The 144179-nt window shown below is 41.1% G+C and overlaps 4 protein-coding genes and 1 non-coding gene across 22 annotated transcripts in view; 3 read left to right on the forward strand and 2 right to left on the reverse strand.

The window, feature by feature from the left end:
• Positions 1-19222: 19222 nt before the first annotated feature.
• Positions 19223-53793, forward strand: ACSM3 (acyl-CoA synthetase medium chain family member 3). Of its 4 annotated transcripts, XR_009214149.1 has the most exons (15): positions 19239-19325; positions 24864-25133; positions 30733-30943; positions 33908-34115; positions 37239-37382; positions 37499-37655; positions 38233-38312; positions 41550-41673; positions 42647-42727; positions 47119-47220; positions 48538-48665; positions 48772-48871; positions 52521-52655; positions 52900-53019; positions 53416-53438. XR_009214149.1 is itself a non-coding variant. In XM_032157073.2 (14 exons), the coding sequence occupies exons 2-14, from the start codon at positions 24915-24917 to the stop codon at positions 53500-53502; spliced, it is 1761 nt and encodes a 586-aa protein (XP_032012964.1). In that variant the 5' UTR covers positions 19223-19325; positions 24864-24914; the 3' UTR covers positions 53503-53793. The 4 variants fall into 4 exon arrangements, 2 of the variants coding, with proteins under 2 accessions (XP_032012964.1, XP_058296777.1); XM_032157073.2 differs by lacking the exon at positions 52521-52655 and having other exon boundaries at positions 19223-19325; positions 53416-53793; XM_058440794.1 differs by lacking the exons at positions 19239-19325; positions 52521-52655 and adding an exon at positions 23763-23850 and having other exon boundaries at positions 53416-53793.
• LOC116472004 (U6 spliceosomal RNA) lies at positions 41086-41192 on the forward strand. Its single transcript, XR_004248929.1, has one exon. It is a non-coding gene; the product is annotated as a U6 spliceosomal RNA (small nuclear RNA).
• A 685-nt stretch (positions 53794-54478) lies between the features above and the next one.
• Positions 54479-63444, reverse strand: ERI2 (ERI1 exoribonuclease family member 2). 11 transcript variants are annotated; one of them, XM_058440790.1, is made up of 10 exons: positions 63285-63444; positions 62597-62827; positions 60496-60563; positions 60326-60409; positions 59626-59753; positions 58023-58179; positions 57119-57219; positions 56775-56856; positions 56082-56170; positions 54479-55887 (listed from the first exon to the last, which is right to left on the reverse strand). In XM_058440790.1, the coding sequence occupies exons 5-10, from the start codon at positions 59647-59649 to the stop codon at positions 54547-54549; spliced, it is 1794 nt and encodes a 597-aa protein (XP_058296773.1). In that variant the 5' UTR covers positions 59650-59753; positions 60326-60409; positions 60496-60563; positions 62597-62827; positions 63285-63444; the 3' UTR covers positions 54479-54546. The 11 variants fall into 11 exon arrangements, with proteins under 11 accessions (XP_058296773.1, XP_032012940.1, XP_058296772.1 ...); XM_032157049.2 differs by lacking the exon at positions 62597-62827; XM_058440789.1 differs by having other exon boundaries at positions 60326-60404; positions 62597-63444.
• On the forward strand, positions 63380-106808 carry REXO5 (RNA exonuclease 5). The gene is made up of 20 exons (XM_032157071.2): positions 63380-63598; positions 63845-63984; positions 70085-70197; positions 71824-71950; positions 73017-73113; positions 78651-78791; positions 81313-81401; positions 82708-82823; positions 83934-84072; positions 84229-84323; positions 85308-85410; positions 88958-89061; positions 89799-89919; positions 96565-96669; positions 97146-97283; positions 100737-100829; positions 101431-101647; positions 101856-102043; positions 103025-103143; positions 106541-106808. Exons 2-20 carry the CDS (start codon positions 63847-63849, stop codon positions 106620-106622), a joined length of 2325 nt encoding a protein of 774 aa, XP_032012962.1. The 5' UTR covers positions 63380-63598; positions 63845-63846; the 3' UTR covers positions 106623-106808.
• Positions 106809-116780: 9972 nt separating this feature from the next.
• DCUN1D3 (defective in cullin neddylation 1 domain containing 3) overlaps positions 116781-144179 on the reverse strand; it is a 41859-nt gene continuing 14460 nt past the window's right edge. For all 5 annotated transcript variants that reach the window (XM_058440796.1, XM_058440798.1, XM_032157059.2 and 2 more), the window contains 2 exons: positions 119011-119546; positions 116781-117503 (listed from right to left, as the gene is read on the reverse strand). In XM_058440796.1, the coding sequence (XP_058296779.1) occupies positions 117020-117503; positions 119011-119441 (915 nt within the window). In that variant the 5' untranslated portion in view covers positions 119442-119546 and the 3' untranslated portion in view covers positions 116781-117019. The remainder of the gene's footprint in view (positions 117504-119010; positions 119547-144179) is intronic.

Consider the following 144179-nt stretch of genomic DNA (forward strand, 5'->3'; position numbering starts at 1 on the left):
GGCCTCTGAATATAAGGATCCTGAGTCTACTACTTAAAGTGACAGTCACCTAGTAAAGTCCATTAAGCAAAAAATTCTGATCAGACTTAAGCCTCTGAGCTTTAGATTTGTTTATTTCTGCAGCCTAGCCTAGCACACCTTGACTAATACACTGGGAATCCAGAGTTTGTTCAGAGTGTCTTCACTATTCTTGTTACAACTTTATTGTCCATAGAGATTATAAACACTGTGCTTCAGACAAATTAAGAGAGCAAGAGGCCTCATAATGTAGTAGAGAGAATATGAGTTTTGGAGTCAGGTTTTTTGTTTTTTTTTTTTTTGAAACGGAGTCTTACTCTGTTGCCCAGGCTGGAGTGCAGTGGTGCAATCTTGGCTCACTGCAACCTCTGCCTCGCAGGTTCAAGCAATTGTCCTACATTAGCCACCCAAGTAGCTGGGATTACAGGCTCACACCACCATGCCTGGCTAATTTTTATATTTTTAGAATCAGGGTTTCACTATGGTGGCCAGGCTGGTCTCAAAATCCGTCTGCCTCAGTCTCCCAAAGTGCTGGGATTACAGATGTGAGCCACTGTGCCCAGTTGGTGTCAGATTTTGGTAGAAAGCCTGGATCTGTTATTTTCTTGGTAGAATCAGTGGAAAATCCTGAACCAGTGGCCAGCCTTCTGTATTTCTGCTAGAACACCATTAAAAACCTCTTCCCCCTTCCTTACAAAATGTATATGAAACAGAATTCAAGGTCTTCTATCTGTATGTAACTTACAAAATAGTTGACAGTTCTATAAAGCTTTGTCCTTTTTCCTGTTTCTTGTTTCCCTGTAGAACTATTTATAAAAATGTTTTTCTTTTTAAGGGATTTTTTTATTGTTGTTTAAAGTATTTGAAAAAAAAATTCATAACTTCAAGCTATTTTACATTTAAGAAAACATGTAGTCAAACTTGGCTGATGAGAGATAGAAACCCAGGAGAAATTGGGAAAATATTCCAGGTGCCTTTTTTCCCCATTTTGACTGAATTATGCCAATTCTATAGAACACTGCTCATCATCCTCCTGCCAAGTGATAGTAGAGCTCAGTGGGGCTCCGAGAAGCCCTGCCATTCTTCCTCTGCTTAGCTGTACCAGAGCTGGTCTACATGGGAGCCAGGGTCTCTTGGGAAGAACAGGAATGGAAAGATGGGGTTTCATTATACATCAGTTATGTCACCTTGGCTTCTCCATTCTTCTTCCCTTGGGGGTTTTATGAGAAGGCAAAAATCACATTTAAGGGATATATTGACATGTTCATTGTCAAAATCTTTGCTCCAGCCAAACTGATTCTAGGTATAGTTAAACAACTTGGCATTAAAACAAAAGGACATTAACCTTCTGTCAGAGTCACTTTCAAGCTGTGACTTATTTCAAGGTTGTTTGCTCTCTACTAGACTTTGTTTCCTCACATTAAAAAAATGGATATATAGTACTACTTAGCTTACAGAGCTGCTATGAGAAATAAATGATATGAGCTATCTAAAACACTTGGCATACAGAAAACATTCAAAAAGTGAGGCTGAGGCAGGAGAATGGTGTGAATCCGGGAGGCAGAGCTTGCAGTTAGCCAAGACTGCACCACTGCACTCCAGCCTGGGCGACAGAGCGAGACTCCGTCTCACAAAAAAAAAAAAAAAAAAAAAGTGGTCATTCTCTTCTACTCAGCCGGGCATGGTAGCTCACTCCTGTAATCTCAGCATTTTGGGAGGCCAAGGCCAGAGGATCACTTGAGCCCAGGGTTTCAAGACCAACCTGGGCAACATAGTGAGACTCTGTCTCTCAAAAAAAAAATTTCACTTCTGCTCCGTATAAGGAATTGTCCCAACCCTAGATGCTGTTCCTTGCCATTGTTTTTCTTGTGGTTGTCTCATGATAAAAGAAAACAGTTGATGGAAAATGATATGTTAGAAGACTCTCTCAAAAGCCTGGTCTTGGCTGGGAACTACATTTATTTATTAGAGTTTTTCTTAAGACAGTTGAATATAAGAATTATTCCAATAACTTATGTCGGAATCCTTCTTAGATAAAGCCTCAGTGGCACTAGGTTACTCTCTAGGATTAAAACTGGGTAGGGGTCGAGGGAGATTAGATTTCAGTTGAGTGCTAGAGAAGAAAACCTGATCTATTTCCAGAGAAAATGGAGATCCCTATGAAATAACAGATATAGATAACATTTATCAATAGCTGCATTAGGTGAAAAGCTGCTGGAAACATAATGAATGGATCAGGTGATGCCTTAACATCACAAAAGGAGAGCCAACACAACATGATTCTCCAGATGTGATGCAATAGAATTCTGCAAAGATATTTATGCAATCTTTTTGCTATAAATGGATCTATCCTCTAGATTTAACTATTAGTTTATAGAAACTACATGGGACAGAAAAATATGTTAAACTCAACCACATTGAATTAGCAAAATCAACACTGAATTTGGGAAACTTTAGAGGACAATGCCCTATGTTCTACAATGAATTACAAAGAAAAAGAAGAGAGAGATAGAATTATAGATTAAAAACTTAAGATATATATCAATAAAATGCAATGTGTTGCCCTTGTTTGGACACTGAGTTGAAAAAAAAAAAAAAACAAGTGTAAAACAAAATTGAATCTGGAAAAGGCTGGCTGGGTGGGGTGGCTCATACCTGTAATCCCAGCACTTTGAGAGCCAAGGCGAGCAGATCACTTGAGGTCAGGAGTTTGAGACCAGCCCGGCCAACGTGGTAAAACCCCATCTCTACTAAAAATACAAAAATTAGCCGGGCATGGTGGCACATGCCTGTAATCCCAGCTACTTGGGAGGCTAAGGCACAGAAATTGGTTGAACCTGGGAGGCAGAGGTTGCAGTGAGCTGAGATTGCACCACTGCACTCCAGCCTGGGTGACAGAACGAGACTGTCTCAAAAAAAAAAAAAGAAAGAAAGAAAGAAAGAAGAGTGAATCTGGAAACGTGAAATTTAAAAAATTATATTAATAGAGGATTATTATGGCTTTTTCAGGTATTAAATGGTATTGTGATTAGGTTTTAAAACAGTCCTTATCTTTTAGAGATACATAAGGATTTTGCACAATAAGGAAGAAAAAGAGAGACCGAGAGAAGAGGTACAGATATACAGAGAATAAAGAAGTAAAAGCTGCAGATACAGACAACTATTTTTGAGAAATTTTGCTGTAAAAAGGAGACAAGGAATGAAGAGGTGGAGGGAGACAAATGGCCCAAGAAATTTTATTTTCACATGGGAAATATTACCATGTATTTGTGGCTGACTTTGTTTCCCTATTACAACTCTTACTCAAGAAAGAAATGAAAAGAGAAGAAAGAAAAAGAAAGAAAGAAAGAAAAGAAAGAAAGAAAGAGAAAAGGAGAGAAAGAAAGAAAGAGAAAGAAAGAAAGAAAAAGAAAGAGAGACAGGGAAAAAAAAGAAATTGATGACGCAAGAGAGAGGAAGAATAACTGAGGGAGTAATATCCTGGAGTAAGGGAGAGGGAATGGTGTCAAGCCCACAGTGGAAAGGGTGACCCACGCTAGGACCTTGGACAATTTTTCCATGGTCATTGGAAGGAATGCAGAAAGTACGGGCAGAGTTATAGGAGTACTGGTTGGTTAACTGGTTAGAGGGAATAAGGACATTCTCTTCTGGCTTTTCTCATTTATAAATCTCAGTGAAATAAGAGGGGAGAAGGAGAGGTACTAGTTTAAAGAAACGGGAAGGAGTGAAACAGTTATCTCCAACTGTAGAAATGTAGTGGGGTTTTCAGAGAGTGAGAAGGGCCCACATGAATATTTTGCAGTCAGGAAGTTAAAGGGTGCTAACATAATTAAATAGGAGGCCATTAGATTGAGGTGGCTCTAACACTCAGGGTTCCCACATAAACAAACTGAAGCCTAACTCAGAATTTAAAATAAAATGAAATATAAGCTCAGCCAGTCACAGGCAGCCAACTGGGCTTTAGTATATTGTCTTGAACTTCCCACCAGAACAGTCCAAATAAGGCAATTGTTCAAACTTTTATCATTCAAGTAATTTCTTTGCTCAGCTTCCACATTCACCCTATAAACACCCTCCCTTTGTGCCCTGCAATACAGCCCTGAATTACTTCCCATTTGGAGCTGCCTGATCCATGGATCAGTTTGCTCACATGTATGCTTTAAAATTTTAATGTGCCTTAGTCTATCTTATAACAAGTGTAACCATTGAGTTTAGGACCACCAACAAATACCATGTGCAATTCTCCAGAGCCATATTAAGCTTCTCAAGTGTCACAAATAAGTAGAGTTATCTGGAGTTTTGCATAGAGCTGGGTTTTCCCACATGAGTATGGTGGAGGGAGAGCAGTACAAAGGATCTGAATGGCACAGAGAATCCAAGCTGGGCAGAAGATAAGTGAAGGCATGAAGGAGGTGTGCTTAAGTCAATGGACTTAAGATTTTAGAGGGGCAGAGGAATTACTGTGATGAAGGTCCTAAGAGGCTGGGGATGGTGTGAGAGAAGGCCAATCAGGGAACAGGCCAGTGTCCATAGAGACCATGTGGGGAGTTGGAACTCTAGTCCCCACCCAACAACAAGAAGAAGCTCCTTGCAACTCAGGTGTCATCCAAAGCTGGGTAAAGAACCTAGATGTCTATATTCACCTGGCAATAATGAGGTGGTGCCCCTTTCCTCTCCCCTACCGGGGCAGTGTCAAAGCCAGCTAAAAAATAAGGTTTAAATAAGGTGCAGAGTCTTATTACAAGAATGTCCGTGTTTGAACTGAAAATCACTCCTCATACCAGAACCAGGAAGAGTTAAATGAATGAAAAAAGATGATGGATAGATGCTAACACTGAGATGACAGAAGTGTTAGAATTATCTGACAAAGATTTTAAAGTAGCCTTGATAAAAAGCCTTCAGTGAACAATTAGGTATGCTTGAAATAAATGAAAAAAATATATATCAGCAAAAAATAGAAGATATAAAGAACAACCAAATGAGAATAAGTATTAGAACTAAAAAATTCAATGAGAAATCAAAAGCTTAGTGGATGGTCTGATACTATAAAATATGTATTTCATCTTCATTCCAGTTTCCGGGTACATAGCTGCTAAAACCCTTGGAATTTCTGAAGTGGTAAGTGTTTTTTTGTATGCTAGTGAGATGACTAGGGGTTAGGGGTTCAGGATGGGGGCTGGTTGCCAGGAGAACCAACCTTGTGATTAGAGGGTTAGAACTTTCTCTCCCACTCCACCACCATGCCACTTCCCATCCCCCTACCTCACGGAAGGAAAGAGGGGCTGAAGGTTGAGTTAATTACCAATGACCAGTGATTTAATCAATCATGCCTGTGTGATGAAGCCTCTAAGAAACCCAAAAGGGGCTGGGTGTGGTGGCTCACGCCTGTAATCCCAGCACTTTGGGAGGCTGAGGTGGGCAGATCACGAGGTCAGGAGATCGAGACCATCTTGGCTAACACATGGTGAAACCCCATCTCTACTAAAAATACAAAAAAATTAGCCAGGTGTGGTGGTGGGCACCTGTAGTCCCAGCTACTCAGGAGGCTGAGGCAGGAGAATGGTGTAAACCTGGGAGGTGGAGCTTGCAGTGAGCCGAGATCACGCCACTGCACTCCAGCCTGGGTGACACAGCAAGACTCCATCTCAAAAAAAAAAAAAAAAAAAAAAAGGGCTGGGTTCAGGGAGCTTCTGGGTAGATGAGCATGAGGAAGTTCTAGGAGGGTAGAACATCTGGCGAGGACATGGAAGCTCTGTGCCCCTTCTCCCACACCTCACCCTATGCATCTGTTTAATCTGGCTGTTCATCTGTATCCTTTGTAATATCCTTTATAATAAATGAGTTGATGTAAGTGTTGCCGTTTGTTCTATGAGTAGTTCTAGCAAATTAACTGAACTCAAGGAGAGGGGTTAGAAGTACAGATTACAACCTCAAATCTTATGGCACTTGAAGTGGGGGGCAGTCTTGTGGGACTTGTAAATCAAAAATAAAATTCTAAGCCCCCAAACTGACTGAATTGACCCTCCTTTTGACCAAGAGGACCCAAGGAAATCTGAAAAATTAGTCAGGCCATGATGGAAAGCCAGCAGGGGCAGCTACAGGGGGTGGAGGGGACAGACATGCCTCATTATACTCTTCCCTTTTGGAGTTTAAGCACAACTGACCAACATTAACATTGAAACAGTGATCTTAAAACTGACAAAACTGTAGCAATAAGATCCAAATTCTAAAATGACTCTAGTACAGCATCACATAACAGATAGCAGACCCTGAAGAAAATCAAAGTCTTTTACCCCAAAATATATTTCTTTGACACATTTTGAAATGGCCCTGCAAAGCTGTCTTTTATGGGGAAAAGCTGCATTCTGTAGGAAAATCTCTTTCCTTTGTTGCGGGACAATCAAAGACTGGAGAGACTGAAAAAGGTTCAGGAGAGTTTATTAAGGTGATCACCGGCTCAGCCAGACATACGTCCAGAAAGTCTGAGCCCCAAACTAAAGGCTTTCCCTACTTTTAAACATCTTAAGGCAGGAACTATGTGAGGCAGGAAGTAAGTTACAGAAGAGAGAAACAAAGGCAGTTAATCAAGCATTACAACATTTCTTACATCTTGAGAAAAACATGTCTTGCAACCTAAACTTATCGGTCTTGTGACCCTGCAGCCATGCTAGGGAGGTAAGCAGGAACTCGCTGGGCCTGTAGTAAACTTTGACGAATGTGGAGTTAGGGAGTATAGATAAGGTCCACTGACCACAGAGAGAAGACAGGCTGTTAATATTCTCTTTTAACTTGAGTGTAACTCAAGTTAAAGTTGCAGCAACTTTAAGAGGATTTAAAAATTTCTATTACCACTACTATTAGGTTATAGTTGATTTCATTAATTCCTTCTTCATTTCCCCCTTTTGGTGCTCAACACAAATGTAGATTAGTAAAGAGCATCACAGTTAGCTATTTCTTGAGTGGGTACATACTCATCTTGGAATACCAGTTGGTACTTTTGCAGAGCCATTATTCAGGTGGTGGTATGTCTGTCTACTATTGCTTCTATGGTGGATTGGATGCTTCTGATGAGAAGTGGCAGGAGACATGGAAGCAGTAGGCATCCACCTATTATGGCCACGAAGCCTATTATTAAAGTTTTAAAGTCTCCAAACCATGAAAACCATCCTCCAAAGAGTGAACTCGGGTTCCAACCAGACCATGTATGGACTGGAACATGAGCTAACTTCTGCATCCTGGAAGTGATTTCCATGATACTTTTCCATTGTCATCAATTCGTAAGCAGCAATTTGTTAAATTAAGTTTTCTACAAGCTCCTCCTTCTGAAGCTAAAAGATAATCCAGTGCTAACCTGTTCTGATAAATGGCATCTCTCATCTGGGTCACCTATATGGCTAGCAAGTCTAAGGCTTGGACTATTTTACTGACTATAATTTCCAGAACTGCTTGCAACCTTATGATGCAGTTTAACATATAAATAGGAGTACTGTATCCCCATGACCCATCTTGTGCCTAGGTGGCCAGCCCATAGTATTTGATAATTCTTTCAGGGGGCCGTTCATTATCTTTCCAGCTCCCTATTTCAATGTCCTTTTTAAGGTTAGTATTTATTTTTTCCACAGTACTTATTTTTGTAAACACATTTCTTCTGACTCTTTTTCTGCCTTCATCATACTGAATGGCTTATATCTTCCCCTTGCTGCAGTGGGAGTGGGAAAAAGGATGGCCTTATTGTTCCTAATACACATACCCCTGTCCATTTATCAAGTAGTAATTGATAAGCCTTTGTTCCACAGATCCAATATAACTCTGCAGGTGCTCTCCAAACAGTTGGAGCATCTAATTGGTACCATGATTTAGTGTTGGGAACTGCAAAGAAGGGATTAAAGTCTGACACAGAGGAATTGTCTATAAAGCTTCTCCATTGTGTTCTGTCCTCAGATTCTTCAAAATGTTTTTGACCCAGGCAAGTTGTTTCCCCTACCTGGTTCTGAAAGGCCTTGCCCCAATGGGCGATACGGTATTTTCTGTTGATGGGATTCCTTATTAGCCAAACGCTTGGATTTCGATTGAATTTTGTAACAAATTCAGGCAAGGTAAAATTGTGGGATCAATTCTCTGGCTTCCCAGGGCCACTGATCTCCCATATTAGTACCTCCACATACATAACATGAAGTAACTCCTAAATTGTTAGCAATACTTTTGGCTAGCTGGGCAAACAGATTTTCAGCTGATGTAGGAGGAATTTGAATTGTTGACACTTCAGGATTAAAGTGTTCATTGAAAGATTTATAAAACCTAAACTGTTGCATCGGGCTAACTTGAACTTGGGTCCTTTGGGTTTTCTTGATGATGACCAGAGGAATTCCAAGTCCCAGGAGAGCTCCTGCCTGATCAAAGGTTAGTAGCCCTTTATGCCTGTTAGTCCACAAAGCATATTTGGCTTTAGTATTGTCAGATTGAGTGGGTTGCACATTCCAGTTGTGCACCCTATCTTCGCCTCTTGGCTGGCAAACAGAGCAAACTTTCCTGTGTATAGGTGGTGATTAAATTAATATGTGGTCCACTGATTATCATAATCAGGGCTGTCCTTTTTGGACTCTCCTATTATGGCCTTGGCAGCTTTGCTGCTGACTCTTTCTTGTCCTAGATTTTTACAGGTGGTCCCAATATTATTTAGTTTACTGAGACATGCAGCTTGGCAGCCATCAAAATATATGGAGACAGGCCCTTTATGGAAGTAAGGGAATACTTCTGTTTTGTTTACAAGTTTACCGACCCCGGTTTCTGTGGGGTTTGTATATGATGGCATTAGGGGTTTGCCAGTTTGGACTTCAAACTAGAAGTCATAGGGCAAGAACTCTGGGTCATAACATACTTGGGGCTGCCCGTTTCCAGGATCACAGACTGAATAACTAGTCTGGTTATAGACACAAGTTCCCGTATGAGTCCCTGTACACTTATAGTAGGTCAGGTATAACAGTTTTAGTCACATCTTTTCCAGACCAGGCTTCTATCGTACAGTGATGACAGTCATCCTGGTCCCCATTTATAACTATAGGTGAAAGTGTCAGTGGCTTCAGTATTACTAATATGATTAAACTTGTACTATGCATGAGCACCCTTCTGGGCAACAAGCTTGGCAGCATTTGCAAAGATAACATGACAGTAAAATAATCAGTACAAGTAAGAGTATAACTGTGCTTGTAAATTCAATCCACATTTACTTATCTATTGTTGACTTCCTCAGGCTTCAGCCGTGTGTAGACTAGTCAGCTTCCCATTGTGTGACTAGAACAGGACTTGATGTTTCCTTAAGCTTCAGCCATCGGTGGACCGACCAGCCTCTGGTGTGGTCAGAGCAGGGAAGTTGTTCTTCTCAGCAGTGGCTTGATTTTGCCACAGGATCAGCTGTGTCGAGTGGTCTAGGTTTTGTTGACTGGTCCACTGGTCCTGAGTTGCGGTCGCTGCTGGTTTCAGCCAGCTATGATGAACCCAAGGTGTGATACCTGCAACTTTAACAGCAGTGGGGATAGACAAGATCACAATATAGGGACCATCCTATAAAGGCCCTAAGGTGGTTGGATTCCATCGTTTGACCCAGACAGAGTCTCCAGGTTGGAAGGGATGTACTGCATCTGTGAGGCTAACAGGTATTCTTTCTCTTACCCACCCTTGTATTTCCTGCATGGCCTCATCTAAGGCTTGCATTTGCCTTCTTAAGGTTAATTCCCCAATTTCTTTTAAATCCCCTTTTATCTGAGTTAAGATTGGGGGTGGTCAGCTGAACACTAGCTCATACTGTTAATTTAGTAGGGGTTCACCTGACTCGGAGAAGGACCATGGGCAGCACCTGATCCCACCTTAGATGAATTTCTTGGCAAAACTTCTTTAACAGCTGTTTGAGTGTCTGGTTCATTCTTTCAACTTTTCCAGAACTCTGTGGGCAATAAGCTATATGCAGTTTCCATTTGATTTTTAACATCTGTGTTAGCTGTTGTACTATCTCTGCCACAAATGCTAGGCCATGGTCTTAACCTAAAGTTAGAGGCAGTCCAAATCTAGGAATAATGTCCTTTGGTAAGATCCTGGTTGCTTTCTGAGCTTTCTCTGTCCTGGTGGGAAATGCCTTGACCCACTCTGAGAAAGTACAGACAAACACTAGCATGCACTGGTAGCCTCCGGCTCGAAGCAGCTCAGTACAGTCCACAAGCAGGTTTTCACAGGGTGTAGTTCCAGTTTCTTGAACTCCTGGAGGCCGTGTTGGCCCCTGACATGAATTGTTTTGGGCACAAGTTAAATATTGCTCACAAATAGCTTGATTGATGGCAGTTAGATGTGGCACATATAAATGCCATCCTACAAGAGTCTCTAATGCAGTTTTTCCCATATGTGTTCCTTGATGAAACTGCTTTATGAACTGGGGGGGCTATTGATTCTGGGATGGTGAGCCTCCCATCTGAGAACTTCCACCAACCTCCTTTCTGGTAACTTCCACTCTCCTGCTTAAACCAAGCCTTTTCATTAGAGGAGAAGTTAGGGGGTTCTGTAAGGGAAAGCTCCAGTAAGGGCATGGTAAGTGTTTCCTCTTCCTTCTTAGTTACCTCTGTCATTGCAGCTCTTTTGGCTTCTCTGTCCACCTTTCTATTTCCTCTAGCCTTGTCACCTCCTCCTGTTTGATGCCCTTTGCAATGGATGACTGCTACTTCTTTTGGAGCCCATATGGCTTCTAAGAGCTGCTCTATTTCCTTTTTATTTTTGATTCCTTTCCTTCAGTAGTTAATAATCCTCTTTCCTTATATGTGGCTCCATGGGCATGCAAAGTGGCAAAAACATACCTTGAGTCAGTATAGATGTTTAATGACTTTCCTTTGGCCAAGAGCAACACTCTAGTGAGAGCTATTAGCTTAGCTCTTTGGGCTGAAGTTCCGACTGGCAGAGGGCAGGCTTCGGCTACTGAATTCAGTGTTACCACTGCATATCCAGCCCATCTGACACCTTCAGATATGAAGCAGCTTCCATCAGTAAAGTATTCAACATCTGGGTTTTTTAAGGGCTGGTTCTTTAAGTCTTTTCGGCTTGAGAAAACCTCACCCACTGTTTCAACACAACACTGATACCCTGGGCCACACAACGGGGGCTTTCCATGCTCCGCCCACTCTATTGGCAGCAGTGTGGCTGAATTCAGAGTATTCACAGTCTCCAAAGTTATGTGGTTCTTGATACCTTAACATCCTAGGGTTAGAAAGCCAGTGATGCCCCCTCTACTCCATCAGAGTGACGACCATGTGGGGCACCCAAATTATCAACCTTTGTCCAAATGTGAGCTTGTTAGCATTTTCCACTAACAGGGCAGTGGCTATCGGTGCCTTGAAACAGGGTGGCCATCTCAGAGTCACCAAGTCTAGTCACTTGGACAAATATGCCACAGGCTGATACCATGACCCTAGGGTTTGTACCAAGACTCCTGTAGCTCTTCCTTTTCTTTCATGGACATACAGGTAAAAAGGCTTTGTCATGTCTGGCAGTCCTAATGCCAGGGCCTGGATCAAAGCCTTCTTGATTTCTTTGAAGGCCATGTCCTGCTCTTTTCCCCACAGGAGGAGTTCTTTTTCCTCCCCTTTGGTAGCCTTATACAATTGTTTTGCCAAGAGTGAGTAATTTGCAATCCAAATGCGACAGAAACCAGTGGCCCCTAAAAACTCCTGCACTTGTTGTCTAGTGTCAGGTTGAGGAATGCCACACACAGTCTCTTTTTGCTCACATGCAAGCTCATGCTGCCCTTGAGAGATGTTAAAGCCAAGACACCTTGCTCTTTGGCCACAGATTTGTGCCTTTTCCTTAGACACCTTAACACCAGCCTCCCACAGAACATGAAGGAGGCTTTCTGTGCCTTGAAAGCACTCTTCTTTTGTGGGTATAGCCAACAATAAATCATCTATATATTGCAACAGGACACAGCGGTCACTTGTTGGTATGAAAGCCTTCAGGTCTGAGGCTAGTGCTTTCTCGAAAATGGTTGGGGAGTTTTTAAATCCTTGAAGGAGTATGGTCCAAGTATACTGTGATGAGCCCCACTCAAAGGCAAAGATGCCCTGGCTTTCAGGAGCTAGTCAGACGCAGAAGAATGCATCCTTTATATCTTAAGCACATAAACCGAGCAGCATCAGCAGGAATTCACCCAAGCATTGTATATGGGTTGGGCACAATGGCATATAATATAGCTGCAACCTTATTTACGGCCTGCAAATCCTGTACTGGCCAGTAACCGCCAGAGGGCTTTAATACCAGTAGCAATGGAGTGTTCCAAGAAGAGGTACATGTTTCTATTATCCCAAATTTAAAGAGCCGGTCTATATGCTTTGTAATCCCATGGGTTGCTTCTCCTGGGATGGGATATTGATGGATTCTCACTGGGTAAGTGTCCCACCGCAGTTCCACCACTACGGGTGCCTGATTCATGGCTAGCCCCAGGGGATTGTCTTCCGCCCAGACCCCTGGCAGCTTGAAAAATAATTCTTTATACATTGCCTCATTTTCCCACTGGCAAAATGCATCTTTACAAATTTTGCATCTCTCATAGAGTCTCCATTCCTCTGTTGTTGGGACAGTAAGGGTCATTATCATGGCTTTTCTTTGACCTAGGTTTAGAGTCATGTCCCCTTCTGGTGTAAAGATTTGTGCTTGCAATTTCTGGAGCAAGTCTCTTCCTAACAAGGGCACCAGACAATTTGGCAAATATAAAAATTCATGTTGGACTTCCTGTCCTCCAATCACACATCTTTTAGGTTTGAAGTAAGGCCTCTTTTTTGTTACTCTTGTAGCTCAAATTATATTGACATAATTTTTAGACAGTGGCCCAATTGCTTGAGTTCCTACCGAGTGCTCCACACCAGTATTGACCATAAAGTCCATTTTCTGGCCCCCTATATCCATTGAGACCATAGGCTCCTTGGGGCCTAATGAAATGGAGCCCAGTCTGTCTCAGTCCTCATAAAAATAATCTATTCCTGCCAGTCCAATTAAATCCATGTCTGACTTCTGAACCCCCTGACCGGTGACAAGGGGTTCTGGCCAGCCTTTTTGTACCTGATTGTTGCCTTTATCCTTTTCTCTTTCTGGGCATTCATTCTTCCAGCGTCCCATCTGCTTGCATCTCGCACATTGATCTCTCTCAAGCCTAGGTCGGCCCTCTTGTCCTGGCTTAGCTTCCCAGTTTGTCTAGCTTGTCCTGTACCATGACTGCGATCACGACCACGTCCTCTCACAAAACCAGTTTCTCTTCCAACTAAGGCCACGATCAGCAAGTTTGCCTTTTCCTTAGCTCTGCGTTTAGCTTCTCTCTTGGCCTTCTCATCCCAACTTACAAACACCTTAGTAGCCACCTGGATAAGCTGGGTAATATTCATGCCTTCAAAACCTTCTAACTTCTGAAGCTTTTACTTTATGTCTCTTTGTGCCTGGCTTACAAATGCCGCATTAACCATACACTGACTACCCGCAGCCTCTAGGTCAAATGGCGTGTAAAGCTGGTAAGCCTCACAGAGCCTCTCATAAAATTCACTGGGACTTTCATCTGGCTTCTGGCAGACCTCTGAGACCTTTCCAATATTGGTGGCCTTTTTCCCTTCAGCCGTTATTCCATTTAGGAGTGCCTCTCGATACCGCTGCAAACTTTGTAGCCCTTGAGCCTGGTTAGGGTCCCAGCCTGGGTCAGCCTCTATTGGGAGTGCTTGTTGTGCATTCTGCCTGATATCTCCTGTGCCTGCAGATGCATTGTTCTCCAGCCACTGGAGAGTGGCTTGTATAACTCTATGGTGCTCTTCCATATTAAATAATGACAGAAGAAGTTTTTTGCAATCAGCCCAGGTAGGATTATGAGCTAGGAAAAAATACTGCATTCGATCTGTAAGAGCCTGAGGCTTCTCTATATAGGAGGGAGTATGTTGTTTCCAATTTAAGAGATCAGTAGTAGAGAAGGGCTGATAAATGAAGAGCCATCCTCCCTCTTGGACTTCATTCTGTGCATTTAAATAAATTTGTCCCCTTGTTTCTCAGAGGGGCATCTGCATTGCTCGGGCATGGCCTGACCTAAGGGGGCCAACCTCATCCCCCTGGAGTTCCTCCCTTGGCTTTTCAGGCAAGGGCTCTGGCTCCTCTCTGCATGGTGTTGCCTGAGGGGTGCTTTCTTCTGAGTCTGAGCCTCCGGAGGCAGCCGGGGCAGCCTCCTGTCTAAGCCTTGCTAGGGATGGATAAATTGGTGCATAGTGGGGTGGACTTTCTAACTCTTCAGGTGTGGTCTGTAGGACAGGTATTTTTCTGCTTTTCTTGTGACTCCTTTTCTTTTTCTGATGCCTTGCAGTCTTTTTCTATGGTTCCGGGTTTTGTCTGGGCCATTAGAGTCTTAAAATAGGTCTCAAAGCAGGCCTGCAGCCACTTAGGGTGGGTTTGAATTACCCTTAGCCAGGAGTTGATATACGGAAACTGATCTGGGTGCCCAAGCTGTTCTCCCAACCCCGGTGACTACCCAGAACACTCAGCCAATTATTTCCCTGTCTATTGTCCCTTCAGCTGGCCACCCTACATTAAAACATGGACAGTCTATCTCACAAAGGCTTCTCAGTTTCTGTGGAGTTAGCTTAACCCCATAATCACCATTAAAACCTTTTTTAAAGTTTCTCAGCATGCACTCCAGTGGAGTAGGCTTTGACGTTTTCCCCCCCATTTCTTCCCTCACGGCATGCTTTCACTCTCACTTTCATTCTTGGATCCATCAGATCAGGTCCTATTATGGGAGGTTCAGACACTGCTTAGCCAGGAGCATGCCTTAATTCCTGTCACAGCTAGCCGCAGCTGTAAAGCTGGTCCCATGGGCTGTATGCAGTGTCCTAGGTCTGGTTTTTCCCACACTCGCCTCGGAGCACACAGTCCACACTAAGAGATCTATGCCTCCCCATGTCACGCCCCACGTTGGTCTCTTCTGAGACCATCTCTTTCACACACTTTCACACACCTCCCCTGTCCCCAAAACGGTTTTCCTTTCTGACTGACTCGCAAGCCCCACCCACGTCTGGTGTCAGTTAGGGCACGAGTTTTGTCCAAGTCAATGGGCCTCTCCCAGTGTTCCCAACCCCTTTGGGTCAGACTAGTTGTCATGCCCTGGGAGGTGATCAGGCTCCCCTTCCGTCCTTATGGGACGGGTCTTGCCTTAGAGCTCAAACCTTACCAGAGTTCAGATGTTTGTGCGCTGCTCCCGTGACTGTCCTGCAACCCTTTCTACTGGTTCCATTTGCGCTGTCGGGGGAAGGCTCCAGAACACGGGGAGGGCTGGGCTGTTCTCCTTCTGGGGTGAAACTCTCCCAGTGGTGCCAAGGACCCCAGGTCTCCTGTGTCCCGGGGCTCCAGCCCACAGGCAAAGGAGACAGAAAATCTGCTGTCTCCAATCCCAGACGAGGCCCCCAGAAATGTTATGGGACAATCAAAGACTGGAGAGACCGAAAAAGGTTCAGCAGAGTTTATTAAGGTGATCACTGGCTCAGCCAGACATATGTCCAGAAAGTCTGAGCCCCGAACAAAAGGCTTTCCCTACTTTTAAACATCTTAAGGCGGGAACTACATGAGGTGGGAAGCAAGTTACAGAAGTGAGAAACAAAGGCAGTTAATCAAGCATTACGACATTTCTTACATCTTGAGAAAAACATGTCTTACAACTTAAAGTTACTGGTCCTGTGACCCTGCAGCCATGCTAGGGAGGTAAGCAGGAACTCACTGGGCCTGTAATAAATTTTGAGGAATGGGGATTATAGATAAGGTCCACTGACCACAGAGAGAAGACAGGCTGTTAATATTCTCTTTTAACTTGAGTGTAACTCAAGTTAAAGTTGCAGCAACTTTAAGAGGATTTAAAAATTTCTATTACTACTACTATTAGGTTATAGTTGATTTCATTAATTCCTTCTTCATCTTTACTATGTATTTCCAGAGAGCGTGATACCTTTTAAGGTCTAATAAGAGACATTCACAAGTGTTCTCTTTGAGGCCTGCTACCTGGAGGCTTAATCTACTTGAAAAGAACCTTGGCTTCTGCAACCCCCCACCCTTTACCTTAACTCAAGCTGATTTCAACTCTTCAGTCAGAGTTTAGCCCTTTCAACCAATTGCCAATTAGGAGATCTTTAAATCCACCTATTACCTGAAAGCCCAGCCCCTTCCTCCTTTGAGATGTCCCAACTTTCCAGGCTGAACCAATGTATACACATTTTTTTTTTTTTTTGAGACGGAGTCTCACTCTGTCGCCCAGGCTGGAGTGCCCAGGCTGGAGTGCCCAGGCTGGAGTGCAGTGGCATGATCTGAGCTCACTGCAACCTCCACCTCCCAGGTTTGAGCAATTTTTCTGCCTCAGCCTCCTCAGCATGTATTGATTTATGTCTTTGCCTATAATTTCTTTGTCCCTAAAATGTATCAAATCAAACTGTAACCCAATCACCTTGGGCACATCTTCTCAGCACCTTCTAAAGCTGTGTCATGGGTCATGATCCTTAACCATGGCAAAATAAACCTCTAAATTAATTGAGACCTGTCTCAGATACTTTTTAGTTTACAGATTGAGACCTTAACCTGTAGGATCTGACACTATTTCCAGGTAGACAGTGTTGAACTGAAGTAGGACATGACACCCAAGCTGGTGTCCACTGGAGAATTTCTTGGTATAGTGAAAACCCCCCACACATCTAGTGTCAGAAATGTTATTGTTAGAGTAGGTAGTCAGGCAGATATGGGCAAGGCAGGAAAGGCAGGAATGTCAGGCGACAATCAGGTGATGGTCAGGCAGTTACTAAACTGTCACTCTAAAATAATTGGTTGCAGTAGGTGCCAGGGAAAAGCAGTCTCCTAAGAGATAGAAAACACGTAAAGCTGGTGATCAGCAGCTTTCCAGTAAGATCTCAGGAGCTGGGCAAGTGTGCTCAAGCATGCATACTAAGAGGCAAAATGGCAGATTTTAACTGGTATACAACCTTCCTCTAGGAACACTTGACTGGTAAGGGAAAAACGCCTCAAATGAGAATGTGCACAACTTCAGTAAAGACATTGCACATGCAGCCCCTCCCAAGTGCTTACAGGCCACTGCACATGCAGACAGCCCACACCAAGGAAAAAAATCAAAGGAGATACAAAACCTTGGAAGCATGCCAATGTATAAAACCCGAAGTCAAAAGTCAAACAGGGCACCTGGATCTCTCAAGTTGCCTGCTTGCCCCTCTTCCTTTGGTTCCTGCTCTAAAACTTTCTAATAAACTCTCACTCCTGCTCAAAAACTTGCCTCAGTCTCTCACTCTGCCTTATGCCTCTTGGATGAATTCTTTCCTTTGAAGAGGCAAGAATCAAGTTACTGTAGATCCATATGGATTCACCACTGCTAACATTATGTTGAATGGTATGTGAAAGTAGAAAAAAAAAAACACTGTTTTTTCCCTATCTCTAATAATGAGCTTAACATCAGAATAGAAATAATAGAAGAAAAAAAATCAAAGAACTGGAAGCCAGAATTTACTCAACCTGAACAACAGAAAGAAACTAGAATGGGAAAAAAAGAAAAAAAAGAACAGAGCCTCAGGGACCTGTGGAACTATCATAAAAGATCTAACATGGGGGCTAAAAATTTACTCCAAGAAATAATAGCTGAAACGTTCTCAAATTTGTCAAGAGACATAACTATAGAATTCAGCAATACAGAAAAAGAAATATACACCAGGACCAAGCGAGGTTTATTCCAGGGAGGCAAGGCTGGTTCAATATTAGAAGACCAGTGTAATCTATCTTATTAACAGGCTAAAGAAGAAAAACAACACATGCTTATACTAACTGATGCAGAAAAAACACTTGCCAAAATTCAACACTTATTCATGATAAAAACACTCAGAAAAAAATAGAAATAGAGGAGAATTTCCTCAACTTGATAAAGGGCATCTACACAAAACCTATAGCTAATATTGTACCTAACCATGAAAGACTGAATGTTTTCCCTCTAAGATCAAAAGCAAGGCAAGGATGTCTGCTCTCGTCACTCTTATTCAATGTAGAGCTAGACATTCTAGCCTGTGCAATAAGGCAAGAAAAGGAAATAAAAAGCACATAGATCTAAAAGAAAGAAGTAAAATCTGTTTACTTATTTACAGGTAATGTGATTACACAGAAAATACCAAGGAATCAACAACAAAAGACTCCTAGAACTCAAAAGTGACCAACAAATTCCTCTTCAAGTAAATTTAAGTTGGGTCTCTCACGTGTAATTGAAAGAGTCCTTTATTTATTCACATATCCATCAACTATGTACTGAATGCCTAAAATTTGCCAGTAGCTATTCCAGGCAATAGATACACCATCAAACAAAAAGAGTTCTTACCTTCAAGGGTGATAGTAAGAGATGTAAAAAGTTAAAAAAGGTAAAAGAGAAAAAATGAAGAGTTCTACTTTAGAAAATGAGGTAAGGGAAGAGTTATTTAATAGGACACCTCATAAAATGAGGAATTTGGCCAGGGGGATATCTGAGGAAAGAGTTCCAGTCAGTGGGAACTGTGAATTCAGAAAGCCTGAGGCTGAAACAGGCAAGTGTGTTTGAGAAAAAGCAAAGAGGCTGGTGGCTGTGCAGAGTGAGGCAGAGGAAGGAGAATGGGCTGTGGATCAGAGGACGCTGTGCCAGATCATACAACTCCTTGCAGTTCATGTAAGACTCGGATTTTACCTGGAGTGGAAAGAGAAGCACTGAAAGATTTGAGCAGGGGAGTAACCTGATAGCGTTTATGTTTAGTCCTGCCACTTCGACAGATAAACGCACCAATGGGCTTGATGAGATTTAGGCCAACCCATAACCGCCCCTCAACTTCTTTCCTTTCAATTTCAAAACTCCTCTATGGCTTCCTCCATCTGTTCTTCCTTCTGAGAAGTGCTCTCTCTTCCCCTTTACAGAACTAACCACTTTGGCAACTCCTTGGACACTTTCCTTCTTGTGAATAATTTGCTTTCTCAGCCCCTCAAAACCTTGCTGTGTCTGTAAATCATTAACTGTAAGAGGAACCGCTGGGAGTCCTGTAACCTTTAGCCCAGAGCTTGGCTCCTCCTCCAGAATGTCTCCACCAATCAAGGAAAGTGCTTTGGGCCAGTCTTGCTCCTCCGGATTGTCAGACTGCTCCTCCCTCTTCTTTAGACTGCCGCGAGGAAAAAGCAGATGTGAGAACTCAAGGTTCAGGGCTGCTCTTCTAAGAAACAAGTCTGCCATAATCTCCAGCTGTGTTGGAATCTGTTAACTAGTGAGTACCTCATCTCCTCTCCTGTGTAAGATTTCCTGAACTGGCACATCTGTTTTTTGAGCAAAGATAACAAACAGATGAACGAAACCAACAATCAAAAATGCTGTCATTAAAGTCTTAGGCAGCCAAAATTTCTCTCAGGATTTCTCAGTTGTGTGATACTATCTGTTAAGTGATGAGGAGTATGCACACACAAAAGGCTATAAATGTAGCAGCTGAGTTTTCATGTTGAGCCTTTTGGTGCGCTTTGATTTTTTGAAAAACTATGTACATGTATTAAGTTGATAATTTTTTAAAAATTTTAATTGAACCAGATGCGGTGGCTCAAGCCTGTAATCCCAGCACTTTAGGAGGCTATGGTGGGCAGATGCAGATCACTTGAGGCCAGGAGTTCGAGACCAGCTTGGCCAACATGGTGAAACCCTATCTCTACTGAAAATAAAAAATTAGTCAGGTGTGGTGGCAGGTGCCTGTAACCCCAGCTACTTGGGAGCCTGAGGCAGTAGGGTCACTTGAACCTGGGAGGTGGAGGTTGCAGTAAACTGAGATTGCATCACTGCACTCCAGCCTGGGCGACAGAGCGAGACTCCATCTCAAAAAAAAAGACCAGGTAGTGGCTGAGATTTTCATTGTACTGTCTGCTTAGCTCCCCACCTTGACATTCCCCAGATGGGAATCCATCTTCTGCATCATCCAGAAAGTATGTAAATTACTTCCAGGAAACTTTGGGAAACACAGATGCAAACCTAAGGACAGCCAGTTTTCTCTTTTAGGTGGTCAAGGGCAGCTGCAAAAGTTCTGTATAGGAGGGGTTTCAGGCTGGGTCCAGTTGGGGTTGGAGAGAACAGCAGTGGCTTTACCTTGCGTTGAGGCTGTATATGTTAAACTACTGTTATTACTTGGATACTTAGAGGGAGGGATGTTTATGGAGCTATGGGGAGGCTAAAGCCCCCTTTGGCTGTAGAGACAAAGAGCTTGCATTTCAGATGAGACCTTAAATACTTTCAGAAGCCCATCTGACCAGGGGTGGTACTGTCTTTCTTAGAAGAGTTTTCCTTACCAATGTTTCTGTGGCTCAGTATAAAAATCTGGAGTCACCCTGGGAAAGTTATCTCAGCAATTTTGCCTACAAATAATTTTATAAACCTTGGAAATAGAAGTTGTAAAATGCTAAGATCAATGAAAAGGCAGGAAAAGAACTTTGCTGAGGAGAAGGCAATCAAAGGTTTTGATGAAGAGGATGTTGATATTTGCTTTTTGGTAGAACAGAATGGTTAGGTTCATTTTAAGCTCCAAATGACTGATCAATTTTCTTTTCAACATACGTTTGAAGGATTCTGAATGTGGTGTAGAGTATTGTATGAGAGCTAGGGAACAAATCATACTAAACTCTGATTCTATTCAGAATCAGCAAGCTAAGTATGATATATTTATCCCCAATCATATTGATATTTACATAATTACTTAATGTCTTTCTTAGTAGTCTATAAGCTTCATGGGAGCAAGACCAGCTGTGTCTTGTTCACAGCTATATTTTCAGCATTTAGTACAGGTCTGGCATATAGCAAGTATTCAATAAATATACGGATAATGAATAAATGTATTGTCCAATTTAAATATGTGTGTCTGTTTGTGTATACTTCCTTGTCTGTAAAATGAAAATACTAATAAATAACTGCAAAGTGCTTAACAGTACAACCACTTGCCAGATCTCAGCAAAAATGTAACGTACCTAGAGAGACCTCCTAAAAGGTCCCTTTTCTCCCATTACTCTCTTTGTTTTCTTGTGTAACATCACATTTATTTATTCCCTTGTTTACTATATGTGTCTTTCCATGAGAGCAGGGAGGACCTTGTCTCTTGCATTCCCTCCTGTATCCTCTATGTCTGAAATAGTTCATGGCAAGTGATTAATAATTGTTGAATAAATAAAAGAATCATGCCAACTACCAAGAATGAAGCTCAAGACCTTAAGGTATTTGTCCAAATTCCTGCCTCTTATTTAACAGAATCAGAAATTTTTTCTAATACTTCGCAACCACTTAAAAATACTATTCATTTTTACATCCAAGTAATGAAAGAATCAGGACATTCCTTTTGGAAGACATAGTTTCAACATTTTATCTAAATTGCAAAATTATACAAAAACTCAAGTAATCATTGATAGCGGACCGGTTTAAGAAATGACAGTGCAGTTCTCCACTAGAATGGCATGCAACTGTTAAAAGAAAAAAACCAGAACAGGGCTGAGTGCGGTGGCTCCCACCTGTAATCCTAGTGCTTTGGGAGGCCGTGTGCGTGTTTGTGTATATTTCCTTGTTTGTAAAATGGAAATAATAATAAATAACTGCAAAGTGCTTAGCACAGGAGGATTGCTTGAGGTCAGGAGTTTGAGACCAGCCCGGGCAACATAGCGAGACCCCATCTCTAAAAAATTTTTTAAAACACTTAGCTGGGTGTGGTGGCACGCACCTGTAATTCCAGGTACTCTGGAGCCTGAGGCAGGAGGATTGCTTCATCCCAGAAGCTCAAGCTGCAGTGAGGGGTGGTCGTGCCACTACACTCCAGTCTGGGTGACAGAGTGAGATCCTGTCTTTAGGGGGGGGAAAAGAAGGAAAGAATAAATAAATAAATACTTCATTTTTAAAAAATAGAATGAAGATCTCTGTGCACTGGTATGGAAAGCCCTTAAACGGTACATTGTTAAAAATGTTTTTAGTGGGCAGATTATTGTGTATTCTGGGCTACCTGTTGTGTAAAATTGGTGGAGAAATAAGAATCTATACCCATAATTTGCTTGAAATCACATAAAGAAACCCCGAAAAGATAAGTAGAAATAATAATAGTGGTTTCCTAGGAGTGAGAGCAAAGTGGGCAGCTTTGAGACTAGAGGTGGGAGGCAGATATTTTTTTTTCCCTGTGTACCTTTTACAGTTTTTTTTGAGCCATTTGAAGATATTATGCGGAAAAAAAAATTAAAAACAGAGAGAGACAAGTAGTGTTGATTACTTAACTTCTTTCAGTTGAAGGAAACCTGATGCTAATTCTGTTAAGAGGAGAGCAGCCAAAAGCATAGGCTGTGACTTGCCAGCAAAAAACAGGGACCGGTAGTTCCCTCTGTACCCAATCCCCAATGCCAAAGAGAATGACATTGTTGGACTTAAGGTCTTAACCTGCAGGGCAACTGGGATTCAGAGTGATTTTAGTCCTGTTCTTAAGAGCAGCCTTTTCTCCTAAAGCCTGCCAAGAAATTTTTGTTAATTCTTCCTAGGAACATAACAGACAAGGCCGCTGCTCTGGTAGAACTTACATGACAGTGCAAAGATCAGCAAACTGCAGCCCATGGGTCAAATCCAGCCCTATCTGTGTTTGTGTATAGCCTTTGAACTAAGAATGGTTTTTAAATTTTTTAATGGTTGAAAAATAACTAAAAGAGGAACACTAATTCATGACACATGAAAATTAAATGAAGTTCTGGTGTCAGTATCCATAAATAAGGTTTTATTAGAACACAGCCATGCCAAAATTTATTTATGTATTGTCAATGGCTGCTCTCTCAATGGCAGAGTTAAATACCTGCAGCAGAGACCATATGGCCCACAAAGCCTCAAATATTTAGTGTCTGGCCCTTCACAGAAAAAGTTTGCTGACCCCTATTCTAGTAGAGAGTAATATGCTTGGCACCATGATAAGCATTTCGCATACAGTATCCCATTTAGTCTTCAGGACAAATCTCTGATGGAGGTTCCATTAGTTGCTCCATTGGTAAAATGTGAAACTGAGGTTCAGAGTGATTAATAATTCAAATAAGGTCATGCAGTTCATAAGTGGCAAAACTGGGAGATCATATCACATGACTATATGACTCAGTAGCCAGTGTATTTAACCATCATGCCATAGACCAGTGCTTTTCACACTTGAATGTACATACCAGTCACCTGGGACCTTGTTAAAATGTCAACATCTACCAATTCAGTAGATCTAGAGTGGGGCCTGAGAATGTGCATTTCTAGCAAGCTTCTAGGTGATAATGATGATGATGCTGGTTCACAAATCACAGCCTCTAAATCAGTGATTCTCAACCATGGCTGCTGCACATTAAAATCTGAGGACATTTTTAAAAATATAAATGGGCCCAGAGCCCCCTCTGAAATATTCTGATTTAATTGATCCAAGACCTAGGCATCAGAGTTTTTTTTTTTTTAATGCTTTCTTGGTGATTCAAATGTACAGCTGGACTGTGAACCACTGCTCTATTGAAATCCTGTCGAATGATATTAAAAACATTCAATCCAAAGACCAGAGTTCTAGTTCTAACTCTGGTATGAGAGAATGAAGCAGGCTGTTTCCCCTCTCTGGGTCTCCAATTTTCTTTGCAGGTGAAAAAGGGAAAAGCTGAAACCAGATGGTGTCAGAGTGCTCAAGATCACTGACTTGTCAGGTCTTCACACAAATAAATGGGAAGGACAGAAGTACCCAGGTTTCCTGATGCATTGGTTATATCAACATGATGCCCAAACACCAGGTCTGTTTAGGGTAAAACTGCAATAACTGTAGATGTCAGCTAAACTGTCCATTTAGCTGACATCTGCAATTATGTATTGTTTTGACAATGTGTCAGTACAGAAATGCTTCCACATAGCCAGACTGCCTTACATGGCACACAGCTAGAATTGTAGTTAGAATGATGGTTTAATGATTATGAGAGTAATATATATTGCGTTGTAGGAAATTTGGAAAATTACAGGAAGTATAATGAGGAGAACCTCAAACACTCATAATCCCTAGAACCGTATTTTTAACAACCTCAACCAAGTAAATGACATTGTGATCAAATGATTTCCCACAGAAGCAGGCGATGGCCCAGATGGGCCTCCCCCACAAAAGTCCTAAATGTTAAAGCCCCATAATTACATCTCTAGCAAATGCAGCTACAAGCCTGGACTTCAAAGTAGCATGGGCCCCTATTGAGAGCATGGGAACTGCAGCCTATCAACTAGACAGTTTATAAACTGTGACAGTGCTTTCATGTCTAATTGTTATTGGGCTACTCTCGATTTCTTCATCTACAGATTATCCACTGTGAAAAATGCTCCTTAACATTTCTGCCCTACTTTGAAATCTGCAGATGAAAGATATTAGACAAGAAGGCTTAGCCCTTTGCTTTCAGTGAGATTAAGTGGGTGACCCAGATCTTTACTTCTTTAGAAATGCATATGGGCGTCAATAGTGCACAGTATTCTGGAGAATGGGCTAGGACCTGATAGTTCTGGGTTCAAATCCAGCCAATGCCTCTTACTAGTCATTTTCTCAATCTGTAAACAGAGATGATAATAGTACCCACTTCACAGGGTTTCTCTGAGGATTTAATAAGAAAGTGTATATAAAACACTGAACATAGTGTTTGGAACACAGAGTGTATGCAGAAAATGGTACTATCATGATGATTATCAATAATAATAACAAAACTTAGCCACTTTGGGGTATGGCTACCTTCAGGACAGAAACAAATATATGTCCTTTTTGCTTGTCTTTTAGATGAACTGGTCTCTGTGCAAATCCTGAGTGCTAAAGCTTCCAACAAGACTGATGCTAGCTCATGTCACCATGAAGATGCTACATCATGCCAAATGTTTTCAGCACCTAGCAATTTTTGGTTCTGTGAGGGCATTGCATAAAGATAATAGAACAGCAACCCCTCAGAATTTCTCCAACTATGAATCCGTGACACAGGACTTCAAACTGGGGATTCCAGAGTATTTCAACTTTGCTAAAGATGTCCTGGACCAATGGACTGATAAGGAAAAGGTATGGGGGGAGGGCCAGTCAGACCACAATTTCTCAACTGGGAGTGATTTTACCCCTAGGTAACATCTCTAATGTCTAGAAATATTTTTGTTGCTGTGATAGAGGCAGAGGCAGTTGCTACTAGCATCTAACAGGTAAAAGCCAGGGATTCTGCTAAATATCCCATAATGCACAGGGCAGCCTCCAGAACAAAGAATTATTTGACCCGAAATGTCAATAGTTCCATGGTTAGTTGAGAGACCCTGGATTACATAAATGTAGAATTCTAGGTTGACTTAAAAAAAAAAAAAAAAGGAGAAGAGTGAAAAGTAATTCCAAGAGTCAGAAATGGTAGAAAAGGAGGCACAGATAAATCTTTGGGGAAAATATAAAGGATGCAAGAATTCTCACTTATTGGAAAGAAAAATGATCAGGCTAAATGGGAAATGATTTGGGACAAAAGAAATGACATGGCTTCCAACGTCTAGAAATAAGGACCCCAAAGTTATTATTTTTCCTGTTATTTTTAGTTATGTAGTAACTATACGTAGTTATGGGGTACAGAGATATTTTTTGATACATGTATAAAATGTGTAGTGATCAAATGAGGGTAATTAGGCTACCCATCATCTCAAACATGCATCATTTCTTTGTGCTGGGAGCATTCAAAATCCTCTCTCCTAGCTTTTTGAACATACACAATAAATTATTCTTAACTGTTTTCACTCTACAGTGCTATAGAACACTAGAACTTATTCCTCCCATCTAGCTATAATTTTGCATCCATTAACCAACCTCTTTCTATCCTCCTCTCCCCGCTACCCTTCCTAGCCTCTAATAGCCACAATTCCACTCTCTACTTCTATGAGCTCTTTTCAGGCTGGAGTGTGGTGGTGTGATCTCAGCCCACTGCAACCTCCGCCTCATGAGTTCAAGCAATTCTCGTGCCTCAGCCACCCAAGTAGCCGGGACTACAGGCACCTGCCACCATGCCAGCTAATTTTTGTATTTTTAGTAGAGACAGGGTTTTGCCATGTTGGCCAGGCTGACCTTGAACTCCTGGTCTCAAGTGATCCGCCCAACTTGGCCTCCCAAAGCACTGGGATTACAGGCGTGAGCCATCCACCACGCCAGGCCGAGCTCCTTTTTTTTTTTTTTTTTTGGGAGACAGGGTCTTACTCTGTTGCCCAGGCCGAAGTTCAGTGAAGCTCATTTTTTTAAGCTCCCACATATGAGTAAGAACATGTGGCATTTATCTGTCCGTGTCTGACTTATTTCACTTAACATAATTAATGTCCTCCAAGTTCATACATGTTGCCACAAATAACAGAATTTCATTCTTTTTTATGGCTGAATAGTATTGCACTGTGTATATATACCACATTTTCTTTATCCATTCATCTCTTGATAGACATTTAGGTTGATTCCATATCTTGGCTATTATGTACAGTGCTGCAATAAACATGGCAGTGCAGATATCTCTTCGATAGACTGATTTCCTTTCCTTTGAAAAAATACCCAGTGGTGAGATTGCTAAATCATATGGTAGTTTTATTTTTAGTTTTTTGAGAGGCCCTTATATTGTTTTCTGCAATGGCTGTACTAATTTATATTCTCACCAATAGTGTTTCAGAGTTCCCTTTTCTCCACATCCTCTCAAGCATTTGTTATCTTGTCTTTTTGATAATAGCCATTCTAACTGGGGTAAGATCATATCTCATCATGGTTTTGATTTGAATTATCCTGATGATTAATGATGTTGAGCATTTTTTCATATACTTGCTGCCAATTAGTATGTCTTTTGAGAAATGTTTATTCAGATTCTACGTCCATTTTTTAATTGAATTATTTGTTTGTTTGTTTTGTTTTGTTTTGTTTTGCTGTTGGGTTATTTGCATTTCCTGTATATTCTGGATATTAATTTCTTGTCAGGTGAATAGTTCACAAATATTTTCTCCCATTCTACATCTTGTCTCTTCTTGATTGCTTCCTTTACTGTCCAGAAGCTTTTTAGCTTTGTATAGTCCCATTTGTCTGTTTTTGGTTTTGTTGCCTGTGTTTTCATATCCTTATCCCTAAAATATTTGCCTAGGGGAGTCTCAGAGCCTACTCTGGCTCAGGGTCTGCTCGATTTTATTAAATTTATTATGAAATTTAAAAAATTTTAAAAATTAAAATTAAAATAAAAATAAAACATTTGCCTCGATCAATGACTTGAAGCATTTACGCTATGTTTTCTTCAGTTGCTTTATAGTTTTGAGTCTTACATTTAAGTCTATAGTCCAGTTCGAGTTGATTTTTGTATATGGTGAGAGAGAGGGCTCTAGTCTTAGTCTACCGCATATGATTACCACTTTTCCTCGGACCATGTACTGAAGAGGATATCCTTTCCTCAGTGTATGTTCTTGGCACCTTTGTTGAAAATCTATTGAATGTAAATGTGTGGGTTTATTTCTGGGTTCTCTATTCTGTTTCATTGGTCTGTGCATCTGTTTTTATGCCAGTACCATGCTGTTTTGGTTACTATAGCTCTGTAGTATGATTTGAAGTTAGGAAGTGTGGTGTCTCTACTAAAAATACAAAAATTAGCCGGGCATGGTGGTGCATGCCTGTAATCCCAGCTACTAGGGAGGCTAAGGGAGGAGAATCACTTTAACCTGGGAAGCGGAGGTTGCAGTGACCTGAGATCACACCATTGCACTCCAGCCTAGGCAACAAGAGTGAGACTCCCTCTCAAAAAAAAAAAAAAAAAAAAAAAAAGATTTAGTGTTAGTTCTTATGGTAGAATTCAGCAGTAAAGCCATCCAATTCTGTTTTTTTTTTAAATTACTGATTCAATCTCATTACATATTATTGGTCTATTCAGGTTTTCTATCTTGGTAGGTTATGTGTGTCCAGGAATTTATCCATTTCCTCTACATTTTTCAATTTGTTGGCATATAGTTGTTCACAATAGTCTTTAATGATCTTTTGTATTTCTGTGGTACAGTTGTAATGTCTCCTTTTTCATTTCTGATTTTATTTATTTGGGTCTTCTCTTTTTTTCTTAATCTAGCTACAGATTTGTCTATTTTGTTTTTCTTCAAAAAATTTTGTTTTGTTGATCTTTTATAATTTTGCCTCAATTTCATTTATTTCTGCTCTGATCTTTATTATTTCTTTCTTTCTACTAATTTTGGATTTAGTTTGTTCTTGCTTTTCTGGTTCCTTGAGGTGCATTCTTAGATTGTTTATTTGAAATCTTTCTGCTTGTTTGATATAGGTGTTTATGGCTATAAACTTCCCTTCTTAACACTGTGTTTGCTTTATTTCATTGATTTTTATATATTATGTTTCCATTTTCATTATTTTCAAGAAATTTTTTGCTTTCCTTCTCAACTTCATCATTGACTCACTGGTCATTCAGGAGCATGTTGTTTAATTTCCATGTATTTGTACACTTTTCCAAAGTTCCTCTTGTTACTGATTTCTAGTTTTATTCCATTGTGGTCTAAGAACATATTGGTATGATTTCAATTTTTAAGAATTCGTTGAAATTTGTTTTGTGCCCTAACATATGGTCTATTCTGGAGAATGTGCCATGTGCTGATGAGAAGAAGAATGTGTATTCTGTAGCTGTTGGATAAAATGTTGTGTAAATATCTCCTAGGTCCATTTGGTCCAAAGTGCAGTATAAATCCAATGTTTCTTTGTTAATTTTCTGTCTAGATGATCTGTCTAATGCTGAGGGTAGAGTGTTAAAGTCCCGAACATTGTTGTATTGGAGTCTATCTGTTTACATCTAATGATATTTGCTTTATATATCTGGATGCACTGATGTTGGGTGCGTATATATTTACAATTGTTATATCCTCTTGCTGAATTGATCTATTTATCATTATATAATGACCTTCTTTGCCTCTTTTTATGTTTTCTGACTTAAAGTCTATTTCATGTGATATAAGCGTAGCTATTCCTGCACACTTTTGGTATCTATTTGTTTGAAATATTATTTTCCATCTCTTCATTTTCTATGTGTATCTTTTTTTTTTTTTTTTTTTTTGAGACAGATTCTCACTCTGTCGCCAGGCTGGAGTACAGTGGCACGATCTCAGCTCACTGCAACCTCCGCCTCCCGGGTTCAAGCGATTCTCCTGCCTCAGCTTCCCAAGTAGCTGGGACTACAGGTGCACACCATCATGCCCAGCTAATTTTTGTATTTTTAGTAGAGACGGGGTTTCACCATGTTGGCCAGGATGGTCTCGATTTCTTGACTTCGTGATCCACCCGCCTCGGCCTCCCAAAGTGCTGAGATTACAGGCATGAGCCACTGCCCCTGGCCCTATCTATGTGTATCTTTACAGGTAAAGTGAGTTTCTTGTAGGCAGCCTATAGTTGGGTCTTGTTTTTTATCCATTCAGTCAGTCCATACAGTCCATATCTTTTAACTGGGGAATTTAAACTGTTTACATTCAAGATTGTTATTGATAGGTGTTATTTTGTTCATCATGAGGGTGCCAGCAGTGGCTGCAGCAGGTCCCAGGCAGGCTGATCCTCAGGCTCCCAGGAAGTGTGCATGGGCACTGGCAGTAGCAGTGGCAAGCCTAAGTGAGTCAGACCTCAGGTCCTTTGGCAGTGCACATGGGTACCTGTAGTAGTGGTGGCCTGAGTGGGCCAGTCCTTGGGTCCGCAGATGGCAATGCAGGCACAAAGCGGCTCTGCCACTAGAGGGGGCAAGATCATGTTCATGGCAGCAGGCTCAGGAAGGCAGCTCTCAGGCTGTGGGGAGTGTGCTTTAGTGCCGTATGTCCTGGGGCAGCCTCCCTGATGTGCTGGATTGCCTGTTCCCTGGGGTGTAGAGTGCTGTGTATAGGCTCGGGTGCCAGTGGCCTGGCTCTATCACTGGATCCACCTGGTGTTGGAATGCTGCAGCCCTCTACAGGAACATGTGGGGATGTCAGCAAGGCCCCAGGGATGTGGAGATGCAGGGACAATTGGCCCCAGGGCAAGATGTAGTATGGTAGTAGCTCTGTTCCTAAAATGATGCCATGCTGTAGCAGCTCGGGTCCTGGGGTTTGTTGCAGGGGGACCTAGTATGAACTTCCTCTCTGGAACAATATTATACTGTACTAGTATACTATACTATACAGCATTTACTAGGCTCAGGGCGTGTGAGGGCTGAGGGGCTCTCCTGTAGGTGGGATTTCAGGCATCTGTGATGGGAACGTGGACTGCTGAGGATCTTCCACTTACATTTTCCTCAAAATAGGGAGTCCCTCTGGGCTCTGTGCTGATCTTGGCCAGCTGCTGTTCTTCCCTTACTATGCTTTCATCTCTAGTTTTCAGGTCTCAGAGAGTTTTGTCACTTCCTTGCTAAATTCCAGTGTTCTCCCTTTGACACTCTATTTGTCATGTGGTTATCTGCTCCCTGTCTTGGTACTTCTGGTAGGAGGCGAGTACTGGGCATCTCTAGTCATCCATCTTGATGATGTCTCCCCCAGAGTTATTTCCAAATTCTCCTTCCATGTTCTAACTAATGACTTGTGAACTTTCTTCAGCTAATCTATTCCATTGAGTCAGTTGGCCCAGAATTTAGCTGTATAACAACCTTTAAATCAATGACTGGTTTGTCTTTCCTCAGGCTGGAAAGAAACCTTCAAATCCAGCCTTTTGGTGGATCAACAGAAATGGAGAAGAGGTGCAGTGGAGTTTTGAGGAACTGGGATCTCTGTCCAGAAAATTTGCCAATATACTTTCAGAAGCCTGTTCCCTACAAAGAGGAGATCGGGTAATTCTGATTCTGCCCAGGGTCCCAGAGTGGTGGCTTGCAAATGTGGCCTGTCTGCGAACAGGTTAGTAATGTTTGCTTTCTGATCATATTTATTACTAAGCTGGATGGGGGATTTTCCAGAACACCTAAGTAATCATGATACATTTATTTTGGTGTGGGCTTATTGTCAAAGAGTGCCTTTAAATTATATAAAAGTTAGGCTGTGGTAGGCTAATTCCTTATCCCTAGGTAGAACATCTTTAAAAGATAACCTTAGAGTTATAGCCTCACAAAAATTGTTGTGTTGCCCTGATTAGAAAGAAAAGATATTCTAAAGAACCTGTGTTCTGGTCCTGGTTGTTGATTTCTTGAAGAACCCTGATGGAGAGGCCTGGTCCTTCCCAAAGGGAAATGATGAGCCAGTGTCAAGAGTCCAGGAATGGCTGGCTGGCTTGCTTGCTTCCTTCCTTCCTTCCTTCCTTCCTTCCTTCCTTCCTTCCTTCCTTCCTTCCTTCCTTCCTTCCTTCCTTCCTTCCTTCCTTCCTTCCTTCCTTCATTCATTCCTTCATTCCTTCCTTCCGTGGCTCAGGCTTCAGTAAACTCGGCTCGCTGCAGACTCCCTGTGTCTGGCTCCCGTGATTCTCCTGCCCTGGCCGGCGGGCTGCCTGGGATTGCCACCGCGTGCCACCACCCCTCCCTGGTTTTTCTCCTTTGGCTGGAGGCGCGGTTTCGCCATGTCGGCCAGGCTGGTCTCCAGCTCCTGACCTCCAGTGCTCTGCCCACCTCGGCCTCCCGAGGTGCTGGGACTGCAGACGGAGGCTCGCTCATTCGGTGCTCGGTGTTGCCCGGGCTGGAGTGTGGTGGCGTGGTCTTGGCTCGCTGCAGCCTCCGCCTCCCAGCTGCCTGCCTTGGCCTCCCAGGGTGCTGGGATTGCAGCCTCTGCCCGGCCGCCGCCCCGTCTGGGAGGTGGGGAGCGTCTCTGCCTGGCCGCCCATCGTCTGGGTTATGAGGGGCTCCTCTGCCCGGCCGCCCATCGTCTGGGATGTGAGGAGCGACCCTGCCCGGCCTCCCCGTCTGGGAAGTGAGGAGCCCCTCTGCGCAGCCGCCCCATCTGGGAAGTGAGGAGCGCCTCTGCCCGGCCGCCCCTTTTGGGATGTGAGGAGCGCCTCTGCCCGGCCGCCCCGTCTGGGAAGTGAGGAGCGCCTCTGCCCGGTCGCCCCGTCTGGGAAGTGAGGAGCGCCTCTGCCCGGCCGCCCCGTCTGGGAGGTGGGGAGCGCCTCTGCGCGGCCGCCCCGTCTGGGATGTGAGGAGCGCCTCTGCCCGGCCGCCCCATCCGGGAAGTGAGGAGCACCTCTGCCCGGCCACCCATCGTCTGGGATGTGAGGAGCGCCTCTGCCCAGCTGCCCTGTCCAGGAAGTGAGGAGCCCCTCTGCCCGGCCGCCACCCTGTCTAGGAATTGAGGAGCGTCTCTGCCCGGCCGCCCCGTCTGGGAACTGAGGAGCACCTCTGCCTGGCCGCCCCGTCTGGGATGTGGAGAGTGCCTCTGCCCGGCCGCCCCGTCTGGGAGGTCTACCACAGAGGCCAGAAGCAATGTGGGGGCTGGATGTGGTGGCTCACGCCTGTAGTCCCAGTACTCTGGGAGGCTGAGGCGGGTTGATCACTTGAGGCTAGGAGCTCGAGACCAGCCTGGCCAATGTGGCGAAACATATGAAAAATACAACTGTCAAACCAACCAACGAACCAAGCGACAACAAAACAGGCCTACCCTGGAGTCATACTCTAATTTTTTCTATTTTCCTCCCTTTCTGATCCTTTATCCCACTTTCTTTTTCTTCCTCTTCCTTCTCCTTCTTCTTTGTCAAATAGAGGATTGAGTTATTATCATTGATCCATACAAAGTCCCTCTCTCATTTATTTTCTTTAATTCCCACCCCCCATTTCTATTCCCCGTCTTCCGATGTGCAACCTTCCTAATATGTTTGATATGCATCTTTTTGTTCATATGTACTTTTAGAAAATGTTTATTGTTTTGTGTGCAAAAAATAAAATAAAATTTATTTAAAAAAAAAAAAAGAGTCCAGGAATGGCAGACATGTGTTCTGCAATCTTCTTGCCTACTGTGTCACCTGGGAAGAGTAAAACCTATTGTGAAGTGAATGCTTTCCATCCCTCTCTTAAGGGTCTGGGACTTAAGGGTGGTGGGGCCCAGGAGGAAGATCTATATATTTTTGAGAGTCCATTTATCCTTTGAGAAAATAATACCCAAAGCTTACTGAGCACTGTTCTAAGTTCTTTACATGTTTTAACTCATTTAATCCCCTAATTATCCTATGAGAAGTAGTATTATTATAATATCACTTTACAGATGCAGAACCTGAAGCTCACAGAGGTGAAGTGGCTTGTCCCAAGTCCCAGCTGTAAGAGTGTCTGGCTCCAGGACACTCTTAATCATTATACTTCATCTTACAGTGTAATATATAACCAGCAGGAATAGAACCACAGAAAAGATGAATGCCTCCACCCTTCCTTTTGGAAAGAAATCATAAAGCAATCATGTACATTTTAAGAGGCACTCAGCTGAAGTGTGAAGTGTACAGTTCTGGAGTCAGGCTACAGGGTTCAATCCCTGCACTGTCACTTATTACTTAAGTGATATCTTGGGCAAGTTATTCATAGCTTTTATGTTTAGGGGTTTTTTTGGTGGGGACTGAATGAGTTAAAACATATAATCAAATACTCAATAAATATTAGTTAATATTACTTTTCAATCAAAACCTTCTTCAAGCTCAATGTTAGGGATGGTCTTCAAATAAAGAATAATTATCCAGTATTTAACATGCTTTCATGTTAGGCCAAAAGGGTCATAGACTCTGAAATCCCTTGAAAGGCAAAAGCAGATAAGTGAAAGTAAGATAAATAGATATCTTCCTGGTAAACTGACTAACTCATTCTGAGAAATAGAGAATGTATAGATGGTATCTACACTACTGTAACATAACGAAGAATAACCTTTCTTCTAAACACTGTTTCTTTTCTGCCCCTTCAGGGACAGTTTTAATTCCAGGAACCACTCAGCTGACCCAGAAAGACATTCTCTACAGACTACAATCTTCAAAAGCAAACTGCATTATCACCAATGATGTTTTAGCCCCAGCAGTAGATGCTGTTGCACCCAAATGTGAAAATCTGCACTCCAAGCTGATTGTATCAGAGAACTCCAGAGAGGGGTGGGGGAACCTCAAGGAGATGATGAAGTGAGTAGCCATGCTTGTTGTAGAACAGCTTCCCAAAAGGAAAGGCAACAATAAAAAGATTTTAAACCCAGTAGTGATCAGAAAAATGCAAATTAAAACAACAAGTAAAGGGAACAGTTGGTAGTTATTGCTGCACTAATAGTGCTAAACTCTGAAGTAGGAAGGAGCTTGGAGTGCTTTTTGTAGGTTGGGATCCCCTGAGATTGGAGATCGGTGTATAGGAAGTTTATTAAGGAGTTCTTTTGGGATTAACACCTGTGAGGAATGAGTAAGAATGTAGGATTGGGCAGAGAAAGAAATTTATTTGCGATGTATTCCCTACAAAGCTTTCAGTCAACCCACTGGGACCTCTGAAGGACCTCCTCAAAGCTGTTCCCAGCTAAAGCAAGTGGTCCTGGCCTTTATACACCCACATTGATCAGTAATTGGATGGGGTTGTCCCTAGGAGTCAAGACCTTTAACAAAGCCACTGTCTTCAGTCAAGGCAATCTCTAAAGAGGGTTCCCAGCACCTGTCACTGAAGGATCACAGTCAGTCCTTCAGTGTTGGCTATCCCATTCCCTTGCTGATAGCAACACTGGTATCAGGTTAAAAGAAAAAATGCTTAATGTTAATAGATACAATTATAAAACTGAATTTCACTGATGTTGAAGCCTAGCATGGGGTGCTTCCATGGGTTACCTGGAACTCTTGCCAGGTACTGGTTATGCCTTAGAACTGGGCTGGCAGCAAAGTCCTTCTCTAGAATGAGCTTCCTACTTTTACTCAAGGATTTGGGAGCATGCTTGCAACTATGGACTTTTTTCCTACCACATTTAAAATTGCTAATATTGAGTTCTTGCCAAAGGCCAAGTACTGTTCTAATAAAAATAATGTTATAATTGCAATCATAGCTTATATTGATATGGTTATGTGCCAGAAACTATTCTAAGGACTTCAGATATATTACCTCATTTAAACCTCACAGCAACCTAGGTACTATAATTATATAGCTGAATAAGGTCAAATGCTAGTATCTGGCAAAGCTAAGTTTCAAACCCAGGCATTATGAGTGCTGAGCCTACACTCCTCACTTCTGTATGTACTGCCTCTAGTAAGAGATCAGTACGATAACCCTTCCTGAGGTTTTGAGGGCAACCATATTGGTGATGGAAGTGATAGGAACACAGCTGTAGATACTTTTTTTTTTTTTAGACAGAGTCTCGCTCTGTGGCCCAGGCTGGAGTGTAGTGGCACAATCTCGGCTCACTGCAACCTCTGCCTCCTGAGTTCAAGCGATTCTCCTGCTTCAGCCTTCCAAGTAGCTGGGATTACAGGCATGTGCCACTATGCCCACCGAATCTTTTTGTATTTTTAGTAGATATGGGGTTTCATTGTGTTAGCCAGGATGGTCTCAATCTCCTGACTTCATGATCCGCCCGTCTTGGCCTCCCAAAGTGCTGGGATTACAGGCGTGAGCCACTGTGCCCGGCCTATAGATAGTATTTTTAATTAATTAATTATGAAATCATAGACTGAACACTTGGTGTAGCTTTGTCAGGTTTTGAAAACAGCTTTTTAGCCAGGCGCAGTGGCTGATGCCTGTAAATCATCACTTTAGGAGGCTGAGGTGGGATGATGGTTTGAGTCCAGGAGTTCAAGACCAGCTTGGGAAACATAGTGAAACCTCTTCTCTACATAAATAAAAATAATTAGCCAGGCATGGTGATGCATACCTGTAGTCCCAGCCTACTCGGGAGGCTGAGGTGGGAAGATCGCTTGAACCCAGGAAGTCACGGCTGCAATGAGCCATGATTGAGCCACTGCACTCCAACCTGGGTGAGAGAGAGAGAGAGACCCTGTCTCAAAAGAAAAGAAAAGAAAAGAAAGAAAAGAAAATAGCTTTTCTATATTTCTCATGAATGGCCTGGTTGTTTCTACTCATTCTCAACCCCACATGCCTGGATAAGTCTGTGTGCATCTTAGACACTTGATATGTATGTGTGCAGCTGCCCTAATGCGTGACTTGTATAGAAGTCTGATTATCCTTTGGAACTAAAAGGTTTTCTTTCTCTTTAACTGGAACTCTTTCTTCCCTGGATGGATGCTTAGATCCTGTTCAATCTTATTGTCTGCTATATCCAGAACTATGTAGACTCTCTTGTGGGAAACAGAAAAACCATCCTTTCATGGTCGGCAAACTTTTTTTTTTTTTTGAGACACAGTCTTGCTCTGTCGCCCAGGCTGGAGTACGGTGGCTCGATCTTGGCTCACTGCAACCTCCACCTCCCTGGTTCAGGAGATTCTCAGCTTCCTGAGTAGCTGGGATTACAGGTACGTGCCACTGTGCCTGGCTAATTTTTGTATTTTCAGTAGAGACAGGTTTTCGCCATGTTGGCCAGGCTGGTCTCGAACTCCTGACCTCAGGTGATTCACCCGCTTCAGCTTCCCAAAGTGCTGGGATTATAGGTATGAGCCACCATGCCCAGCCTCAGCAAACATTTTCTGTAAAAGGGACAGAGAATAAATACTTAAGGCCTTGCAGGCCATATAGTCAGTCTCATCACAACTACTCAACTCTGCCACTGTAGTGTGAAAGCAACCACAGGTAATACCTCAATGAATGGGCAATAACATTTTATTTACATAAACAATAGGCAAGTCAGATTTTGCCAGTAGGCTGTAGTTTGTTGGCCCATCAGTATCCATGGCTTTTACTAACATGTATTGTATTAACATACTATATTCATTTTTAAAAAATCACATTTTAAAGCATCCATAGGGGAGAGAAGGGGAAAATTCTTCCTTATCCATGATTGCAAGATCACAGACTCCTCACTCTGCTGGAGGTATGATAAAAATCTCAAGTTTTAAAAATCCTTCAATCCTTCTTTATCATAGAATAAAAAGCTAGGAGAGCAGCTATTATAAACGGGCTTTTGATGACAAAGTTTAGTTTTGATTCTAGAAAGCACCTAAAAGGATAGAGAAAGTGATGGCTTTTACCCTGTAATTCAAGCTAAGCCACTGGCACCTGATCCATGACATGAAGCGGTTCAAGTGGATAGCTTCTCAAAATTTGTCAGTGGTAACAGTCTGTGATGCTGTGTTTAACATGCAGTCATTGTAGTTTTTCCTTTGCAGACATGCCAGTGACAGCCACACCTGTGTGAAGACAAAACACAATGAGATCATGGCCATATTCTTTACCAGTGGAACAAGTGGATATCCGAAAATGACTGCACACACCCACAGCAGTTTTGGTTTAGGATTATCTGTAAATGGAAGGTATACTTCCACAAAAGTGCCGCTTGAAGTGTCAAAACTGCAAAGATGATGACTTATTTACTAGTCTTTTATATTTATTTTCCTATGTACGTCAGGGCTACTCTTTGTTTTCCCAGGTTCTGGCTAGATTTGACACCCTCAGATGTGATGTGGAATACCTCAGATACGGGCTGGGCAAAGTCTGCATGGAGTAGTGTTTTTTCTCCATGGATCCAGGGAGCATGTGTATTCACACACCATTTACCCCGTTTTGAGCCGACTTCTATCTTGCAAGTAAGCCAAAGCACAAGGAGGTCAATATTTAGAAATGCATTAAGCAGTATGGCTGACAGAACTGGTGAATAAAGCAACTTGCAGAGATCAGAGTGGACAATATGATTTAAGATACGTCACATCCAGAAAGTCAATAAGCCTGAAAAGATACACTCGGCCCCCTCTGTATCCACAGGTCCTGCAGCCTCTGATTCTGCCAGGCACATATTGAAAATATTTGAGGAGAAAAACCAAAAACAAAATACAACAATTAAGAAAATGCAAATAAAAAATACCATGTAACAAATATATACATAGCATTTACATTGTTTTAGGCAGTATAAATAATCTAGAGATGATTTAAAGTATATGGGAGGATATGCACAGGTTATATGCAAATACCATACAATTTTATATAAGGGACTTAAGCATTCCTGGAACCAATCCTGCAGACACTGAGGGATGATTCTACAAGAAAAGGTAAGAATGCATTTACATTAACATAAACAATGTTTAAATTGTGCTGCGTCAACCAAAGACATTTAAGCACTTACTAAAGTTGTAGTAAGACCAAGAGTTTGCTTTTTCTAAATTGCAGACACTCTCCAAGTACCCCATCACAGTCTTCTGTTCAGCACCAACTGTATACCGAATGCTTGTACAGAATGATATGGCCAGGTAAGAAATGTTAGTAAATAGGCATTTAGTGGGGGGAGGGGAGAAGAGGAAGCTATAAAATAAAAGATCTTTCTGCCTGAAACATAGCTCCAAGCCAGTAGACACAGGATTTAGCAATCTCTCCTCTTCCTCTTTCTCCTTCTTGCCTGCATTCTGTAAATGATAATTACTGTGACCAGGCCAAGCTCCCCCAAACAAGAAGAAAGTGAGGGTTCAGCTATGTCTATAGCTCTAAGCCCAGTGGTTATGGATAAGAAGATGGTAAATCTTTTGGATGATGTCTTTCTGTGAGCTGAGAAAGTAGAGAACTTGTTTCTATTTGGAACCTTATCCCAGCAGATAGAAAAGAGGATGCATATCTTTTATTCTATTGCTGATTCCGTTTGAAAGGGTTCATTGGTAATCCAAAAAGAAAAACAACCCCCGTTTCTCCTCATTTTGTTTTTGTTTTTGTTTTGTTTTATTTCAATAGGGTTTTGGGAAACAGGTGGTGTTTGGTTACATGAATAAGTTCTTTAGTGGTGACTTCTGAGATTTTGGTGCTCCCATCACCCAAGCAGTATACACTGTACTCAGTGTATAGTCTTTTATCCCTCACCCACCTCCCACTATTTCCCCAGAGTCCCCAAAGTCCATTATATCATTCTTATGCTTTTGCATCCTCATAACTCAGCTCCTAGCAACCACTATTTTACTATATTCACAACACTCAATACTCCGGGTCTTCAGATGTAAGGGATCTTTTCCCCCACATTGACCAATTCTCCAACATCAGTTGAGTGTCCTATGATTTCATTCAATCTGACATTATCTCCCTGGAGGCAGCATCATCTCCCACAGGTTAATGACTCAGTCCCACAAGACTCTTTCCCATCTCAAATGCTAATCACAAGTCCAGGCTGTCACCTGCGCATATAACCAAATGGCTATAAATCAGAGGTTCCCATGACCCTTCCTTGGGTTTAGTAATTTGCTATGATGGCTCAAAGAGTGCAGGAAAACACTTACTTACATTTCCCAGCTTATTATAAAAGATATGATAAAAGTTACAGATGAATAGCTAGCCAGATGAAGAGGTATATAGGGTGAGGTCCACAAGGTCCCAAGTGCAGCAGCTTATATCTCTGTGGAGTGGGTGTGCACTACCTTTCCGGCACGTGGTGCTCTCCAAACCTCATACTTCAGGGATTTTTTTGGAGGCCCCATTATGTAGGCATGATTGATTATTAAGTCAATCTCCAGCTCCTCTCCTTTCCCTGAAGGATGGGGGTGAGGCTGAAAGTGCCAAGCTTCTGTTCCTGGCTTAGTCTTTCTTGTGACCAACCCCTATACGGGAGCCCCATTGAGAGTCTTGAGAGTCGCCTCATGAGAACAAAAGACAATTCTATCACCCAGGAAATTCCATGGAATTTAGAAGCTCTGTGTCAGGAACTAGAGTCAAAGGCAAAATATTAGAACAAAAGATACTCCTAGCACACTCATCACTTGGGAAATTACAAAGGTTTTAGAAGCTCTGGGCCAGGAACCCAGGATGAAGACCCAATACAGGTTGAGTATCCCTTATCCAAAATGCTTGAGACCAGAAGTCTTTTGGATTTCAGATTGTTTTGGATTTTGGAATATTTGCATTATACTGGTTGGGCTGCCCTAATCCAAAAACATGAAACCTGAAATCCTCCAATGAGCATTTCCTTTGAGCATCATGTCGGTGCTAAAAAAGTTTCAGATTTTGGAGCACTTTGGATTTTGAATTTTCAGATTAAGGATACTCAACATCTATGTATTTCTTGTTATAGCTCATATCACAGGTAAATATATTTAAATTGATGTTATTTAATTATCGAACAGGAAATAATTCATCTGCCATAAAATTCAAAAGGTATATAAAAATACATAGTGAAAAGTCTTGCTTCAAACCTTGTCCCCAGTGACCCAGTCCTCTTCCATGGAGGCAAACTGAGTTTCCAGTTTCTTGTCTATTCTCCCTGAAAATACACAAACTGATACACATGTGTTCTCCCCATCTCTATTTTTTTTTTTTTTTTTTTTTTTTTTGAGACGGAGTCTTGCTCTGTCGCCCAGGCTGGAGTGCAGTGGCACAATCTTGGCTCACTGCAACCTCTGCCTCCTGTTCAAGCAATTCTCCTGCCTCAGCTTCCTGAGCATGTAGGATTACAGGTGTGCACCACCATGCCTGGCTACTTTTTGTATTTTTAGTGGAGATGGGGTTCTGCCACTTTTTGTATTTTTAGTGGAGATGGGGTTCTGCCACGTTGGCCAGGCAGGTCTCGAACTCCTGATGTCAGGTGATCCGCCCACCTCTGCCTCCCAAAGTGCTGGGATTACAGGCACAAGCCACCACACCTGGCCTCTCCTTCTCTATTATGAACATAAATGGTATCACAAGATTCACACAGTTCTGCACCTTGCTTTTTTCCTCTAACAATACATTCTGGCACTGTGTTGTGCAATATGGTAGCCACTAACCACAGCTAGTTATTTCAATATAAATATTAAGTAAAATTAAAAATTCAATTCCTCAGTTATACTAGTCCTGTTTCGAGTGCTCAATATCCATATAGGGCTAGCATATACTGTAGTGGGTACAGCAGATTATAGAGTACTTCCATATGACAGAAAGTTCTACTGGGCAGCACTGTCCAAGAGCTTCCTCATTTTTTATAGCTGTATAGTATTCCATTGTATAAATATCCCACCATCAGTTTAACCAAACAATTGGTACTTTTCATTGCTGATTTAAAGTGTTATTATGGTGCTCACTTCAGCAGTACATACACTAAAATTGGAATGATACAGAGCAGATTAGCATGGCCCCTGCACAAGGATGACATGCAAATTTTTGAAGCATTCCATGAAAACATAAAAACAAAATAAAATCAAATGTTATTATGGGGTAGCTTCCCTAAGAACAGAATGACTTTCTTTGTAATAAATTATACCTCCACCACAAAAAGGGGGGTGAAGAAAAACTAGTATTTGGGGTGTTCTAATATCATTCTATTAGAATGATTTATCTTTTTAATATTTTTATTTTTAATTTGTGTAGGTACTTAGTAGTTGTATATGTTTATGGGGTAAAATGGTTTGTTTTGTGCTAGGAAGAGGAATTAAAAAGCAACTAAAACATTTTATATTGAAGTTCATAAGAAATAATCCTTAATCTTCACTTCTCTCCATTTTTCCTCCTAAATCTAACTTACCTGGTTTTCTGAGAAGCTATAAGTTTAAAAGCTTAAAGCACTGTGTGAGTGCTGGGGAACCAATCACCCCTGACGTGACTGAAAAATGGAGAAACAAGACGGGCCTGGATATCTACGAAGGATATGGACAGACTGAAACGGTACCTGACCTCACTGAAAAGACATAGCTGGACTCCATTTAGTCAGATGAATAAAAACCAAAGTGTCCACTGTCTCCTTATGACTATTTGAGGGATAGGAGTTGAGTGGTTAGAAAATGTTTAAAAAACAATGCTTGCAAGAACCTAATTGCAAAAAAGCTCTGTTAACAGATGGTTGTTTAAATAGCCATTCATTGACAAACACCACTGTTAATGGATCAGAGTGAGGGCATTACAATATTTTTTTAAATGAAATAATACTGGATCTACTGAAAGAAAGAATTCCTCCCAATGTGATAGGGAAGTATCTTATTTAGGGCTGCCTCGAAATGGAAAATGCTGAGATCCTTGCTGCCTGAAATATTAAGAGTTTGCTGGACAACTCCATAGCAACCATACTCTAAAAAGGATTTTTTAAAGAGCTCATAGAGCTAAGGAATAAGAAATTCTAGAGGAAATGAATGAAATAAGAACGAAAAATGAAATAAGAACAAAAAATGAAATAAGAAAAAAGAACAACAGCGGTTATTTTGTAGAAGAGGGAGGAGTAAGATGAAATAGATAAGGGAAAGGCTGAAAAAAACTTTTCACAATGTGTCTTTATAATGCTTCAATTTATGAACCATGAGAATATATCACCTGGTAAAAAATGAAAATATCAAAAATAAAAATCAAAAATTGAAAAATTCATTAACTAGAAATAGCATAACAAGTATGCTAATATAAATGCAAATGTTAATATACTCATGTTTTGATAAATATGGATATGAGTAATTATTGTTATAACTATATTTTATACATATGCATGTATTTATATGTTGTTTATCACTACATTCCATGAGAGTATAGCATTCATTTTGAGCCTAGTTCATAGTAAGTTTTCAATAAATAATTTGTTGAAATGAATGCATGATAGATGAATAAATTTTAAGGGACTTGTAATGTTATCTTACTTTTTCTTCTTCTTAACTAGGTGCTAATCTGTGGAAATTTTAAGGGAATGAAAATTAAACCTGGCTCAATGGGAAAACCTTCTCCTGCTTTCGATGTTAAGGTTTGCACATCCCCTTCCGGGAGAATGTTTAACAACCCAGTCTGTACACTACCTACCTACCGCTTACTCCCATATAAACTTTCTTTGTTATGGTGGTGATTCCATTTCACTTCCATGATACTTTAATTTTTATAAATATGTGAAAATGAGTTAGAAATGTTAGCTTCTTGGTCTCCATTATTTTGCAAATACCTATATTGTACCATATAGTTCTAAGCATTTAATAAACGTTAACCCATTAGGCTGGATGCAGTGGCTCACGCCTGTAATCCCAACACTTTGGGAGGCCAAGGCGGGAGCATCGCTTGAGCCCAGGAGTTCAAGACCAGCCTGGGCAACAACGTGAGACTTTGTCTCTACAAAAAAATATAAAAAACTAGCCAGGTGTGGTGGTATGTGCCTGTGGTCCCAGCTACTCAGAAGGCTGAGACGGGAGGATTGCTTGAGCCTGGGAGCTTGGGGCTGCAGTGAGCCATGATCACACCACTGCACTCCAACCTGGGCCACAGAGCAAGACCCTGTCTCTAAATAAATAAATATTAACCCACTGAATTTCCAGAAGAAACCCCATGAGAAGCATACTAATATTAGAACCATTTTACAAACAAGGCACAAAGAGGTAAAAGAACTCACCAGAGGTCACACAGCTAATAGCTGCTAGAGTTGGGATTCAATCCCAAGCAGTCTGGCTCCAATATCTGCACTCTTAACCACAACACAACACTGTCCTCTCTGGCAAGGGAGGTCAAGACCTTCTGAGCAGGTCAACTAGGCCCGAAGAGACTTCAGTTTACAGTGGCTGCAGCACTTTCCCTCTCTGCTCCCAAGCCTGCCTGGCCATTTCCGGCCTCTCTGTATCCACTGCCACTACTACCACCCGATGCCTAGGGGGAATTCCAATTCCCCATCAGCAAGCTTTATGTAGGGTTAAAATTGTTCTCAGATCAACCCAGCTTCAAAGCTGGGTGTAGCCAAAGGAACTTAACACTAATTTAGACACTCCTCAACTTATGATAGGGTTATGTCCCAAAATAATAAGTCATCATAAGTTGAAAACATACTAAGTCACAAATGCATGGCTGACTGGGAGTTGTGACTTACTGTTGCTGCCCAGCATCTAGAGAGAAACATGGTTTCAACTGAATGGTTATCTTTTTCACTCATTGTAAAGTTGGGAAATAGTAAGTTCAAACCATTTTAATTCAGAGACCCATCTGTATGTTAAGAGAGAACAAAAGCAGCAAAAATATGGATGAATTAACAGAGTACAGCTCTTAGATAAATGTTTCCCAAGCTTGTTTGATCATAAATATCATATGGATATCTGTTAAAAATACTAATTCTCAGGCCCGTGGAGAGACCAATTCAATAGATTTGGAGTGGGACTCTGACATTTGAAATCTTGTGATTTTAACAAGCACCCCCAAGTAGTTTTTAGGATCAAGTAAGTTTGAGAGAGTTTAGATGAGCTTGATTGCTGCTGTAACTCTTTAGAGAATAAACCAGATCCTGGGTCCTTTCTCTCACTTTAACCTTGCTATGGGAACCTGGTCTCAAGATAGGATAGCCTAGTGGTTCAACTGTATCTCTGCTATTCACTATCTGAGTGTCTGGGGGTACACTGTTAAAGCTCTGTAAGTTCCAGTTTCCTAATTTGTAAAGTTGGGACTAGAGTGACCAACCTGTCTGTTTGCTGGGACTTACTGGTTTTAGCACTTAAGGCAATACATCATGAAGAACCACCCCCCAACAACCCCTCACCACTTCAGTCTCGGATGGTTGGTAACCCAAATAATAACAGAACTGATTTCATAGGTTTCTTGTGGTGATTAAAGGAGACAATATGTTTAAAGAGCATATCAGAATGCTTAGTACATAATAAAGGTCCAAAAGATGGGTGCTATTATTTACTTCTCCCTCACATTCCTCTTTGAAAAGCTTATCTAAGAAAAAATGGTAGGAGAGCCCAAACAGGCTTAGCAATAGTTTGTTGGTTAACAGGCTACCTTAGGTTGAAGAAAGAAATATTGATAATTAAGCACGCTCATGTCTGCATTACAGGGAAGTTGATATGTAACACAGCTATGTTCTTTTTCTTCCTTCCTTAATAGCAATTCCCAACATGCATGGCTATCAGGGTCTTACAGGCACAGCTGTACTCACAGTGATCCCAACTGCAAGGTACCCCCGCCTGCTCCCCATTAATTTGAGCCCAGTGGTTTTCTAGAGCAGCTATCTTTGAATGCAAATATGATGAGGCTGAGAGGAAAACAGTACTTTGCCTGCATCCCCAGTCATTTTTAACTCTTTTCCACGGGCCGTTATTATGGCACTTCTTGTTCCTTAGCTAAGGGCATCTGCAGTAACATTCTGGCATCTGGGGATGTGTTCCAACCAGGTGAATATCAGATTCCTACAACTTCAAAGCCCAACCTTTATAATCTTCTTTGTTTGGTTTTAAATACTAATAATTTTCATGTTTAAACATTTTAAGACCCTATGAACAATGAGGAACATGATTCTCCCCAGACACAGAAGATTTTATCTGTATTCCCATCTATTAAAATCTGTGATAAGTAACTGAAACTTTTAAAATACTTCCTTTCCATCAATAATTCCTTCATACCTGGAACCACATATTTCTTTAGATAACTGGGTGGGAATTTATATTTTTTTATTTGTAAGAGCTTAAAGAGAAGTTTTTACGCTTAGAATTCCTTTGCCATTTAAGTTTCTCATTCAGCACATAAGCCCCTTTCCTTTTGGAAAGTGCTAGATAAGTATTATACTTATTCTCCATGCAAGCCACACCTCAAGTTTGAAGGTATCTGGAGAATATATATAAAAGCAGAATTTTGATACTTAGAAACAGCTAAAAGTCATTTAGAGCAAAATCTGATATACAAAATCAGCAGTCAACTTGAGAAATGCTAATCTGATTTTTTTAAATTGGATTAAACCCTCTAGAGGCATTGCACAGAGGAGTGTAATGATTAAAAGCATATGATCTGGAGTGTAAGTGGTGAGATTTGGATTCCAGCTCAATCATGCACAGTGTTAAATTCTCTACACCTCAGTTTCCTCATGTGTCAAATTGGCATAAAAATTCTAACCACATAGGGCTACAGTGAGGAATAGGTACATATTAAGTACTTAAAGGTTTAGCATTAATTACTTAGCATGTAGTAAGTACTTAATAAATGCTAGCTACTGTTAGACACTTCAGGGAATGATGAGGATTGGAGAGAGGGTAAGAGAGCAAGGCTGTGGCTTACTCACCATTGTCAACCAGAGAATATTCCTTTTCCCGTTTACTTATATTGGGCTTCTGAAGTAAGGTTCTGTAGGTTCCACAGCTAAACAAAGTTTGAAAACCAGTAATGAAGATATTTATTTATCAAGAAGAAAAGATAATCAAGACCTATTGCTAAATGATAAAAGCAGGTTGGCAAAACTGTATATTATAAAGCAACCCTATTTTTCTTTTTCTTTTTTTTTTTTTTTTTTTGAGATGGAGTTTTGCTCATTGCCCAGGTTGGAGTGATCTCGGCTCACTGCAACCTCCCCATCCCGGGTTCAAGCAATTCTCCTGCTCAACCTCCCAAGTGGCTGGGATTACAGGTGCCCGCCACCACGCCTGGCTAATTTTTCTATTTTTAGTAGAGATAGGGTTTCACCATGTTGGGCAGGCTGGTCTTGAACTCCTGACTGCAGGCGATCCACCCACCTCGGCCTCCCAAAGTGCTAGGATTACAGGCATGAGCCACCATGCCCAGCCAGCAATCCCATTTTTCTCTTTGTCTATATTGTCTCAAAGGATATTACCAAAATGTGATTATTACTGGATGGTAAAATTTTTTTAAAAATTTATCCTTCTTTCACATGTTGGTAACCTGTATTTAATATTTTATGCAATAAGAATTTAAATAAATATATTTCTCTTAGGAATTTAAAGTATATTTAAAATATTTTTGAGCCAGGTGCAGTGGCTCATGCCTATAATCCCAGCACTTTGGGAGGCCAAGGCTGGAGTATCACTTGAAGCCAGGAACCAGCATGGGCAACATAATGAGTCTCTCATCCCTACAAAAAAATAAATAAACATTAGCTGAGCATAATGGCATGTGCTTGTAGCCCCAGCTACTTGGGAAGCTGAGGTGTGAGGACTGTTTGAGACCAGGAGTTTGACGCTGCAGTGAGCTATGAGCTGTGATCGCACCACTGCACTCCAGCCTGGGTGACAAAGTGAAACCTTGTCTGACACACATAAATTTTTTTTTTAAGTCTTCATTTTTAAATGGCAAAAGCCAAAATAAAACTTGCAAAGTTAATATTTAAGCTGCGACATTAAACAAAAATTTCCTTAAATAAATTGTTCTATTTTATCCTAGATTGTAGATGTAAATGGCAATGTTCTACCTCCTGGACAAGAAGGAGATATTGGCATTCAAGTTCTACCTAACCGACCATTTGGCCTTTTTACTCATTATGTAGTAAGTGACTTACTAAATAATCTCTTATTTTCTATTTATTTTTCAACTGCTTGGTAATAATCCCTGTTTGCCGCAAAACATACTCAGGACAGGTACTTGACCATTTTTTGAGAGATTGGTTGTCCTGAATAGTAATCCCAAAGACAAGAAATTGAAGAAATACCCAAATTCTTGCTGAAGAAAAGCATGCTGGTCCCCTCAGGCCAGATCACTGTTCCAGGTCCATGAAGGCAAGAGGAAGGGACCCTAGAAAGAGGACAGCCTCTTAACATCCCCTTATCCTCTCAATTATCAAACAAAACCCACTCATTTTCCTGAAATCCAGTTAGTGCTCTTTCTTTTTGGGAAGAGTGAGAGGGACCGGGGATGTGGGGGTGGTAGGATTAAACAAATGTCTTTCACAAGAGGCTTTCTAAGCTCCTTACTGTTTGCAAGAATATTTTCATCTCTAATCACAGTATACAAATTAGAGCAAAGTCTCTATCATATAATAAAAGATCCAGATGCTACTTGCCAGTGTATTTTATATAATGTAACAGTATCTTGTTCATTTTTCTTATGTCAGACTTGCAGAACCAATTCTATTATTGTGTAAAACAAAACAAAACACAAAAACAAAACAAACCTGTCTGCTCTTTATTAGGTGTCCGTGCTTTCTTTCGACTCTGAGTATTTACTTCTCGCTTTTCCTACCAGCATTATTAATCAATTAGCAAAAGACTTAATTTACTCCTCTGAGCTCCTGCAATATTTATTTTGTAATCTATCTAAGAAAAATCTCAAGATGGAAACATGACTAATCTTTGTAACTGTAGTTTACCTTTCTTCTGTTGGGCTAGCTCCATGCTGGAATTTCATCTTTATTTTCACAGTCTATCTCTTCCTAACTCTAATGCTTCTCAAAGGAGCCAAACTTTTCTGCTTCCTTGAACATTTAAAAATCCAACTGAGGGCCAGGAGCGGTGGCTCACACCTGTAATCTCAGCACTTTGGGAGGCCAAGGTGGGTGGATCACTTGAGGTAAGGAGTTCAACACCAGCCTGGCCAACATGGGGAAACTCCATCTCAATCAAAAAATACAAAAATTAACCGGGTGTGGTGATGCACGTCTGTAGTCCCAGCTACTTGGGAGGCTGAGGCAGGAGAATCACTTGAACCTGGGAGGCAGAGGTTGCGGTGAGCCAAGATCGTACTACTGCACTCCAGCCTGGGTAACAGAGTGAGACTGTCTTGGGAAAAAAAAAAAAGAAAAAAAAAATTCCAATTGACTAGAAGAGTTGGATTCACCATAATAACAAAATGCTATTTGTTTTGCAGGATAATCCTTCAAAAACAGCTTCAACTCTACGAGGCAATTTCTATATCACTGGGGACAGAGGATATATGGATGAAGATGGGTATTTCTGGTTTGTTGCAAGAGCAGATGATGTCATATTATCCTCTGGGTAACTTTCTTTTCCATATGTGCATATGTCTGTGTTAACTGATCATCAGTGTTCTAGGGTGAACCTGCCACTCACCTGTATGTATTTCTGCCATATGTGTTTCTAGTTATCGAATTGGACCATTTGAGGTAGAAAATGCCCTGAATGAACACCCTTCAGTTGCAGAGTCAGCTGTTGTCAGCAGCCCAGACCCCATCAGAGGAGAGGTAAAAGAACTGATTCATGTCAACTTTATAATTTGTTGGCAATTTAACACATACTTACAAACAGTAGCTCAGTGAAACAGAATTAACCAAATGATTCATTCACTAAATGTGCAAGTCAGATAGAAATATGCTAGTCAGAAAGAACTGCTACAAAATAAGATTGAATTATGAGTTGCAGCTCTGACAAACAAAATAAGGCTGAAAATATGTACTAGAAAGAATTTGAATTCCTTCCATGGTGGACTAGGGCAAAGATGGTGTGAATGCCAATAACCCAGGCTCACATCAGGATGGGGTGACAGAAGTCAGCTGGATGGGATCAAGTTGTTACCCAGAAGGTCTGGAAACCAACGAGGTCCCTGGTGTAGTGAAGGAGAATGGGCTGGCATCAGATGTCAGGAGTGGGAACCAGAGGCTGGAACTGAGGTAACCATAAGCAGTCTGGGTAGGTAAATAAGTAGTGGTTTCAGGAAATAAACTCTGAATAACACAGGCGTCCTGAAAGCCCACTCCTATTGGGGCTGACCACACAGTATTTTGGCTTAAAAGTACCATGCCAGGCAGCCTCCTGCGTTTTGCCTGTGTGTCTACAACATGCCCCTAGGGTTTCTCTAGCTGAGTTACAAGTTCCCACAAGTATTTCTTCAAGCCATATCCCTTCTAACACTGAATCCAAGTTTTGAAGATGACATTGATGTCAATACAAATCCAGAACTTTCTGTACCATGTATTCAAGCTCCTTATCTCAAATCCTAGGTATAGGGCTTCAAGCACAGAGCACAGGGCAGAGTTAGAAGGTATCCAATCTCAGGGGATGAGATAGGTCCTCAAGTTTAAGGCAGGCTGGGCACAGTGGCTCACACCTGTAATCCTAGCACTTTGGGAGGCTGAGGTGGGTGGATCACCTGAGGTCAGGAGTTTGAGACAAGCCAGGTCAACATGGTGAAACCCTGTCTCCACTAAAAATACAAAAATTAGCCAGGCATGGTGGCACATGGCTGTAATCCCTGCTACTTGGGAGGCTGAGGCAGGAGAATCACTTGGACCCGGGACGGGGAGGTTGCAGTGAGCCAAGATGGTGCCACTGCACTCCAGCCTGGGTAACAGAACAAGACTCCATCTCAAAAAAATAAAAATAAAAATAAAAATAAAAAAGTTTACGGTAAAAATGGGAGATGTGCATGTTACAGTGGAAGGTGGATCTCCCCCCAGGACTGATTCCCCTAACTGATCTTTGATGCCAGAAGATACCCTGTAAGTCCTCCTGGATGGCCCAAAGTTGTTCCAGATATAGCCCAGTGGCTGGGAATTGGTAGTTTGTCAAGTTGCTAGGATGACAATCGCTATTTACTTTGAAAGGGTATATTCCAGGCAGCTGAGGGCAGGGAAAACAGTCAGTGATTATTGGCTTGTCTCTTCGCTCTGAACATCACCGGCAAGGTTTCACGAGTCTTAGCTCTTCCTGTACTTCTCCCCTACCGTTAGTCATCATCAGTTTTACTCACCTAGACAGGTGCTTACTAGGGACAGGATGGTAGCTGAGCCTTTCAGAACAGGGTTGGCTTGGCAGCCACCTGATATCCTAGCGTACAATATAGGAAAGATCTGTAAGTGGGTTGTGGTCCCCTCACAGCTCCAGGGTGTTGACATAGGGCTTGGATTAGTCAGAGCGAGGGGGAAAGTGTGGCCAGTTTTCCAACAGTGGTAGGCTGCAGCATTTCCTGGTAGAAGATGTGAGTAGGTATCTCAAACGAGGTGTTCATGAACACAACGGCCATGTGCTCCATGCCTCAGTTTCTGCTGCCAGGCCTATTCTCCTGGGTTAGGTCCTTCTCTAGGCTGGGTCCTGCCAGGCAGGGTAATTGGGTAGCAAGTTCCAGAATTGATTAAAAAGAATATTTGGATTTGAAATACCATTTTACCATTGGAATGTGAAATAAAGACTTGAGGAATATGTGTCTAGATCACTAGGTTCTTAAATTTTTGGGATCACATATCTCTTTGAGAATTTGAAGAACACCATAGGCCACTGTTAAGACTTATGCAGTGATGGAAATGTTCTATATTTGCACCATCCAATGCGATAGCCATGCATGGCTATCACTTGAAATGTGGCTAGTGTGACTGAGAATATTTAATCTTATTTAATTTTAATTGATTTAAATTGAAATAGCCACACGTGGCTAGCGGCTATCATATTGAATGGCACAGCCATAGACTTTTCTCAGAAAAATACAAGATTTTGCATAGAATTTCATGGAGATTTGAAGCCCATTTATGGATTCTGGGTTAATAAATAAGACCCAAACTTCATGTAATTCTAAGACTACAACTAAGAGCTAATGTTTTTGATGACTTACTATGTGCCAGGCATTATACATCTATGCTAATTCATTTAATCATCATAATCTCTTTTACAGAGAAGGAAACTGAGGCACAAAGCGATTACCTAACTTGTCCAACATTACACAACAAACTGTGACTTGAACCCAGCTGTTCTGACTTCAGAGTTCATACTCTTACCCATGTTAGGTTGTTCCTTGTTAATTTAACATTTTCTGCAGTAGTTTAAAAAGATAAAGGAGACTATCCAAGTTGTAGAAATCGTCAATATGTGAACCAGTATTGCAGTTTTTAAAATAATTTACCTTTGAACGACTCACATGCAACAAGCCTAATTTTTTAATTTGTAAAAACGTTGTTAATGCAGCAGAGCTAGCATAACTACAAATACATTTTATAAAATGTCAAAAAGTGAATGGAACAAAATTATATCCATAGACACACACACACACAAGGGTTCACAACTGCCCCATGGCACATGTAAATTAAAAATGTTCAAGTGTTGTTGTTTTTTTTTCTTAGAGACAAAGTCTCATTATGTTGCCCAGGCTGCTCTCGAACTCCTGGGCTCAAGCAATCCTCCCACCTCGGCCTCCCAAATGTTGGCAGTACAGGCGTGACCTGCTGTGCCTGGCCACAAGGGTCTCGGGTAAAGACAAAAATGGGTAATTGCTCATACAATGTAAAACTGCCCACTGGCGAACAATTTTCAATATGTGAAAAAATTATAACTTCAAGTCTTTGTTTCTTACCAAATGGCTGTCCTGGTAATTTGTTGTTTCAAATAATTCCTTTTCAATGAAATCTTTACTCCCAGATCAAAGTGGATAGGAAATGTTGCCAGCTTATCTTTAAGCTGGACAAACAAATCTTTGAATTTAATAAGATTTCAGGCACTTAAGTGCAGGATATTTAATCATAAAAAAGCTTCAGGGGACTCTCCTGGAACTGTGCCTACAGGGAAGCATCATTCCATAGCCAGCTCCGGGCTGGTAATCAGGCTTTGGAGGTACATACTAGTTGATGCACCTAGACTCATGCCTCTAGGGAAGGCAGTAAATGGCAGTCCTGGTAGTGCCCTAGGACAGAAAATGACAGGACTCCAAATTTACTCTTAAAGGGGGCTATGAGGGATGGCCCATCTTTCTGTCTTCTCCATTACAGGTCCAAAAACTAGGCAGAGTTTTCAAAAACATTTCTAGGAAGGATAAAATTTGGAGAACAGGATTTGTAAGCATAAAGTAATAACATCTTTCTTGGCTTCTACCAGTTAAAGGCCACCATGATTTCTACTGTTGTTCCTCAGGGCCATGGAAATGAATCAGAGCAACAAAAAAGTAGCTGCTGGAATCTTCACAGCCTTGTATAAAGACTGCATGTTCTCTGTGAACTGTTCCCTTCAACAAAGACATGGCAAACTCAGCGTGACTACTGTTTATAAGTAATCCCCCATGCTGAGGGCTAGCTGGACCAGGTTGGGTTGTTACAGGGGTCCCAGAAGCTCTCCTGTATTAGGTATGGACCAGGAAGTGGCTGTCCTCAGAGCACAGAGCTGGGATCAAACTGTATTAAAACACACTGGCCCACCCCACCAGGCATGTAGATTCTCAGAGCAAGCAAACAAGACATACTAAAACATACAAATGCATAACTCATTTTCCTGGTGTTTCAAATATTTATTTTAGGTAGTAAAGGCTTTTGTCGTTCTAAATCCTGATTACAAGTCACATGATCAAGAACAACTAATAAAGGAGATTCAGGAGCATGTTAAAAAAACCACAGCACCTTACAAATATCCCAGAAAGGTAGGCATCGTAATTATAATGAATATTTGCTCAGTGTTATGGACAATTTCAACCGTTTATTTTTACATTTTAATGAATATTTTCTTCACACATGCTACACCACATGTCCCAAACTGAACTGATGACATATGGGTAAGAATCAGAATCTTTGAAATTAAAATGAAACCCTGAACCTATTTTGTTTGGTCCTTTGGCTTACTGGACTCACAGTAAATACTTAATATCAAGACAAGTTTCCTAACAATACCCTTTTCCCTATTTTGGTTGTTACCCAAAACCCATTCCAAAGACTATTCTAATTCTTCCACCTAGAATTCATAATCAAACTGCTGTATAATTGGCTTTATGTAAAGATAAAAATTTCCAGGCTAATTTTCTTCCCCTTGATGCCAACAGGTAGAATTTATTCAAGCGCTGCCAAAGACTATCAGTGGGAAGACAAAAAGAAATGAACTGAGGAAGAAAGAATGGAAGACAATTTAAAGTTGTTTCATTAATTACCATATCTATAAAACAAACATAGTATCTGTCAATCTCTAGAAACCACAAGATGATGGAGAGGTGATAAAAACTGTGGTAGTATGCTTAGAAACTGTTGATTTAAAATATCTTGTGGTTATGATATCAGAGGCTAAATTTTGAAATAAAATATTTGGCAAATTCCTCCTCATTAGTGTCAATCTTCCTATCATTTCTTAATATAAAAATACCATCAATTGCTGATTAATTTTTAAATGTATAGTATAGAAGCAGTTTCTGAACCAGATCTCTGCTACATAGGTTTTCAAACTTTAGTTGACTAATTCTTCTGATATGTTGATATACAAATCAGAACCAATGTTCAAGCCATGAAATAAAACTAAAGAACTTATAAAAGTTTTTAGAAAAATATAAAATATCACATAGAAGATTATGATAATTCTCAAAGTACAAGAATCTACCTGAAAATAGACTAGGGATTTTTATTAGTCACATTTTTGCAAATAATTTTAAAATAGTCGGCCGGGCGCGGTGGCTCACGCTTGTAATCCCAGCACTTTGGGAGGCCGAGGCAGGCGGGTCACGAGGTCAGGAGATCGAGACCACGGTGAAACCCCGTCTCTACTAAAAATACAAAAAAATTAGCCGGGCGTGGTGGTGGGCGCCTGTAGTCCCAGCTACTCGGAGAGGCTGAGGCAGGAGAATAGCGTGAACCTGGGAGGCGGAGCTTGCAGTGAGCTGAGATTGCGCCACTGCACTCCAGCCTGGGCGACAGAGCAAGACTCTGTCTCAAAAAAAAAAAAAAAAAAAAGTTTAAGACTTGTTTCAAGGTCTAACTATAAAAGAAGGATCATATACTATTGTTGCTTATTATATGTAATCTAATAAATACTGTTTACAAAAGATTACATTTGTGGTTCCTGAAGAAAGTATGGTAAATTCAGTAAACATTAATATATAAAATAAAAATAAAATAGTGTAAGATGTTATCAGAATACTCATGTTTGGAAATTCAAGGAACAATTAGGATTCATACATGAAAGGTTATCAATTCCTCATTGAAGGCCTGAGTCTCAAAGAATTTTTGGTGGAAATACTTAAATTTCTGTCACAGATATGGCTTGTTTCTGGAGAATTAAAAGTGAGTCCCCCTGTGGAATGAGATGGATCCATGCTGTTGGCTCTTTCCTTTTGAAGTGTTTGTTCCCATTTGAAATAACCACAACATTTTCTGTTTTCTTGGTATTTCCCAATAGGGCAACAATAGAAGACTTTTCCGTGGTTCGGTCCATTATTAGAAACAACAAGTCTCTTAGATCTCCGACCACACTTGCATAATGGAGGTGTCATTTTCCCACTCTTCCAAGGCTCTTGTAGGTTAACTGTAGAAGTTAATATAGATGGGAGACGCTTCCAGGAAGAACTTCTTACTGGGGAGCCATCAGATGATGTAGACTTTTCTTCATGAATAGTGAAGGGTTGTTTTTTTGCTGGTGGGAAAGCTTGGGGAATGCATGGATTCCTTTTGGTACCACCTGAAAGAAGAGGATGTTTCCCCAAAACTAAAGGATGAGACATATTGGCATTAACTCTGTTGAAGGTACTTGATTTGTGTTCAGGTAACTTAAAGGCAGAAATATTTGAACCTGGATCTTTGGCTTCTTTTACATTATAAATAGTAGTGTGAGGACTCTTGTACACAATAGACTTAGAAGTCTCAGATTTTTGAGGAGTTTCCTCTATGTCTCCAAAGTTTTCATGACTTGGCATTTCCAATTCTTTCAAAACCATTAATCTTTCTCCAGAATTAAATGAAATCTCTGAGTCACTAATGGGAACTGTACAGTCTACGTTTTCCTCAGGCTGAGATGCTGGCAGTAAAACCACATCCTCCCAATCAGCTAACACAGGTAAACAGTCCAGAGTAGAGCTCATTTCCAAATCAGAAACATGATGAACAGTTGGAATGGTGGTAGAAACAAGTACCAATTCTGAACTAACTGTTGAAGCCTTAGATTTGGTATTAAATGCAAGATGTTCATTTTTTCCTTGCTTTTGCATATAGATAGGTGAATTCAAGGTAGGAGACTGCAACTGCCCCACAGAAGTAGAGGACTTAGTATTAAAAAGAGATATGGAACTTTTGACATTGTGAAGACTTGCTTTTATATTGTTTTTTACTTGTAATTGATCCTGCTGTGCCACCTTTATAGTAGAATTTGCACAAATTGACTTCATTTGAACTTTTTCATGAGGATTTATTGTATTTTTAGGCTCCTTATTATATATACTGGGACCCTGGATGCTAATGTTACAGGCAGACATTTCTTCAACTTGATTTGTATTCAAATTTCTGGCCAGAATGCTGGAATTCTTCTTAGTGGGAACCTATGATTCCACAGACAAATGCAACAGCTTTAGAAACTGTGCATTCGTAATTTCTTCAGTATACAGTTTTATGACAAAAAAGAGAAATGTCATTGATTTATAAATGACTGCACACATTAAATCTACGTTTCAAAGAACGTATGACTGTTTATGAAGTTTGAGATGACAGAATAAAGAGGCAAGACATTACTAACCTTGTTCAACGACCTTGTAATTTTCATTACACAACCATCTCTGATCATTTTCCAAGCAAGAAGGGCAGTATTCCGAGAATCGTCCAACCCTGAGGATACAGATATCAAACACTGAATTTAGTGGTACTAGTACTATTTCCTTAGTACTAAAGAAATAACATAAAAAGAAAAAACCACTTGTGTAGAAATTGGAACACAGTTTTAGTTTTATGACCATCTACCAATTTTAATCATGATAAACTGGTCTTGGAAGTGGAAGGCTATGGCAGCATTACCAGTGAAAGACAAGCTCATCCACATTTATAGAGGAGGATATGAAAATGTATTAGACAGTTCCCCAAAATGTGGCCGGCGTTCTGTAGGAACCAGGATTTGTGAATAATCTAATAGTCTTGTTCAGTTTTTTCACTAGTCCATTCTATTATTTGAGCACTCGTTTAATCTCCATTTGATTTGGCTCGTTCTTTTTATTCTTCTTAGCAACTAGAAAGCCACTAGATGGCAGTGTATCTTACAATAGTTTATGAAAGTGGTAATTTGAAAGTCTTAGAACAATGTGAATTGTTTAGATTAGGAGTTTTTTTTTTTTTTAGGCTGAAGAATCCCTTACTAATGACATTACCAAAAAATGAAATTCATATGAAATATTTTTTAAAGGTCAAATGGCTTACATAATTTTTAATGTATACTAACCAGAATGTTCTCGTCCGGAGAATTCTATTCCTACTTCCTGCAAGGCACCACTTAGTCCTTTTGGTTTTCTCCTATAGAAAAGCTAATCAAATAAAAAGATATATCTAAAAGAAGATTACTATTTTAAAGGCTATGTATTAACCACTTTTCATAATTTTTAGTTCTATCAGATTTAGAATGTGCTTATTTTTTGTGTGTTGTTTTTAAATACTTTAAGAAATGCATTTATGTGACCAGTACAAAAGAAAGTATCTTATTTGTAGAAACCCATGCCCATGTGTAGGATAAAAGTTAATCATTTTTCAATAGAAAAAAGTAAACATACCCCCATTTTTTACCATTACCTTGTAAGTTGCTCTGAGATCAATCCAAGAATTTAAAAACACAGGTTTTAACAGCTGTTTTCTTTTACACTCATACTCCAGGCAAACCCCCAAGTCCCAGTCTGCATTAGGTACATTAAAATAGAACGAAGTCAATGATGCCACCATTTTTTACTTATGCTGCCACCATTTACAAATAGAATGCTGGAAGATTATATAAAATAGAACAGTAAGATTTCATTGCTCTGCTAATATCTAAAAATTATTCACTTTATGTAACTTACTATTAACAAGTTAGGTTGATGACTAAATTTCAAAATGATTTCTTAAACACCCAGTAAAACCTTATTTCAGAAAGAAGAGTAAGATGTTAAATTACAAGGACTATATTTTCTATATTCTAGGAAAATATTAACGTTATTGAGAAACCAAAACATTTTGTAGTAACTGGAAACCAAATATGACTATCAATGCTATCCTACCAATGACACAGTATTGCTATCAATGACTATTAACAGCAATGCTCTAACACAGTCATACAGAAAACCTACTTTAAATGGCTTATTTTTTTTCTTCTAAGTGTCAAAGCATAAAAGCAAAGGATGTTGAGCTGATGAAGACTCTGTAGAAAATAGCATAAGAGTGTTCACTAAATCATCTTGGCTTAATTCATAACAGTGGAACTCTAGAAATATTTTTTTTTAAGTTCAGGCTTAATATTTTAAGGTATCCCAAAAGGTTAATTTAAAAAATATGTATTAATTTACTTTTCTTGGCTAATATCTGCTAGGCATTTAAATTTTTTTTCCTAGCCCAGAAGATTAACAAATATAATTCTAGGTTAGCAAGTATAAAACTAGAAATAAAGAATTACATAGTGGTAATGCTACCCATTTATGATTAATAGGTATAACTTATTCTTTACCTGACCAAGTAACAAATGCACATGATTTTACTTCAGAAGTAGAAGGCTCTGAAACCCCAGTAGCAAAAATAATGTTCTTCTGTTGCTGAATCTTATGAATCCATTTACAGAACTGAGATAAGCAAATCTTCAGAGGGACTCCTTCATCAACTTGAGCCTGAGTAGACAGTCACAAAAGCTGAATTCAACAATTAAATTCCATTATTATTTAGCATGTTTTATAACTGTGGAGAAAGATTAATGGTTTTAAAAGAATCAGAAATGCCAAGTCATGAAAACACAGTGTACTGTGGGAAGATATAACAAAGTGGTTCTAACTGGCAAAGAGTTTATTTAGTGGAAAGAGGTAAAAACACATGGGAAAGAAAGAATATTTAGAACCCACCAAGGTAAGAAAGATTAGGTTGATAAAAACTAAAATCACACAGAAATATGATCATTAAGTCCAGACTGACAGAAATGAAAGACAAATTTGAGTCGCTTAATTTCCATAAAATCAATTTGATCCTCATTTTTATAACACTATTCTTCCTTTGCTGTTTATTTATTTAATTAAAAAAATTTTTTTTTGAGACGAGGTCTTGCTTTGTTGCCCAGGGTGGAGTGCAGTGGCATGATCTCAGCTCACTGCAACCTCCACCTCCTGGGTTCAAGTGAGTCTCCTGCCTCAGCCTCCCAAGTAGTTGGAATCACACATGTGTAACACCATGCCTGGCTAATTTTTGTATTTTTAGTAGAGACGGGGTTTTGCCAAGTTGGCCAGGCTGGTCTTGAACTCCTGACCTCAGATGATCCACCCACCTTGGCCTCCCAAAGTGCTGGGATTACAGGTATGTTCCTTTGCTTTTTAAATCAAGTCCTGAGGTGGCTCATGCCTGTAATCCCAGCACCTCGGGAGGCCAAGGTGGGCAGATCACTTGAGGTCAGGAGTTCGAGACCAGCCTGGCCAACATGGTGAAACCCTGTCTCTACTAAAAATATAAACATTAGCCAGATGTGGTGGCGTGTACCTATAGTCCCAGTTACTCAGGAAGCTGAGGCATGAGAATCGCTTGAACCCAGGAAGCAGAGGTTGCAGTGAGCCCAGCCACCTTACTCCAGCCTAGCCAACACAGCATGCCTTTGTCTGAAAAATAAATAAATAAATAAATACATAAATCGAGCCCTGAATCGAGAATAACACTAATCTTATTTATTTATTTATTTATTTATTTATTTATTTATTTATTTTCAGAAACAAGGTCTGTCACCCAGGTAGACTGAGATTATACCTCCCTGCAGCCTCAAACTCCTGGGCTCAAGTGGTCCTCCCACCTCAGCCTCAGCCTCCCAAGAAGCTGGGACTATAGACACATGCCACCAAGTCAGGCTAATTTAAAAAAACATTTTTTTTTTTTTTTTTGGAGAGATGGGGCTCTCACTGTTGTCTAGGTTGGTCTCAAACTCGTGGCCTCAAGCAATTCTCAAACATCAGCCTGCAAAGTGCTGGGATTACAGGCATAAGCCATCATGCCTAACACTAAATAAATCTAATTCCAAATGGTATAATAGCTTTTATTTTCTTTTTGAAACTGACTTCTGAATTTTAAGATTTGCATCATACCTGCTTTATGCCTGTCAATTCCATGCAAAATTCTGAAAGAATTGGATGTTCTTGAGGTTGAACATAAGCCTGGAACTCAGATTCAATCTGTCCAGTTGATGTGTTCAGCAACACTGCTGGAAATTCAACTAAATGAAAGAATAATCAATTGACAGTTGAATAAATAATTACTGCTGGAAATTCAACTAAATGAAAGAATAATCAATTGACAGTTGAATAAATAATTTTTAAATTAATCCTGTAATCATCCTAAATTAAACATGTTACCATTTTAATTAAACAACCAGTTTTCAGTAAAAGCATACTAAAATGACCAAAGCAGTGACATAAAGGTTATAATAAAGTTATGCTAAAGAATAAATCAAAATATTGAAGTTATGAGCATGTTGTCTTAAAAGAAAACTCAATATAATTAAATAAATATAAAAGCCATATGGAATATAAAATTCACTTTTTTTGCAAAGGTATTTTTTTCAGTTTCTATGCCATTGAGGTGTTGTATGTAATATAAAACAACTATTTTATATAATAACACATTTAGGTATTTGATATTTTGCTTTTTTTTATTCAACATAAGTTTTGCATTAAACTACCAATGCATAGACCATCCTGTTTTCTTAAACTCTGGGCTGATTTATATCTATAAACTTTAAAGGGACTCATCTAGTGCCAGCTTTGGCCATTCATAGCCCAGACTTACTTATTTCCTGGCTATGGTGGTGCTTCCCATCATTCCAGCATGTCGATTCAAAATCAATGACAATTAAGTAGTCAAACAACTGCTCTGAAAAAGATCAAGTTGTTCCTATGCTTTACCAGTGCTGAAAATGCAAGGCTACAAAATGCAAGTAAACAAAGCATACTACTCACTGGATTTGCTTCTTCCTAGATTTCCATTTGCTGGAGCAATTGACTTTCTCCTAATTAATCCAAGCTGCCTAAAAATGTGAAGCAATCCAAATATGATCAATGAACTCATACGCACTTCTGTTTGAATAGGCTACCAAACATGGTACTGGGCAACAATCTCATTATTTATTGTGACTGAGGGGAAATCGAACTGGACTTTGGCTTTACCTGCATAGGCCTCGAAAGTATATATTTGCAAATTAGGCTAATTTGTTGGTTTTGTTTTTGAGACAGGGTCTCGCTCTGTCACCTAGGTTGCAGTGCAGTGATATGATCACCACTCACTACAGCCTCAATCTCCTGGGCTCAAGCAATCCTCCCACCACAGTCTCCTGACTAAGACTACAGATGCGTGCCACCATGGCCCATTAGCTTTAATTTTTTTTTTAAGGCAGGGTCTCACTATGTTGCCCAGGCTCATCTCGAACTCCTGAGCTCCAGCAATCCTCCCACCTCAGCCCCTCAAAGTGCTGGGATTACAGGCCTGAGCCACTGTGTCCAGCCAATTTACACTAATTTTATGTTACCCTGGTTTTACAGTAACACTGAGGAACTCATTTGAGTTCCTACAATCATTTGATTGTAGAGGTAAAAATGCACTGAAAATCTTACTTTTCCCCCTGCATTTTTTAAGCTCTTGCTATGTGTACAGTGCAGTTTTAAGAAGACAAGACAATGTAGGACATGGTTCAGTCTTCCAGCTTAAAAATCTGGGTAAAGAAACAAAAGATAGGGCCAGGTAAAGTGGCTCATGCCTGTAATCCAAGCACTTTGGGAGGCCAAGGCAGGTGGATTGCTTGAGCTCTGGAGTTCGAGACCAGCCTGAGCAACATGGTGAAACCCCATCTCTACAAAAATTATAAAACCTAGCTGGGGTGTGATGGTGCATTCCTGTAGTCCCAACTACTCAGGAGGCTAAGGTGGGAGGATTGCTTGAGCCTGGGAGGTGGAGACTGCAGTGAGCCGAGATCATGCCACTGCACTCCAGCATGGGCAACAGAGTGAGACCCTGTCTCAAAAAAATAAATAAATAAAATAAAATAAGAAAAAAAGAGAAGAGCTTACTGAGGTCTTAAGTGCAAGTAAAACAAACTACTTGGTATTAGTAGGTAGAGTTTTAACTAGGCAGACACCTCCTGTAGTTTTCTGTGTTTGCTAAGAGAGGGAAGTGCCAGGATTTGGGAATAATAAATATCGTTTATTGATTGCTTACTACATAGCAGGTACTAAACTAAGATGATGGCCTCCTTTAATCCTCAACAAGTGTAGTAGCTAGAAACTTTTCCTACCTATATTTTATGGATGAGAAAACTGATTCTTAATTTGCCAAAGAACATAGCTTTGGTATGTGAACCCAAGACTGTCCAATTCTGAAGCTCATGCTATTTGCTAATATATTACATCTTTCTAGTAATCAGAAATATGCACAGCGCGTCCAGGAATCAGCGAGGACATAATGATTCATATTGTGAATTAAGAGAATCACTAGGCCAGGCACGGTGGTTCACACCTGTAACCCCAGCACTTTGGGAGGTCGAGGTGGGTGGATCACCTGAGGTCGGGAGTTTGAGACCAGCCTGACCAACATAGAGAAACCCCGTCTCTACTAAAAATACAAAATTAGCTGGGCGTGGTGGCACATGCCTGTAATCCCAGCTACTTGGGAGGCTGAGGCAGGAGAATCACTTGAACCCGGGAGGCAGAGGTTGTGGTGTGCCAAGATCGCACCACTGCACTCTAGCCTAGGCAAGAAAACTCCGTCTCAAAAAAAAATAAAGATCACTAGAAAATGGGTTTGTAAAAAGTAAAGTAGAGGTTCCTCTTCAAAGACTTCCTTCCCTGTCTAATTAGGAATAAATAGTAACTTCTCTTAGAGCAAAATTTATTCAAAGACCTGTGCTAACATTCTTAAATATCTGCTAGACATAATAAAGAAATCAATGTACTTTATGTTTTTAGCTCCCACAATTTAGCCTAAATATTTGCCCTGGCGTGCTTATACTGGTCCAATCAAGCATTAAGTCATAGCCTGTTCGTCTTCCTTATTTAAAAGTGTTTTTACCTTTCTCAGCATTCCACAAGTTACTTCCTTCTTCCTTTGTTCTCCTCTGCCTTTGCCTCTTTTAAAAAGTTCTATGTTGCTAATCAATTGGGACAAATACAGAATGTGAGGTCCCGTTCCAGCCAATGGAAACCGGACACAGCAGTAGGGTGGACGCGCCACGTTATAAATGACCCTGTCTCCTTTGTTCCGTGTACTCTCCTGGCAAAACTGCTGGCGAGTGTACCCTTTCTGCAGGAAGTAAAAATGGCCTTACTAAATAAATTAAAGTTCAAGTTCTATTTCTTTACAGCACCGAGGAACGAGCATTTCAAACAGGTTGAACACCTTGACGGATTCAGTGTGTGGCCTGCCTGCGACCTCCAACCAGTCTGCAGGGCACTGTCACATCCAGTCGTTTCCCAAGGCCTAAAATGGGCAGGCACTGGCTCAAGGCCACACAGTCAAGACCCCAGGGTTCGTCGGCCTCGGGCTCCTGTCACCCTAGGGTAGAAGGTGGCCCAAGGCTGAAGACCGAGGTCCAGGGAGGCGCCTTTCCAACCGTGCCAGAGAGGGCAGGTCGCAGACGCCGGGGCTGCGGGGAATGGAGGCCGTCACCGCAGATGCCACTTGCTGTGTTCTGCTCTGCCGCCAACGCCAGCGCCGGACCCGGAGCTACCCGCCCGCGACCCAGAACCCCCTTGAGTACCGCGCGAGCCGCTTGGTCGCCATTCCCAACACTCCTTGCTCTTCCAAGTCCAGCTGCCGGAAGTCGCTCGACTTCTACTTCCGGTCCGTTCAAACCGCCCGCGAGGCTGAGAGGGCGGTTGTTGTTGGCGGCTGTGGCTAAGTGGGGGAGAGCCTCTGCTCCCCGCCCGGCTTCTCTTCTGTGTTTCCCGGGCTAGGGGGCGTGGTTTTAGGCGTGAGGAGTGGTTTTAGGCGGAGAAGCCGCTCGGCAGCACCTACTTTCTTCTTTGCCAGGCAGACGCCCGTTGTAGCCGTTGGGGAACCGTTGAGAATCCGGTATCCGATGGGGACGGTAAAGCCGTTTGGGTTAGGGCGGCGCGGGTGTCCAGTCCGCGGAACGGGGAGATCGTTGGCACCTTCGCTTTTTTAGGGGGACCGGGATAGTTCGGTAAACTGGATTGAGAAGCGGATCCGAGGGAGGTTGAAAGCCGTCAAGCCCGTGTAGCTCTCCCGCTAGGAGGCGGCACGCGGGGGAATAGGGGCGCTGGAGTTTCCCCAGCTCTAGCTCATCTTTCTCCATAGCCATGGAGCCAGAGAGGGAAGGGACCGAGACACACCCCAGGAAGGTCAGGAAAAGGAGGCAGGCCCCAAACAAGCTCGTCGGGGCCGCTGAGGCGATGAAAGCCGGTTGGGATCTCGAGGAGAGTCAGCCCGAGGCCAAGGTGAGCAACGGGGAGCCCGAGCAGGCTGCCCTAGGCGGTTTGGAGCTCCCGGACCCTCGCCCAACCGCCGTCGGGGGCCCTGGATGCGGGCGGGCTCTCCGCCCTGGCCTCTCCGAACCTGATCCGTGATCATTAAAATGGGAATGAGTGTAATACCACCTTCCTGACACAAGGCTGTCATTGGCTGTCACTGGGATAGTGAGTCGGCCGGGTGCGGTGGCTCATGCATGTAATTCCAGCACTTTGGGAGTCCGAGGCGGGCGGATCACGAGGTCAGGAGTTCGAGACCAGCCTTGCCAACATGGAGAAATCCCCGTCTCTACCAAAAACACACACACAAAATTAGCCGGGCGTAGTAGTGGGCGACTGTAATCCTACCTACTTGGGAGGCTGAGGCAGGAGAATCGCTTGAACCCAGGAACCGGAGGTTGCAATGAGCCAAGACCACGCCATTACACTCCAGCCTGGGCAACAAGAAAGAAATTACGTCTCAGAAAAAAAAAAAACTGGGATAGTTGGCCGGGTGCAGTGGCTCACGTCTGTAATTCCAGCAGTTTGGGAGGCCAAGGCGGTAGCATCATTTGAGGCCAGGAATTCAAGACCAGCCTGGGCAATATAACGAGGACCCCATCTCTTTAAAAAAAAAAAAAACAACTGCCTGCAGATAATAGGAATGTTCATCCAACAAATATTTATTGCCAACTTCTCAGTGCCAGGAATTGTTCTATGTTCTAGTGATATCCCGGGGCACAAAAATACAATTCCTTGCCCTGGTGCAGTTTACATTCCAGTAGGGCAGGGGTCCCCAACCCCCTGTGCACAGACTGGTACCTGCCTGTCCATGGGGTCCCCAACCCACTGTCCACAGCTGGCCTGTTAGGAACCGGGCCACAAAGCAGCAGGAGGTGAGCGGTGGGGGATCGAACATTACCACCTGAGCTCCACCTAGGCATTAGATTCTCATAGGAATGTGCCAAACCTATTGTGAGCCCTATTGTGAACTTTGCATACGAGGGTCCTAGGTTGCATGCTGCTTATTAGACTCTAATGATAAATGTAATGCACTCGAATCATCCCGAAACCATCCCCCCAGCCCTTCTCCCAGTCGGTGGAAAGATTATCTAACACGAAACCGGTCCCTGGTGCCAACGGTGGGGACCCCTGCAATAGGGGAATAAAAAGGCTGATTATCTCTATCATCGTTACCATTTATTGAGAACTAAATATACTTCATTCATCCCTTCAGTCGTTCATCGGGTTTTTTTGTTTGTTTTTGTGTTTGAGACAGGGTCTCTGCTCTGCTGGACTCAGGCTGGGCTACAGTGGTGTGACAAGGATCCTCGTGTCTCTGCCTCTTACAGGCATGAGCCACTGCACCCAGCCATTCATTGGTTTTTATTGTCTGCCATGTGCTGGGGCACTGACCTAGGTGCTTGGGGTACATCAGTGAATAAAGTTCACTGCCCTAGTGGGTCTTATATTCTAGTGGGCAGAGACAAATGATAAAAATAAGTTATATAATATGTGAGAGGGGGATTAGGGATGTGATTTTTTTTTTTTTTTTTTTTTTTTTGAGGTGGAGTCTCCCTCTGTCGCCCAGGCTGGATTTGGCTCGCTGCAACTTTCGCCTCCCAGGTTGAAGTGATCCTCCTACCTCAGTTCCACCAATTAGATGGGACTACAGATGTGTGCCACTGCGCCAGCTAATTTTTCTTTTTTTTGTAGAGACGGGGTTTTGCCATGTTGTCCAGGCTGGCCTTGAACTCCTGGACTTAAGCAATCTGTCCACCTTGGCCTCCACAAGTTCTGGGATTACAGGCATGAGCCACTGCTTTTTTTTGTTTTTTGTTTTTTGTTTTTAAAGAGAGACAGGGTCTCAAACTCCTGGGATCAAGAGATTCACCTGCCTCAGCCTCCCATAGTGCTGGGGATTACATGTGTGAGCCACTGCACCCAGCTGAAAATTTTTTTTATTAAAGTGGGATTCCAGTTTTTTTGCGTATCAAATTTGCAAAAAAATGTTTAATGTTCATGTGGTAAGTGTAAGGAGATTGACAATCACGTATTTTGTTATGTTGAAACAATCTCAAACTTATAGAAAAGTTGTAAGAATAGTATCAAAACCTCCCCTCAACCAACATTTGAAAGTAGTTGCTGACACAATGGTGTTTTTCTACCCACCCCCAAGATATTTTATTATATATTCTCTATAAACCTACATAATCACAGTGCAACCATCAAAATAGGAAGTTAACATGGATATATTACGACCATCTACTCCTCAGATGCCATCCAAATTTTCTGTAGTTGTTTGACTAATCCTTTTTATCAATAAGATCCAGTCTAGAATTGTGTTAAATTTGTCATGTTTCCTTCAAACAGTTCCTTAGTCTTCCCTTGATATTCATGACTTTACTGCTTTTGAATAATCCTAGGCCAATTATTTTGTTGAATGTCCCTTAAATTAGATTTGCCTGTTTCTTCATTGATTAGATTCAGGTTATATACATCTTCAGCAGCAATATCACAGGAGTGATACTCTGCTCCCTTGCAGATTGTACACAATTTGATTTGTCCCATTATTGGTGATATTAACCTTGATAACTCAATTAAGATAGTTTCTACTAAACTTCTCTAAAGTTATCTTTTTCTCTGTGTAATTTTCATTCTTATTTTTTTGAGACAGGATCTTGCTGTATTGCCCAGGCTAGTCTGGAATTCCTGGGCTCAAGCAATCCTCCCACCTCCGCCTCAGTGTAGCTGAGATTACAGGCCCAAGCCACTGCTCCCAGCTGTCTGTAATGTGCTTCCTCAAACACTTTGGGCTTATGCATTTATTTTTTTATCAGTATGATGAACTCAGTGGTACCTATTTTTTTCAGTGTGTTACTATCTTTTACTGGATTGTGATGCTTTAAATATCCAAGATTTTGTCATTAAGCTAGCTTCTGTGGCCTTTTGACATGACAACATCATTCTTTGAGCACGTCATTACTTTCTGGCACAAGAAGATATTCCAGGCTCCTATGTGCTTTCCCTGCCCCAAGCCTGGAATCAGTCATTTCTCTTAGGGTACCTGGTTCTTTTTAGTGTAGAATGATATTTAGATTTGGGTGCTATGGTGATGTCAATACAGAGGCTTCTTGACTTAAAATAAGATTATGTCCCAATAAATCCATCGTAAATTGAAAATTTTGTAAGTTGAAAGTGTATACACACACATACTTACATTTAAATATTTTTCTGTATTTTACTTATGTGAATTCACATCAGTATCTCCACTTTAATCCAAATCCAGTAACACAGGGTTCATTCTATTCATTTTAGTTTTCTCCTTTTTTTTTTTTTTTTTTTTTGTTGAGACAAAAGTCTTGCCCTGTCACCCAGGCTGGAGTGCAGTGACATGATCTCTGCTCATTGCAACCTCTCCCTCCCAGCAATTCTCCTGCCTCAGCCTCCTGAGTAGCTGGGATTACAGGCACCCACCACCATGCCCGGCTAATTTTTGTACATTTAGTGGAGATGGCGTTTGACCATGTTGGCTGGTCTTGAATTCATGACCTCAAGTGATCTGCCCACCTTGGCTTCCCAAAGTGTTGGGATTACAGGCGTGAACCACCGCGCCCAGTCCATTTTCATATTTGTAACTTCCTTCACTAACAATGAGAAATCCGACACCCAATATCTTCAATATATTTGATCAATCCTTATTGCTGCCGCTGACCCACCCTCACACCCTCTTGACTCTGCTTAGGCTCTGTCACCCTGCACTGGCTCCATCACCTTGTACCACGTCATCTTCCTTTGTGAGCACCCTCATCCTATGACAGGTAGTTGCCACCATCCCTCTCAGGTTTATACCCTCATCCTGTTCAGGCTTTAAACCTTGCAACAGGCCACTACTGTCCCTCAGCATTGATGCCCTCCTTACCCTAAATAGTTTCTGACATCTGATGTCAGGACTCACTGCCCTCCCTCCCTTCCTTCCTGTATGGGTGACCTCCTTGTGCCGCTGAGGCTTTGACACCCCACACCAGAGAACCCTCCTGCATGAATGTCCTGGGCTTCTGCTCCTAGTCCTGGACTGTCTCCTCTACAGGACAGCTTCCTCACCCAACTCAGGCTCTTGACATCCTATGCCTGGCAACCAGGGTTACTCACCGCCATATAGACTCCATCTTGCTCAATCTCACCTTATTAATCTCATGTTTTTGTCTGGTAAAAACAAACTGGCATATTCTTTCAGGAGTTCATTTGAATCAGGAATTGATCCTAAGAAAGTAGATAGATATACAAAGGTGTCTGTACAAGGATGTTCATCATAATGTTGTTTGTAATTTAGAAAACCAGTGTTATCAATAGGGAATTTTTTTCAGATATATTATAAATTTTCAGGTAAATTTAGAAAATGGACTATTATTCAAGTATTAAAATTGATTTTTTTTAACTGGTATGGAAAGATACAGATTAAGTTCGGGAGTAGGGAGTTGGTTTCAAAAAAGAATGATTGATAAAATCCACTGCGGGCTGTATAGTATAGAGATAAGCCTGCATTTCAGTCTTGGTTCTATCATTTATTTGTCTCTCCAATTTATCTATAAAATGGGGATAATAGTACACACTTACAAAGTTGTGAGAATTAAATGATTTAATGCATGTAAAGTGATCAGAACTGTGTCTCGCTAATGTAAGAGTTTAACATTAGCTTAAGGCCGTGGGAAGACATTAGCAATAATATCTAATGTTTATTAACTACTTATGTCAGGCACTAGCCTCAGTACATTGTACTTGAACTATTTCATTGGTCCTCCCAATTATTTAATGAGATAAAATTATAATTACTCTCTAGATGAAGAAACTGAGTCCTAGAAAGGCTATGGCACTGGTCCAAGATGATAGAGCCTAGTGTTTAACTCAGGTAGTATGACTCTAGGGCTTGAGCTTCTAACCGCTATACTCTGCTGCCTCGCAGACCAAAATGGAAAGTGGTGATTACCTCTAAGTTGTACTTTTATTTTAATTATCTCTGAGGTGACTTTTATTTTCATTTCTCTGTATCATTTATTTTACAATTCTCTGTTACTGAGTCTTTTATAACAAACACAAATTACTTTAATAAACAAATATAGGCTGGGCGTGGTGACTATAGGCTGGGCGTGGTGGCTCATGCCTGTAATCCCAGCACTTTGGGAGGCTGAGGAGAGCAGATCGCTTGAGCTCAGGAGCTCGAGACCAGCCTGGGCAACATGGTAAAAACTCATCTCTACCAAAAATACAAAAAAAATTAGCCAGGTGTGGTGGCATACATCTGTGGTCCCAGCTACTCAGGACACTGAGGTGGGAGGATCGCTTGAGCCTGGGAGGCAGAGGTTGTAGTGAGCCGAGATAGCACCACTGTACTCCATCCTGGGTGACAGAGTGAGACTCTGTCTCAGAAAAGAAAAAAACAAGTATAAGTTCAAAGCCTTTTTAAAGGGGTTGGGAGCTTCACTGAACTCTTGTTGTCCAGGGGATAAATTCTGATTCATTAGCTTAGGCCGCATTGATCTATGATCTGGCTCCTGCTTCCCTCTCCTCATACCTCCACAATAATGCAACATGCAATCCTGGCTCCTTGCCAAACCATAATACATATTGAATGCGATGTTCCCTCCAACATGGCATTATTTTCAAGGCTCAGCCTCAGTATTTTCATCTCAGTAGCCTTCCCCAAACTCTCTAACCCCTAAGGCAGTTAGACTCCTTGTTCTCATACCTTTGTAATAGGCACTTACCCACACTGTGTTGGAATTAGCTATTGCTTTTTCTCCCTAGTAGAATGGACTCTTTGAGAGCGTGAATTATGTTTTATTTATCGTATTCCTAGCATGTAACCAAGTATCTATAATTCAGTTTTGTGTCAATGATAGTTAAATACTTTATTAATAATGTCATATCTACCACATATTATTTTAGACCATCATTTTCAATTAATTAGCACTTCCTTATGTTAGAATATACCTGTATGTTAAAGTAATCAGAAGCTAGAATAATTTAACTTGCTTTTTTGGTGTTCTTGATAACCAATAATGGCTTGCTATGCCCTGATTAATCTTTACAGAAAGCCCGCTTATCTACCATTTTATTTACTGACAACTGTGAAGTAACTCATGACCAGCTGTGTGAATTGCTGAAGTACGCAGTTCTGGGCAAATCCAATGTTCCAAAACCCAGGTATGAGATGAACTTAAGTGGTGGGTATTGACCAGAGGTTTCTTATTTTTTTTTTACCTCTCCTGAGGCTCCATCATTCAAACCAGAGGTTTCAAACTGGCTTATCGACATTATTTTTTTGCTATGCAGCATGTCCTAAATTTTTTTATGATGGCTGCCAAGTGTTAATTCTGGACCTGTATAAAAATCTACATTTTCTTCTTCCAAAAACTCAAAGATGGCAGCTATCCCTATATTCCCACATAGCAACAATTTGTCAAAGCTGAGTGGTGGTCTCCCCCTTTATATGGGACATGTATACTCCAATGTCCTACCTGGCCTGCTTCCCATATTTACAGTATCTGTCTGGCCATTATAGATATTGTAGTTTGTTTTCCCTGATGCAGACTCAGTTGAAATAACAATGATAGCTGAAGAATTCCAGTTAATCTTTTTTCTTTCTTTTACAAATAAAAGGCAAAGAGAGCCCGGGCATAGTGGCTCACACCTATAATCCCAGCACTTTGGGAGGCCAAGGTGTGAGGATCACTTGAGTCCCAGAGTCTGAGACCAGCCCGGGCAACATAGTGAGACCCAGTCCCTACAAAAAAAAAAAAAAGAGAATCTTACTATTCTGATATTGTTGGTGCCATTATTAAGTGTCTTATGAAAAATATTTTTTATGTATGCAAATAATACACACATCTTTCTGGGGGAGGTTGTTATGAATTGGCTAGCTACTTTGAGAACTATCTTCTCCATCAACAATTACAGCCATCAGTCTGTCAGTTTATCTAAAACTGTTTTGTTTTTTTTTTTGGTAGGTTTGATGTCTCTATTGCAACTACCCAACTTGGCCATTGTAGCCCAAAGCAGCCATACATAATACATAGACAAATAAGCATGACTGTAGTTCAATAGTCTTATTTACAAAAATGGGTAGAGCAGGATTTGACATTTTTTGGTGGGCGGGAATGGAGTCTCGCTCTGTCACCCAGGCTGGAGTGCAGTGGCACGATCTCTGCTCAATGCAACCTCCACCTCCCAGGTTCAAGTGATTCTCTTGCCTCAGCCTCCAGAGTAGCTAGGATTATAGGTGCATACAACCACGCCCAGCTAATTTTTTTGTATTTTTTTTTAGTAGAGATGGGGTTTTGCCATGTTGCCCAGGTTGGTCTTGAACTCCTGACCTCAAGTCATCCACCTGCCTCGGCCTCCCAAAGTGCTGGGATTACAGGCGTGAGTCACCGTGCCCGGCCAAACTGAATTTCTTAAAGCCAGCCATTTGATTCCCTGGTTTAGGAAGGACTGCAGAGTAGGTTGGTATCTTAGGGATGACTTTGTAAAGTGAGCTTAGTTCTGATTCCAAACAAATCTTAATCAATAGGACAGTGAATTTAAATGCATTGCATTTTGCTTGGTATTTTACTGGATTTGAATACAACAAGTATTTATCTCTAGGGATCTTTATTTGAGTTTTGTGCAATAATGGCTGTCTTCCAGTTCCAGGCAGACAGTGAATGGTGATAAATTCTATTAACTCTCACTCACTGCTTTTCCTGCTCCTTCTCCCCTATTTCCCGTCTATATGTCTGTAACTGACTTAAGGCCATCTGTCTTAACTGTGTTGGTTTGATTTCTTGGCAGCTGGTGCCAGCTTTTTCATCAAAACCACCTAAACAACGTAGTGATTTTTGTTCTTCAGGGAATGAGTCAGCTACACTTTTACAGGTTCTATTTGGAGTTTGGATGTCTTCGAAAAGCATTCAGACATGTAAGTTAAGAAAACTTTGTACTAGGGGCTGAGTCTGTTTTCCCATTCTGAGACTAATACATGTGTCAGGGACCATGCTCCTTGGCAACCTAACTGAACAAACAGTACGGGATGTAGAAAGCAAAAGGACCTTAGAGGCCTCATGTAGATTTGTCTCTGATTTTCTTTGGAAATCCAGGCAAACTCTTATTCCCAGGTTATAATCTGTAGCTCCTAGGTTGATATTGTTCTATTTTATTTGGGCTATGGTGTTTTCAGAAATTATAAAATATATATACAAGCTGTGTTTTCTACCTCTCTTTAAAAAAATCGCAAGATTGGGCACCCTTAAAACAGTATATGGAACTGAATAGCAGTTGTCATCTTTAAAAAGAGGCGCCTGCTGTCCATTTTCCCGTAGCCTCTTCCATTTCCTAGTGACCCATTTCATCCATTTATTCCTGAAGGCATTTGAGTTGGTGAGCCCTAATTTAACCTCCCTGGGTCACCATTTTCTTTTTTGCTTTCATTTATTGAGCACTTCCTGTATATCAGGCTCTCTATTAACCATGGACCACATGCTACACATATCATCTTTAATTATCACAATAGTCTTATAAAATAGATACTTTTAAATTTCCATTTTGTACATGAGAAACTGAGTAACTTGCTCAAGTTCCAGCTAGTAAGTGGTAGGGCTGAAATTTAAGCCCAGGTGAACCTGAAGCTGAAGCTCTCAACCTTTTTGCCGTGTGGTACCATCTATTCTGATGGCAATGGCATGCTTTCCAATGAAATAATAGAATTGGAAGAACTTTGAAAATACAAAGGGACTTTTCTTGTCTAAGTTGTATATTTCTGTAAAGTTTGTCTTTTTTACAATATATAATCATAGGGATCAGTTAGTGTTGTGTGGCTTCATTTACTTAGTCACTTTTCTGTATTAAGGAAACAGTTCTCATTTTAAAATGCTAACAGTTACTGTCTAGAACTTTCAAAGCACTGAGCTGACAATAAAAGTCCAGGCCTTTCACAGTATTTTAGCTGTTTTCAACCATTTTTGTAAAACCTGTTAACATATTTTCAGAAATTCCGCTTGCCTCCACCATCATCTGATTTTCTAGCTGATGTTGTTGGGCTACAAACTAAACAAAGAGCTGGAGATCTGCGCAAGACAATGGAAGGTATAGCTATGATGCTGGTTTGATGATTTGCTCACTCTAAAAGATATGGATATGATTGTAAGTAGGTTTAGCACAACAACACTCAATTCTAACTAAAGCACAAAAACAATTTTTGTTTGTTTTTTTGAGATGGGGTCTCACTCTTGTCACCCAGGTGTGAGTGCAGTGGCGCTATCACACAGCTCACTGCAGCCTTGACCTCCCAGACTCAAGCAGTCCTCCCACCTCAGCCTCCTGAATAGCTGGGGAACTACCAGCACAGGCCACATCTCCAGCTAATTTTTTTTGTTTGTTTGTTTTGAGAAACGGAGCTCCACTGTGCTGCCCAGGCTGGTCTCAAACTCCTGAGCTCAAGTGATCTTCCCACCTTGGCTTCCCAAAGTGTGGGGATTAGAGGCATGAGCCACCATACCTGGGCCACAAAAACAGTTTTTTTAAGGAAAAATGGGCAGGTACCCAGGGAGGTTAGATAGCAGGAACCACAGCCAGGGTTCATGCCTCAGAAACAATCTGGTTAGATAGCTAAGGATACCTGGATATCACTGACGTTGGACTCTTATGAATTACTGTGAATAATTTCTAAACTGTCACTGGGTCTTTGTATCCACCAGTGTACAGGTGGGAAGGAAGATCTTGCCTTTGACTAATATAAGCGATACCTGCTGATACTACTCACAGTGAAGAATAGGCAGGAGGTTTAGATACTAGCCAGCTGAAAGATTCATGATAGCAGTGTGTTTTTCAAACTGGGGGTTGTGTCCTATTAGTAAGTTATAGCTAGTCTTTTTGGTTTTGCAGGGAGGTGAGTGATAGAGTAGCATAGGACTTATCAGAGTTAGTTGCATATAGTAAGGTTAGGTATTGTTCAATGATACTCTGTTTCGTGTTCAGAAATAATTAATTGAATAATTGCACTGAGGGAACATGAAAAAGTAGTGAGGAATAACTTGATTTCTTATCTCCTCTAGAAATGTGCTTGCATTATCCTCTGTCCTAATCCCCACTTCTAATTTTCTATCTTTCTGTTCTCTTCTTCTCATGGATGCCCATTTTTGATCTGCAGTTGTGTTTGATTTGATCTGCACTGTATTTTAAACATCTGTGATTAAATCATAGAGTAATCATTATGAGATTCTAGGTTCAAGTAAAAGCATCACGTTGTGAAAGAAAAGATGTAATCAGGAAAAAGAAATTTGACATGTTTGAAGAGTACAGCTTGTTGGACATGCTGAGAAGAATAGGAGGAGGTAGTGATGAGAGACAAAGCCGGAAAGGCAGATTAAAGCCGTATCCTGCAGGCTTTGTTTTTATTTTGTGTTTTATTTTTATATTCCATACCAGCCACGGAGAGACAACTTACAGGCTTTGAATGTCATGCCAAAAGAATTTGGATTTTATTCTGTAGGCCTTGAGGAGCCAGAGAGGTTAGGGCAACTTCTCCATCCTCCTAAGTATTTCACTTCATCTTCCCATGCTAAATATCAGAGTCCCCAAGGCATAGTCCCTCACACTCTGATCTTCGTTAATCAATCTTTCCTTCGGAGCATTCATCTGTTTTTGCCAAGTTTACCTATTAGTTTTCTTTGAATGACTCCTGTATCTTTATCTCTAGGTCTGATGCCCCAGATTGCAGGCCTGCATTCTCAACTGCCTGCTGAATATTCCAGTTGCTATTTGGATATTCTACTGTCCTCAGTCATAACATAGCTAAAAGCGTTTTTCTCATCCTCAAATAATGGTCTCTTCATATTCCCTCTTGTTGGTGTCATTTTTCTCTAAGACACCAGTGTTGAATTTTATAATTTTCTTTTGGCTCCCTATCCCCAAACTGTCTGCATGCCTAATTCCCTTTGCTCCTATAAATCTCTATTCAGATGTCAGTTTAACAGAGACCTTCTCAGATCATCCTATACAAAATATATGACAGTATCCTTTTTCCTGCCCCAATATTTCCTATCCTTTTCTCCTCCTTTTCTTCAAAGCCTTTATCTTACCTGATGTATTACATGTTTATTTGTTTATTATCCATATTTCCAACTATAAGTTAAATTTCATGAGGAATTTTGTTGGTTTTGTGCATTGGGGAATTCCTAGTGGCCAAAACAGTGCCAGGTGTATAATAAAGTTATAAATATTTAAATATTTTACTGGCTGAATTATTTTTTCACCATGTTCTACCAGTTTTTCGTGTATGTTTTATATATCCCTTTTCCTCTATCCCTTCCACTACCTTAATTCAGATGCTGTAACAACTTCTTTTTGAAACAGTCTCGCTCTGTCACCGAGGCTAGAGTGCAGTGGGATGATCCCAGCTTACTGCAACCTCTGCCACCCGGGTTCAAGCGATTTTTGTGCCTCAGCCTCCTGAGTAGTTGAGACTACAGGCGTGCACCACCATACCGGCTAATTTTTGTATTTTTAGTAGCGACAGAGTTTCAACATGTTTGGCCAGGCTGGTCTTGAACACTTGGCCTCAAGTGATCCACCTGCCTCAGCCTCTTAAAATGCTGAGAGTACAGGCATGAGCCACTGCACTTGGCCTGTTTTCTTCAACATTTATTTTAAGTTCTGGGGTACATGTGCAGGATGTGTAGGTTTGTTACATAGGTAAATGTGTGCTGTAGTGGTTTACTACATGGATCAGCCAATCACCTAGGTATTAAGCTCAGCCTCCATCAACTATTCTTCCTGATGCTCTACCTCCACCAACCCCTCTGACAACCCCAAATGTGTGTTGTTTACTCCCCATGTGTCCATGTGTTTTCATCATTCAGCTCCCTCTTATAAGTGAGAACATGTGGTGGTGTTTGGTTTTCTGTTTCTGCATTTGCTGAGAATAACGGCTTCCAGTTCCATCCATGTCCCTGCAAAGGACATGGTCTTGTTCCTTTTTGTGGCTGCATAGTATTCCATGGTGTATATGTACCACATTTTCTTTATCCGATCTATCATTTATGGGCATTTGGGTTGATACCATGTCTTTTCCACCTGCACATATCTTTATAATAGAATGATTTATATTCCTTTAGAATATACCCAGTAACAAGATTGCTGGACCAAATGGTATTTCTGCCCCTAGCAGATGCTCATAATTTTTTGGCCAGAATTACTGTAAAGCCCTTTCTAGCCTCTTTCTACTTCGCTTTCTTTCTTTCTTCATTTCTTTCCTTTCCTTTCCTTTCCTTTCCTTTCCTTTTTTTCTTTCTTTCTTTCCTCCTTTTTTTTTTTTTTTTTTTTAATTTAGGCTTGGCGCAGTGGCTCACACCTATAATCCCAGCACTTTGGGAGGCTGAGGCAGGTGGATCACCTGAGGTTGGGAGTTTGAGACCAGCCTGACCAACATGGAGAAATCCCATCTCTACTAAAAATACAAAATTAGCCGGGCGTGGTGGTGCATGCCTGTAATCCCAGCTACTCAGGAGGCTGAGGCAGGAGAATCGTTTGAACCCGGAGGCAGAGGTTACAGTGAGCCGAGATCACGCCATTGCACTCCAGCCTGGGCAACAAGAGCAAAACTCCATCTCCAAAAAAAAAAAAAAAAATTTAGAGGTAGGATCTCCCTCTGTTGCCCAGGCTGAAGTGCAGTGGCACAATCTAAGCTCACTGCAGTCTCAAACTCCTACATTCAAGCGATCCTCCTGCCTCAGCCTCCTTAGTAGCTAAGACTTGCAGTCATGCACTACCATGCCTGGCTAATTTTTGTTTTTGTAGAGACTGGGTCTTGCTCCATTGCCTAGGGTGGTCTCAAACTCCTGGACTCAAGCAATCCTCTTGCCTTGGCCTCCCAAATTGCTGGGATTACAGGCATGCCATGCACCCAGCCTCTACTCCATTTTTTACAAATCTTTGAGGTCGATATTTCTTAAAACAATGCTTTAATTACATCACTTCCGTTCTCAGGAGCTTTTTGTGGCTCCCCATTACTCATTGAATGGTAGACAAAAGTTAATTATGCTCCTGTCTCAACTTTATTTCCTATGCTCGTCTCTTGCACAGACCTTTTTTTCTTCATTACTGGTCTACTGCCAAACCAAGTTTACTCTACATTTCTATCTTGCCTGGAATGCCGTCTTCTACTTATGATACTTTGGCTCTTTTCTTTACAAGGACCAGCTACTCACTTAGGCCATCTTGAGCAAATATTGTTTGAAGAAGGACGTATGTGGGTAGAAAGCCAGCAGGAACCTAAGTGCCCTTAGTAAAGAGATTTTCTCCAACCCTTTCATAGCATCTACTTATCTGTGTATTTTCTTTTCTCTTCTGACTAGTCAGTTCTCTCTCTCTCTCTCTCTCTATATATATTTATTTATTTATTTATTTATTTATTTATTTATTTATTTATTTATTTATTTATTTTTGAGACAGAGCCTCGCTCTGTTGCCCAGGCAGGAGTGCAGTGGCATAATCTCTGCTCATTACAACTTCCGCCTCCCGAGTTCAAGCAATTCTTGTGCCTCAGCCTCCTGAATAGCTGGAATTACAGGTGCATGCCACCACACCTGGCTACTTTTTGTGTTTTTAGTAGAGATGGGGTTTCACCATGTTGGCCAGGCTGGTCTTGAACTCCTGACCTCAAGGGTTCCACCTACCTCAGCCTCCCAAAGTGCTGGAATTACAGGTGTGAGCCACTGTACCTAGCCCAGTTCTTTATATTTTTTAGTGAAAATCCTTAAAGCAGGCAGTCTGATGAACTTAACTACTTAAGATTTTCCCTCTAAGAGCATGTCTTGATAAGGAATATCAAGTCATTGATCAATCTATAGATGATCTCTCTTGAGCCAGGTCATACCGTTAATCCAATCAGTAATGGTCCCTGGTTAAAGAACAAGCTTTTGCTGCTTAAATAGGTGGCTGAGGGTGGAGTATATTTAGCTAGAATGAACCGTAAGGGAGAGACAGGCACTGTAAAGAACAGGCTGAATATACCAACTATCTGAATTCTGTCTTTTTTTTAAGACTCAATCTTTTCCTTTCTTGATCTCTGACATTCCATCGTGAAGTATATTCCTCCTCCTATCCCTTTATTGTTTTAGCTCATTTGGGACTTTATTTTCTCTGTGTTTTTTTGTTTGTTTGTTTTGAGACGGAGTCTCGCTCTGCTGCCCAGGCTGGAGTGCAGTGGCGCGATCTCGGCTCACTGCAAGCTCTGCCTATCGGGTTCACACCATTCTCCCACCTCAGCCTCCCAAGTAGCTGGGACTACAGGCATCCGCCACTATGCCCGGCTAATTTTGTTTTTGTATTTTTAGTAGAGACAGGGTTTCACCATGTTAGCCAGGATGGATGGTCTCGATCTCCTCACCTCGTGATCCGCCTGCTTTGGCCTCCCAAAGTGCTAGGATTACAGGCGTGAGCCACCACACCCTGCCTCTCTGTGTTCTTATAATTGTAATAGATTGCAAGCCCTTAAATGTTTGGGGCTGAGTTTTATACATCTTTTGATCTTCCTTGTGCTTAGCCTATACAACCTTAGGAGACATGTCTTCTAGGGTTCTTAAACACACATTCTAATATATGTTCAATTGTTTTTCTTTCAGGGCCTTTACCTTCTAATGCAAAAGCTGCCATCAGCCTTCAGAATGACCCCATCATTCAAAAGTATGGCTCTAAGAAAGTGGGCTTGACCAGATGCCTTCTGACAAAGGAGGAAATGAGAACATTTCACTTTCCATTACAAGGTTGGCTTAGGCTTAATCTGATATTGCTAACAATGTAAGAGTATCTAACAGCTTATTTAAATACTACTGTTGGAGATTCATTAATCTGGCTGTTTTCTGAGTGGCTTATTCTTATTTCATTTTCTATTAATGAGGAAATATCTTCAGCACAGTGTATCTCAAAGTGTGTGATGTATACTGTGATTGGCAAAGTGATGATTTTAGGTAGTACATGAATGTGACATTAAATAGCATTGAAATAATATTTAATAAGAAAGTTTTTCCCTTTCCTTTTCATTCAGTTTTATTTCATTTCTTCTTAATATATTAAAAACAGTCAGTATGTCTTTAACATTTTAACACTTTTCCAATACTTCTAATTCTCCTTCCACACTGCCCCCATATTTCTTTAACAAATAGAGCAGGTCTAGGCTCAGAGCCTTGGTCAATTATATAGCAAGAATTTAATAAAAGTACTTTGATTTCATTTTATTTTTTGTTACTTCCTAATTATAGCAATGATAATTAAATTTCCTTTTTTTAAAACAGATATAATTTAACATACCACACAATTCACCCACTTAAAGTTATAATTAAGTAGTTTTTACTATGTTCACAGAGTTGTACAGCCATCACCACAATTTTAGAACACTTCTATCATCTCAAAAGAAACCCTGTATTATAATTTCCCTCCAACTCCCTGAGCCTTTGACAACCATTAATCTATTTTCTATATATAGATTTACCCATTCTGGGTATTTCCTGTAAGTGGATGTGCAATATGTGGTCTTTGTGACTGGCTTCTTTAACTTAGCATAATGTTCTCAAGCTTCATCCATATTGTAGCATGTATCAGTACTACATTTATTTTCACTGCTTAATGATACTGCATTGGATAGACTGTTCATCAGGTGATGGACATTTGGGTTGTTTCCACTTTTTAGCTATTATGAATAATGCTGCTATGAATATTCAGGTCCAAGTTTTTTGTGTGGGCACATGCTTTCATTTCTGTTGGGTATATACCTAGGAGTATAATTGCTGGGTCATGTGATAACTCTGTGTTTAACCTTTTGAGGAACTGTCAGGCTGTGAAAGCAGCCGTACCATTTTACATTCCCACCAGCAGCATATGAGGTTTCCAGTTCCTGCACATTCTTACCAACATTTATTATTATCTTGTTTGAATATATCCATACTAGTGGGTATGAAGTGGTGTCTCATTGTGATTTTGATTTGCATGTTTCTGTTGGCTGATGATTTTGGGCAACTTTTCACGTGCTTATTGGTCATTTTATAGCTTCAGGGAACTGTCTATTCAGATCCTTTGTCCATTTTTAAATTGGGCCGTATTTTATCATGGAATTATTGGAGTTCTTATTTTCTGGATGCATACATTTTATTTTTTTAATTTATTTTTTTAAGTTGATGTAAGTGTGTTTTATAGGTGCCAGGCACCATACTAAGTGCCTTTTCGTACATTAACTGGCAGTCCTATGATATATGAACTAAATTTTAACTCCATTTTATACATGGCTTTTTTCTCTATTTTAACATATTTATAACCATCTTTTACTTGAGGTTGCACTACTGTCACATGAGCATGTGGTAAGGGCAGTACTGCTAACACCTATAAAACACCACTGATAATATAGATAAGGTAGGTAGCAAGTATAGTGTCTCTGAGATTTGGGACTGCCTTTCTTCTCTGGGATAGACCATCTTTTGATTCTTTTCATTGCGATTAGTTGGAAATTTCACAGTACCGGGAATCAGAAATTGGCCCCCTTTGTTCCGTGTCAAACAAGATTTAGATGTTACCTTTACTGCTCCAGCCTCTGCCTGAAGGTAGAAATCTTCAACAATTCAGATGCTTTTGGGTTTCTGAGCTAAATATGCATGGTTATTGTCTCAGGGTACACAAATAGAGGGAGTACCTTAAATCTATAGCTGAGCCTCTGTAGGAAATATGTGATTCCAGAAAATGCAGGCAAGGCTCTGAATAGATGTTTCAGAGGAATCTCAAGGGTTGAGTTGGGTGGAGGAACGCGTATGGTGAATGTTACTTAAACTTTCTTCCTACTATGAAATCCTTTTAGATCTCCATTATGGTGGAATCACATTCCTATTTTCTCTTCCTGTATTTAGGAAAGAAAGATGCCACATACAGTTATTTGCATACTTTATTCATTCTTTCTTAGTGCTGACATGGAAAGGGCCTAATGACTGGGTTTAGCCATGATTTAGTTATCTCTTTTCTCATGAGGAGGAAAAATTGTTCCTTGGTAACTGCCAGGAAGTTCAAGCCCCAGAATCTCCTCCTAACAGCAAGCCTACATTATTCTTTCAATATAAAAATGAGTAGATGGAGAAAAACTTGAGGACAGAGATTGTATCTTATTTAGTCATTGTATTTCAAGTATCTAACATACCAACATATCTGACTAAAATATCTAGTATTTTAGTTTTACCTGCTTGAATCTAAGAGTGATGTTTACCATCTCTATTCTAAAGGCAAACATTTTCTTCCTTTTTCTCCTAGGTTTTCCTGATTGTGAAAACTTTTTACTTACCAAATGTAATGGTTCTATAGCAGACAATAGTCCTCTCTTTGGACTTGACTGTGAAATGGCACGTACTACTTTTAATTTTTCAATTGGAGTGTTGCAAGCTGAGGTCTAGTAGAAAATGATTTCTTGAGTCTAATGCACTAATGAACGAATACACTCATTTCTAGTATTCTGTTTTAATAGCTGAAAGTAGGTCCTTTTACTCACACTTTAGAAAACTTAGATCTGTATTCCAGGATAAAGAATAAATATCACATAAGTGGCTGGGTGCGGTGGCTCACACCTGTAATCCCAGCACTTTGGGAGGCTGAGGCGGGTGGATCATGAGGTCAGGAGATCAAGACCATCCTGGCCAACATGGTGAAACCCCATCTCTACTAAAAATACAAAAAATTAGCTGGGCATGGCAGCACGCACCTGTAGTCCCAGGTACTCGGGAGGCTGAGGCAGGAGAATCGCTTGAACCCAGGAGGCGGAGGTTGCAGTAAGCCGAGATAGCGCCACTGCACTCCAGCCTGGCAACAGAATGAGACTTGATCTCAAAAAAAAAAAAAATCACGTTTTCCACCTAGTTACTATGTTTAATCAGGTCTTTGCATGTTACTAGAAGTTGATTCCTTGTGTTTGAACAAGTATTTTGTTGTTGCTGCCATGAGGACTTTGCCTTAATTGTTGGTTTGGCTTAGTTTTACGCCTTGAAGATCAGAAATAGGATTTCCCTGCTTAAGTTCCCCTCATGCTTTGCTTTATCTAATTGTAGTAAGCCTCTTTTCAAAAACAGTGCATCCCCTCTCAGTACTCAGGAAACAGTTTCTCAATTCTTAACAGAGTAACTAAGACCTAAAATTTGAGAATCTGGCATATCAGGGTGTATATCCTGTCCTTGCCTGTTAGTGGCTATGTCACCTTGGACAAATTCCCCTAACCTATCAGCCTCGGCTTCCCCTCTGTGAAGTGGGGGTAATAATAAAGCCTACCTCAAAAGGTAATTATGAGAGTGGCATATATAAAATGCTTAGTACAGCACTAGCTGATAATAGAATGGGCTTCATAAAAATTACCTATTAGTGGTATTTAGCATAATACTGGATATAGTACACACTCCATAAATGGTAGATACAATTATTAATATTATTTGCATTCATCTTCCTTGTGCAAATTACACCGTGTTGATCCTCTTAAGTGTAACATTCAGCAGCCTGCCCAGCTTTAATTTCACTCACACCAGATCCTCTAGTAAGCAAGTTTGTGCCATTGCTGCAGGGACCCTGGTAGATTACAGTAGATGGCAGTTGACATACTGTAAATAATAAGAAGAAGCAATAACTTCCACAGTTCAGCAGCCTGACTACATGTTGGTCTTTCAGTGCCTCACATCCAAGGGGAGAGAGCTAACACGCATCTCACTGGTTGCTGAAGGAGGCTGCTGTGTTATGGATGAACTGGTCAAACCTGAAAACAAGATTCTGGACTACCTCACCAGGTATTTTTCACCTTGCCTGCAGCTCTTCTGAGAGCTATCAGACTAGAATAGAATAATACTTAAGAAGAATGGCCCACAGCTTCAGTTTAGTTAGGTTTTATCTACTTAAATATTATCAAATGTTAGGGCATCACATAGGTATATTTTAATGCTGAAATTGCACAATGTCAGTGTATAATGCTCTTGCCCTTCTTGATCTTCAATCTTCTTGTGATCTTAAGTCAGCCGAATATTATCTTCCTTGTTCTAGAATCTCCCAATTATAATCATTATCTACAACTGCCAAACAGCTGGAGCTTTGCTTTCTGATAAGACCTCATCTGAAAATCTGCAAATCATCATTTGGCAGTCAAGTGATGTTAGAGCTTAATCTGCCTTGACCCCCAAAACACAAACAAATATTTTTCATAACAGAAATTCGAAGCTGAAAATGTTAGTCTACTTTTCCAAAGATTAGCACGTAATCTCAGAATGTACACACAGTGACTAGGCAAGAAGCCAGTGAAACATTACTGTTTTCATCCATTGATGTGGCACCAGTAGATTCGTGACGACTTAGGGACAGAGAGGCAATGATAGTGATAAATACTGTCCTATTAGCAGACTTGACAGTTAGATTCTTAGAGAACAGTCACGTGTGGCAAAGTTGTATGCACAAGCATGTTTGTCACAGTATTGCAAAATTGTGAGTATATAAATGTCTGAAAGTAGGGGATTAGTTAAAATATGCTGTATCTGTATAATGGAATACTCTGTAACCATTTAAAAGGATGTGCTAAATAATTTATTGATGTGAAAATGTGTTTGTGACATATTATAAATGATAGATTCATTGTAAAGCAGCTCATGCATTATGATTACATTTTTATAAAAATTAAATGTATACCTGAATCTATATCAAAAGTATGGAAGGACATTTACTAAAATGTAAAAAGTGATAATCTCTGGGTGATAGGATTATGACTAATGTTTAATTCTTATTTGTCACTTTGGACACTAAGCATATATATATTAACTGTAATTTTAAAAAATGTTATTTTTAAAATCACTTTCCAGAGAGCAAAACTTGTTAATATCCTAGCCTGTCCATTTCTCTTTTTTTAATGAAAGCTTTTCAGGAATCACGAAGAAGATTCTTAACCCAGTGACGACCAAACTCAAAGATGTACAGAAGCAGTTAAAAGCACTGCTTCCTCCTGATGCTGTGTTAGTGGGTCACTCCTTAGATTTGGATCTCAGAGCACTGAAAGTGAGTATCTGATTTAGGACTTTGCATTTTCAGTATAAATGCCTCTTCCATTTATCTCAAATCTAAAGTCTTGGGCTCTTCTCTGCCACCCTGCTAGCCCACTTGTTTTTTCCTTTAGCATAAGACACTACTCATTTTATTCTCTTTCTTCCTCAGATGATACATCCATATGTTATTGATACATCATTGCTTTATGTCAGAGAGCAGGGCAGAAGATTTAAGCTCAAGTTCTTAGCCAGAGTTATTTTGGGGTAAGTTTGCTTATATACTGTAAAATTGTTCTGACAAACTGCATACAAGTTAGCATATAGTATCTAATTTAATGCATATTGTGAAATTCAGGGTTTCTGCTCTCTGTTTATAAACTTTTTTTTGCATTTCTTATGAAATGAAGAAATTGTAGCAATAGAGACAGGGGTTTACATTCACAGTCAAGGCTTAATGGATAGAACTGAACCATGAAGGCAGAAGAGGTAACCAAAATTTCAAAACATAACATACCTATATGCCTATATAAGATAGTATAACATACTTATACTGTCCTATTGTATTAAGACATATATGTACAAACATGTTCATTATAACATGGTTTAAAATAGCAAAATAGAAAACCTCAAATATTCTAGAAGTCTGGTTGAGTAAATTATGGTTATCTGTATTATTGAATATTTTGTTGTTCAGAAGAATATGATAAATCTGTTTGTGATATGGAAACCTCTCTAAGACACTCCTGAGAATAAGAGATGCAGAGCAAGATCTATATATGCCTCAATATTTATATGATATAGATTAGATTTAGTTCTATCTATGAATATATACATATATTAAGCTTTTTAAAAACACCTAAGAAAGTATTTAAGTATGTATAGACACTTATATACAAATAAAAAAGTTTCAGGAAGGCAACTTTTAACAATGGTTAGATCTGAGAAATGGGCCTGGCCCATTTCTTAGAGAAGGGCCTGGCCGGGGAGTCAGCCAGAAACTTTTTGTTGGGTAGCCTTTTGTCCAGATGCTATGCTTGCTGTGAACAAAGCCATTCCTGATTGTTTTGCACCCCCAGTTCCTCTCGCAGGGCTTGGCAATTAGCTGGAATAAAGGAACCTTGATTGTTGTGATGCAAATCTAATTATCAGAATTCTAACATTTTATATGTAATTAGAACACTTGAGATGGTTGAAAAAGCCTATCATTAAAAGTGCTTCCAGTATGTCAATTTTATATTGACTTTCCAGGAAGGATATACAGTGTCCAGACAGACTTGGTCATGATGCCACAGAAGATGCTAGAACAATCCTTGAATTGGCTCGGTATTTCCTTAAGCATGGCCCAAAAAAGGTTAGTATCTTTGACCAGTTCACCTTTTCTTAAAATCATGGGACTAGATCAGATTATCACAGACTACCAATTCCTATTATCTATTTTTATGAAAATGACAGTGTGGGCCGGGTGCAGTGGTTTATGCCTGTAATCCCAGCACTTTGGGAGGCCAGGGCGGGCAGATCACCAGGTCAGGAGTTCAAGACCAGCCCAGCCAATATGGTGAAATCCCGTCTCTACTAAAAATACAAAAATTAGCCAGGTGTGGTGGCACGTACCTGTAGTCCCAGCTACTCCAGAGGCTGAGGCAGGAGAATCGCTTGAACCAGGGAGGCAGAGGTTGCAGGGAGGCAGAGGTTGCAGTGAGCCGGGATTGCACCACTGCACTCCAGCTTAAGTGACAGAGCAAGACTTCATCTCAAAAAAAAAAAAAAAAAGAAAATGGCAGTGTGATTGAAGCCTAGCATGTATTTCAAATTAAGACCCGTATCACTAGCATAATGTAGTGGTTAAGTATATAGTCTCTGAAGTTGGGCTTATCTGTTTTAAATATATGTTCTACTATGTCTAGCTGTATAATCTAGGGCAATTTCTCTGAACAACATCAGTTTTTGGATCTATAATGTAGGAATACACACTTTTCTGGGATATTGTTGAGAGTAAATGAGATATTGTGTATAAAGTTCTTAGCACAGTGTCTTGAATATACTAAGCACTATACTGGTGGTGTGGTGATTATTGTAGTTAATATTAATAATTATAAAAAATCTGCATAGATTTTTGTCTTCTTGGAGTAGGGGGAGCATACAATTGTTTCAATAGCAGTTCAGTGGGTACAGATTAGAACAACACATAAGGGAGACATGGAAGAGGACATAGTCTCTGACAAACTTTATTATAATGCATTCTAACCTATTAGATTGTCCCATTGCATAGTACATTCCTTCATGACTCCATTATGAAATAAATTTTACTCCACATAGAATAATAAGTAACAGCCAGAATAGTCTTTTTTGTCAGGTGGTAGAAAGACATTCTAACAGATCTTTGAGCATATAGATAATAATAGCCACCACTCACTGAGGTCTTAAGTGTACTGTTCTAAAATGCTGTATATACATTATCTTATTTAATCCTCACAACAGCCCTGTGAGTTAACTATTATCATTCCAATTTTATACATGAGCCTTTCGAGGTTACCAAAGGTTAGATAACTTATCTGAGGTCCCACAGCCAGTCAGAGGTGGAACCAGAATTGAAATCCAGGTCTGTCACATTCTGTCTTTTCTGTATACCAGGGGTCAGCAAACTTTTTCTGTAAAGGCCAACTAGTAAATATTGTAGGCTTTGCAGATCATGTTGTCTTTATTGCAACTACTCAACTTGCTGTGGTACTGCAAGAGCAGCCATAGACATTATGTCAACATTGGTGGGCACAGCTGAAATAAAACTTTATTTATTTACAAAAAAATATGTATTAGTGTTTGCTAATCTCTGCTCTAAATCACTACAACAGGTTCTAAAACCCTTTTGGTCTCATGACTCTTTTTATATTGTTACCCACACAGTGGTGAGTTCAGTCACTTAGTGGGTGTTAACCCAATGACCACTACCAAGGAATTTTTTTTTTTTTTTTTGAGACAGAGTCTCACTCTGTTTCCCAGGCTGGAGTGCAGTGGTGCGATCTCTCTTCACTGCAGCCTCTGCCTCCCCAGTTCAAGTTATTCTCCTGCCTCAGCTTCCCGAGCAGCTGGGATTACAGGTGCCTGCCACCACACCTTGCTGATTTTTTTTTTTTTTTTTAATTGGAGATGGGGTTTCACTATGTTGGCCAGGCTGGTCTCAAACTCCTAACCTCAGGTGATCCACCCATCTCAGCCTCCCAAAGTGCTGGGATTACAGGCGTGAGTCACTGTGCCTGGCCCAGGAGGATTTAACAAGGGGATTTTATTACTTTGCAACAAGTAAGAACACCAGGGATAGTTCCCAAAGCACTATCTCCCCAAATGAAGGCAAAAGCAGGGCTTTTACTTTGCTAGTTGGCTGAGTCTTTGCATGTAAAGGCAGGGTTTGTTCCTTGACACATGCATGTATAGAAAATGGAGAATAAGTTCCTCCCTAGGTTAGATTTTTAGTATGGTAATGCAGAGAGTTTGCCAAGTTCATCTCTAACTTCAGGCGTCTCTGGTTCCAGCTGGTTTTTGTCTTGCTGTAGCTGGTGGTCTTCCTGTACTCTTTTGAAACAACAAGGTGCAACAGGGGTCACACTTTTATAGTGTGCACCTGAAGACCCAGGGACTCTGGGTTACAATATCTATCAACATTTACCATCTTAGAAATTAAATAAATTTTTAATATTAGTTTAAGATAAATAAAAAACCATTATATGTTAACACAAATCACTTTTTTTCTTTTTTTCTTTTTTTTTTTGAGATGGGGGTCTCACTGTGTTGCCTAAGCTGGACTGGAAATCCTGGGCTCAAGGGATCCTCCTACTTCAGCCTCCTGAGTAGCTGGAACTTACAGTATATACAGCCACTCTGTCCAGCTACAAATAACTTACTTTTATGGAAAAAAGAATTTTCCATAAAAATTAGTGGAAAGAACATCATTGTTTTAGGTATTTTTGTGAAACCTTTTAGTATCTAGCTTAATAGAAAACAAGTGGCTTTTCATATCTGCTTTCACATTCAGTCTGTTATGTCACATAGTTGGAGAAGGAAGGACCTCACCCCTTGTGAGAAGATGTCTGGAAACCCCAGGATTCTCAAACCACACTTGGGGCACTTAATTATGCTTGATTTTCAGTGAAAATTGTATCTCACTTGGATAAAAACTAACCAAACCTGAATTAAGCATGGGCTTTAGTTAATAATAATGCATTACTGTTGGTTCATTAATTGTGACAAATGCACCATACGAATCTATTACTAATAGGTAAAAATGGGGGTATGCTATATGGGGTATGCTATATGCTATAGCATCTACTATTTTCATAATTTTTCTGTAAATCTAAACTGATTCTAAAAAAAAAGTTTATTTTTAAAAATTTGTAACTTTAAAAATTATTCTGTCTACATCACAACTCCCTGGTGGGCTCCCACTTTATGGAAGGAGAAGAAAGAACTAGAATAGACTTCTCATGATTTTGTATTAAACTAATAAATAGTCTTTTTAAAAAATTTTCCTGTAAAAGCCATTCTTTTATCATTTCCAAAATTGCATGTTTGCAGAGAAATAAATTTTAAGTGACTGACTATTGGATGAGCGATGAGCCAAAATTGTCATCCTTTTTCAATCAGCCCTACTTGGCCCTTCCCCATATTCATGTAACAACATTAGTAGCTGATAACAGATTGCCATTCTTGGCTAAGCAGCCATAAACCATCTGGTAACTATTGAAGCCATCCCTGGGCTGTGGCAATGGCAAAGCCACTGCCTAAGAAAACAGAGAACATTATTCAAGTGGATTTTTTGCTTTTTGTTGTTGCTTTTTGCTTTGTATTTATTTGAGCATCAAATGCTCTGCAAGAAATTATATTTTTACCACTTTATTTTCTTCAAGATTGCAGAACTAAACCTAGAAGCACTAGCTAATCACCAAGAAATACAAGCAGCAGGCCAAGAGCCTAGAAACACAGCAGAAGTACTTCAGCCCCCAAACACAAGGTAATATTTTCAGTTTGAAACAAGATCAAAGACAAATGGAGTATCTAGTTTCTTATTTAACAACACCTGAGAATGTTTATATCCTCTTTTGAGTCTATTAAAAACTATTTACCAAAAAATGATAACATCTATCACAAAAACCATGGAAAAAATACCACCTTCTAGCCTTAATATATAGTATTTAATTTCTAATTTTCTGAATCTAGTGGCTGGTCTAAAATGATATCCTTGACCAAAAATAAAAAAAAGAAAAAAAATTGGAATACATTGAACCTAGGTAGCACTGGGAAAGATGATAGACTAGTTGGTATTTTGGCTAGAAGAGTCAATCTGTAGCCTTGTTGTATTGCCCAGACTATGAAAGACAAACACAGAGACTCAAAAGGGTTTTGTCTTCAGACTATAGCGAATGTATCGGATCTTTAGAATTTTGCCTAAACTTTTGATAGAGAGCTTTGGGTATATTTCTTGTTTATCCTTCCTCTCTCTATTGAAGCAACACTGTCCAAAGCAATTTTCTATGATGATGAAAGTGCTCTACATCTGTGCTATCTGGTTTGGTAGCTGCTAGTCACATTTGACTAGTGCAGTTGAGGAACTGAATTTTTAATTTAATTTTAATTTTAATAGCTATATATTTCTAGTGGCTACCATATTGTATAATGCAGGTATAGAGAAGTAACTGTCAGGTTCTGGAAAACTGTTGTTCTTACCTTAACTCTTCTACTTCTTTATAGTGTTTTAGAATGCTTGGATTCAGTGGGTCAGAAGCTTCTTTTTTTGACCCGGGAGACAGATGCTGGTGAACTTCCATCTTCCAGAAATTGTCAAACTATTAAGTGTCTTTCAAATAAAGAGGTGAGTGGCCTGCTGAACCTTTGCAGGTTATATTCAAAGCAGAGGGGAATGTAGCCCTTTGCACCCCATGCCAGTGTCAAGCTTTTTTTCATCAGCAACCCTGGCTACAGTTAGCAAGCCTGGCTTCTATCTCACATCTTGTATGGAGTACCTAAGTCCTCATAGGAGCAGAACTATCAGCTGCCAATGCCTGCTTCCAGAGCCCAGCAGGCCTCTGGCTTTGGCCTTGCATACATCTTTGAGTTTCTGTTGTGTTTCTGGTTCATGGAAACGTTTACCTTGGTTTTGAGGCTGGCTATATCTTTTCGATTTTTTTCTTTTTATATTTTATGTATCATTGCTCTATGTTAAGTCAGAGAGGCTACATCAGACATGAGCTTATTATGTTATCATATTCAGAAGATCTGTGTTTTTTTGTTTTTTTTTTAACATTTTGTTTGGAAATAATTTCAACCTTACAGAAAGCGTGCATGAATGGTAGAACACCTGTATGCTTTCTATCTAGATTCACCTTTTTTAGCACTCTGCCCCAGTTGCTTTATTATTTTATATATACCCTCATGCTTATGCTCTCTCATGTACACACTCTGTCTTTCTTCCTCTCTGTATGACATTTCCTGAACCATTTGAGAGTAAGCTGCATATATCATGGCCCTAAACACTTCAGAGTGTATTTCATGAGAATAAAAATACTATTTTATATAACCACATCTTAACATAGTTACCAATTTTAGTAAATCTAATATTGTCCTGGTACCTTTATCTACTTGTCATATGTATTCTAATTTTCTTGGTTGACCAAATAATGTCTTTATAGCATGTCTTTTCCCTTTAGAACAGTATCATTTCTAGGGTCATGTATTACAATTACGTGTCATATCTTTTTAGTCTCCTTTAAAGCTGGAACAGTTCCTCAACCTTTCTTTGTCTTTCATAACCTTAATATTTTTTGAGTAATGCATGCCCCTCTCCCTTTTTTAACAGAGTTTTGCTTATTTTAGGTTTGTGTGGTGTTTGCTCATGATTAAATTCAGATTATGCATTCTTAGCCAAATTTCTTGGGGTGTTGCATCCAGAGGCAGTTATTACTCATCTGCCCCTCTTTTGTGCTGTTGATTTTGATCACCTGGTCAAGGTGTTGTCTGCTTTCTCTATTGCAGAGTTCTTGTTTTTTCTCTTAATTCTAATAAATATGTGGGGAGATATTTTAAGAACATGCCAGTATCGCTTGAGTGCAGGAGGTTGAGGCTGCAGTGAACTATGATCGTACCACTACACTCCAGCCTGGGATTACAGTTGTGAGCCACTAGGCTCGGCCAAGTGTTCCTTTTTTATGTGTCTTTTGCTTGAGCTTGTTGAGCTTTTGCAATTTGCAGGCTTATCGTTTTCATCAAATTAGAAAAAATGTTGACCATTATTTCTCCCCATTATTTTTTCTTTCACCACCCTCCCCTCCTTTGGGCACTCCCACTACATATGTATTAGGCCGTTTAAAGTTGTCCCATAGCTCACTGATGTGCTGTTCATGTTTTTTCCAGTTTTTTTTCCTCTCTGTTTTATTTTAGATTGTTTCCATTGCTATGTCTTAGGTTTCTAATTCTGCTGCAGTATCTAATCTACTGATAATCCAATCTAGTGTACTTTCACCTCATACATTGTATTTTTTACCTCTAGATGTTAACTTTTGTTCTATTTTGTATCTTCCATGTGTCTAGTTAACATTCAGACTTTCCTCTAGCTTCTTAAATTCCAGAATATAGTTACAATAACTATTTTAACATCCTTCTCTATTAATTTGATAATCTGTGTCATTTTTAGATTAACTTAAATTGATTGTTTTTTCTCCTTATTATGGACTGTATTTCATTCTTCTTTGCAGCCTGGTAGTTTTTTGTATGGATGCCAGACCCAGTGAATTTTAATTTGTTGGGTGCTATATATTTTTGTATTTCTATAAATATTTGTGAGCTTTGGTCTGGGATGTGGTAAAGTTACTTGGAAACACTTTGGTCCTTTTGGATCTTCTTTCTTTCTTTCCTTCCTTCTTTTCTTATCTTTCTTTTCTTTTCTTTCTTATGTTGCCCAGGCTGGTCTCAAACTCCTGGCCTCAAGTAATCCACCCACTTCAGCATTCCAAAGTGCTGGGATTACAGGGGTGAGCCACTATGCCTGGCCAGATCCTTTTGAATTCTTGCTTTTAAGGTTTGTTAGGTGGAACCAGAGTAAATTTTATCCCACTACTGAAGCAGAACCATACTAAGTACTTAATCTCCATAAATTATGAGATTTTACACTCTAGCTTTTTGGAATCTAAACCATTCCTGGCCTTGTGTTAGCCCTTGTGATTGTTTCCTCTAATCCTTTTGGGTATCCTTTCCATGACCTTGCATAGTTTACTTACATGGATACACTAATCCCTACTCAACTGAATATTTGAGGGGGATTATTTATAGATCTATTGGTTTCCTATCTTTAAGGATCACTGTCCTTCATTTTCCAATATCCTGAGAACTGCTGTTCTTAGGAATTTTTTTTTTTTTTTCTGAACCCTTATATGGGCCTCAAGGGCTCTTTGGGCATTATTATTGTTATTTTAATAGACTTTTATTTTTAGAGCAGTTTTAGGTTCACAACGATATTAAATGGAAAGTATAAGCTGGGTGCAGTAGCTTACACCTGTAATCTCAGGACTTTGGGAGGCTGAAGTAGGTGGATCTCTTGAGTCCAGGAGTTTGAGGCTGACCTGGGCAACATGGCAAAACACTGTCCCTACAAAAAATTAGCCAGGCCTGGTAGCACATGCCTATGGTCCCAGCTGCTCAGGAGGCTGAGATGGGAGGATTGCTTGAGCCCAGGAGGTGGAGGTTGCAGTGACTGACGTATGATTGCACTACTGCACTCCAGCCTGGCGACAGAGACCGTGTCTCAAAAAAAAGAAAGTACAGAGAGTTCCCATTTACCCCCACACCCACCCACACAAACAACTTCCACCACTATCAACAACCTGTACCTGGGTAGTACATTTGTTAAAATCAATGAACCCACTATGACATATAATTACCAAAGTCCATAGTTTACGTTAGGGTTCTGTCTTGGTGTTGACAAATGTATAGTGACATATATCCACCATTATAGTATCATACAGAATAGTTTCATTGACCTAAAAATCTGTGATGAATGTGCTCTGCCTATTGGAAACCACTGATTTTTTTTTCCTGTCTCCATAATTTTACCTGTTTTAGAATGTTACATAGTTGGAATCATATAGTATGTAGCTTTTTCAGACTGGCTTCTTTCACTTAGTATATGTATTTAAGTTTTCTCCATGTCTTTTCACTGCTTTATAGTTTTTTTTCCTTTTTAACACTGAATAACTATGCATTACCTAGATTTACCACAATTTATCCATTCACCTGCTGATAGACATCTTGGCTGCTTCCAAGTTTTGGCAATTATGGACAAAGTTGCTGTAAATGTCTGTGTGCAGGTTTTCATGTGTACATAAGTTTCAAACACATTTAGGCAAATACCAAAGAGTGCAAATTTCTAGATTGTATTGTAAGAGTATGTCTAGTCTTGTAAGAAACTGCTGAACTTCTGAAGTGTCTATGATTTTGCATTCCCACCAGCAGTGAATGAGAGTTCCTGTTGCTCCACATTCTTTTCAGCATTTGATGGTGTCAGTGTTTTGTTGGATTTTGGCTATTCTGATGGATATGTATTAGTATCTCATTGTTTTAATTTGCAGTCCCCTAATGACATGTAATGTGAAGCATCTTTTCATATGCTTATTTGCTATATGTATGTCTTCTTTGGTGACGTGTCTGTTCAACTCTTTCACCCCTTTTTAAAATTGGATTGTTCATGTTCTTATTGGTGAGTTTTAATAGTTCTTTGTATATTTGGATAACAGTCCTTTAACAGATAAGTCTTTTGCAAATATTTTCTCCGAGTCTAGCTTGTCTTCTCATTCTCTTTATTGTGCATTTTTTATAGTTTCTTAGGTGTTTGAGGAGAGAGGGTAACTCTAGTCTTTGTTATTCAGTCTTGGCTGGGGATGGAAATCCTTGTAAGTTGCATTTGAGAAATTTAATGGCAATCTAATTTTCTTGGCCTTTTAAGTTATTTTTACTGAGGATTTATTTTTCCCTTTTTGTTTAAAGTCTAATTGTTTTACTAAGCTATGTCTCAGAGTTGATCATTCCAAGTCACTTTTTCTTGGTACCCAAGGCCCCTTTCAATATTTAGGTTATAGTTTCTTTTATTTCCAGAAGGTTTTCTTGGATTGTATTTTCAAGTATTTGGTTCCATTGCTTTAATTTTCTTCCTGATGGACTTCACTTATGCATGTATGTTGTCCCCCGTTGGCCTATCTTTCACTCACCTACTTTCTCTCTGATCTTTTTGATTTCATTTGTATACTCCTAATTCTTTCCATGCTTTTCATTAATGCCCTTCATTAAAATTTCACTTGAATCTATTCTTTCTTGACAACTTGTAGTTGCTCTTTCATATCCTCAAATGCTTGGCTGCTAATATTCAATTCAGTTTAGACCGTAATGTTAACTGTATCCTTTAGCCCCATGGTTGATTTTTTTTTTTAGGGGGAATAATTTTCATCAGTTGAAATGCTTCGATTCTCACTTTATTTCTTGGTTTTTGTTTTTGTTTTTGAGACAGGGTCTTGCTCTATTGCCCAGGCTGGAGTGCAGTGGCATGAGCAGAGCTCACTGCAGCCTTGACCTCCGGGCTCAAGCGATCCTCCTGCCTCAGCCACCCGAGTAGCTGGGACTACAGGCATGTGCCACCATGCCTGGCTAATTTTTAAATTTTTTATAGAGATGAGGTCTCATTATGTTGCCCAGGCTCATCTCAAACTCCTGAGCTCAAAATATCTTCCCACCTTGGCTTCCCAAAGTGCCAGGATCACAAGCATGCACCACTGCACCCAGCTGTTGCTGTTTTTTTAATAGTAGTTTAGATTAATATGGTCTACTATTTTCTAATTTTACTGATTTGTTTTTGGACAAGGTTTTCATTCAAGAGCATCTCTTTTATTCTGCCTTCCTCAATGCAGTTTTTTCTTCTTTTTTTGTGCTTTTCCTCTACTTATCAAGGGATTCTCTCTCCCTTTCCTCTCCTGCCTCTCTTATTATTATAGTAAAAAACATAAAATTTACCATCTTAACTGTTTTTAAGTATATAGTTCAGTAATGTTAAGTATATTTATAGTCTTGTGAAAGAGATCTTAGAACTTTTTTATTTTGCAGAAGTGAAACTTGGGCTACGTTTCTTTGTATGCCTTGTGACTTATTGTTGTTGGTATTGTTGAGGCTTGGGCATTTGAATAAATACCCAATTGTTGTCTTTACAGACTGCTTCGTGCAGGGGAAGACCTTCACCAGTCAGTCTAGTTAGAGATTTCATGACCTCCCAAACCTGTTCTGGAGATTTGTCTTCTCTGGGGTTATGCATGTGCCTTTAGTTGTTCCCTGAGCCCCTTGTCCCTACTTCTTTTCAGAGCCCATAATCTCTGTCTTCCCCTGGTTTCTTACTGCAGCTCTAACATGCCATGGTGATCATATCTGTTTTCAGTGGCTTCCAAACAAGGCCTTCTTCAGTCCTGTAAGCCTTCCGAGTCACGCAAGACAGAAAATAGTCCCTCAGATAGCCCCCACACTACCCAGAACATTGGACACATGGTCCCCTCTCTTTTTTTCCATCCCAAGAGAGGATCTGTGGTATGGGAGAAGCCATATTATGTCAGATAAGGAGAGGTGTAGATGGGACCACAAAACATCACAAATTTTCCTTTCCCATTTACTGGAAACCCTTCTTGGTTTCATGCTGGTCTAGGTGCTATATAGCTTCTCATCCAGTCTCTACAGTTCTCTCAAAGGTGTTCTGGTTCATATATTGTTGTTAACTCATTGTCTCTGTGAGAGTAAGAGGCTGAAGTGAAGCTTCCTAGTTCTCCATTTCCACAATGATGGTGTGGTGTTGTGGGAAGGGAGGAATTTATAATATTGTTCAGAAGGGTTGGCATTCTTCACAGCAGTGTCTCCAAGGAGTACCACCTTTTCTCTATATATCTGATTCTTCTCCAGAAGCATGGCTTCTCTGAGGCTGCCAAGCCTCTTGCTTGTAGTCAAGTGCTGAGAAATGTCAAAATCATGACCCATGTTCCTTATTTGGCATTTAATTGGAGTTTTTATTTTGGGTTTTTTTTGTGCTTCATCTAATTCTTCCATTCCCCTTGATTTTTTTTTTTTTTTAACCAAATCTATTAAGCCTCCTCTCCCTTGCTTTCCCTACTCACAGGCTTGCAGCAATTTACAATAGTGGGAGTTACACTTATTTATTTAATTACAGGTCATTTGAAAATTTTTGTAATAGCCCTTGTCTCTTAGTAATGCTGAAGGTATGGCTCATATGTATTTTATTTTTATTCTTTTTATTGATTCTGTGGTTCTTTGGGGAAGCTGTGTGGTTTCACCATTTTCCTCCAGACCTGGAAGTCAGCCCCATATTACCTTTCAGTATGCGTAAAAAGACAACTACTGTTTATATTATTGTGGCTCATATCCAGGAGCCACAATAGAGTATGAGGTTCCTACCTTATCCAGGCTGTGCTGTTCTCTACAGGTTCTCGAGCAGGCCAGAGTGGAAACCCCCCTGTTTCCCTTCAGCATTGTTCAGTTCTCTTTTAAGGCCTTTTCACCTGTCCTCACTGAGGAGATGAACAAAAGGGTAAGTGAATGGGTTCTGCTGAATGATTTATTTAGTGACTTATTATAACCTCTCATCATTAAGGAAAGTAATACATGCTTTATTTAATTTGTTGTGTTTTTCTCTAGATTTTTACTATCTGCATATTAACATTTAAAAATATTTTTATAAAAATGGGAATCAGAGTATGCATACTGTTTTGCAACTTTATTTTTTCATTTAACAGTATATCTCATACATCTTTCTGTATCACTACATATCTTATTTCCCTTGTTTTTAAAGGCTACATAGTATTCTGCTATATGATATACTTATTAACAACATTTGTGCTTTATACATTTTTGCTATTACAAATAATACTTCAGTGATCATCCTTGGACATTTGGCAAGTGTTTATATCAAAAAAATCTTTGATGAATAATCCCATGCATTGACTCATGATTTCAGTTCTCTTTCCATATTCATTCCCATACTATATTCTGTTGTTTTTCCTACAGATGAGGATCAAGTGGACAGAGATATCAACTGTCTATGCTGGGCCATTTAGCAAAAATTGCAATCTCAGGGCTCTGAAGAGGCTGTTTAAGAGCTTTGGCCCAGTCCAGTCAATGACTTTTGTTCTTGAAACCCGTCAGGTAAGACCGGAAAATTCAGATTTCAATTTTCTAGATTAGTGTTAGACATTCAGGTGACTGCTTGGGTCATGCAGATAGCAAATATTCGTGAAGTAAGCTTGATTGCTACCAACTGGAGTGCGAGACATACACTAATGAGAGCAGTTGTTGACCCACAAGAATGTATACCCAGTATTGTGAGATCTTTCATTGTGTGTGTTTAAAGAATTGAGAAATCTGGCTGGGCGCAGTGGCCTATATCTGTAATCCCAGCACTTTGGGAGTTTGAGGATGGAGGATTGCTTGAGCCCAGGAGTTCAAGACCAGCCTGGGCTATATAGTGGGACCACATTGCCACAAACAATTTAAAAACAAGAATTGAGAAATCTGTCAGTTTTCATATGTTGGCTCCCATTTCTCAAAATCAGGCCATACGAAAAAATATGTCTGCTGGTTGAATATAACCTGTGGTCCTTATGATTGTACCTTAGCTTTAAATGATAAAATACTCTTTCAAAAAGAGAAGTAACTTTCATATCTTAGAAAGTTACTTCTTTTTTTACATTACAGAGTAGGCTCATGGCTTGCTTGGTTAAGATAGAGGAGGAAGATTATGGGAGGGCTTTTGTTGTTATTGTTATCTCTTATCTCTTAGGGTAAGTTTTTGGTATTGTAGGTTTGTATTTACATAAAAGCCCTTTAAAGAGATTAGTTTTACTTTAACAAAAATAATACTTGCATATGGTTTTAAAAATTTATATAGTTCAAAAGGACTTCACAAGTTATGTCTCCATCTTCACAGTCATAACAATACCATATCAATAGATAAAGTTTATATGTGAAGCAATAACATCATAAGCATATAGAGACATGGAAGAAATCATGAAAAGAAAAATGGAAACAATGTAATATAGGATGTTTGTAGAATGATATACAGTAAAGGTAACAATGGAGGCCTCCAAGGGGAAGAATTAGGCAGCTAGCTAATGGGATTAGGGGAAGACTTCACTGTAAATATATTGTTCCTTTAGAATTCGGAACTAGGTAACTATTAAACTGGTGTATTACAATGTATGAAAGTGAAGTAAAAACACTTCTAAAGTGATCTAAGTGCAGGATCCTAGATGTTTTAAAATGTGCTGTCTCCAAATTTTTTAATTTAATTTTTATTTTATTTTTATTTTTGAGACAGAGGCCCAGGCTGCAGTGCAGTGGTGCCATCTTGGCTCACCACAGCCTCTGCCTCCCCCGTTCAAATGATTTCTCATGCTTCAGCCTCCCAAGTAGTTGGGACTATAGGTGTGCACCCCCACGCCTGGCTAATTTTTGTATTTTTAGTAGAGACTGGGTTTCACCATATTGGCCAGGCTGGTCGCGAACTCCTGACCTCAAGTGATCCACCTCCCAAAGTGCTGGGATTACAGGCATGAGCCACTGCACCCAGCTTCAAATCTTTTATTAATGGCTTTTCTATGACTAAAAATACAAATACAAAGATTGTCCCTGAGAAGATGAATTGAGGGATGAGAAGTGTATAGCAAGGGACTATAACATCTTCCTAAGTCTTTTTCTTGGCCCCTTTTTTTGGTTGGGGGGGTGGCAGGTAAAATACATATAAAATAAAATGTACCTTTTTAACCATTTTTAAGTGGCATTCAGTACATTGATATTGTGCAGCTATCATCACCATCCATCTCCAGAACTTTTTCATCATCACAAACTGAAATTTCCTGTTAAGCAATAATTTCCTATTACCCCTTCCCCCAGCCCCTGGTAATCGTTGTTTTACTTTCTGTCTTTATGAATTTGACTACTCTGTGTACCTCACATAAGTGGAATCATACAATATTTGTCCTTTTGTGTCTGGTTTATTTCATTTAGCATGTCTTCAAGGTTCATTCATGTTGTAGCATGTATTAGAATTTCATTTTCAAGGCAAAATAATATTCCATTTCATGTATATACCACATTTTGGTTATCCGTTTGTTGATGGACATTTGGGTTGTTTCTACCCTTTTTTTTTTTTTTTGACATAGGGTCTTGCTCACCCAGGCTGGAGTTCAGTGGCGTGATCACAGCTCACTACAGCCTCAACCTCCTGGGCTCAAGCAATCCTCCCACCTCGGCCTCCTGCTGGGACCACAGGCGTGCACCACCACGCCCGGCTAATTTTTTGTAAGACAGGGTCTCTCTGTGTTGCCCAGGCTGATCTTGAACTCCTGGACTCGAGATTCACCCACCTTGGCCTCCCAAAGTTCTTGGATTACAGGCGTGAGCCACTGTGCCTGACCCTGGGTTGTTTCTACCTTTGACTATGATGAATAATGTTGCTCTGAACATGGTTGTACACATCTCTGTTCAAGTCCCTGCTTTCAGTTCTTCTGGGCATATACCCAGAAGTGGAATTGATGGATCAAATAGTAATTCTATGTTTAATTTTTTGAGGAACCATTATACTGTTTTCCACAGTGGCTATACCATTTTACATTCCTACCAGCAAAGAACAAAGGTTCCAACTTATCTACATCTTCACTGACACTTGTTTTCTATTTTATTTAATAATAGCCATCCTAATGGATGTGAAATGGTATCTCATTTGGGTTTGATTTGCGTTTCCCTAATGATTAGTGATGTTGAGTGTCGCAGGCAATTTGTACATCTTTTACAGCAATGTCTATTCACTTGTTTGCCCTTTTTCTGTCTTATTTTTTTTTTTCAGTTCCAGCTACTCTGCAATGTTTGCCCATTTTTAAATCAGGTTGTTTGGCTTTTTTATTGTTGAATTGTAGGATTTCTCTGTACATTCTGGATATTAATCTTTTATTAGATATGTGATTGCAACTATTTCTCCATTCTGTGGATTGCTTTTTGACACTGCTGTTAGTGTCCTTTGATATACAAAAAGGTTTTAATTTTTATGAAGTCTAATTTGTCTATTTTTAATTTTGTTGCCTGTCTTTGATGTCATATTCAAGAAACCATTGCCAAATCCAGTGTCATGAAACTTTTCTATGGGAAGGCTTTTATCTCCATATTGATGCTATGGCTCAGATAATCACAAAGATTTAGTTACTCTGAGTTACCAAACAGAAAAGCAGACCATTTGAAGATGTAGCCTATCCAGTGGAAGAACTTATCCTTCCCAAGCTTATAAAGTTAAGCTAAAAGACAAGTGGGAATCTCTGCCCATGTCTTGCAGTGAAGACTTTAGTGATGCATAATAAATATTATGAAAAGCCTGTTGGGTAGTTCCATTTTAAATGACAAAGGTTATTTGTTGTCTGAAAGCTAGTTTCTGAACTTTGATGATCCCATTTAAAGTTGACAGTTTACAATCAATACCTGTGTAGCCCAGCACAGTAAAGGCATCCACTCTGGTGGCTTTGGCCACTGTAGTTTGAATCCTTTCCCCAACCCCTTCTTTAGCAGTTTCAGCTGGAAAGCAATGATGAAGAAATCTTGGTCTTTCTGCAGCCTCATCTCTGTATACAGTATGAAGTTCTAGAAGCTGCCCAGCTGGCCATAGAGTCCTTGGATGGTATTCTGGTAGATGGTATCTGCATCAAGGTAGGTTGACAAGAGAAAGCCCCCTTTGCTTGGGTCTGGCCTACCACAGCCTGTATTTATAGTGCCCCAGGACATATAGGAAACACCCTCAAGAGGCCCAGGCACAAGACTTCGTTATGGAAAGTCTTCAGCCAAGTCTGACATTCTCCTACTGGCAGTGACTGAAGACATAACGGCTTTCATTTGTGTCAGAAATCATCCTGGGCTAGATTTGGGTCTTCCTTGCATTCTTTATTACTACTTAAGTCCCCTATGGCTTATTCTGGTTGGTTCTTTGTGGTTACCCTTTTCTTCACCTTTCAGGGAGATCAAATGATGGTATTTTGAAGTTTCTTGTGCAAATAAACAGAATTTCATTAAAGGTGGAAGCAGGAAACTGAAGAGAATATGTTTACATGAAAATATGTATTTATCAATTAAGTCTCTAACATAATTCTGTAAGGCCGTTATCTTTAGTTTCCTTTTACAGAAAAGGAAAGAAACGAAAAATTTTAAGAAACTGAAAAATGAAGTTATTAGTAATGGCAACAACTTGCTAGTATCCAACAGGCCTGAGGATTAAATTGATTTTCTACCACTAACACCAACTTTCCTTGGTTAGGTGCAGAGGCCTGTGACCGAGCTCACGCTTGATTGTGACACCCTCGTGAATGAGCTGGAAGGAGATTCTGAAAACCAAGGCTCTATATATCTGTCTGGAGTGAGTGAAGCCTTCAAAGAACAGCTGTTGCAGGAGCCTCGCCTCTTTCTTGGCCTGGAAGCTGTGATCTTGCCTAAAGATCTTAAAAGTGGAAAGCAGAAAAAATACTGTTTCCTGAGTAAGTCTATGCTACCGAATGTAGCTTTGGGGAAGGAAACTGGGGATGGTGATAACATGAGGTCAGAGAAAGGAAGATTCACCTCCTGGGCTGGACCATGGCAACAGTTCCTGATTCTGTCCTTCTCCTATGACCCTGGCCAGGCAGCTTGGATGGTGATCAACTTTCTTGGCCCTTAATGACATAAGGTGGGGGTTCTTGCTTTCAGAATTCAAAAGTTTTGGCAGTGCCCAGCAGGCCCTCAACATTCTCACAGGCAAGGACTGGAAGCTGAAAGGCAGGCATGCCCTAACCCCCAGGCACCTCCATGCCTGGCTCAGAGGCTTACCACCTGAATCAAGAAGGCTCCCAGGGCTTCATGTTGTACCTCCCCACTTTGAACAGGAGGCCTTGCAGGTGAGTGAGTGAAGGTGTCTTGGAGAAGATGTCAGGAGAGTCCTGCTCAGTGACACTTAATCCTTTAATCTTTTTTTTTTTCTACCCTGGCCCTCAGTCTTATTTCACTTTCTGGCTTCCTCCAGTCCTGGCCACATCTCCTTTTCTCCCAGATATCTCATACTTTTGCCCCCTCCATACCTGCTAAACTTAGTTTTTTAGTCTTCCAGATCTCCAAGGGACTTTGAGAGACCAAGGCAGGAAGTCAGAAAGCTGGATAATTATTCAGTGATCTAGTCTAGGGTCTCCCAAAGTGTGGTACATACACAAGATAAATTGTGGTTGTCATAGATGCTCTTTTCTTTTTTGTTTTCACTTTTATGATTATGGACTTGTCTGTCTTTTTATTATATCTAAGACATCTGAATGGACTTGTTTTGCTAATACTTGTTAAAGTATACAACAACTACATTGAGCCTATGATTTTGTGGATGGTATTAGTTAGACAAGGCTAAGGAAGAAATTAACTCACTTTATGGAAAAAATGTTAGAGGGATATACAAGCAGAAGAGTGAAGGTAGAAGGTGAGTGGCTGAAGCTTGGGAAACCCTGTCTTAGTCTAATCTCTCATACTTAGCAGATGAAAAGTAGGGGCTAGAGTTGGTAAGTCACTTGCCCACGGTCACAAAGAGACTTAATGGCAGAAGCCAGACTAGACCCCTCATCAGCAATGTGGCTCCCCTAGCTTGGGGTCTTGAAAGACCCATCTGGAGGAAAGGACAGTAGCTTCCTCCCCTGAGGAAGTCCTTAGCCAACTTGGAGGCCTGGGGATGCTGGGTCAGCAGAGAACCTGCAGTGTGGGCTCCAGTGTTAGAAAAGGGATTTGTCTGGAACCTTTACTGGAATCCCATAGCCTTAGAGGCAGAGGAAGAGTGTTGCAGCCCTTCCAAAGGTAACGAGAGAGTGTTCTGGCTGAGTATTGACACATGGCTTTGATCCCAGACTCTGAAACTGGACCACCCGAAGATAGCAGCCTGGCGCTGGGGCCGGAAGATTGGCAAGCTCTACAACAGCTTGTGCCCGGGCACTCTCTGCCTCATCCTGCTGCCAGGAACCAAGAGGTAAGGACTAGAAAGGGTATCCCTTCAAGACTCTGTCCCCTGGATTTCAGCTGTTCTTAGAGAAAAAGCCTTTTGCTGATATTTAGGCACATAGTGAGGACTTACATGAATCATCTCTTTAATTCTCACAGTTCTAAAAGATAGGCATTGTATTCCCATTTCACATTTATATGCTCTTGTATAACTACATTTATTGGTCCCTCAAGGAGATAACTTATCCCCAGTTAAAACCAGGGGTCTTATGTCCTTACTCCTCTCTGGAGTAAGAAGTAGCTGCTAACCCCACTTGAGTAAAAAAAGTAAAGTCTCAGAACAAGCCCTAGGCTTAGGTATAACCTCCCTACATGTGAGGAATGTGTTGCTGCCTTCTGTACCCTTTTCCCCATTGACACCTATGTGTTAAGAGATAACAGGGCCTGGTTTGCTGATTCTAAGCCTGAGGAATACTGGAGCAGGACTTTGAGTCTAGTTCCAGCTTTATCACCTATCTCCTCTGACAAGTGGCCAAGCTACTTCCCCACTGTAGGTCTCAATTTCCTTTCAGTAACATGAGGGATTTGGAATAAATCAGTTGATTTTCAAACCCTTTTAACTGTAAACCGTTTCTTCAAAGAAAAACTGATATTAAATCTTAAAGCATAAAGATGGGCAGTTTTGGAATGAGTGAGTGGGCAGCTAAATGAATGAGTGTATATTGGGGAAGGGAGGGAAAGATGGTGGCTTTTTTGAACAGTGTGAAAACCTTGGATTATGTTAATTTTAAAAAGTCCCTTGAGATTCTGACATCTGGTTAGGCGCAGTGGCTCATGCCTATAATCCTAGCACTTTGGAAGGCCAAGGCGAGCAGATCACTTGAGCTCAGGAGTTGAAGACCAGACTAGGCAACATGACAAGACCCTGTCTCTACCAAAAATACAAACAAAAAACAAACAAACAAACAAAAAAACCCACAAAAAACAGCTGGGTTTAGTGTTGTGTGCCTGTGGTCCCAACTACTTGGGAGGCTGAGGCACAAGAATCACTTGAACCCAGGGAGCAGAGGTTGCAGTGAGCTGAGATTGCACCACTGCACTTCAGCCTGGGCTACAGAGTAAGACTCTTATCTCAAAAAAAAAAAAAAAAAGATTCTGACATTCTAGGAGTTGACAGAGCATGAATACCTCTCCCCTTGAAGCTGGATCAGAAGAAATTCATTTCCTAGCATAAAGTTCTTGTAACATGCCTCTGAGGGCCATTAGGGAGATGGTCTACCTACTGGGCACCTTTGAAAGAACCGCTTTCTCTGAAAAGCAGAAACAAGTATTACATGTTTACATTGAGGGGAAAAAAAAATCTTAGACCAACATACTTTAAACAGGCTTGTGGGTAAGCTAACAGGAACAGGGTAAAAAGTGATCACAGGCCGGGCACAGTGGCTCACACCTGTAATCCCAGGACTTTGGGAGGCCGAGGCGGGCGGATCACGTGGTCAGGAGATCGAGACCATCCTGGCTAACATGGTGAAACCCCGTCTCTACTAAAAATACAAAAAAAATTAGCCGGGCGAGGTGGCGGGCGCCTGCAGTCCCAGCTATGGGGGAGGCTGAGGCAGGAGAATGGCTTGAACCCTGGGGGGCGGAGCCTGCAGTGAGCCGAGATCGCGCCACTGCATTCCAGCCTGGGCAACAGCGAGACTCCGTCTCAAAAAAAAACAAACAAAAAAAAACAACAAGAAAAAAAAAGTGATCACAGATTGCCAGTAAAAGCTTTTTGGTTAAGATGTGGGCTCTGAGGAACAGACAGACTTGCTCCTCAGGGGCAGTGTATGGTGGTAGGTGGACTGGGTTTTCATGTTCTCACGTAGAATACTTAGATTACAGTCCACCATTGTTTAGGTAAACTAAGTCAAGAGTAGCCCAAATCATTGTTCTTCCTGGATGTTCCACAGAGGGTGAAGCCAGAGGAGGAAGTGCTGGGGTCAGGGAGCAAAAACACTTAAGTTGTGGCTGAGAAAAGATCCTAAGTTTGACAAGTCAGGAGAATTAAGCACCCCCTGGAAGCAGCAAATCCTGTGGTGAAGAAACCTGAACTACTCCTATCCTTTAAAAGTCACATTCTGATTTCTGTAGACATATTGATCAAACTCAGCAACAGTAACATGCATTTCCCCAGGCTGTGGAAGCTTGCTGTGTGACTGAGTTCTCTGGGCCTTGTTTGTGCAGCTGTGTCCGTGATGGCAGCAGATACTCTTGGGAAACGTTGGGGAAAAAAGGAATAGCAAAAACAATAGAAGGTTTCCTTAGGCTGGGGTCTTGATTCAGCTCTTAATCCTTACATTTTTGGTAGCTTCTTAAATTAATATTGAAAACAACGGTAATTTATTAAACCCAGGTACTGTCCTTAATGCTTCTATATGCATTTTTGGTTGAGGTTGTTAGAATCTTTACTTAACAAGTGGAGAAAAAGTCTCAGATTAACCAATTTTCCTAGGGTCACACAGCTAGTAAGTGCATAGTCAGGACTTGTACCCTGATGGTGTGTCTGACTCCAGAGCAACTCTCCTGCCCTCAAAGCTCTAGTTCTCCATACACAAAAGTCTAGTGTTTGCAATGTTTAAGTTCATACATCAGGTGGAGACAGATTCTGTGTTTGTCTTTGCTCATTTCTACCTGTTTTGCCTCAGAGAGCTCCTCAACGCTGACCCAGTTCCATGAATATTCATTACCAGGTGGCAGGGAACTAACAAGTATTGATTGGCTCCTAAATTCCAAGCACCACGCCAGGTTTTTTACAACAAACATTATTAAATAAGTTAATGTTTTGTAACTTTTTTAAACAGCCCCTGGCACCTAGCAGGTGCTGCAAAAGTATGGAATGAACGAAGACTAAGACTCTTTAACAGCAACTTATAAGGGATCTAATACAGATTGCTATTATTGATATCCTGGTTCTGTCACTTGACAGTTGTGTGACTTCAGCAAGTCATATAATGTCTATGAGCTTTTTTATTTTTTAAATGAGGATAACACTTGTACCTACATCAGTGAGCAGTTTTGAGGATTAAATGAGACAAGTGCTTAGAACAATTCTTGGCATGTAGTAAGTGCTCAGTGTATGTTTGCTATTGTCGATAGTCTTCACCAAATCCCTGTGAGATAGTAATTTAAATATTTCATAGTTTTATAGATATGCCTCATATCTCTTAATTGGTAAAGGTAGGATTTGAATCTAGACCTCTGAGACTCATCAGTGCTTTTTCCATTAAACCATCTTCAGCAGGCAGCTTTCCATAAACCTTCCTGCCCTTGCCCCATGGCACACACACATACTTGGAAAAATATCTCCTGTAACCAGGCATTTATAACCATTCATTCAATCTTATGGATAAAAACATACCTTTGTTTCTCATTTATTGCAGCACTCATGGTTCACTCTCTGGCTTAGGACTGATGGGAATAAAAGAGGAAGAAGAAAGCGCTGGCCCAGGCCTGTGTTCATGAGTCGGCCTGCCATGTTTCCATGTGCCATTTCTTACCCCTTGTAGGCAATGGCAAAGAATGTGGTCAGGCTGTAGCCTCTCCAACCAGCAGACAGCTTTATGGAAACTTGGTGTAGCAGCTAAGAGTTTAGTTTGTTTGTATGGCATGTGTAAGTTTTCAATAAATGCCTAAAGTTCAAGCATAGTATGGGGGTGTCCACAGATTGTTTGTGTCATTGAGTTTATGTGCATAGGTGCAGTACAAGATGCTCATTCCATGTAGCACCCCTATTACGTGGTATATACTGATAAGGAAACCAAGAGGAGTGATTACTCAGAAAACCAGCCAATTATGCAATTTGTCAAAGTTGTAATGTCTGTGAAGCAAATTTATTTAAACTGTTTTCTTATTGACAACTCTTAAAAAATTGAAGGACAATGATAGCTGAACTGAGAAATCTGGCAAGTCCACCAGGCAGTGGAGTGGAAGATTCTTTTAGTTTTTTTAACCAGCCCTGGAAACCCCTTCCATTCCACATTTAGGAATCCTCCTTCCCTTCAGAACATGACTGCAGTGTCACCCTTCACCAGTAGGTGCCTCCATCACACCATCTCTCCCTCTAGGAACTGGAAACTTGAAATTCAGTAAAAACCGTTTTAATCAACTCTCAAACCGATAACAATCTGTGTTGGAAAGGACATGGGGCATAGGCACCCAATTCCAAAACTACTAGAGATATTAACTGCCCTCCAGAAAAGATGAATCTGGCATACAGTATGTAATCATACCCAAAAACCTCGTAAATTGCTCTGTACACTGAGACCCTGCAATTCTACAGCATTATCCTAGGGTACTAGGATAGTTACACAAAAACATGTAATGAAGGAGATATCAGAGGGTTATTACAATGGAGTTCTAGGTAGCCAGTTCTAAAGTGTGTGTGTGTGAGAGAGTAAATAAAATCTTCGGTGAAAGAGATCTTCAAGAAGAGGCAGTAGACCTCTGGATCCAGAATGCTTGACTTTGAATCCCAGCTTTTTGAAATTATTGTGTGGACTTGAATAAATTACTTAACGTTTCTGTGCTTGGGATAATAATGGTATGTATCCCAGAGGATTACAGATTAGTGAGATTATATATTCACAGTACTGTATATTATTTGTTGTATGAAGTCTGGAGGGATACAGAATAGCATGTAGTTTGAGTCCACTTTTGTAGGAGAAAATATACAAAGCTACACATAGGCTTCTAACAAAACCTGCAAGGCTATATGCCAAAACGTTAATAGTATCTATCTATGGCTAGTGGCATTGACAAATTAGGTTTTAACAAATGCTTTTCTGTTGTAGACTCGATTTTGTTTTTTAACATTCAACATACATTGCTTTTATAATTGGAAAATAATTCTTACCACCTGCTGTCAGGAGAAGAAAAGAAGAAAAAGATAATTCTACTTAAAATTAACTCTTATGGTTGGGCAGTTGGAGCAGTGTTTAATCCTATAAATGTAGTTTCATGAGATCTGGTCCTATATGAAAGTTTAAATGTAACTTCTGTAAGATCTGGCCCTATATGGAACCAGAACTGAAGAGCTTGACTTGGGATCAGACACCGCAACTTGATTCAAGTCCCTTCATCAGGAGGAAAGTTCCCTAGGTGAACTGCCAACTTCCGCTGCAAGGCCCTGAGAACAACTTGAAACTGACAGTGTTGTTGGGTTCCTTCCTGCCCAGCTGAGCTCCAAAGCTGTGAGAGCTTAGCTGCTGTTTACCTCTTGAGGCTCAAGTCTTGAGAGATAAAATTAAGTGCCTGCCTCGGATATGAACAGGCCAGGGTTGGAGCTTCACCTCCCACACACACCTGAGTATTTTGGGGCAAGTCACTTAACCTCATTTGAGGCTATTTCCACAGCTGTATAAAATGAGGAAATAACTACTTTTGATTATTGAGACATTTGTGGAAAATGACACAGTAATGCACTATGTGTGAATTATTTTCCCTCTCTGGGCCTGTTTCCTCACCTTTAAAATAGGGGAAATTAGTACTTCATAAGGTTATGAGGATTAAACTAGGAAAAGTCAAGACTGAGTGCTGAATAAATGACATACTATTTTACTAAGGATCATCTCCCTGTACCAAGAGCACTCCACTTGCTCCCAAGAATAGCCAAGGCCATCTTTTTCTTAGGAGAAAGGGTAGGGTTGGAGGTTTCCCCAGGGATCCAACTCCAGAACTCTGCAGAGATGGGCCTGCACTACGAGGCCTCTGAGACTTCAGTCTGCACACTCTGTTCTTTCGCCTGATGCTCCACCTTTTGGAAGCCAAAGCTGCCAACTTGGCCTCTTGCAAAACACACATTCCATTCATAAGTGCGTTTGTGCATTTTTCCTCCCACACCCTTCTAGGCAGCCAGCGCAGAGCTGCCAAGGCAGCTGCTGGAGAAGCAGCTTCTTATGGGAGAAAAGCAACTCCAAGGGCTTTTACAGAACTCATTTAGGCTTTGAACACATTACTCCCATTTTCTGGTCTCCTTGCCCATGGCGGGGGGGGTTGTTCATTTCCTTTTACCCCCCTTTTTGTAAATAACCTCTTCCCTATTACAAAGGAAACCTATTAATGAAAATTTGAAAAATACAGAAAAATTTAAATCACAACTGATCCCACCATCAATGGTCAATGACTGCCAATATTTTATAATCGATCAACTTTTTCCATGATGATAGAAATTCTATTATTCAAAAGCAGAGTTTTAATAGCTGTGTAATATTCTAGCATTGATGTATGCCATAATTTCTAAAACAGTCCCTTTTGTTGACGTTGAAGTTGTTCCCAAATGATGCTGCTGGTGATATCCTTGCACATACATCCTTGGGAGATATTTCTTTCAGGAAAAGTTCCTAAGTGAAATTATTGGGTTAAAGAGTACGAACATGCTTTTAACTCTAGAAAGGCTTTTACTGTTTACTAGCGTAGATTTGTTTCAAATTTTTGCCAGTTTAAGTTTTTCATTGTATATTTAATGTCTGCTTATTTGAATACCCTTTAGATTGGCATTCCTGCTTTTTTTCCCAGAAGTTTTTTGGTAAATTATTTTTCCTAAGTGAGTTGTTCATATCCTTTGCCATTTTTCTATTGGGAAGCCAGATCCTTTTCCCTACTGAATTTTTAAGAGCGCCTTATGGATTCACTATATATAGTGTCCATTTACAAACTATTACAAAATTTGTTTGCTTTTTAAGGTATATCATTTTATGTTTAGTCTTTTGTGATTTCCTCTATTTGCTTTTATGCTTAGAGAGCCCTGACTGATCTCTGGATCCAATGACAAGTTTATATATTTCTAATGATTTAACGTCTACACTTCATAGCCTTATTTTTCTTGGAATTTATCTTGGCATGTAATAACTTTCTCCCAAATATTTAGATAATTTAACCCAATTATCTAGCTTTACTTACCCAATAAAGGAGGATGCTCCTTTATCATTTAAGTCCATGTGTATACTAGGGCCAGTATTCGTGTTTTCTGTTTTGTCATGTAGTAGTACCACACTATTGTGTAGCTCTATAATGTACTAGCAGTTTTAGCAGCACCACCCCCAGATAAGCACGGGGCCCATGGAGAGTCTCCATCAGCATGGATTACAAAACACTGTAGAGTTAAGATGCTTTGCTGCTGACTGCACTGGTGCTGCTACATTCCACCAGGACTTTTTCAGCACCCCTGAGTCAAGAGACGGGATAAGGGTCAGAACACTGAACAGAAGAATGTTAAACTCAGGTAGGAGCCTTATGTTTTTAAGACAGGGCATCCTCAGAAGTCGACATAAAGGAAAGGAAATGGAGAGGTTAGGCAAGCTCCCTAATCTTATCAGGCAGACTAACCCTTTTTGACCTACGTCGAAACTCAGAGCTAGAAGGATGACTTCCAGAGCCAATCCAGCCATGTGCTTCAGCAACTGATTTGAAAGGAGGGAAGAAGCCAGTGTTGCAACTCTTTCATACTCCTCAGACCTTCAGCACTACCTTCAGTGCACCTTTCTTGCTAGAAAGCATTCCACGTGCATTTAAGCTCATCTGGTAACTAAGTGAAGTTGTTTGTCCATCATCTAATTGAAAATTAGATTTTAGCTGTATATAATCTATGCAGCCTGTGACAGCACTTTGAATAGCCCAGGCTCTATACAAGCCCCCAAATCAGCATCCTTCCACTTTATTCCCCAAACCTATTTGTAAGGCTCTGCCTGGGCTCCATAACTCAGAAGTGCCAAAGCACAGAAGAAACAAGCCCAAGAGCCAACTGGGGAATGTTTTAGAGGCATACTTTTTAAGTGAGGAAAACGTCACCCCTTAGATTTCCTTCCAGCCCCCACCTGGTCCTGTCCTTAGTAATGAGGGAGGAAGAGAAAAAGAGTTCCAGTTCATTGAGGAAATCTCAGAAACCTCTCCCTAATCGGAGAATGTTGACATGACTTCCAGAGCCTTTGCAACAGAAAAGAAAAAGTACACCTACTCCCACCACCATACTTATTTTTACAAGATACCAACACGAGGCTGGGAATCTTTGGGGAGGCTATCAGGGCCTCCATGAAAGAAATGTGTAAGATGGCCAATCAAGAGCTTTCCTGAATGTAAACAATAACTAGACAGAAAATACAATGGAAGGAAGCTAAGGGTCGTAAGTGGTCTAATTATCATATATCTAGAGTGTTAAGAGGCAGATGGGAATCCCAGGGATCATGTTAGTCTGAGCTTCTTCCCCCATCCCCAATTTGGCACAGAGGGAAATTAAGCCCCTAAGAGGGGCTGTGACTTGTGAAAGGTCATGGATGACCATGCCAACCCCCCTCTCTTATTCTCTGGTTTCCTTGCATTACTCACCTAACATTCCTTTGGAGAACCTTAAAAGAGCTTGTAATGTTTGAGCACTTATGTGTCATTGGGACTTTATCAAGACTTTTAAATCCTAGCACTCTGATGGAACCAAGAGTCTTTTAATTTTGCAGATGAGTAAAAGGAAACTTAGAGGTTCACTAACTTGCCAAAGGTCACACAGCAGTGGCATCTGACAGTTAAAGCCAGATACAGCTTGTTTCCTTTGCCTTAATCACTGCCATACTGTTAAATCTAGGGGTCATGCATTTAACATACTGCTCAACTTCACTTTTTACTCCTCATGAGAATTCACATCAGTTGCTAAGGTAAGACTATTCAGGCAGTGGCCCTGTGAAGACTTATTTGCTCTTTGCCTCTAAGCACTGAGACCCCCAAAAGCCACCCTACTAAGCTTGCTATGTGGGAGGTCAACACCCATGTTTGGAGTCTGAGGATCCTGTACTTATCTGGATTGTTTTTCAAAGGATAAAAATTGTTACTCAATATCATGTTGGTAGAAGCTCCCAGTGGGTAAATTTTGCCCCAGAATAAAGTCACTGTTTTTTTTGTTTTTTTTTTTGTAGAAATATCAGTAATCAAGTAAACAAATTTATTAAATCCAACAGCAGGTAACCTTCCAAATAAAAAACATTAAACGAAAAAATGTAGACATCAAAGACAAAAATGTGTGTAACAAGTCAATAAAAATACTCAAGGGGCCATTTGGAGAGTGCAACAGTGCAGAAAATACAAACAAAAGTATTAACTTTTGTCAAGTTTATACAGCCTCAACAAACAGACACACTGGTCACAAACCAAGAGGGATCCACAAAGGTGGAGGGTCACATGAGCAGTGGACTCATCACCTCAGCGGCTTAAGGCAGGGTATATCTGTGGGACCAATTCATCCAAGCCCCATTTGCCTATTGCTTCACATTCCCCCTTTAAAACCTAGAGTCATATTCATTAGTGCAACAGGTAAGAGCAATTAATCACAGACGGAGCTGGGGACCAGGGTCAGAGGGAAGACACTTCTCCCAGAGCAAATGTATGCATGTTGGGGGGGATGAAAAACCCCAGCAGCTGCTGAATGGCTTCCTTTGGCAATATCCAAGATTTGTGTTGAAAGGAGCAGGGAGGTTGGATGGGTGGCGGAAGTAGGTATCTATGAGATAGGCTGGGTTTCCAAGAAGAGAAGAATAGGGAGGACATGATGCCCAGCACCTGAATCAGAAGCAGAACCCAATGGTTATGCAAAGCTATTTGAACTATTTTGGCTTCTGCAACCAGTGCTCAAGAATCTATTTCGTCTTTCGAAAAGGGGGAAAACCCCTGCTGATCCTCACCAACATGCAGTCCCAGTCCAGTTTAAACTGGATATGCAATTACAGCTTACCATGGGAATAAACTCTGAAGGGGGGTGGCTGGGAACCTTCTTTATATGATCAGAAAACATACTGTGGAATAAGAGGAGGATCAATGTCGCATTTCCTCAATGAGTCCCAATTAACACAATTCAACAACCTTAACAGTCCTTTCAGTCGTTTAAACAAGATACTGCTGGAGTCCTCCAAGGAAGACCTGTCATTTACCAAGATGTTCAAGTCCCCCAAGGAAGACCTTTGTCAGTTACCAAGATGCTCAAGTCATAGCTAACCAAACATGAGAGACAAGAAAAATAGCAGAGCAGTCAAGTAAAAGGCAACAAAAACCCAGCAGCAGGTTTCTTCTACGCCTTGACCTTTTAACTGCATAACTGAGTCTGCCTTTTGGGCTTTGCTGCACTGAAGACCTCATTTGGAATCTGGCAAACCAAACACTCTTAAATATATAGGTTGGTGTAAAAGTAATTGTGGTTTTTGCCATACTTAATGGCAAAAACATACATTAAGTATGGCAAAAACTTCCTTTTGCACCAACCTAACAGATCTGATTTGGTTTGTAAACTTTTAGACAAGTTCTTATCCCAGTAACTTCCCACCACTGTTTAATACAATTTGGCAGAGTATATAGTACATGAGGCCATCAAGTGTACTACTATGGGACTAAATTTTGGCACCAGCCCCTGGAGACCAGTACTGCTTCAAAGACTAATACTGTGTGGCTTAATCCTTTCTCCCTTTCCAAAAAGACTAGTTTGTGCTTTCCTTGGGGAAGTTTAATACTGAAAACACTGCCTTGTACATTTTCAATTGTTACTTTCCTGGCCCAAGGGTTTGGTTAAAATTTAGATCTTCAGCCAGCTCTAGATTCATCTTCCCTTATCAGAAGGGCAGACATGGGTTCCTGGACCCAACTCACACAGGTGGGCAGCACTCCAGCTGCTGAGACAACCAGCTGAAGCATAGCAAAGCCCCTTACAGGAGGTGGGGTTAAGAATGATACATTGAGATTTGGCAAAGGTGGGGGAAAGAGCAATTCAATGAAGCAGCACGTCATCTCATACCATCTTTCTAATAAATTGCTGAAGAAACATCACAAAAGCTGACAAAACCATTTGTCAAAACTGAGTTATTATTTCCCAACACACTAGTTTGTTGTTGCCCTCAGATGTTGCCAATTTCCAAAGTGGCATCCACATCCTGCCCCTCTCCACATCACCCTGATGTTCTGTTGCTAAGCAAGGAGTGTGCTGGCTTATCTGAGGGGCATACATTCAGCCTCTTACACAGACTTACTGCTCACTCAGTAAGTGGCAAACATATTTCTAGGTTGAAAGGAACAAGGCTTTTCATTTCCCAAAAGTATAACTTCAAACCCTACACACACCTCACCTTGGATCCCTTTGCAGAAAAACTGCATTTCTTGTGGTCATGAAAGAGTCAAGCATTGGCCCAGAGCTACTGCAGAAGCTTGAAATCTTTGCTGAGCATCAAGTACTCAAACTTGGAAGGAACTTGTAAGTCCCTCCCTGACTGCTCCCTTTTCTGGCTTCCCATTTGCAAATGGATCAATATAACCAAAAAATAACTAAATGGCTTTTTTGGTGGGGGATGAGGAGGCTAAATAGTTAATTTAAAAAACAACAAAATCCACCCACTCTAGTACACCTAATGCACGGAATGTCTTCTTAAAGGGTGGGGAAGGAACCTAGTTTATCCAGAGTACTCAGGGTCCTGGGCTGCCTCCCTCTTTTGTGCACCTTTCTCTGATACACTCTGATCTGGGATGGAAAGGGCCTTACCTAGCCAAGAGCAGCCTGCTTTTTCCCTCAGTCAACCACTACCCAACCCAGAACCGGGGAAAATGAGTTGCAAACTGGCTTAATGAAAAAGCAGTCTTTTTAAAACCTCAGTCTGGGTACCCAGCTACAACTGATCCCACAGAACCTGCTGGGACCCCTGGAGACTTATTCAAGAGTCTTATTTAGCTAGAACAGAAGCCAGGCATCTGGCCCAAGACCTCCTTCAGCTTTCTAGCAGTACTATACCATGGGTGATCTTAAAGTTTCCCATTTGCCCCTCTGAAGGAGGAACTGTCAGGTTTAGGATTTAAAAAACAAAAACAAAAATTCCAAGTATGTTCCCTATGGTCAATATCAGTTTTAGAAAAATACTGACTGCCAAAACTCTTTAATAATCCTTAAGATGGGAGCCCAGAGCTGTAAGGCTGCTCACAATGGAACTCAAAACATGCAATTCCTGCCCAGGCTGAGAAACATACCTGGGACGCAGCGGGGTATTAGGATAGGGGAGAAACCTCCAAATGTTTAATAGACAAAGTCTCATTACCTCAAGAGTATAAATATTTTTATAAGTTTTTATTTAAAAGATTCCCTTTTTAATCTGTTCCAAAGTGTTGGAAGCTGAACTATACAAGTTCCTACCACCCATCCTTCCAGTACAGTTTTCTGAGGACATAACTTTTTAAATGGAAAAATAACAGGAGGACCCTCTAACTGAAACCAGGTAGGCCTAGAGTCAGCTCCTCAGGCCCCTGTGGCAGTCTGGCCAAAGCTGGCCTTTATGGAGTGAGCATGTGGAGAAGTCTGGGGAACCGGGCCCTCCCTCTTGTGAGGAAAGGGCTGAGCAAACTCATGTTCTCTTTAGTGAAATGGTCCAAATTCAGATCCAAAAGCCTCCATTATGGCATTCCCTGGCACTCTTCTTATACTTTATACATTGAAGGCAGCTCCCTCTTTTATGGCCAGTATAAGCAGGCAAAGAAACAAAGGAATATAGATACATATATGTGTATATATATATATTTTATATAGGTAAAATATATACATACTTTATATATGTATATATACATATTTGGGGGTAGGGAAAGGAGGGTCATGTAAACCTAAACAGTCATCACATTACCCCATATGAGCCTGACTTTAACAAAAAGATAATAAATAACTCCTGGGGGTTAAGTGACAACATGGGTGCAGCAAGAAGGGAAAGGGCACAAATTTAACTATTAAATACACTTTGATATTTGTTTGGCAGAGTTCAGGCCAACCCCAGGCTTCTGCCCTTACCAGACAAGTAAGCTGATGATATTCAAAGAAAAAAATAAAAATATTAAAAAAAAAAAAAAATTCAAGCAGAGCTCCATACCACAGTTTTCCTTCAAGTCAGTTGGCCGGCAGGCAGTTTCCCGACCACCAGGAACAGAAACTTTGGCTCCAAGGCAAATGAAACAAACAAACAAAAAAAAGTATTTCCACTTACAACATGAAAATACAGAAACTTCATAAAAGAAAGAAAACTATCAAAGAAGTCTACTTCCAGCAAAACTGAGGTAGCACTGCTTTCTCTGCATTCAATGCTTAAGTGGTTCTCAGTACAATGTGTTCTTAAAAAATGCTCACTTGACTGACAGGTGCAGCATGTTGATGGAAAAACTCAACATGAAATGCAATAGGTCAAAGAAGGAATGAGCAAGAAGTGAGGGAAATCAGGGTTCTGGATAAATTAGCTTAAAAGGGGGTTGTCACCAGACTACAAATGCTCTTGGCTGGCCTTGGCTCTCCAAGAGCTCTAAATCGCCTGGGAATTAATGCAATGTGGTTAACAGTTAACACTGCTATTCAAATCTGTGTAAATCTTTAAAAATAATTACTACAACCTAAATTCAACCATGTAAACAGCACTACACACAGTACAGACCTGCCCTGAAAAACAATATGCAAAACTGAGATCTGGCACTGTATCATTTTGTAATGTTAATTCAACCTAATAGTCCCATCCCCGCTCCCTGCTCTATGCCCTCCCCTACCAAAAAAAAAAAAAAACAACAAAAAAAACCCAACCTAATTTGTGCAAGAAATGGCAGGCTTATTCTATCTGAAGGCTTCAAAAAAAGATACACAACATGTAACCAGGTTCAAATATTCTGGGAGTCCCCCCCAAAAAGGAAATAACCAAAATAACCCCAAAAAATGAAGAAAGTGCCTAAAACATGATACAGCATTTTAGAGCCCTTTCAGATACAAGGCAGAGAAAGGTGTAAAGTAGAAAATATCCGGATCTTCAGTAATTTCCAAAATGGTCCAATTCCTCAGTTGGCTGCAGGGCAGCTGGCAGATCCTTGCTGCTGCTCCTGGGACAGAGCCACTAAGTCTGCTCCTCGGGACACAAGCCCTCGGGCCCTGAGCTGAGTGCACCTCTCCCTTCCCCTTCTCTTTTCCTTCGCTCCATTTCCCACTCCACAAAGGTGTCGAAGAGACTTGGCCAGGCCTCATCTTCACTGTAGTTGCTGAGGTCAGGGCCAATCACCTGAGTGAAGTTAAGGAACATGTTCCAAGTGTCCCGGGAGATGCCCTTGATCCCCGAGGGGTTCTCTGTTAGGAAGTTTAGCCATTGGTCCAATACCGGAGGATTGTTCTGGGTAAAGACTAGTTTCCACAGGGCAATGGCTATTTCCCGATGCAGTGACCGCTGCCCTTCTTCAGAGTCCAGGCCAAACTGAAATGTAAACCGGTAGAGATCCTTGAATTTATCCTCTTGTTTGGCTTCTGTTAAGAGGCTAGGGAACCGTGCACAGATTCCGTCAATGCTGTCTGCACTTATTGCTTTGCAGCCATCAAAAAACTCCTTCCTGCAACAGAAAGGAAAAGGACAATTAATAATTATAAACTATACTATTTACAGGCAATATACATAGTGATTAAGAGCAAGGCTTTCAGGCCAGATGGTCTGGATTTGAATTCTAACTCCTCCAACTAATTAGTCCTATTTCCTTACTTGTCAAATGGTAAAAATACCACCTTACTTCATAGGGTTTTGGTGAGGACTAAACGAATTACTATTCTGCTTCTAACAGTGCCTGGCACACAGTTGGCAGCTGATAATGGTTCATTTATTCATTCATTCATCTTCCCAAAGCTAAACTCAAGTCTCCTGCTCCCTGCCCTGTTTCCCGCTCTGCAATAGCGATTAAGCTACGGATTCTTTCTTCTTCCAGAGGAGGAGGCTTCCTGTTTCCCTTCTGATTCTCTATGGGTTGTTTGTTTGGGGTATATTTTTAGTGATTGCCAAGGGAGACTTCTGGAGCCAAGGATTCTGAACCTGGGTAATTCTACCACCAGAGATCAAAATTCTATTATTAAAAAACAAAAATTATGTATGTATTTTTAACATCTATACAACCCTTTCAGCTTACAGCATAGTCTCGCATTGATCATCTTCTCAGGGACTGTAGTATCTGCTGAAGAGGTGACACCTCTGAGGTCTGGAAGGTAACCTTCCTGGGGTGGGGGGCATGCGAACTTACAAATTGTATGGCTGGGTCTCAAAGTCAGTTTTTATTCATAACCCCGTGTTCTACAAACCACATTCTATAGGGACATATGACCAGAACAATATGCACAGCTACTGCTTAGTAACTGAGGCCAACTGACCTTATTATACACAGGCCTGGCTGACGGCGGGCAACATGCTAAGTACTAGAAAGGGCAAGTGGCTTCATGGAGGGAGAGAGGCATATCCCCTCCCCAGAGGCACTTACTATATTGGTACTCATAGTGCCTGGCACATGCTGGGCATACAATAAATATCAAGTAAGTGAACTGACATGTAAAGGAGTAAAAGAAAAGAAAGGTCCAAGACAGCAGTGGGGCTGAGCAGCAACTTGGTGACCTGGCTCACCCTGGCTTATTCCTCATTTAAGGCAAAGATGAGCAGTGCCCAGTTACTCAGAAGCTGCCAAATAATGCTAGGATAGGCCTGAAATTTGACCTATGAATTAGGCAAAGGCATTATTCTGCAAAAAAAAAAAAAAACCATGGGGTGCACATTAGAACCAGATATGAATCTTTATCAAAATCCAAATGCCTGGGCCTTCCTTGCTGAGATTCCTATTTAGTAGGTCTGCTGCAGAGCCAGGGAGATATATTTTAATCCCTTAGAGTCCAGAGGGGCTTCTCAGCATCATAGCCACAACTTGGCTCAAAACATTCATGCTTTAGAGAACCTGATCAGAAAAATAAAAACTTACCCAAAACCCTATGAAGCCAACCCAGTCCTATCCTAGCTGGGCACCACTGCCCAATGCTGTTCTCTTTCCTCCACTGCTCACCTGATGACATAAAGTGTTTGTGACTAACCTGGTGAATTTGCACATGGTTGCAGCCTGGAACTTCCAAGCCAAGAGCAGCACTCGAAATTCTGTGGGGTCGACACATAGGTCATTGCAAAAGCGCTCCATGCCTTCCTCCAAAATTGCATCTTCCCGCTCATCCTTGTAGCGCCTGAACAGTTCTTCCAATCTTTGCAAGGAAGACTCCTCGGCATTGGACTTGGACTCCCTCCCAGCATCTCCCGAGGATGTCGGCAGCTGGCAGGCCTCAGTGGCAGCCTCGGCCTTCTTGGTCCCGTTGACGAGGATATCTCCACCTGGCTTGCCACAGGGTGGTACCTGCTCCTCACGGTGGCCTGCACCCCGCCTGCTGTGTGACTTGTTGCTGGGGTCACGGTCTCCATTCTTGCTGCCCAGGGTCGATGAGGGATTCTTACACTTGGTGACACACTGGCCCATGGTGCTGGTGGCCCGGCCTCTAGAGTGGCCCCCTCTGGATCGGATGCCCTCGCTGCCACTGGCCCATGTACCTCAACATGCCATCAGCCAGAGGAGCCAGCCAACCTGGAAGGAAATTAGAAAGCCATCACCTCTGGGTGGGGGAAATGGGGTATGGACCCTACCTTCTAGGGTACGCACTGGTTCACCGCTCTATTTCCATGAGCCAACAACGAACCATGGGAGAGACACTGAGTTCATCATCTCTTTCATAGGCCAGCTCTGTAACTTCACCTTGGCGACACAGTGGCTGGGGCACATATGGAGAACCAATGAGAGAAATTCCCAAAATTCTTAAGGTAACATAGATTTCAAAGAGGCTGATTCATATGTAGAATGCATCAAAGACTACAATTTGACAGAAATATTCCAGAGTAAATCTGTCTTGCCAACTTGCCATCACATAAGAAAAGTTATTTGGACCTGGGTTAAGCCAGAAGGCACAAACGGTTCATCTTCTAATTCCTAATGCCAACATTCTCAGATTTTTTTTTTTTTTTTTTTTTGAGACGGAGTCTCACTCTGTCGCCCAGGCTGGAGTGCAGTGGCGTGATCTCGGCTCACTGCAAGCTCCGCCTCCCGGGTTCACGCCATTCTCCTGCCTCAGCCTCTCCGAGTAGCTGGGACTACAGGCGCCCGCCATCACGCCCGGCTAATTTTTTGTATTTTTAGTAGAGATGGGGTTTCACTGTGGTCTCGATCTCCTGACCTCGTGATCCGCTGCCTCGGCCTCCCAAAGTGCTGGGATTACAAGCGTGAGCCACCGCCCCCGGCGCAGATTTTCTTTTTAAGTAGGATGAGTAGGGAGGAGGGGTGGCCATATTCAGAACAATAGTCTCATAATGCCCTAATGATGAGGTTGTCAAGACTACAAGCAGGGGCCTAAGCCAAGCAGCAAAATGAAATTTGAACCTGATCTCTCCAGATTCCTTTCTGGGCCTATCCCACACAGTAGGTGAAATGCCCTTGCTTTGCCCTACTCCATCCACCTATAGAAACCATCCACCAAGCCAGTACTCCAAACCAAGTTTCCCAACTGAGGAGCTTCTTCTCCCCCAGGTCCTCAGCAAGGCTGTACTTAGAATGCAAGCGAAGTTCACAATAAATGTGATTGTCCCTACAGGGCCTATAGGCTGAGGCTTCCAAAGAAGCGTGTCTCCACTTTAAAAGAAGGACTGGGGCCGGTTGCAGTGGCTCATATCTGTAATCCCAACATTTTGGGAGGCCAAGGCGGGTGGGCAGATAGCTTGAGTGCAGGAGTTTGTGACTAGCCTGGGAGACACAGCAAGACCCTGTCTCCACAAAAAATAGAAAAAAATTAGTTGGGTGTGGTGATGCACACCTGTATTCCCAGCTACAAGGGAGGCTCAGGTGGGAGGATCAACTGAGCCAGGTCAAGGCTGCAGTGAGCTGGGATAGCACCACTCCACTGCAACCTGGGTGACAAAGACCCTGTGTAAAAAAATTGAAAAAATCACTGGTACAAAAACAGGCACACAGACCAATGGAACAGAATGGAGAGCCGAAAAATAAGGCCACACATCTACAACCATCTGATCTGCAACAAAGCTGACAAAAACAAGCAATGGGGAAAAGACTCCCTATTCAATAAATGGTGCTGGGATAACCGGCTAGCCACATGCAGAAGACTGAGGCTGGACCCCTTCCTTACACCATATACAAAAATCAACTCAAGATGGATTAAAGACTTAAATGTAAAACCCCAAACTATAAAAACCTTAGAAGGCAACCTAGGCAATACCATCCTGGACATAGAACCAGGCAAAGATTTCATAACAAAGACACCAAAAGCAATCAAAACAAAAGCAAAAATTGACAAGTGGGATCTATAATAATTAAACTTAAGAGCTTCTGCACAGCAAAAGAAACTATCAAGAGATAGCAAAAGAAACTATCAAGAGATTCCTACAGAATGGAAGAAGAAATATGCAAACTATGCATCTGACAAAGGTCTAATATCCAGCATCTATAAGGAACTTAAATTTGCAAGAGAAAAACAAACAACCCCATTAAAAAGTGGGCGAAGTTCATGAATAGACACTTCTCAAAAGAAGACATACATGTGGCCAACAAGCATATGAAAAAAAGCTCAATATCACTGATCATTAGAGAAACGCAAATCAAAACCACAATGAGATACCATCTCACACCAGTCAGAATGGCTATTACTAAAAAGTCAAAAAAATAACAGGAGATGGTAAGGTTGTAGAGAAAAGGGAACACTTATACACGGCTGGTGGGAGTGTAAATTACTTCGACCACTGTAGAAAGCAGTATGGTGATTCCTCAAAGAGCTAAAAGCAGAACTACATTCGAACTAGCAATCCCATTACTGGGTATATACCCAGATGAATAAAAACCATTCTGCCACAAAGACACACGCATGCGAATGTTCACTGCAGCACTATTCACAATAGCAAAGACGTGGAAGCAACCTAAATGCCCATCAGTGACAGATAGGATAACGAAAATGCGGTCCATATACACCATGGAACGCTATGCAGCCATAAAAAAGAACGAGATCATGTCTTTTGTGGGAACACACATGGAGCTGGAGGCTATGATCCTCAGCAAACTAACGCAGGGACAGAAAACCAAATACCACATGTTCTCACTTATAAAGTGGGAGCTAAATGATGAGAACTTATGAATACAAAGAAGGAAACAACAGAAACTGGGGTCTACTTGAGGGTAGAGGGTAGAGGGTGGCAGGAGGGAGAGGAGCAGAAAAGATAATTACTGGGCTCTGGACTTAACACCTGGGTGATGAAATAATATGTACAACAAACACCCATGACACATGTTTACCTGTGTAACAAACCTTGACATGTACCCCCAAACCTAAAATAGAAGCTAAAAAAAAAGTTACCAAAAATAAATAAATAAAAATGCTCAGAATATTCAGGAAAAAAGAAAAAACTGAAAAAATTGGGAAAAAAATAGAAAAACAAAAGAAGGATGGATTTACCCAAATACAATCTCTAAATGGTAGGATAATTGCTAGATGAAAAAGAAAAGTTTGCACTGATACATAACAAACTCATCATGGTGGTTTATTAATTATTTATGTAATTTAAAAGTGTTTTTTTAAACAAATTGCTAGACATTTCTGAGCCAGAAGCGAGGTGATTTCTCTAAGATGACTCTGGCTACTCAGGACACTTATTCCTACCTTCAACCGGTTTGTTGGAAAATCCATGTACAATTTAGTATTTATAAAACTTTGCCAACTGCTATAATAATGGCAGCCACTGAAATTATGTTGTTAATGAAGTGTGGACCAGGAGCCAGAAGTGTAGCAAGAAACAGACACTAAACAGAAGTCAACGTCAGTCACCCGGGCCTCCCCAGGTCTAGGGAGCTTTCATGGACCTCTATGATCCAAACTGAAAGATCTTAGAAAACCGGCAGTGGGACAGAAGGGTGTTTTTTATGAAAGGCTGGAGCTTTAAACTTTGCCTAAAATACCTGGCTTCCTCCAAACAGTGCCTGGATAAATTGGGGGTCGTCTTCAAGAGGAATTCTCTCTGAGGATAAGCTCTCAGTATACAGTAAGTTAAAAATGAAGAGCACAATCATTCCTGTAGTTATTAGAGATTAGTCATATCAAGGCCTGTCCCCTTCTCCACCGGCAAAGAGAACAATGACAAAAATACATGTCCAAACATGCCCTCAAAGACTTGTAGTTTTACTTAGGCTTCAAAAATACACTGAAGCTCTTATAAGGGCTTTTGGTATGGAAAATAACCATCCTGAGTAAGTTTTTTAAAAGACTTTTTATGCTTTAAGACTACAGCTAGTAAGCCATAAGTACAACTCATTACAATTTCAAATGGCAAGGGGTTAATTCTTGGAAGACCATGGTACAAGGGAAGCAACTGTGCGAGCTGAATTATCTCAAAACAAGGACTGTACCATGTGGAGGGCCTGGTTTCCAGATTTGTGTTTCTAAAGACTAGAATGCTGAAAGAAACAAAAGGCCCAAACTTACACAAACCCCACATGCTCACAGACTGGCAACTCTAATTCCCAGGCACGCTGACTCACCAGGGTTTGCTGCTCAGCTCCTGCTGCTGAGTGAGGCATGGGCACCCAGCGAGATAAGAGGATTTCCTGGCCTCCATCTGACCCACCTACCCCAGGCCACTCACCCCACCCCCACTGGACAGATGCTTCATCCTAGCAGCTTCCTCCAAATCCTGGCGCCAAGGCCTTCAGGTAGGGACAGAACAGATGGGGCTCCCAAAGAGGCCCTAATCCCATTGAGCCAACCGGCCCTCCATGTAAGAGCATCTTTTGATTACCTGACACAGCAGAACCAGCTGAAACCTGAAAGCTTTTAACATGCCCAGCAGATGAAAAAAGGAGAAGAAAATTAGTTTCAACAGATGATCAATCAGCAAATGCCAGAAGGTTGGATCCTTCTTCCATTCTGGTCTCTTTCTTTGAAATGCCCCCATTCCATTGAGTGTTGAGGCGAGTGGTGGTCTAAAGCCAGAAGAAAATATCTCCAGATCTGGTGAGTATGGTCCCCCAATTACTCTGATTACTGCCCAGTGGTCTACCTTCTTCTGTGTCTACGCCCTTCTCTGGGAAAATACTTTTGCTCTCCCAGAGCTTTCCCCAGGCTCAATCACAGTGCCCAGCCCCGTGGCCCAGGCTGACAGCACTTCAAGTGTTTTAAAGTTGAAGGTCTCCCCTAGACTCACCAGCTGATGGCTAACAGCTAATAATAGCAGTCATCAATTATTGAGCACTTGATACGGTGCCAGGCACTATGCTAAGCACTTTTAGGGACATGAACTCACATATACTAATCACAGCCTCATTTAAAAACAAGGAAACTGAGGCTGAGGAAAGTAAATTACCCATGATCACACATCTGGCTCAAGATACCATGACATTTACCCCTAGGCTAGATTGCTGAGCCCACCCCCAGCAAAGCACCTAGAGAGAACACATGATGGACTGGCCCCGAGTTCAGGAGTGACACCACAGCAACCCCAGAGCAGCAAATCTCACCATCAGCCACTGGAGACAGAACACATGGTCTGTGCTTGGTGCTCAAGAAGGATCTCCTACTCACTGCCTTCTCCCCAGGCCAGCCCTGCTGCCACGATCCAGGCAGGCACCATGCACCCAGGCTCAGCCCCACCAGACATGGAAACGAGAATTAGTCCAGATGCCCTAAACGTGTGACGTTTTTGTCCACCAGCACAGTTAAAAGCTCCAGCTCTGAAAAGGACGCCCAACTGCGCCACTGGCTAATTGTCTGACCCTAATGGAAGCCTGAATTTCCTCAATCTGCCAAATGGTATCTGCCTGATAGAGCTCTTGAAAGGATTCAGTGAGGAAATGCAGATTAAAGGTACATGGCTTCAGAGAAAACACTTGATATGACAGCTGTTACTGTATCAGTAGTAGTAGTAGCTCAGTAGTATCTGGTTAGCCTGTTGGAAGCCCCAACTTACCCCATCTGAACAATGGGCTCCAGGCCTCAGATTCCACAGGCCCAGCTGGCCAGGACTGCCTATCCCTGCACCGAGTCACTGGCCCAGGGCTTGTTCCAAAACCAATTATCTTGCCACAGCACTGATCCTACTCAAATACACCACTACCCAGTAATGCTTGGAGGATCAGACTCTCCACAACACAGGATTTCCTTGTGATTGATCCTGAATAAAATCAAGCTGAGTATCTGCTGTGCCCAACAGACACTGAATTGCTGGTTATGCCCAGTCCCTAACCTGGAGCAGGCTTTCAGCCAGTTCCAAACTCCTTCCTCTCTCCACTTAGTCCCAACTCTGTAGATCTGCAACAGAAAGTATGTCTAGCTTTCCACTCAGTTACTAATTTAATGGAACTGCCTTCCCAGTTGGTCCTCCTCCCCATCACTGCCACCTCTGAAGTGGACAGCCTCAGCACAATCTGGACATCCCGGCACCAAATTTTCAACAGCAATAGAGCATTATTAGTCATGAATATCATTTTGTATTTGTTAGTACATTAAGAAAGCTATATATAAATGTAGCTCTGTGAAGCAATTACCCCCATTTTACAGGAAACTAAACGGAGACACACTGAGGTCAAGGAGTCTATCTAGGAATGGAGGAAACAGAAGCGCAGTGATGAGGATGACCTCAGACAAACCAAGACAAACCGTTGCCATTGCCATGGCAATCTCACCAAATAACAGAACTGTCCGCATGGAACTTTAAAACGGGGCAGCTGTACCTCAAAGCACTATTGGGTAGAATAAATGAGATAATGCAGGTAAATGCTCTGCTTAATACCTGACTCACAGAAAGCATTTGGTTAGTGTTAGCCTCTATAATAGTTATAATTATTGTCACAACGCTGGTGACAGAATCGTCTCCCTTCTCCTAGAACGGTGCTCTTTTCAGCAGCCAGCCCGGATCTCCTGTGGCAATTCAGGTCTGCTCACAATAAGTGACCACTCTCCTGCATTAGCAAGGGACACAAATGGGTTGAATGGAGGAGCCAGAGACAAGGAGGGATGTGGAGAAAGAAAGGGCAGAAGAAAGAAGGAAAAAAAAACCCCACAAACTGGGGAAACCAACTTCTAGGCCTTTTTTCTTTTCTACTTATAGCTTTGAGTGTTTACCTGAAAGACCAAAGACAGCAGCTCTGCTCAGCTTCTGCTGGACCAAGATCAGCCTCCAGCTTCTCTCCCTCAGTCTCGGCCCAGCTGCTCTGCCTCTCCCTCCCTCCTCTGCACATCAGCCTCCAGACTCTTTCCTCCCCTGTGCCAGCGCTGGCCGCTGTTCCTGGGGATGGGCTTGGCTGGCTGCCTGGTCCTAGGCCTGGAGCGGCCACTGCTGGGCCCAAAGGGCAATCCCAGAGGCTGCAGTCCCTGGGTTGCTCTAGCTCCAAAGAGAGATCAGGAAGTTGTTCCCATCTCCTAGGCAGATCATGAAATGACAACCAGGCAAGTCCCTGTCTTCTAGGGGCTTACTCTCAACTGTGTCTTACAGAACAGAACCACCACAGAGGACAAACCCACACTGAGACTCTGTACAAATGCAGACAGGAGAAGGAGAGAGAAGTGTGAACTACTATTATGGAAAGAAAAGTAGAGAGGGACTGGGGACGTGAAATCAGTATCTGTGGAGCCTGGGGCTACATGCTTCATATTCATCATCACCTTCAAGCCTCCCAGCAACCTCAAGAAAAGAGTTGTTGCAGCTTTCATAGATTAGGAAACAAGTCTCTTAACTACTAAGCAGTAAGGCTGGAAAATAAAACCAGTCTGCCAGACTTTCCACGGGGAAGTTTCAGAGAGAAGGCAGGTCTTATTCTGGTCATTAAATGTCTATAAGCATGAAATGGAAGGGAGGAGGGAGAGGGTTGATATGGTTGGCTCATGTTATTAATGTATATTAATAACAATATTGTAAAAATAATTACATATATTTATTGGCATGAATTATCACATCTAATCCACGACTCTATAAGGAAGACAATATAATCTTCATTTTACAGAGGGAGGAAGTGAATAGAGCTTGAGGGAGGTGGCCTGAGGTCACACAGCCAATCTATGGAGGAGAAGGATTCAAATCCAGGCAGTCTTGACTCTAAACTCGCCACTTCCCATCACTGGTCTCACTACTATTCTCTGCTATGATGTGTGCCAGGATATTCCCCTATCCTTAAGGAGGTCCTGGTGCCCCAAGAAGAAAATGTCCAACATCCTATCAATGCCTAAGTATATTCCTGAGGAACCAAGTCAATATGAACAGAATATACCCCCAGGAAGCCTTTGGTTCTGGTGTGAAATCCTCCTGAGCAATGTGCATTCTCAAGCAAGCCACTTAACCTCTCTGAGTTTCTGTGACACCGACATTAAAGTGAGGGGTCTGGGTTAGTCTTTCCAAGGTCTAATATTCTGGGACTACTTCACCTTTTTTGGCATTCAGTGAGGCCAAAGTTCTAAATGTGCAACCCTCCTGAGGACAGGCACTTTGCCTCCTTGGTGAACAGATCTCACACTTCTCCTTGCCCAAGACTATCAGAGTCAAAGAAAAAGCAGAAGTCCAAAAGCAGAGGGAAAGCAGGGCTACTCCAATCTGAACAACAAGGGATAGGAAACACCAGTTTTGCAGCCTTCCCTCTCCTTAATCATCTTAGTTTGATCTCTGGAGGGTCAGTAACAGGCCCAGACGTGGAAAACAGACCTAAGTAAACTGACTGCTGCAGCTCGCTGGGTCAGGAAGCCCACTCAGAGGAATGCGTGTTGGCTACTAATGGACGTCCTGACACCCAAGGAACAGACTTGTGAAATGAGGAGCTAAAAAACAGGAGGCAAATGCTGGCACCAAAAGTCAGTGTCAGCAAGGCACTTGATATCTGCTCTGAGGCTTCCTTGACAGAAGGGACCAATCCATTCCACTCCTCCATTCTGTTCCCATCTAGAATCTATTCAGCAGCAAGAAACCACTGCCAGATGCTGGTGCTCCTACATATTAGCAATATAAAAAGCCTATCTTTTCAACTTTCATCTAAATAGTTTGTAGAACGAGCTGGGTGCAGCTTTTTATTTCTTCCTACATATGCCAGATACCCAAAGGCCAGAGAACATGAGTACATGAATTCCTCAGACAGCTTTTCTACAGCTGCCAGGGGCTGAGGCGGCTGTACTGGCACAGCCATCCTCCAGAGAGTCTCAAGGCAAGACCACAGGAGCCCCTTGATCCCACCTGGCAGCCAGACTCTGAATGACCTGAGAAAAAGATGGAATATGGCTGGTGTCCATTTGTAAACTACTTCCTAGAAAGTAAATGTGCAAAAATAACAAGGAAATATTGAGGGAACACTTTAAATGCAGAGTTGCTGCTGCCACTTCCAACTTAAGACTTCAAAGATCACCTTTGGAGATTAGGTCTTACCCAGAGCTACTTGGGAGGGAAAGCCGATCCCTCTGCCAAAGCAAACAAGACCCGTCTGCTTCTATTTTCCAGCTTTTAAAAGACTTTTTGTCCTAAAATGTACTGCAGCAACAAGCTAAGACAGCAGTTCCAGTTAGGGTTGAGGAGGAACCCATGACTTTTTACATCAACCAATCTCAAAAGTGCAAAAGAAAAGAGGGAGGAAGGAAGGGAGAAAAGGGGTAGGGATGACAGAGAAAACTTTTAAAAAAGAAATCTGGCTATATTTCTATAAAAAAATCATCTTAGGTCACATGACTAAGGCCAGCCAGTTTAGCATAAAGTCATTTCTTTTTGAAAGTGTTCTCAATGTTCCTCACATTGCACCCTTTGCATACACTACTAAGAATATACGTCCAGTTGAGGCCTCAGGACTGAAGCCAGTGTGGGCTGGCTAGAACAAATGCCTACTTGCCAAATACAGCCAAGCCAACACACACACATACTATAAAGTTTCCAAATACCAAATAATGAACCATTTTTTGGTCTCTGGGCTTCCAAACTGAGCTACATGTTTAATCCCACATAACTCAAAATAACCAAAAAGGGCCATATCATTTCACTGACCCATACTTGAAATATTTTTTGCTGTCACTACTGATCTGGGCATTTCTAACCACCCACTTATGTGCAATGGGGGGCATCATAAATGGGCACCAAATTTCTAGGTCATTCTTTGTTTTCACACCAGCTTTTCCAGTGACTTTCCCTGTTTAAAATCAGAAGGCCATCCTGGATTTGTGCTGCACTTTACTCTAATAAAAACGGCATGCCTGCTGCACTCTTCATCTCCGTTATAAGCTTGCAGCTTGTTTTATTCCTTAGGATGGAGCCTCAGTAAAGCCCACTGAAAGTAAACCACTGATTAGCATGAATACCCTCCTTCCAGTCAGCATATGGTTATCAGCCACCCTGGAGGTTTACCTGATTGTAGCTGATTAGTCCTCAAAATACCCAATTACCACATCAACTGCTCATTTTTCAATCACCTTCTGAGGAACTTGGGAGTCAGCAACTGACTGAAAATTAGTGAACTGGAGATAAGGTTAGATTTTTGCATTTAAGTAAAAGGCAAGAAAGGAAATTATGAAATGAGTCCAAAGACGACGAAGGAACACAATATACAGATGATAAATGACTGCAGCCAAATGTCTTAAAGGTCACCTGGATGACCACAAATGTAGATATGTGGTTTCGGGAGCCAAAGGCCTCTAAGTAGGCCTCAGGTTCACCACGTGGTAACCAATCAATCTCTTAATGTTTGCTAATTCTTAAAAAAAAAAAAAAATCTAAATCCATTAAGACCACATTTATCAGCTTTTTCCCCACGATGGAGACTGACTGCTAATGCATAGCAGACAGGAAGAGGAAGAGGGACAGAAAAGACCCATACAATAAAAGAATTCCTGCTTTCAACCACATCAGTAACCTGGTCAGAAAAGTGAGGTCACTAGGCTCTCTTTCCTGCTGGCAAATTCAAAAGTATTACATAATTATCTTGTGAAGTTTAGAAAATACAGAGAGGCATAAAGGAAAAAAAAGCTAATCACTAATTTCGCCACCTACGGTTAATATTTTGGAGTATATCCTTTCAGTCTTGCTTCACTGCGAATCACATCAAAAAGGCTAACCAGGCTAGGCGCGGTGGCTCACACCTGCAATCCCAGCACTTTGGAAGGGCGAGGCGGGTGGATCACGAGGTCAGGAGTTCAAGACCAGCCTGGCCAACATGGTGAAACCCCGTCTCTATTAAAACTACAAAAATTAGCTGGGCATGGTGGCACATGCCTGTAATCCCAGCTACTTGGGAACCTAAGGTGGGAGAACTGCTTGAAGCGGGACCCCAGAGGCAGAGGTAGCAGTGAGGGAGATTGCGCCACTGCACTCCAGCCTGGGCTATGGAGTGAGACTCTGTCTCAAAAAAAAAAAAAACTAACCAATCCAATGATCCAATGATTCTGGCTCTAGGGATTTTAAGAAAGTGTTTTTAAATGATGGGGGAATGGGGAGAAAAGCAGCTTAATCCTAAAGACATCTTTCACTTATATCTAAATTTCCTCAATTTATTCTTTCAAAAGAAGATCAACTTCCCCCTCACACTCCCTCCAAGGAAAAGAAGAGGACAAAGATGATGACCATCTTAAGGTCTAATGAGTAACAGTCCCCTTATCAAAGGTTTAACATCAGGGGTAGAAGGGTCTGGCCCATGGATTGAGTGATTTCACATTCCCAGGGAGCAAGAGGCTCATTCAAAAGAGAAATGTGGAATGCCTGGAAATGGTCAATGGGCTGGATTTAGTGTGAAGACTAACATGGGCTGTCAAGCCGCAGACTGGGTCAAAGGACAGATTTGTAGCAGACGTGTCTGCCTTCCCAGCATCCAGGCTCTTCATCAGATGATTACCCAACTTTCACCAGCAGATCCTTTTCACTCGCTCTCGGCCATATGGCTGGGTGCGGTTCATAAAGAACTATGGGACTCAGGCCCACCAAGTCCTCACATGCCCCTGGCTTTAATGACTGGATCCAGGATATGCCCATGACAAGCCAGCCAGAGAGAATCTCAACACTGAAAATATAGGAGGCTGGAGATGCTACCAGAAAGAGCCACCAGAGAAAATAAGAATGCCTATTCAAGGGTCACTGTGAGGATTAAATGGTCCCTGTTTATCACATGGGGCTCAGCTAAAATGCAGGTAGAACCCAAAAATGAAATCACCAAGTGGAAAGCAGTACGAAGAGACAAAGGGAAACTGAATTTTGAAGGCATTATTTACACCCTGAATCCAACTGTTCCTAGAGTCAAGATCAAAGCCTGAACTTCACAGGTGTGAGCTAACAAACTCTCCTTTGCATAAATCAGATATCAGGTTTTCTATCACAACTGAAAGAGTCCCTACCAAGACACAGCTATGTCACTCAGATCTCTTCTATTCAGAGAGCAAAGAGAGAGAAGATCTAATAGCTAGATGTTCTGATTCATCGTTCAGAACCAACTGACTAGGCCACAATTTCTAGTCGAATATATCATAGGACCCTTAGCTGAACAACAGGACCAATGATCCCAAGTTCATAAAAGCTGTCAAATTCCATTATAACTACGTGGACCAGTAGGATGCTATTTAAAAGATGGTATGACTAACTGGCTAAAAGAATCTTTCCAATTGCAATTTGTACACCGTTAGACCTCCTGCAAGTAGATATGCCACAGAGTACTTCAGGAGCTTTATTCTATTGTGTACATACTTGCTGTCGTCATCTTGTTCCCAAGGAGGAACCCCGTCCCAGCATTCGGACACCATGTAAAAGGCTGTAAAGCAAAAGCTCTCAGAAGTCTTTCTCTGTACAATAACATGATCAACCTTCCAGCTGAAACAGATATTTGACCTAAACCATATCGCATGAAACTGAAAGCCCAAATCTAACCTGAACTTGGCTACCCTCTTGGTTTCAATACCTATAACTGAGACAATTCCTCTTTGATTTTATGTGCTGAAGAGGCTATTAAGAAAGTGTTTAAGTTTCGAAGACTGACAGGAAATGCTCGTGTTTGCACATCTTTATTTGAATACGTTCTCTGCAGGTTGAAACTTGAGGCCCCAAGGTTTAAGCTTTGATTTTTTTTTTTAAAGTTACTTATTTTCACAAATGCTCATGTGGCATGAGGCCCCAGAGTATATTAACATGTGCGAAGATAAACAGGTAATTAAAAATAGAGCTCTATACCTGTTGGAAGGCATTCTGGTACTGCAAGCTTTGCAAAGTAAGACATCGATGATTCCTGCTCAGTTCCTGCCCACTTCCCACCCACATGACCTGCCAAAATTGCTGCCACCTAATGGCCATCACAATGCTGTCTATTAAAACCCTGCCCTAGCAGCTATGCCCTATTTTAAGAAACAACGACATAAAAAAATTATAAAATAAAGCAGCAGCACCATAAGTTCTTTCAGTCATCAGTAAGTTTGAAGATTCAAAGACAACTATGGCCCCAGAATAAACTGCGCGCATGCACGCGCACACACACGCACACACACAGACACACACACACAAATGTTGTATCCAACAATAGGGGGTCCATGAAATTACATGCAACTTTTCTGAATTGCGTTCAGTGTCTTGACTGTTCTGCAACCAACATTTAATTCTCTCACTCAAAAACCAGTTGCACAGATATTGTAGCTCCTTCAGCTGCTCCAGTATAGTCATGTGCCTTCCAGTACATGCACTGGATACAAAATGACTAGGTTTGTACAGCCCAGCTCTACCAACTCTCTAGCACACACTTAACCATCTTCCATCTCAGTTTTCTCAGTTGAAAATCGGAACTAAAACAAATCACTGTGAACTAAATGACTGTATGCAGAAGAATAACACTAGATCCCCTCTCTCACACTATATACAAAAATCAAATCAAAGTGGACTGAAGACTTAAATATAAGACATGAAACTATGAAACTACTAGAAGAAAACACTGGGGAAATGATCTAGGACACTGGTCTGGGCAAAGATTTTTTGTGTAAGACCTTAAAAGCACAGGCAACCAAAGCAAAAAGAGACAAATGGGGTTATATCAAGCTAAAAAGCTTCTACACAGCAAAGGAAACAATCAAAATGTGAAGAGACAATCCACAGAATGGGAAAAAAATCTGCAAACTATCCATCTGACAATGGATTAACAGCCAGAATATATAAGGAGCTCAAACAACTTAATAGCAAAATAATAATAATAATCTGATTTTTATTTTATATATATATATATTTTTTTTTTTTGAGACAGAGTCTCACTCTGTCACCCAGGCTGGAGTGCAGTGGCACGATCTCGGCTCACTGCAACCGTCACCTCCAAGGTTCAAGTGATTCTCTTGCCTTAGCCTCTCGAGTAGCTGGGATTACAGGCACATGCCACCAGGCCCAGCTCATTTTTGTATTTTCAGTAGAGACGGTGTTTCACCATGTTGCCCAGGCTGGTCTCAAACTCCTGACCTCAGGTGATCCGCCTGCCTCAGCCTCCCAAAGTGCTGGGATTACAGGCTTGAGCCACTGTGCCCGACTCAGATAATCTGATTTTTAAATGGACAAAAGATCTGAACAGATGTTTCTCAAAAGGAGACATGAAAATAGCCAGCAGGGGCTGGGCGCAGTGGCTCACGCTTGTAATCCCAGCACTTTGGGAGGCCGAGGCGGGCGGATCACGAGGTCAGGAGATCGAGACCATGGTGAAACCCCGTCTCTACTAAAAATACAAAAAATTAGCCGGGCGTGGTGGCGGACGCCTGTAGTCCCAGCTACTCGGAGAGGCTGAGGCAGGAGAATGGCGTGAACCTGGGAGGCGGAGCTTGCAGTGAGCCGAGATTGCGCCAGCAGGTATACGAAAAAATGCTCAACATCACTAATCATCAGAGAAATGTAAATAAAAGCCACAATGAGATATTATCTCACCCCAGTTAAAATGGTTATTAAAAAAATAATAATAATAATGAATGGCAAGGATGTGGAAAAATGGGAACTCTCGTATACTGTTGGTGGAAATGTTAATGAGTACAGCCACTATGGAAAACAGTATAAAGGGCCCTCAAAAAACTGAAAATAGAACTACCGTATGATCCAGCAATTGCACTACTAGGGTATATGTGCAAAGGAAAGAAAATCAATATACTGGAGAGATCTGCACTCCCATGTTTATTGTAGCATTATTCACAATAGCCAAAATATGGAATCCACCTGAGTGCCCATCCATGGATGAATGGATAAAGAAAATGTGGTACATATACACAATGGAATACTATTCAGCCACAAAAAAGAATGAAACCCTGTCATAGGCAACACGGATGGAACTAGAGGTCATTACGTTAAGTGAAATAAACCAAGCACAGAAAGACAAATAGCACATGTTCTCACTCATGTGTGAGCTAAAAAAGTGGATCTCAGGAAGAGAAAGACAGTTATCTTCTCTAGGTGGTTACCAGAGACAGGGAAGGGGAGGGGGAGGGGAGATGAAAAGAAGTGGGTTAGTGGGTACAAACAGAAGTAAAGTGTTAGAAAAATCAGTAGGGTGACTCCAGTCAACAATAATCTAATGTACATTTCAAAATAGGTAGAAGAGAATAATTTAAATGATCCTGGCATAAAGAAAAGATAAATATTTAAGGTGATATAATATCCCAATTACCCTGATTTGATTTTTACACATAACATGAATGTATCAAAGTATCACATGTCTCAAAACTACATACATTATTTATCAATTAACAAAAAAATGAGACTGAGTTCTGCGATGAAAAAAGAAAAAGAAAAAAGGTCATGGTGAAGAATAAATGGCTGCTTCATATAAGATGGGTCTCAGTTCACGTGCTGATATGTGTTCCATGTTCAACCAATCCAAATGCCACTTCCCTCTAATTCAGCACAACACTGTTTTACTTCTTCACGGCACTTACAACTCTGTGAAATTCTAATTTGCTGACTTATTTATTGCCTGCTCCCTTTAACAGCAGGCATTTTATCTGCCTTATTCACCACTTTACCCTGTGCACCTAGGCTATGTGGCACATGGCACATTGATAAGTATCTGTAGAAGGAATAATAGTCACTGATACTGAGCACATGCTCTGTACAAGGCTTTATTGCTTTAACTATATTAACTTGTGATTGAATAAATGCTGAATCTGAGATGTTTAGCACTTTCTCACACACAATTAGTACTCAATAAATGGTAGCTATTTATACCAATTCAAATTATAGGATGATGTTAACAAACACTCAACAGGAAAGAGTAAAGGGAGTTGAGTCCTAAGAATGCAGAACTCAATTTCAGTTCTCAAGAGCTGATTTTTTCTTTTTAGAGACAGGATCTGGCTCTGTTGCCAGCCCAGAGTACGGTGGGACAATCATAGCTCACTGTTAACTTCAAACTTCTGGGCTTAAATGATCCTCCCACCTTAGCCTCCCAAAGCAGCTAAGACTACAGGCACACAGCACCACACCCAGCTACTTTTTTCATTTTTATTTTTGTACAGACAGGGTCTTGCTATGTTGCCTAGGCTGGTCTCGAACTCCCGGGCTCAAGCAATCCTTCTGCCTCTGTCTCCCAAAGTGCTTGGTTTATGGGTGTGAGCACTGTGCCCAGCCCTGATTCTTAAGGTCTATTTTTTCTTGGACTCCCCCATTCGAAGCACCCACTACCTTCAGAGAGGAAAGAGGGGAGAGGATTATCTTATTACCCCAATTATTCTTTACCTTATGAGTTTCTCAGATAATGTGATACAAACACAGCTTCTCAGCCAGCAGTACACGGTTCCATCTCTCCTCACTTCACAAGCTAATTTTCACCTCAAATACAGCAAAAGCCAGAATATGAAGCTGACATAGGGAGATGTTCAACCTGTCATGTCTCTTTTTGACCTGTACCTCAGGACCTTAGAAAAAATTCACATTAATGGAAATCACTTCTGCCTCTCTTTTCAGCCAGGGTGTTATGTCCAAGGGTTTACTGAAGCCACAGCCACGCACTGCACTCTAGGAAGACCAAGGGGCTCACCAATTGGGAACACTCCAATGAAAAGCCTCAGGCTGCCGGTCTGAACTGCATCTTCCCCACCTCAACAAATAAAGGCATCATATTTAAGGCATCTAGAGATGCAGGAGCAACAGCCAGCAGCTTTTTTGAATATTGCATACTGCTTGCTTTAAATAGGAATTCAACTGCTTAAAACACAAGGACTCATGGCCAGTGTTACACCTCTTGAGATGTTTTACCACTGTTCACTTGATGACAGAATGACTTTTAACTTGGAGGGCTGAAGCACATACCTTGTCAAAGAGGGTAAGAGATACAGACAATAAAGGTCCTCCATCTCTTTAGAGCCACCAGAGACAATGAACTTTGTTTCACATGACTGTGAGAAAGGCCAACACTAAAGTCCTCAACGGGGCCCCCAAAGCCAGAGGTACTTGCTGAGAAAGCAAAGGGCAGATTCCACCTCCACTGGCTGGCAGACCCACACATTCTGCTTAACCATGTGAAACAGCCAGCTCTTACTCTGCCCACCCCCAGTCCCAGTTATGATATTTGGGGTAGAGAGAGAATAGCAACACCGGTGACTTTTCTAGGAGGCTGTTTTATAAAAACAGAGCTTCCAATTTTAGGCCTAAAATTGAAAAGAAAAATAGCCAGAAATAGAAGTCTGTTTTAACACAATATATTGAAAATTACAAGTTTAAACACTGGTAGCTGGAGACGGGGTATCACACTACCACATGACTTCTCAGTGAGTCATAAAAAATAGTACCGGCTTGTTTAACAGTGATCGTCCACCAGTGACAGAATTAAGAAGTCCACTTGTGTCAAATGATGGAAAACCAAACTGATACCCCTCTTGTGTTTGTTTCAGCAGTGGCAGGACTGACACAAATGAATTGCAGTAGGAATCTACAAGACAGAAACACTGATAAACCTTTTTTGAGGCTGGTCAAAGAAGAAATGTTTGAAACCCTGAACATGACTCATTTTTCAGAAGTCAGTTTAACCAGAGAAAAAAAATCTCTAAACTATTAATAAATCACTAACTGAAATATTTCTGGATTTCTAACATCCAATCTTGATTAGCATACCTTTGTATCAAAGCAAAAGCCAAATGCAGGCATTTAACAAGTCACTACCCTTTCAGTTAGGAGAATCGCTCTGGTGGAACTAGATGAGAACAACAAAAATTAATCTTCAGGCATAGATGGATACTGTCATGATAATAAGATAATAACGACCTCCCCAAAGGATTTCTGGGTATCATAAATTATATAACAAATCCACTTCTGCCAGGCAGCCAAGATTAACTCCTTTTCACCCAGGTTACGACTCGGTATTGCCAATGGGCTTATTGAAGTGGAAGTCTCATTATCCACCACTGCTCAGCAAAAGGCACAGTCATTTTTCTCAATGCAAATCAGTTTGCTGATACCAAGTACTCACTGTAAGAGAAGTCAACCTAATAATCTTAAAAACAACTTTGACACTTGTTTCTTCCAGGCCAAAAACATATTTTAAGAATCAGAAAAGAAAATGTTTCATAATTTCTCCCTCCCAGTAAGTCCTTCTCACTGAATTTAAGTGCCTAAGATGACATTTTATTATAATATACTTTATTATGTCTATTGTGCATCCAAGGCTTAAATGCATTATACATTATATATTCCCTTGGGACAAAAACATTCATGGCTTCCAAGCAAACAGTCAAATATAAAAAGTACATAGAAGAGAAAGGCTGTTGTCAGTTTAGTGACAGCATCTTAGACTGCAAGGTCCAAGAAGACAGGGAATGTGTATGATGACACAAAAAGGGTCAACTTGGCATAATGCTAAGGCTCACACCTGCAGACCCAGCACTTTGGGAGACCAAGGCAGGAGGACTGCTTGAGCCCAGTAGTTCGAGACCAGCTTAGGCAACACAGGGAGACCCAATCTCTACAAAAACACAAATAAAAAAATTAGCCAGCCTTGGTGGTACATGTCTGTGGTCCCAGCTACTTGGGAGACTGAGATAGGAGGATCCCTTGGGCCCAGGGGGCTGAGACTGCAGTGAGCAGTGATCATGTGATCATGCCTGGGTACTCCAGCCTGGGTGACAGAGTAAGAACCTGTCTCCCCAAAAAAAAAAAAAAAAAAAAAAAACAGAAAAAAGAAAATGGCTAACTGGCATCTAAGAGATACTTTCTAAAGAATCAAATGGAAAATAAGCACCTACTATGTCCCTAGTGCACTGCACAAATCTACCTAAATGCAGAGTACTACCACTTTTACATAATAACGTCCACAAATAGTTTCCCAAGGTTTACTACGTACCAGGCATCATTCTCAAAACATTTTTACACATATCAACTAATAAAACAATCCAACACTCCAATAATAATACCCTAGGAGGTGGTAAGCAGTAGAGCCAAAATTCAGACTCTTAAATTAAGGATGCTTTTCGAGCTATTTTTTTTAAGCCTGAAGGTTTAAATTGCTTCTTTCAAAACAGCATACTCCGATAGAGTGGTTTTTTGTTTGCTTTGGTGTGCTAAGTCTTTGAGTCATTGAGAAATGAGAGTTTGGACTATACAAGTAGTTTTCAAACTTTAACTGCAACCTTCAGTGAGAAATATATTTTATATCCTTACCCAATGCACACATATAAATCCATGTACAACTCAAAGAAAAGTTCCATGAATATTTAACCTTTTAAATATTTACCCAAGCCTGGGCAACACAGCGATATTCTGTCTCTACAAAAATACTTAAAAAAATTAAGCGGGTGTGATGATGCACACCTCTAGTCCCAGCTAGTCCGGAGGCTGAGGGGAGAGAATTGCTTGAGCCCAGGAGTTTGAGGTTACAGTGACCGATGAGTGCGCCACTGCACTCCAGCCTGGGTGACAGAGCAAGACCCTGTCTCAAAAATAAATAATCTACTCAATATTTACACTTACTTCTATGATGCGCTGATTTTGCACTATTTCTTTGTTTTTTCCATTTTGTTTTTAATTGTTGGTTATAACCCAACAATGAGATATGACCCATAGCTTGGAAATCTCAACCAAGCTTGATAAAGGTTCCCTCCATCACCTTTATTGTGCCTGAAACAACATGAGGCCTTTTACAGTCATGATAGCATTTACTCTCCACAGCTGCTCTCGGAGGTTCCTATGGCTATCCCTATTTTACAGATGAGGAAATAAGCTCAGAACTAAAGCAGCTTATGCAAGCCCCTAGCCTGTGACAGAGACAGAGGAAACTCACCAAACTGCTCCCCTAATTTCCAAGCATCCTTTCAGTCAGGTGGGGAAATGTGTTTACTTTTTTATTTTATTTTATTTTTGAGATGGAATCTCACTCTGTCACACGTGCTGGAGTGCAGTGGTGCAATCTTGGCTCACTGCAACTTCTGCCTCCCAGGTTCAAGCTATTCTCTTGCCTCAGCCTCCCAAGTAGGCAGGATTACAGGCGCATGCTACCACGCCCAGCTAATTCTTGGATTTTTAGTTGAGACGGGGTTTTGCCATGTTGGTCAGGCTGGTCTCAAACTCCTGACCTTGTGACCTGCCCGCCTCGGCCTCCCAAAGTACTGGGATTACAGGCATGAGCCACCGTGCCCGGCCTAGTCTTATACACCCTGTTACCACTGCTCAGAATCCCTCGCCATTCCTTTCTCTAGTCTTGCTCTTTCATGCTTTATGCTGGGATTTTACTTCCCACAGGACTCCTTCCTGACGGAGAGCCTCTCTGTCCCTGAGCACCTTCATTTATAACACTGCTATTTTTTTTTTTTTTTTGAGATGGAGTTTCGCTTTTGTCGCCCAGGCTGGAGTGCAATGGTGCACCAAAACCTCTGCCTCCTGGGTTCAAGCAATTCTCCTGCTTCAGCCTCCCAAGGAGCTGGGATTACAGGCATGTGCCATCACACTCTGCTAATTTTTTTTTTTTTTTTTTTTTTTTTTTTTTTTAGTAGAGACGGGGTATCTCCATGTTGGTCAGGCTGGTCTCGAACTCCTGACCTCAGGTGATCCGCCCACCTCAGCCTCACAAAGTGCTGGGATTATAGGCATGAGCCACCACGCCCGGCCAGCACTGCTATTTTTACGGCACTGGTTTTACAACATTTTCTAATTGTCACTATCTTATGTCCCAACCAGACAATAAGGTCCTTAAGAGCAAGATCTACAATAGGCACTAAAAATTATTGGAACAAGTAGCTGGCAACATATAAACACATTTCTTCTTCCTGAAATACATTGTGTCCAATCCTAGAGTCAGTCTTTCAGAAAAATTCAGAATACATATGCTTCATTTTGAATACAACCATGAAAGCATTACATTTTGGAGGCCAAAATTTTTTAGCTTACAAAACTGGTTTTTAGTTTCGGAAGTACCCTATGAATGATCCACATTCTGTCTGAGAACGCCAGTCTTTTGCTCATAGATTTCTAACTTGAAAATAACAGTCTGGGCCGGGCGCGGTGGCTCACGCTTGTAATCCCAGCACTTTGGGAGGCCGAGGCGGGTGGATCACGAGGTCAGGAGATCGAGACCACGGTGAAACCCCGTCTCTACTAAAAATACAAAAAAAATTAGCCGGGCGTGGTGGCGGGCGCCTGTAGTCCCAGCTACTCGGAGAGGCTGAGGCAGGAGAATGGCGTGAACCCAGGAGGCGGAGCTTGCAGTGAGCCGAGATCGCGCCACTGCACTCCAGCCTGGGAGACAGAGCAAGACTCCGTCTCAAAAAAAAAAAAAAAAAAAAAAACAGTCTGGTTCTTCTTAAGGAGAAAGTATCTTGTACAGGTTGAGTATCCCTTATCCCAAATGCTTGGGACCAGAAGTGTTCTGGATTTTGAACTTCAGATTTTAGAATATTAACATTGTACTTACCACTAGAGCATCCCTAATACAAAAATCTGAAATCTGAAATTCTTCAATGAGCATTTCCTTTGGGCCTCATGTCAGGGATCAAAAGTTCTGAATTTTGGAGCATTTCAGATTTCAGAGTTTCAGTAACTTCAGTACTTTAAAAATGTGTCTTTGAAAGTTTTGTTCTGGCCGGACGTGGTGGCTCACGCCTGCAATCCCAGCACTTTGGGAGGCCGATACGGACGGATCACGAGGTCAGGAGATCGAGACCATCCTGGTCGAGACCATCCTGGCTAACATGGTGAAACCCCGTCTCTACTAAAAATGCAAAACATTTAGCCGGGAGTGGTGGCAGGCGCCTGTAGTCCCAGCTACTCGGGAGGCTGGGGGAGGAGAATGGCGTGAACCCGGGAGGCGGAGCTTGCAGTGAGCCGAGGTAGCGCCACTACACTCCAGCCTGGGTGACAGAGCGCCACTCCACCTCAAAAAAAAAAAGTTTTGTTCTGTTAAACTGCTATCATAATTGAAAATTCTTTTGCTTAAGCTGGATGTATCAGAAGTATTAAATACTGGAGATCTTTAGAACTTTCCGTTGAGTGAATCAATTGAAGTACTATATGCAAAGGGTAAATATGCAAATCAGAAAGCGGAGTAGCTTAGGCCAAACTGCTCAGAGGGAAGGAAAAACAGGTTTCCTTCCAAATGGGGAAAACGCAACTGGAAAGATTTTTACCTGTTGCATAACTTTTTATTATCTCTTTCTGCTAGGCCAATCAACAGTTGAGAGCTGTGAACCTGGAAAAGCAAATGCTCTGATAAATTAAGCAACTCCAGCTCTTTGAGTAGGAAAGTTTTAAAGTCAGAGTCAAAGATTAAGTCTTCAATTAAACACTTATTTTTTTACTTGAAGTTGCCATGAATGTTCAAGTTTCTAACATCCTAAAAGGGCTTTATTTTAGGAGTGAAAAGATTCTGGATAAATCGAAAGGTTATTCTACCATGAGAAGACCACGGTAAGTGGTGTTGGAAACATGTAAGAATGGCTTGCAAAGGTACTGACCTCTGCCACTATGTTGTACATCTTTCCTTCTGACCCTGTTATATGTTAAGTTTTTAAATGTGTGGTCTCGAATGCTCATACTTCTTATGGAGATTATACGACCATGGAGATAATCATCTGTATGACTAGGAAAGAACAGTCTTCTTTCATGTGGCTCTCATCTTTAAAAGCCCAACTGCTCAGCTACCCACAAAAGATCTTAACCAAGACAAACTGATCCAATGGCAATTTCCCAAGAAGAGAAGAAAACAAACAGCCCCACTCTAGCTTTGCAAAACCTGGTCTGCAAACCAAGGGCGAATGTCACAACTCGGCCCCTCCCCTTTCAGAATGTATCCAGACTCATCAGCCATTGCCTACACATAATGACTAACTTCCATACCACAGGAAATAGGCTGTTCTAGAAACCTGACATCTACAAGTAAGGTGGTCTTATAATTGTATATCCAAGGAGTTGCTTGGTTTGAACTCAAAATCTGCTCAAAGGATGCTTGCTGCGTGTCATCAATTAGATCTTAGTGGGAAGGCAGACTTGTAATCCTGCAAAACACAGCCTTCAGTAAAAGGCTTTTTCCCCCTTGCCAATGTGCCCAATGACACAGGTCACGACACCTCTCTAGAGACAAGACAGTAAGAATGACGAAATCAAAATTTACAAAGTATGAGGAATTGAGGCACAGATCCCACCTCAGCTGGGAAACATTTGAGAGTTTCTCATTATGAAGTCATGTAGAAACCTTGTATTAAATAAATGAAGTTCGAGGTTGCAGGGAACCATGATTAGGCTACTGCACTCAGCCTGGGCAACAGAGTAAGACCCCATCTCAAAATAAATAAATAAAATAAATTAGGAGAATAATCTTGGGCTATATCACTGCCACCATTTTCATTTTTTTTTTTTTTTTTTTGAGGCGGAGTCTGGCTCTGTCACAAGGCTGGAGTGCAATGGCACAATCTTGGCTCTCTGCAACCTCTGCCTCCTGGGTTCAAGCAATTCTCCTGCCTCAGCCTCCTAAGTAGCTGGGACTACGGGCACCCGCCACCATACCCGGCTAAGTTTTGTATTTTTAGTAGAGACATGGTTTCACCATGTTGGCCAGGATGGTTTCCATCTCTTGACCTCGTGATTCCACCCGCCTCAGCCTCCCAAAAGTGCTGGGATTACAGGTGTGAGCCACTGCACCCGGCATTTTGCTCTATTTTAACCTAATCTTCACTAGTAACACTTGGCACAGGGAGCTATCAGACTTGGATCCATCTTTATAGCAATTTTTTAAAACTAAAATCTTAAACACTAAATAACTTATTACAAGGAGCTATACCAGATCCATGGCCCTTTACAGCGTGTTAACTCAGAACAAGATCACTTGCAAACACAGACCAACACCCAACTGTAGATAATGAAAGATGACAGTGTAAAGATACACAGAAAATGTCCACTACTCGTTTCCCTTAAGACCCCACTATGTTGAATTATGAGCAATAGACAAAGTGAAATGAGATTTTAAATACTGCCTGCCTCAATGTTTAACATCATTTTAGGGCACACGTCCCACTGTCCCTTTAAAACAGTCACCAGGAAGAAGTAATCTACACGTCAGCTCTTGAGATGGGACACAGCCTTGAATCCATGCACTGGCTTGGGTTCAAGAAGCGATTAGGCTTTTTCTCCTACCCCAACAGAACAAGTCAGACCCTAACTTTACTTCTAACATGGGGAGTCCCAACAGCAAACAATGAGGAACCGAGGAGCAATCCAGGTAGCCGGGAAACTGCTAAAGGTGAAAGAGGAAACAATATTATTCATTTTTTCATTAAAAAAAAAAGGCCACCAATACTAAAGGCTATGATATTTTAAATTCTACATAATCTACTTGTGGGTATTTTTGTCGCAAATGCAAAAAAAGAAATTTGTCAATTTGCTTGAGTTAGTCAAGTCTTTATTTTTTTGCCTGAGACTTCTGAAGGCAAGTCTTTAAGTCCTGAAATCTGGACCTGCTCAGCAGTGGCCATCATCACAAAGACTTCATTAAATAAGGTGTGGCGCTGCACTAGAGTTACTGAGTCTTGGAACCTACAAACTTCAGCCATTCATATCGCATCTTTACCACCCCATCTACTGTTCACCTAATATTTTTCTTAAAAGCTTTTTAAAAAACTGCATCTACTGTTAAATAAAAATGATAGAAGGCAATGGTTCTGGACTAAGCTCCTGCACTAGGCTCCAAGAGACCAGACTAAAAATCAAGATGGAGTCATTCATGCCCAAACTAAGTTTGTTATCTGACCTTCCC

Source organism: Hylobates moloch, unplaced genomic scaffold, assembly GCF_009828535.3.
Source record: "Hylobates moloch isolate HMO894 unplaced genomic scaffold, HMol_V3 SCAFFOLD_6, whole genome shotgun sequence".
Taxonomy (NCBI): domain Eukaryota; kingdom Metazoa; phylum Chordata; class Mammalia; order Primates; family Hylobatidae; genus Hylobates; species Hylobates moloch.

Coding starts and splice junctions, on each gene's coding strand:
- ERI2 (XM_032157049.2), bottom strand. CDS start 63,307: ATGGCGACCAAGCGGCTCGCGCG. Junction 60,564..63,284: donor GCGACCAAGCGGCTCGCGCG/GTACTCAAGGGG, acceptor TCACATTTTTAG/GCAGCTTGGATTAATTAGGA. Junction 60,410..60,495: donor TCTAGGAAGAAGCAAATCCA/GTGAGTAGTATG, acceptor GATCTTTTTCAG/AGCAGTTGTTTGACTACTTA.
- ACSM3 (XM_032157073.2), top strand. CDS start 24,915: ATGCTAGCTCATGTCACCATGAAGATGCTACATCATGCCAAATGTTTT. Junction 47,221..48,537: donor GCCTTTTTACTCATTATGTA/GTAAGTGACTTA, acceptor TTTGTTTTGCAG/GATAATCCTTCAAAAACAGC. Junction 48,872..52,899: donor CAGACCCCATCAGAGGAGAG/GTAAAAGAACTG, acceptor TATTTATTTTAG/GTAGTAAAGGCTTTTGTCGT.
- REXO5 (XM_032157071.2), top strand. CDS start 63,847: ATGGAGCCAGAGAGGGAAGGGACCGAGACACACCCCAGGAAGGTCAGG. Junction 63,985..70,084: donor AGAGTCAGCCCGAGGCCAAG/GTGAGCAACGGG, acceptor TAATCTTTACAG/AAAGCCCGCTTATCTACCAT. Junction 84,324..85,307: donor TTAGCCAGAGTTATTTTGGG/GTAAGTTTGCTT, acceptor TTGACTTTCCAG/GAAGGATATACAGTGTCCAG.